The sequence below is a fragment of the Trachinotus anak genome, unplaced genomic scaffold (assembly GCF_046630095.1).
Source record: "Trachinotus anak isolate AG129_WGS33_773 ecotype Australia unplaced genomic scaffold, CSIRO_AGI_Tana_v1 ptg000011l, whole genome shotgun sequence".
Lineage (NCBI taxonomy): Eukaryota > Metazoa > Chordata > Actinopteri > Carangiformes > Carangidae > Trachinotus > Trachinotus anak.
Window position 1 is genome coordinate 28,218,763 of NW_027273862.1, and position 122,991 is coordinate 28,341,753.

Genomic DNA, 122,991 nt, shown 5'->3' on the forward strand with positions numbered 1-122,991 from the left:
GTCAGATATCAAAAAGCACCAATAAAATAAATAAAAAAGTCAATAAAGAAATAAAACAATACATAAAACTTATTTCAGTGACATTTTAAACACAAAGCTCATTTTTCATGCTCATGTTAAATGATAATATGAGCATGGCTTTATTTTTGCTACTGTTTCTATCCTGTTATTATTAATGACAATTATGATAATGATTTAGTGTTAATGCAAAACACTGGACAGTAACATCACAAACTGCTGCTGCGGCTCAGAGCTGATTGTTCACTCGTTCAGTCTCTAACAACTTGTTTCAGGATTGATTTTTCCAGGAAATATAACCTTGTCTACACACTCTCAGGACTCGTGTGTGTGTCTGATTTTATGCTGTTATCATATGTGATTATCAGGTGACAAATATGAAAAGTGGTGGTAAAAAGCCTAAAAAACATTAAAAAATAATATCTTAAAACATTTATTTTAAACATTTTATTTATAATGAGCCAGTTTTGTTTAAAACTAAATGTTTTAAGATTTTATTTTTTCAATCGTGGATTTAATTTTTTTAATTATTAAGTGAAGTCAAACATCAGACTCAGCTGCAGACTGAATGATTTGTTAAGATGGACTTGAATAACTTTTTATTGCTTCCTTTTTGTCTCTGAGTGTCACCTCAGTGACCCCACCACACCCTACGCACCCCTACACACACACACACACACACACACACACACACACACACACACACACACACACACACACACACACACACACACACTTCACACCTCTCAGCCCATTGGCCACCTCCACCACAGCCCCGCCTCCACACTGACTCCTTTATAAAGACAAACCAAAGTGCAGGGAGCTGAGGTTACACAGACTGGCCCTTTAAAGACACTGTCACTTCTGTGTAATCTGGTTCTACTTTTTTAAATCAGGTCAGCTGACTTTGACAGGAGGGTGTTAAGAGACAGCTTCTGTTTTTTCACCTTTTAAATAATTTAATTCTCTTTTTAGTTCAACAAACACAAAACATTTTGGTGGAGACTTTCTCTTTCAGTTTTCAGTCATCAGAGGGATTTTTGGAGACACTTTCTCTCCTCTTCACCCTCTTGTCTCGCCCTGCAGAGGCCCATGGATCTGTCCGACCTTCCCTTCCCTCTCTCCTCAGCCGATGACCTCTACGATGACCCCTGCTTCAGCACCACTGACATGAACTTTTTTGACGACCTGGACGCTCGGCTGTTGCACGCCGGCCTACTGAAGCCCGAAGACCACCTTCATCACCATCAACACCAAAATGTCCCCAAGGATGAGCACGTGAGGGCTCCCGGGGGCCTCCACCAGGCAGGGCACTGCCTGCTGTGGGCCTGCAAGGCCTGCAAGAGGAAGACAACACATACAGACCGGAGAAAAGCAGCAACCATGAGAGAAAGACGTCGGCTGAGTAAAGTAAACGACGCCTTTGAGACCCTGAAACGCTGCACAGCCTCCAATCCCAACCAGCGGCTGCCCAAAGTGGAGATCCTGCGCAATGCAATCAGCTACATCGAGTCCCTGCAGGCGCTGCTGAGGGCCGGCCGGGACAACGCCTTCTACCCACCACTGGAGCACTACGGCGGGGACTCGGACGCCTCCAGCCCCCGCTCCAACTGCTCTGATGGCACGGTGAGTCCAGGAACAGCTGAAGACTTCGTGTGCTGCCTCATGAAATGTAAAGAATGTGTCCGGGGTATTTATTTCTGGCCACAGTGATTAATTGTGGTGCATGAAAAAAGCACATTTGAAATTTTTAGATGCTAGACACAAAATATAAAAGATTTTCTGTACATTTGTCACAGTTTGGGAAGAATTTGGAAATGAATGCAACAATCAGATCCAAACATGCAGCAGATATTTGTTTCAGGTTCATAGCTCAAAATATATTTCTCAGTTTAAATAGGCAGCTGATTCATTTTGTGTGTATTTTTTCTAAAAATATCAACTCTTATTTAACATCTGTTCTATTTAGATATAAAAAAAATCACGTAAAAATATGTACAGCTTCAAACGGCTCAGATTCTATTAGCTTTTGCTAATAAGATGCTAAAATGTAAAATGAAGAGTAGCATTAAAGTGATTAAATCCTTTTAAAGACTGAAATGACTGGATGTTAAAATCACAACCATGAGACAATTATTTACTCTTAATTTGCTGGTGAAAAAGCCTGGTTAAGTAAACACTGGGTCAGCCCGTTGTCTGCTAATTGATCATTGAATGTTTACTGATGGATTGATCTGTGCTTCCAGACGGATTTCATCTCTCCGTGTTCGTCCAGAAGTGAAAGCAGTGACTGCAGCCAGACGGCAGACGGTCAGTTTCATTATGAGCTCGTCAGTCATTTCTCACCTGATTTCATTTTACTGTTATAGATGACTCATGTCTGCTTTCTCCCATTTATGATTCTAACCTCTTTAATAAGACCAGTCTCTCCTTCATGTAACTTTAAAAAGTCCAGTTTGAGTTTTTTTCTTTAAATGACAATTTTTTCCTTAAATATATGTTTTCTCCTTTAGTTTATGACTTGATTCTTCTTTTAAATGACTGATCTCCTCTTTTCTTAATATATGACAGATTTGTCCTTTAATATGACCAGTCTGTCATTTCATGTAACGGTGATTTGACCAATTTCACTCTTAATACGACCAGTTTCTCTCTCTCAGTATGAGCTTTATTATAACCTGGTTGTTGCTTAATACGACCAACTCCGTACGATTGTTTGTTTCCTGTTTCTTTTCTCACAGACTCCACCAGCACTAAACCGTCCCTCATTTCCAGTTTGGACTGTTTGTCCAGCATCGTAGAGCGGATAAGCACAGACCCGGCCGTGGCCCCCGCAGGAGACAGTGTGGTCCCCCGGGGCCCTGGATCACCTCATCACAGCCCTGCTGTCTCCAGTCCCTCTGCTGAACCCAGCAGTTTGTACGAGCCGCTCTGAACCTGATGGAGCCGATGACTCAAATTCCACAGAGACAAACTTTTCCCCTCTATTTCTACAGCCTGCAGGAGGCCTCGTGAAGAAACACTCAAATATTATTTCTACAGTTGGAGCTGAGGTATTTTTACAGTATCCCTATGAAATGGCAACAGTTTTGTTTGGGTGAAGACGTTTCTGCTGACGTTTCAGTCCAGTTTCTTCAGACCGGCTCCTCAGTTTCCCGCCTCCTGGACGACCTGCAGGCTGCTGCGTGTCGGATGAATCTCACATGTGTTAAGAACCAGAAGGAGGAGGAGATTTTTCCTGGTTTCTGCTGCAGCCACAATGACCAAGGACCATTTTGTACATGTGTAAATAAGAGTTGCTTGTTCACAACGCATACACAAACTCACATACAAACACAAGGGATGCTGGGATTGTAGTGTCATGTGTTTCTATACATAATTTATGAGTGAATGACATTTTAATAAAGAAATATTTATATTCTGACGTCCTCTCCCAAGTATTATGTCTCCATGGCTTATAATCTCTCATACACATACATCTTTAATACAGCCTGTATTGCAAGTCTATTGAAACTAAAATGCTCTTCTTCTTCTGTCCTTAGATAAATGTTTTGGCCATGTGGGGGCAGTGAAAACAGATTGTAGGCACAACAAGAAATTGATATGGGGAACAAACACTTCCTTTTTACTCATCCAGCAGTTACAGAGCAACATTAGTCCAGTATTCTCTCCTGTCAGCTCTGATCTGGTCTCTATCAACTCCTGAGGGAAATACCTGTAACTCTAAATGCTCCACTGTGTTCACTGACTTTGTGTTTACCATGTGGTGCATATGTCACAGCTTTTAAACTGAAAAACAACTGAGACAGAACCAAAACAGTAAAGTTGTGGGCCGAAGACCAAAACTATGAGCTGAAGTGAACTGCAGTCATTTAATCCATTGGTAATATAGAAATATTAAAAAATATATCAATAGTTCAACAAAACATACTTGACAAAAAAAAGAAAAATATGACTAGTTGTAATGGTGATTTTAATATTTCCAAAAAATATATTTTAAAGATGTCCCCAAATTTGGGAGAAACATAAAAAATGATGGACACAACTAGAATAATATATTTATATTATATTATATGAATATTATTCATGTTTAGCATCAACAACTTGCATTTTTATTGGAAGAAACTATTTCACTCATCATATAAAATATTACCTTTAAAATGTTGGACTAAGACAGAATATACAACATAGTCTCAGGACGAGAATGATTTCAGAAATATTATGATGACTTTTAATCTGAAGGGCAGAGTGAAAGTGAGTTAATTGTTCTCACTTTTTGGCAAAGATCTTCCACAATAATCAGCCCTTAAAACGACAGTTTATGATATGAGGTTCTGATGGAAACGATGGGATGCAGCTGAAAGCTACTAAGTGCACTTGAGTTAAGGTTTTTTTTTCTTTTCCCCTTTTTGTTTCATGATTTTCCTCCAGTTGTTCAATTTCTGATGTAGTCAGGAGTAATTCATTGCAACATTTTTCTGAGACAGATGTTTTAATGTTAATCTATCATAAAAAAAAAACGATGTAGTTTAAACAATTGCAACACAGATAATAATAATAATAATAATAATAATAATTGTTATTATTATTATTTAGTATTTTCTGACAGCAGCATGAGGCTCACTCACAGGAAGCCAATCAATCAGACATGCAGGCTGGAGGATGAATAATGTGGCTTATTTTTATTTTTATTTTTAATTTTTTTTAACACAATCACTTTGACAACATTTTTAAAATGTCTTTATTGGAGCAAATTTCATCCAGAAAACCATTTCACTCAAGCAGACACAGGCGGTAAGACGTCCAACTGTCGTTGTTCCGGAGCTGCGCATGTCTCCGGAGTGTGAGCCGCTGCTGTCGCCGGGGACCGGGCCTCCTGTCCGGCCTGTCCGGCACCGAGGAGCCGCTCACTTCCTGCGGCGCGAAGCGGCTCCCTTCTTGCTGCTGCAAGACGCAGAGCGCAAAAACAGAGTCAGATCTGCAGGGCCACCCTTTAAACACCCCAACAAACCAGAGTATCAACACATTCACAGGCAAAGTGTAGCACTGCTGAAGGATTTCAGTGGAGAGGAAAGAGGAAAATCGAAACTATACTTCACCACTTTTAGACCAAAAAGAAAAAAAACAAAACAGATTTCCCTTCAGAGCTACAGTCCCCTCCAGTGGACAGCTATAGTACAAACAATAAAATACAGAAAATAATTCAAAACATTTTAATAATGTGGCAGGTCAGGAAAGTCCAGCTAATGTCAGTCATAAGCAAGATTTCACCATGCAGTGACAAACTGATGCAAAACGGAAACAGGAGTTTAAAGGGGAATAGTATGAACAGACTGTAAGATATTAAGATAATATTAAGATCGTAAGATATTAGACAGAAGTGTTTTGAGCAAACAAATTATGCAAGTTGTGCACAAACAGATGTTTGGACTGATCACAAATGACATACAAAAACTGACAAGCTAGTTACTTGTTATGGAGATTAATTATCTTTATTTCAAGTGGTTTATCAATTTGCTTGGTAAAACTTTAAGTTCCCCTATTAAACCTTCAGATGATAAACATGTAATAAAGGCTTCATAACAGACTACAATGTAGTTGTATGCAGCTATAATGAAATTTTAAGGTGTTTATTAATGACTTCTCATATGAATATGCAGTCTATACTATTACAGCTGCGTTTTAATATTTTGCCATTAATTATGTTGTTATCCAGGAGCCTTCACTTCTTCACAGGAGGAATTATAGTTGACAAATACATAAATAAACATATAAATCTGCTCACAACTACATTATAGTGTGTTATAAACTATTTATTACATTCATTTATTACTTTTTGTTTCATTAAGTTCTCAATCAACATCACACACTCAGAGAAATTGTGATTGTATTCTGTAAACTAATATCCAGCAGTTTTTTGTTGTGGTTGAGGCTGGTGAGGAGGCACTTACTGTTTCTGCAGCTCGTCGATGCGGTTCCTGAGAGAGATGACCTGAAAGACAGACAGCTGTGACTGGAACAGACAGGTACGTCTCACCTGCACACATTCACCACCCTGAGGTTCTCACTTTAAAGCCGGAACATGTCCTACATTTTACACTTCAAAATAACAGTCAGCATTTCCCACTATTGGGTCTATTTCAGACCCAACTCTTCTGCCTGAACCTGGCTCATTAGTTTCTAGTGATGTGGGGACATTTTGGGCTTTTTGATTCGCCCTGTGTAAGAGGCGACTGAGGCTGTTGAATGACTAGCAACACACCAGGTGTGACCAGAAAAGAAAACTGACAACTACTGACAGGTTGGTTTCTAATCACTTAAATCAAACATACAAATGTCCTGTCACCGACCTCATATCTCTGTCTCTTGAGCTTCTCGCAGTGGTCGTATTTAATTGCCTCCAGATTGTGCAGCTTCTCCCACAGCTCCTTCGCCTTTTCCCTGACAAACACAAACCAGGAGCCAAAGAGTCAGTGAACAACCTAATGATGTGACGAATGGTACCAGTGACTTGTCCTCTTGTTTTTACCTCAGCATGTCATCACTGAGGTTGTCAATGCTCAGGGGTTTGCACCTCTCTGACAGAACCTTCTTCTTCTTTTCTCTTTCAGTCTGCTTCTTGCCCCTCCTCTGGTCAATCTAGAAAACCGCAGCATGTTAAAACATCATGTCTGCACAGTGCAGTACAAAAAAAAGAGAAAAGAAATCGAACCCACCCTCTGCAGGTGGCTGCTGAAGCCGGATCCCATGTTGGTCAACGCTATCTTCTTCTTGGCTTCATCATCAGCCTTCCTCTGGGCGTCGGCCTCCTCCTTTCTCAGCCGCTCAGCCTGTAAGATGAATTTCAAAATATCACAGTTCAAACACTAGTGTGGTTTTATTTTCTCCTTTTGTCAGTAATGTCCCCAAAAACTGGAAAGAATCATTTAACATCTTGTTTTTGCTGCACTCACTAAGCTAAAAGAGATACAAGATTTTTGTAAATGCTGCTGGTTCTTTAGCCAGAAAGTGTGATTATAATTATCTCTGATTTGAAGTCATGTTTTTGGACATCCAATTCTTAATTTCAGTGAGGCAGGTAATTATTGACACACTGGTTGTGCCAGGTTTTATTGGGACATACAATTGTATATCATCTGCATATCAGTGAAAATCAATATCATGTCAATGCATGGGTAGCATGTATAATAAAAGGGGACCCAGACTAGATCCCTGGGGGACCCCAGAAGGAGGAGGACCTAGATGAACCAGTCCACAGCCACATCACTAAGACCTTCGCGGTCAGATGTGAAACAGATGTGAAACTTCAGTACAGTCAGTGTGACACTGCTTTTCAGTCTAGTGCTAAATTAGTCTTAAATGAACATTGTGTCCTCCACAGTCAGAAGTTCCTACTGCAAATGACTTCTGTTTGAAATCAGTTACTCTGTTTGAAAACTCCTGAAAGAAGTGTGCTGTGAACGGCACCACACAAAAACACAGGGACAGTCCAGCAGAGGCTGCGTACCTCCCGTCTGGCCTGTCGCTCTTTATCTTTCTCAGCACGAATCCTCTGCTGCTCGGCTCGCTCAGCTCGACGCTTCTCCTGAAAACCCAGATCAAAAGATGCAGTGCTTTCTGCCATATGCACAAATGAAACTGGTGTTTTAGTTGTTTTATTTGGGTAAAATCTCACAATTCGTTCTTTGAGAGCGATGAGTTCCTCTTCCTCCTTCTTCCTGCACTCGAAGTGAGCGTCGATCAGCGACTGCAGCTCAATCAAGTCTTTGTTTTGTCGTTTCTTCTGGATGTCCTGTAAGAGGCAGTCAGACAAGCTTTGAGGCGGCTGATCCACTGAACGTAGGCTGACTGGGAAAACCTGGTCTGTGAGGGTTAATAAACTCTCTCAAAGGCTGGTGAATGAGAGGTTTTTGTGTAGAAGAACCCTTGATATCAGGTCAATGAAATACTGTCACATACATTTACTGTGAGTACTGGGTTTGGAGGGAGAACAGCGATTATGTTAACTTTCCCAGTCAACAAATGTCATGTCAGCTTACATCAAAGTCCACTTTCTCGCCATCGGGGATCTTCGGAGCAGAGGGTCTGCAGAAAGACATAATAAGCAAATTGTACTGACGAGTAACTTAGAGGAAAAAACATGATGTTTGAGCCACAGCTTATAGACAATATACTCACTTGAACTTTGGCTTCTCCTCTGGGTTTTCAGCATCAAAACAGCACCAGGGAGAGAAGAGAGATATCCAACAGTTAGAGACACAAACATGGAGAGAGGAAGTGTAAAGAGCTGCCGGTTAATGAGAGGGACAATACGTGTGGACAAGCTGAGTTACATCTGAGGGCTGCAAGTTGTTTCACACCTCCACCTGATCATTGTAATGTGAGTGTGAGTCTAAATTTTAGCAATACCTTCCATCATCAGTGGCTTAATTACTGTGTGTTAGCCTCTGTTTCAAGTTCTGTAAATACCTGGTAATAGTGGTTTAAAAATCAATGCCTCTGCAGAGAAATGACTTTAAAATATCAATAACTTTCTATTATTACTGTGAATTTACTTTGAAGTAAAGGTTAATACACATGAACGAGGCCACTGTAAAATAAGGTGTTACCGTACTTATGTTAATTTGTTGTACATTAGTGTGTAAATCAAACCAGTATAATCAGAGACATTTAAAGTGCTCATCAGGATCAGTACACTGTGCCATAAATCACCACATAAACTATTTTTAGTTTGATTTTCTGAACATACGTCAGTGCACACTTTCACAATGGGGCACGACTTAATGTAATACTGTTAATTGTTTTTTGTGATAAAACCACAACTGGTAATGGCAAGTTTGTGATTAGCTTTTCTATATTTTTATGAGACCCTCACACTACAAAAAAAAAAAAAAAACAGAAAAACAGACAGGGAGGAAAACGCAGGCAGTGACTCAGCAAGAAATACAAACTACCATCTTGATCTCCCTCCTCCACTGGCAGGACACATTCATGCAAAAAAGAAAAGAAGCAGAGATGAGCAGTGGGGCCCGAAACCATGACTAAGCATTTCTGAAACCTTCACCGTGTTCCTCTACGTCACCTCCGTCAGCTGACGCAGGGACTAAAGCGAGCGGGTAAATTCTGCTTCTCTCACATAAAGCAGATCAGTGAAACAAACAAATGCACACAGATTGAATTATTCATGTGTGAACGACTCCCCCCAAACAACAGGGACACAGACAACAAGTCCAATCAGAAGAACAGAGAAGAATTCAAGTCAACATACCTTCCTCTTCATAGGCCTCTGCATGCAGCAAGCGTCCGAAGCAAGAGCAGAACAGAAATCATTAGTGATCGGACTGGGCAGCCTCTTCCTGTCCTCTTTATAGTGCACAGCTTATCAAGCACATTTACCAGATTGGGGTGTTCATGTTGTAGAGGCAGTGGCAGCCACTGCACAAGTCCCATTAATCCTGAATAATCACAACAGGCAGCTCTTTGATTCCTCCATGTTGGATTTTGTACAGCTTGTTTCTGACTGTTTATCCATAAGGACACATTAGTGAACTTCTGTCAAATTGTCAGAGCTCATTTCCTAATTAACAGATAGTATATACTATAGGCCCACAGTGATAGAAAGTAGCCTAACTAAGTACATTTAATCAAGTATTGTACTTGAGAATTGGACTACTTCAGTTTTGAGGTACTTTACTTTACTTTACTCAACTAACCTACATTTTGGAGGCAAATACTGTACTTTTTACTCCCCTTTAGTTACTAGTTACTTCACTAACTTAACTGATTAATTTTAATGTACAGATGAAGCTACCTGCCAGAATATAAAGAAGTAAAGATTAACGCCATCTTTACCAGCTGCAGTATAAGTGCTGTCAAGGACACAGTCTGATTGGTTGAAGTTAGCCTGTGATAGACAGATACACAGATGGTTCATCCAATCACCTGCTGTGTATTCTTTTTTTAAAGCGCTTCCCTTTTTCCCAACAGCTTTCAACAAAAACATTATTATATGAATAAAACAGTGAATTCCAAATATATGCCCATTTTTGTCTGGTTCTACTCTGTATTTAAGTTGATAATTTCAACCTACCTCAACCAACAATGTACCAGACTCTAAATAAAGCCTGGGACTTCTGCAGTGGCTCCATCTGTATGTAAATACAGTTTGCAGCATTTGAACAAACCACATATTTCAGCGGAGGTCTTCAATAGTGAGGATGACTGTTGCAGCACAGCACCCCAATGTAAATGCTTTAAAGCAGTTTGCCAGTCTCACTCTTCATCTACACACAGAAAGAAAGATGCTAAACAAGGACTGAAGGGAGGTGAAGAGAAACGGCTTCTACATGACTGAAATCTCATCATCCTCTGTGCTACGGCCTTGAAGATTGACACATGAGTTTGCCAAAATGGATGGAAATGGTCACTGACAACAAAATGAGACAAATGAGTGGATAGAAGGCCACAGATGAGACGGGGCAGTTGATTCATGTAAAGCCAGCAGATTCTCTTCTTCTCCCTTCCAACATTTATATGCACAGCTCTTATTCCAAACACACACCTGACACTGAGCAATAATGCTGGAAACAGGACAAAATGTTTGGTTGTGACTGTGTTTCAGCTAAGACTGATGGTGATGCGATGTGATAACTGTAGACGTTTTACAAAGCAAAGGCCAGATGTTTGCTGCAGTGAACTCAGAAAAACAGGGGTTCATGGGGGTCCTTTGAGGAGCCCAAAGACACCAAAAGGCTCTTTAGGGTTTTTCTCTGGAACAAGATTAAAGTGCAACACACACCAGCAGTGTGAAGTGAATTTGATAAAACTGCTACTTCACCAGAGACTTGGTGCGTGCTGATGCTGGGAACAGGGCGTTGGTGCTGCCTTACATAGAAAACAATGGGCACAACTGTTTGGACATGTCATACACTGCTGGTGTGTGTTGCTCTGCAACCAGCTGCAATATTCACGATACTGGAACGAATGAACAAATTGATGATTTTGCTGTTTTTAGTTATATCTTATTCATGTAATAATGTAAAGATTTGTTTTGATGGTGGCACTAAAGGAAAGGAAATGGAGTTAAAATCAAAAAGGTTTGTCATGTTAAATCTGCACAGCAAATAGCTCATGGCTCACGGCTAGATGAAGAGATATCTTGTGTGCAGGTAAAACTTTGACCTGGGGGTGGCACCAGAAGAAAGCTCATGAAGCTTTCAAGATGGAAACGCTGAACTTCTGGGGAGCTCAGAAAATTTTAAAATGTGAATGTTGTGTGTTGTAAAAATGCTGATATACATGAATGTGTTTTCATTTGTTTTCCACCAACATATTTATATATATATATATATATATATATATATATATATATAAAACTGCATTCACCTGTAGCAACTACACCCATATTAAACTTTTTATGGTTGTTTCGACTCACAGAACTTGGTTAAGGTTAGATGCAGCTGTTAAATTAGCTAGAAAACATGTGGGTTTTGTGTTTGCTTTTCCAGTTTTTCTGAGGATTTAAAATCATCTGTTCTGCTGCAAATGCATCTGGAAGCTTCACCAGTTTGTCTATTTACTGTGCAGATTCACTTTTGTCATACTGGGCAGTTATGAAGAGAAGGTAACTCCAGTGGAAAGGGCTAAAGCTAAAGGGAAGCTAAAGCAGAACTAGATTAGTGAGCTGCAAAAAATATCAAACCTAACAAGACCATTGAGTCTTGAGTCATCAAATTTTCTTTTATCTAGAACCAGAGAAAAGCAAATCTGCCAGTAGTGTGTGAAAGCAGCTCAGCAGAATATGCAGAGAAATATGTAAAATATCTCCATAAACTGGCAGATTTCCTTCACTCTGACAAGGAAACAAACATTTTCCGCTCCAGGTTTAACATGATTAGAGTTTCTGGTTTTTTCTTTACCACATCACTTTGAAACCACCATATCTATTCTGGAAATAACTCTGAATTATGAGTAAATCTTAGGAGTTCCCCCCAGACTCTTACTATAGTAACATAAAAGACTAAAGGTGGTCCACCAGTCCTTGTACCTAATTTATGGGAAAATTCATAAGCAAAAAACAAATGAATCTCAAATAAGAGCTGATAAGATAAAGGAAAAAAGGCCATTACACTATGTTGAAGGTGACTCTCTCTGTGTTGGACATATATTGTGTAAAACCCTAACCCCAAAAAACAGAATTTAATTATACTTTATAAAACCTGGGAGTCACAAAGTTTGCAAGGCTTTGCTGTGATTATTGGAAAATGAACTGAATTGTCCTTTAAGACTCAAAACTTTGACTTGTCAAGCAGGATATGTTTTGCAGCATGTAGATGTTGACAGGACTGACTATCCTAGAGCAGAGTGCTGAATGTCCTGCAGGAGAAGGGTGAACGAACTGCCCATGCCACATACCTTCCTCCTCATGAACCACCTGCTGCACCTCCTCTGGCTCTGGTTCTGGTTCAGGCTCTACCTCTGGCTCTGCTTCTACCTGGGCCTCCGCCTCAGGGGCTACTTCTACTTCTACTACCTCCTCCTGGGCTACGGGCACGCAGCATGCACCAAACCGCCGGGGGAGAGGGAGGGTGTCGGAGAAGGCCGTTAATGAAGACCACAGACATTACAGAGCCATTAGAAACCAAAAGTGAGAGATTACTTTAGTTACAGAGAGGATGGGTGTTTGAACGAGGGATAGTGCTGCTGGAGAACAGAGAGAGAGAAACAGATGATGATGAGAGAAAGTCAGTTGACCTTTCACACAGAAGCCATATTTAACTGTGGAGGTGGACAACTACCTGAAAGGCAGCCAGTTTTGTATTGCCGTTGTGTAAATCAACACAAAATCATTACAAACCAGAGTATGGAAGCCTAGAGATGCCTATTTTATTAGAGGACTATTTTTTTTTTTAATCTCTCCCATTATCTTGAGATCATTGAGATGTTAGTTCTTCTGTCCTTTATTCTAAGAATGTTGTCATCTATTAATACAGGGTCAACAGGGTCAATAACAGATTATTTTTGTAGTTAGCATTAACAGATTTAGCAGAAGTAACATTAAAAATGAACCCGAAGACACATTTCCAGAAACCAAATGGCTTGAAAATACCAATGAGAAAAAAAAAATCTGATATAATGTACGGTACTTATAAATATAAACCTAAACAAGCATTTTGTAATTTAGATATATTTCATTTAAATATATTCTGCACCAGTAGAAAACATCATTCAAATTACATTGAGATTTGTAATAACTAGTTAAAAAACTAAAAACCTTTAAACTAACCTGCAGAAAAATCAACCTCTAAAAAACATTTTTCATTTCAAGATAGCAAACAGTGGCTAGGCTGCTAGCTAAGAGTAAACTACAGCTTCTCACAGCAGGCTAATCATTCTTAATTTGTTGTGAGTGATTTCTCTGAGGTTGCTGCCAGTTTTCTCTTCAGTGAGATTCCTAGTGATGTTCGGATTAGTAACTCCAGTTTTATGAGAATCATCCAGGCAGCTTCCACCTCCACTGTTTAAAATATGGCCGTTGTGTGAATGAGGTCAATGACAGTTGCACTGATGCAACCTTAACAGATGACCATGTAAACATGTCACATGCCAAGAAAATAAATGTAAAGAGCTGACAAGCTCAGGCACATTTTTTTCTTAACCATGTGAATTGAAACATCACTCAGTCAGAGGAAGTCCCCCTTATCTCGGAAGTGTTTGACTGACACCTGTAGCTGTATGCCGCAGGAAATAGAAAATAAATATCCTACGCTCCTTAGATTACAGATGTACATTAATTTCTGCACAAATATTCTCTGCAAAACCACAAAAAAGATATTTTTATACTGTGAAAAACACAACTGTAGATAATTAAAGAGACAATGCTGACCTACTCAACTGACACTTAAACTGTTATCAACTTATATAACAAAAGGAGGTTTTACGTAATCCTGCTATGACTCAAAATAATTCTGCGCAGATGTTGTATATCCTGTATAATGAGCTGGTGTCAGAGTCAAACACTTTAAATACAGGGCGACAACAAGCAGCTGACAAATTAGTAAAGTGGAAAAAGGTCTTAAATGTCGTCTTTACCTTCCTCGTCTTCAGTTTCGGAAAGAAAGAGATGGTGGGAGAACAGAAACAAATATAAGACAGTGTCATTTCATTTCATTACATTTAGACATTTTCTGAACTAATTTTTTTAAACTGGTGGGTCATAATAAAGGAGAAAGGAAAAAGACAAGCAGCTTTGAAATCATCGGTGCATTCATCAAAATCACCACTGTGGGGTGACACAACATGTAGAAGAAAGAAACTTGTTTTTTCAAGTCAAAGTTCATTTTCAAGTCTGTTGTGGACACAAAACCTCCACCGGTGTGAGAGGTGAAATTTAAAATATAACTTAAATATGAATAATGGAGATTATATACATGGATGGATTATTGAACAGGTTGACTGGGCTGGGAGGTCATGGGGCCCCTGAACCAGAGCCTCCGAATGAAGTCATTTCTTATTTAAAAGTCAAAGAGCACAGATAAAAGACACAAAATTACCACAAAGGAACGCAAAACAGCTACGAAGAGACAAAAATGACCTAAATGAGACACAAAACTACCAAAAGAGACACAGAACAGAAAAACAAAGAGACAAAGAACAACAAAGAGAAAAAACAAAGATGCAAAATGACTACAAAAAAAAAACAACCAAAAAGAAAAGAAACAGAAAAGAGACAAAAATGATGATGGAGAGATATGAAAAGAAGACAAATAGACCTACAACGACTACAAGCAGATTCTTAATGACCACAAAGGGACACAAAATGACCAAAAAGCAACCCAAAACAACTACAAAGACACAAAAAACAGGGAAAAAAGAGAGGGAAAAATAACCATAGAAAATAAAAAGTACCGAAAGAATGGCAGAGACACAAAAATGACCATAGAGAGACACAGAACTATTACAAAGTGAACATAAAGAGACAGAAAACGGCCACAAGGTTTTGGTCTATGGGTCCTACACATGAGGGGTGAAGGGCCTTTTACATGTCTTTGCTCCGGGGCCCATTTTCTCACAATCTGTCTATGTTGATGTGCTGTGTGTTTGTTGTGTAGAACTGACAATGATTGAAACAAACGTGTCTGAACCGTCGTCACTTACCCTCGTACTGCTCCCTGAAATACAAAAAACAAGACATTTAGACGTCATGAATAAAATCTACGGCGGTGTGTTTTCATCTGTGGTCAAACACATCAGACAGTGGTGTGTGTTGTGACTGACAGCGTGGGATTCACTTACACTTCCTCAGTGTCAGACATGGTGACAGCAGACTTCACACCTGAGGGGAAAAGACACGGATCTAATGAGTTGACAGGGTTGAAATGTCAGCAGAGTGACTGAGCTGATCCTCAGAGACGTCGTCCTGCTGCAGAAACGACAAACTTCTCCTGCTCCAGTCGCACTTTATTTTTATTAAACTTTGATAAAAGCTAACTAATCATAATAATAATAATGAAAATTTGACATTCTGGGAAAAACCCTTATTCATGTTCTTAATGTCTGTACAGTAAATATGAAACTACAAGCAGGAGCCAGTTAGCTTAGCATGAAGATAGCGAACAGCTAGCATGGCTCCTACCAGCACCTCACTAATTAACATGTTATAATGTTCACTAATTAACATGTTGATTATTTTGCACAGAAATAAATATGTAAAAACAAACAAAACTTGTGGTTTTACAGAGTTAAACGCTGTTTCTGTTGGTTGCCTGGCAACATCAAGGTGACAACAAGACTCAATAGAAAATAGTCAGTTTAAAGAAACAGGTATATTCAAGTAAAGTACAAATACCTTAAAATCATACTTGAGAAAAGGTACTTTCCACTATTAATATTGAAACTGAGCGTTTTCATACTTATACTGAATGGAGGATATGGAGAAGCAACATAAAAGGGTCAGTTGACCAAAATAACAAAAACCTTACTCCAACTTGTATCCTACCATGCAGATATTTTTGGTTTTATTTGTGATAACTGTCTGAAAATGTACTTTAAAAAAATTCCACAGCAGCTTTTACCTATGATAATCCACAGTGAATCCAAAACTGTCAACAAAGGAAAGGAACTTTTTCTTTGAACCCTGTGATATCACCCACACTGTGTGCAAAATAACAAATTATTGTATGATATTTGAGTCACAACTGTGATTTTGCATCTATAAATTATAATGTGTTTTATAGGATTTTTAAGGGTACTATAAATTTCACATTCAGAATTCAAACATTCAGTTATAATGGCTAAAGGTAAATAACATTGTACAATCCTGTGAGCACCACAAAGAAAAACCTATTCACCTCCATTATGTTCTCAACATCCTAACATTAGACAAATTAAACCAAATCTGGTTGCATGATTAGATATCACTAGAACTAAGTGAAACCAACCCTTGAATATGACACATTCAATCAATTACGTGGTTACTTCAAGCAGAGCAAATGCATTTCACTGTTCGTGCAGACAGTCTGTTTAATCTTGCTTGATTTGAGCTGAAACTACGGCTTCTTTCCTGGATTCAACATCAGCTTTCACAGTTTATAAAAATGCCAAACTCTGGTCTCATAAACAGGAAATATCCATCTAATCAGCCAAAGTGTGAAAATGTTTCCACAGGCTCAATGAAAATCAGCTGAAGTCCCAACATCACTGCCAATTAAGTCCAAGGGACAGTGAGGAGCAGCCTTGTTGGAGACAAAGTGGGAGGATTTCTGCTCACTGTATAGTCTATGTACAAATATATCATATTTGATATATATATATAAAGTGTCTTTGGATGACTCCTTCACACTTAGCGGTGGGCACAGCTGCAGAGGACTTGGAGGATTAGTTCTGGATCATATTTCTACCCATCAGCTGAGGAACGGTGTCCAAATAGCTGCTTTAATCCCTCAGCTCGGTCCAGTGGGAGGTTCCTCTGCACTCAGGCAGCCAATCAGCATCCGCCTCCAACAAATGAGCTCTTTGATCGACTTACAGCTGACAGCAACCTCACCTCTGTGTGTCCAGCAGTCACTTTGTACATACCGACACTTCGGCACTCTGTATATTTAGTGGATGGTCACTTCATTTCTTTAGTATGAGGGCAGTGAATGCTGAGAAGTGTTTCTCAGTCTTTCTGAAACCAACACTGGGTGCTGAAACTTAAAGACTGATCAAACAGGTGATAGTACTGAGGAAAATCCCATCCTGGCCAATCAAGAGCAGAATCAGCAGATTTAAATGCCAATAGGAGACAAATATATACACTCATCACATCAGTCGGATGAAGGATTTGTATTTTGCTTCTGACGTCATGACTCCTTGCTATCTCACAATCTCATGTCCCTAAAATGTTGGCCAGGCTCACAGGTCAACCAAGGAGGATACATGGTCGTATCAGTTTAAAGTTCAACATACTGACAAGAGCTTAGAGGAGAGAAAAAGAGAAAAGGAGATGGCAGACATTGTGAAGCATCTGCTCATGTGAAACCTGGACCAGATGCTGGATATCTAAGTCTGCCAACATGCATTTCTCTCATGTAGATACTCACATAGTGACCTGTACAATAGGGGGTAGAATCACATGCAGGAAACACAGTCACACAAAGTTTAATTAATATAGCAAAATTAGAAATGAACCAAATAAACACTTTTTGTGTTTTTAAGGCTTTTTATCTTCAAAGAATCGGCAATTGTTTGAGACACAAGCCTGCAGATGAGCTCTACGTGTAATTGTGGTTTTACTGCAGCGTGCATCTCGACCACTCATCTGTGAGCCTCTTTGAGACACAAGCAAAATGTACACAAAATTATATTTATATTGTACAATTCTGCAGGACGCAATTTCCATCCAATGCCAACCTGCAGTGCTAAGAGAGCAAGTGTCCTATTTGGAAAAAAATGTGGGTAGAAATGGTCTTAACATATTAAATATTAAAATATAATAGTAAAAACAATTTAAATAAATCAAAGAAAACAAAAAAACTATTCTATTACTATTCTAATTTCACTGAGCAGTATCTGATCATGTGTTATGCGCCTTTGATTACATATATACATTCATTTTATTTCATTTATTTATTTAGGGTCAGTGCACATTAATCAGCATTACTGTGAATGTCCCAGTGTTACCCAGCTGGCTAATTTGAACTGTTTCCCTCCAGAGCTCTCAGGTTTTTCATCTGTCATTTCAAATGATGATCTACTTCCCTAAAAAGCACATAAAATAAAACCCAAGCTTTTGAAGTAAAACATCTGATTTATAACATAAGATGACATTTTTATTAATGTGTTAATTAATCTGGGCTGAGGAAACTGGACCCCAGCTCCTCAGCCGGACTGTGAACCATATCAACCACAAACTACACATGTTTGACATGCAGCAGAACATGTCTACGTCAACTGTCCCTCCTGAGGTTACAGCCTGCAGCTTTGGAGGAAAGATGGTCATCTGTGATTTCTCTCTGTCATACAAGAACCTGAGGCTGCACACAAAAGCAACAAGACACTAAATCTAAAAGTAGCAGGTTTTTTTTTTTTGCTTAAAAGACGAGCCGAATAGTCAGAAAGGTGTTGTTTAGTGTTGATGAGTGACTTCAGGGCTGCTGCCTGTCTGTGGCCGTCTTACCTCAGAGGGGAAGAGAAGCTCCTCCAGCGATGAAGATGAAGATCTGTAAGAATCTGCAGCCTCTGCTCAGAGAATAAGTCCTTGTGTTATAGTGATACTTGAGCTCATCAGGCCCTTATTGGCTGTCGGATGAGAGCGAGGTGTGTGTGTGTGTGTGTGTGTGTAGTATTTATGTTTATGTGTGAAAAAAGGTGGGGAGGGGAGGGGCTGGGCAGCCATGACCCTGGAGAAGGAGATGGATGAAATACTGCGGATGGAAGAGGAGGGCTCAGGTTTTGGAAAGGAGCAGCTGAGAAGCTTCTGTTGCTAAATTTACAGTGATAGAAGGCTGAGAGGGGGGGTTACACATCAGCTTGGCATCCAGACAATGGAGGGAAAGTGTGTGTGTGTGTGTGTGTGTGTCTGAGCGCGCATGTGTGTTTGTCAGCCACTTTATCAACCAGCCATTCAACACTCACTCAGAGTACACCACAGAGTAACAGAATAATAGAATAACAATAGAACTAAAAACAGAATGTTAAAAATAAATAACAATAGACAATAATAGGTTTAAGTACTACATATGCCAGTTTCTGGATTAATTCACAGGTAACAAGCCTGATTATGTATTTAATAAACCAACATTAAAGAAATAAAATTAAATAAAAAAAAAAAAACTCTCTCTGCTAAGCAATGAGTCCAAATACATGTAGACTGGACCTGTGTCCATCAGATTCTCTGCAGTAGTTCCCTCTGTGGACACAGCTTCCATTGTTACCAGACTGTGAAACTGTGGTGTGTGGGTGTGTTTCCCACTTTGTATAAGTAAATACACACCATCACACAAGGGTCTAATTTCCACTTGGGATGGGGGGCACATGTCCCCCTCACTTTAAAGTTTCAGTGTGATTTAATCACTAATATTTCTCTAAACAGAGTCTTCGAACTGCAAAAATCCAGAGTAAAAGAAGAGAAGAGTTGATTAAAAATGTTGATATGTTGATCTAGGTCTCTTTTATACTACTGCTATGTATTTTCAGCAGTTACCTTTTCCATGTACAGACTTTTTTGCCCCTGGTTTTGCCTCTCAGGCTGCTCCATCCTCTGATTGGTGCAGGTTGTACCAGGAGCCAGAGAGACAGCAGTCAGGGCTGTAAAACTACTGCAAAGTGCTCTGCAAGCTTTTCTGGTAAAAAAAAAAAAAAAGACAAGAAAAAAAAGAAAAAGAAAAAATGAAATAAAAAAAGTGAAGCATGAAGTGACTTGAAGCGTGAGACGGGACACAATGAAACCAAGGAGCTTTTGTTGCCTAAATCTAATCTTAACCAAAGTCCTGTGCTTCACATACCCACAGTCCACTCCAGCGAGTGTGCCGTCAAACTGAAATCCATCTGTTGAAATCTACTAGTGTTGTGTGGTCAAAAGCAGGGGGGGGACAGGAAATAGTGTTGATTGAGTTTTAAACATAAGTAGTGGGAGCTAGCATGGCTAGCATACTTACAGCAACAGTCCACAGAGTTGTACATTATACAGTGTTGTATCTAATATTATCTTGATCCTAGTCACTGACCTTGCATTCACTACAAGACAACAGGTATATCTTCTTCTTTATGCTTGAATTATTTTGTCATCATGAAACAATATGAACAGTCAGTATTTCCTGAATGAGAGGTCAGACCCACCCCTCCCTCAAACGTTCTGCAGAAATGTTACCTTTATGTACAATATTGAAAATTACAAGTCAGCTGATAGCAGCAGTTGCTTAATGAGCCACTCATGATGAAGCATGAATGAAGCAGCTGATGCCAATCAGCCAATACAAGCTGGATTTCACTGACACACAGAAGATAAGAGCATCCTGTACAAGTAAAACCAGTAGTTTAGAAAAAAAATTCCCCCCTATGCTGCTTTTTGCTGTTTTTATACAACTGAAACCAAACCAGAGCTGAAAGGGTTGAATATTGAACTTAAAGAAATTGTCAGGAGAACAGGAACTGGGCTGGCTTAATGAATGATGCTAATGCAAATTGTTTTCTAACATTTTAATTCCTATAACAACTTTGTAAGATGCTGACAGCGCTCTCAAACTTGTTGTTGTTCATTCATCATCATCCTCATTTATCAGAGATGGGTCTACCAACTGGTGCTGCAACAGCCTGCTGCTGCAGTGCTGCTGCTCCATGTTGTACAACACTGCCACTGGTGGTCGGAGGCTGCACTGCAACAACATACAACTATATTCACTATATTCAATCAGTGATTATCAGCGTTTTTTTTAAAAATATATATTTCTTATTTTTACAATATATAGCTTACAGTAGCTTACAATACTGATAAAAGCTGCAAACCATGCTATCTGTTTGGTCTATCAGGACCATGCATCTGGACTAAATCTGCACTAGAAGCAGAAATTTGATCAAGTGAAACCTGAGAGAAAAGAAAATATATTGTCACTACTTTTTTGTAGAACCTAAAAAGACAACATTTTAAAAATGGAGCTATATCAGAGTTTTTGAAGGCCTGACAGTGAGAAGCTACAGCAGGGAGGTGAGTTCCCCTAAATTAAAGATACAGTATTCCTGAGGCTGAAATAGTAAACAGTTTGCTAGAAGGGTTGGGTTAAAATGCAGTGAATCCACACTTGATATCATGTGAAGAGCTCATGTCCTGCTCACATACTGGACGTCCCCCTGCAGAGCTGACACAGGTGACCACCCTCCCTCAGGTGGAGGTGGCTGCCGACTGCCTGTAGGGGCTGCACCTCAGCCATCTCAGGTGGCCTGGAAACCCCCATCTGCCCCTGCAACACACACTGAAGGCAACAGTTTTATTTTTGGAGCGGCCACAGGCACTGTGGCTCGCTCCCTAAGGCTGTGGTTCACTTCAGGATGAGACGGCCCTGTGGCACTCAGAGCCGGGATTAACAAGCAGAGAGCAGTTTGTCCCGACAGCCGCTCGCCGAAGGTAAACCAGTCAAACTCAGTGTCTGTTGATTGACAAGCTGGTGGTACTGCAGTGTGTACCCGTTAGCCAGGTGCTAACTTGCAAATGGTGCATAGGATTTGATAGTGGCACGTGCACGATCTGAAATCTTAAACGCATGTTGCATATCAGACATTATATCCATCAGAGGATGAGCTTGCAATGCACTGTTTACAATGTTTCTGCCCAATTTTGTGCAATGGCAGATAAATATAAGCATTTATTTAAGAGTCAGCCATTGACAAAAACCTGCACACTTGCACATTCATTATACTTTTATTCCTTTTTTGGGCTTTTTTATCCACATTTGTTGTAAATAAATTCATTGTCTCTGTTCCCTCTTTCTTACACTGAACCGTTGTTTACTTTGCAGCCTGTCCAGCAAAACATAAGCAACACCTGTTCCCATTTCAGGTAAGTGTTGCTCTGATTCATAATGTAGCAACCTGATGATAAATGAAGAGCTCAGCCTCCATTTTGTTTAATTAAGTTCCTTAAAGGAAGCTAGATTGAGGTCATGACACAGTTTTATCGCAAGGCTAATCTTATACTTTCCTCTTTTGAGTTGCTCCAGTGGAAGCCTCCCAGATATCCAACCCCAGAGCCTTAAAAGGGGGACCTCTCATGTGTCAGCTGGCCTTCTTGTCACTGTGACTGCAGGAGTCACTTTGACAGCAGGGGTTTACTTTAAACATTTGCTCTATACGAGACAAACATCTCAGGGTGTTTAAATTCACAGCGACCACACCTCACAGGTGACATTTCTGTGCTGGAGTTTTTGTACTTAAAACATTCAAGTCAGAGATTGTCACACTTGCAGTAAGCACCCAGTTAGGTATGATTATCCTGCTTCTCTTAGACCAAACCAGAGTGAACATGACATAAATAAAAATTCAAGAGAATCATCGCTCTAAAACACGAGGCTCTGAGCAGCTCTGAGAGGATTTGGGCCCCGGATTGATTTCCAGCAGACTGAGGCTGTTTGTGTGAGTGTAGGACAGCAGGCAGCAGGTGCTCGGGGTCAGGATGTTTGCTCTTATTTCCCTCAGTGTAAAATTAGACTGTGGCACTTTTCTAGTGTCATACAAAGATACGCCAATATTCAGACTGAAAGACAATTCAGCTCATGTTGCCACTAAAGACAGCCAAGTAAATGTGCTTTACATTATACAGTAGATAAAACTAACTGACTTTCATTAAATGTCACATTTGACTATTAATGAAAGTAAATATTAATGTAAATCTAGTGAGTTTTCATACAACATGTTCATCAGAATTCAACTTCCTCTGCAGCTCTGACACACACCCCTGTACAATATGATCCTGGATGCATAGGGATGTCTGTTACATGTTACGTTTATTGTCAGTTAATTATGCCTCTGACCTTTGACCTCCTTCTTATTGTTTGCTTGTAAAGTCAATCACCAAGGAATTTGAACCCAATTTACTGCTGCTCATGTTTTAAGTTTCTTTGATATGAACATTAGCTTCATGCAAACACCCATCTCCCATGCATGACCTTTGCCATCCTCCTATATCATCTTCCTTTGGATTTACTTTTATTTCGTGCAGAGGTCATTTTTAAATTTGACAGTCTCCTTGAGAGACTATTTTCATAAGTAGTTTGTCATCATTTCAAAGTAGCCTTGCCATAAGCCATAAGGCTACATGCCTTTCTATTTCCACCAGTGACGCTTCCTGTAGCCATGCAGCATCTTCTGTATCCAATTAAGAGTTTCAAAACCTGCTAATGAGTCTGTTGTCATGCGAGCTCATAGTTCTCCAAAGCCAGCTGCAGACTTGTGTCAGGGCCATTAGCATGGGTTAAATCAGTACAGTTGGTAAGCAGCTGAATAAACTGTACAGGGAACACAGTGGACAATGATGAGCTCACTTAGACAATATATCACAATGGAAGCAAAGACACACACTTTCTAAGGGCTAAATGTTGAGGAATCAAACACCAGGAATCATTTTAATTGATTTTATTTCATCTTATTCAAAGATATGCTAGTGCTGAAGAACCTTGAGATATCATTCACAGGATAAAATATATACCTGTCCAACATAAACAGAGATAGGACTCTTTATCTTTTACCTCTACCTTTTAAAATGATGGGAGATTGTTGAAGGAAATTTGTCATTACAAAAGGATTTAAGAGCATTTCCAACCTAAGGCCTGAAATACAGAGAATGATGAAGTGATAGTGGCTAAAATGTGTGCAGTAGCAAAGTTTTTTCCTTCATATTCCAAAATTCTTCCAAGTCCAAGATGTGTTTCACAAATCTTCATAGAACTGTCCAGCTGTAAAGGGAGAAAAATGACTGGTTATCAGCATATATATTGGTCATATAAACACCATTAATGACCTCTATCAAATATAAATTATATCTATAATTAATAATAATGATATTTTTTGGCCAGCTGCTGAGCTGTCTTGTAAACAAAAGTCTTTCACATTTACAGCTGTTTAGTGATTTTAAACGACACATAATTCAACCGACATCGAGTCTTGGCTCAGATTCTCTTTGCTGATTGTTTTGTATCTGCTTTGCTGTTTTTATATAAGTAGATTTTCCGCTGATGATGACTAGACTGAAAAGTCTCATTTGTCTTGCAGAAGTCCAAAATGCTGATGGAAGTCAGCTACAGTAATGGGCTGGAGCCTGACCTTTCCCAGCAATATCCTCCACCCTTGCTACCAAAACCAGGCAAGGACAATGCAAGGCTTCAGAAACTCAAGAAGAAGAGAGCCAAGAAAAAAGGCAGTCTGTCTCAGACGCCCATCCCTTTTCGCTCCTGTTTGTCACCTGTCGATGAAGCAAGCACAGACCTCGAGCACAGTGACCAGTCAAGCCCACCAAAAACACCGGATTCAGTCTACATTGCAGACTCCTCAGTGTCCAGTTTCCCCTTTGGCTCCCTTTATGATCACTCTGCATCTGCATTCCCTCATCCTCAGAGCAACCCCTATGGTCAAACTGGCAGCTTCCCCCCTCAGTCCTACACAGCTCAGACCAGGACTTCTGAAGAGCAGGTGGCTCCACTGTATGAGTGCTCCTCTTTTTTATTTGATGAGGCGACTCCTGTCATGATGCCACCTTTGGCTTCACAACCCCCATCACCACCTGAGCAGGTCCCCGCACCACCTCTTCCTTCTGCTTTAAATTTAAACATGACACCAAATTCCCATGGGTCAGTCACAACAGTCCCCCTAGTCACTGTGTTGCAGTCCAGCCCTAAAATATCAACTCACAGCCTGACCCTATTCCCAGCCGCCCCCAACTGTGGCCCAGGCCCAGCACCTTCTCAAGTTGCAGACCTACCTCCTGTTCCAGTGCTGCTATCACTTTCAAACACTCAGACACAACCTTTTATTTCCAGCCAGAGGGAGACAAACACCATTTCAAAGGAGAGCCCTCAGAACCAGACGTCATCTTGGACTGCCAGACCTACCAGTAATGGCAACTTTGTACCAAGCCAGATGTCTCCTGAAATAACGGCCTCAAAAATATCACTTGTTGAAGCAGTGAAAGAGACAAGACCTGCTCCACAAACGAGGATTTATACATCAAAGGCAACGTTTTATGAAATCTCTAAACCTCCCTCCATCCAGGACCTAACAGTAACAAACCCTACCTACCAGGGAGAATCATTATCTGCTGTACACAGAGACAATACAGATGTGTCAGCAGTGAAAACTGATCAGAAACTGTCTGTGTCCAGGACCCAAAGTGGAAGACCTAAGACTCCATCTTGCAAACCGACTAAAGTATCCACACCTATTTTTGAAATATCCAAACCTAACCCGCTTTTATTTGCTGCAAGTCCTGCTTTCAACTGCTCCCAAGATTTGCAAGCTCCTGTTAGTCCCAACGAGACTTTACGACCGAAATCAGCAATTCAAACTAGCGGTATAAGTAAACCTCCTGCTGCCAAAGAAGAACTGAAGCAAACTGATGTGAATCACATAACTTCCATTGAACAAACTGACAATTACAAAGAGATAGAGATTCAAAATACTCAAAGGAGTACAATAAATCTCAGTGTTGCCAATACAGGGCTGTACCACAGAGAGAATTTTGCATCAAGTATCAATGCACCTGAATCTGCTGTGGTCAAAGCAACATTGATAGAAGCCGTCACCCCAAAACTTAAAACATACAAAGTTGCAGAAAGTGAAGCTTCATCTTTGCCAAAGGCTCCGTCATTTTTCTCTATACCAAAGACAAACCTCAACCCTACACCACTGATTTCAATGCAAGCGCCAACAAGTCCAAGCCAGCTGTCATCCACAAATCGTCCCCCTGTGTTTGAGGCACGCAAGTCCTTGACGTCACTATTGGAGAGTCAAATGTCATTAGCTACCTCAAAGCCCAAATCACGATCAACATATTATGGCCTTACTCCAGCTGAATATGCTGCCTATGGTGGGATTAGGACTATTGCATCTCATCACAGCCCTGTACCCTGTAGGGTTAATGAAACCTCTTCAAACAAAGCACAGTCAGAAGTAGCTGTTGATGAATCACACATCTCGAAGTCTAATGCAACAAAACAACTCAATGGGCATCAAGACTTTCCCTCTTCAGTGGAAGTTTCTGCTGCTAAGAGTGTACAACCTCTGTTGTATCCAAAGGATTCAGAGCATCCAGTTGAACAGATGGTCACATGTAGCAAAGATGGGTTTGAGGAATGTCGCTCTGAAGCTCACAGTATTGGAATACAATCACTTAAAACGTCTAGCGTGGACACAATAAAACCTGAGTTCCCTCTTGGCTTGGCACAGAAAACAATGCAACAATCCACAAGTGATGTATCCACACCAAAAGCCTCATACTCTGAGGCTCCAATGCCAATACCTAAAGCAGGTGAGGTGCACACACAACTATTTTCTATAGAGGCAGTACTAAATACAACTCCATGCCTGACTGATAGCAGTGGTCTGTTGAATTCCTCCTCACCCTTAGGCAAAGTAGATTCAAAGGCAGAAACACGTCATAATGCAAAAGGGATAAATGTGATAGAGACAGGTGACAATCTTGAGAAAACACCTGCAAAAGGAGAATCCAAGGTCACAAGCACAAAACAACAGTCAGGACTAATAGAGCTAGTATCGGTCCAGTCTTACCAAACTACTGGTGATGTCAGTCCGTCAACACTCAATGGCTTCAATGTTCAACTCTCTGCCAAGCCTGACTGCAGAAACCTGGTTGTTCATTCCCTTGGTACAGGGTTAGAGCCCAAATTCTCAGGAAGTGCCATCGTAAATGATGCATTAATTTTAGGAATAAAACAAAACGCCAAACTTATTTCAGAAACACCACTGTCTAGTAAAGTGGCCACTGAAACCATGTTATGTCATCAGAGAGAAGAGGTTAACCAGCAAAACAAAATGAGCAGTGAGGTTATTCTACCCAATAAGACAAACATAGGGAACATTTTGCCATCTATGGCTGCTAATACAGAGCATATTCTTGCCAAAGAGAGCAGTGAGCCCCAGTTATCAAATATAGTCTCTAAACAACCAGTTGCTGTTACCACAGAATCTATGTTACCACACGAGCCTGTCACAGCTTCCGTATGTTCTGTACAATCCAGTATCTGCACAGTGTCAGCAGCCAAGCAAAGCAGCAAATTCATACAACAGCTTAGTGCAGGGACTCAAATTTATAGTCATAGTCAAACAGCAGAAAAAAGGATAAATTTTCCCGGAGCAGATCTCTCTTTGAAATCATCTAAAGAACCAACTGTACTAAACCCATCTGCTGTAAATACTATACTACGGGGCAAACCCACAACAGAAACGAAACTCACAGGCCTTCCTTTAGAGACCAACTTATCAAATGTGCCAATAAAGGAGCCCCAAAAGCCATCCAAAATTATTGAAAATGTACTTGTAAACACACTGAGTAGCATAGGACCCAGTGGCCAAGTTAAAGTTTTTCAAGGACCACATTTCAACACAAACTCGTGCAGAACCACAGCAGAGATTACACAAGCTACTGAAACCACTCTCAATATCCCTGCTAAAGATGCAACACTGTCTAGCCAAGCAAATATAGAAGCCACACCTCTGAGTTATATTAATAGTAACACTAACAGGGTCAGCAGCTCAGCAGTAGACATGGAACGGTATCCACAACTCACCAATGAAAGAGTGGGTTTACTGACTGGGAAAGTGCAAGGAGAGCATCTTCCCACTATACCTACTAGAGCGGGAAACATTCAAACAAAACCAGCTTCTAATCTTTCAAAAGGAAATGTGGTACTGACAGCACCTAGCAATGAAACCAAACTGTCTAACAAACCATGTGCAGGATTAATAAATGTCAGCAAGTCTTCCACAGACACAGTCTCACCTGGAAAACCAGAAAGTGTAGAGGCTGTTCAATGCTGCCTACCTGCTGCGGAAACTGCACAGCCAAACAAATCCAGTTTGAGCAGCAATGCTCACAGTATTCCTTCTACTGAAAGCAACATCGACAACAAGCTTCACACAGAAACTATTCTGCCAATGATGACAGATCCAGCAGTGAGCAGTAAACCAACATTTAATACTGTGCAGGTCAGTAAACCGACTGTGCTGTCTAGCCCGACCATGAGGCACGTTACACCAGAAAGTCCTCAGATGAGATCAGGGAGAGAGAGTCGATCTGAAACAAAACTACCCATTGATGCAAAATCAGTTTCTGGCTCTGTTGCCCATACAAGAGTCTACACAAACTCACAAGCAGATAGTAAACAGATTGCCAACTTTCTTGCTGTGCAAAGATCATCTGAGACATCTGCAACTCAAATTACTACAAAAACAGCTGCAAATGAACAACCCCCCTTCATCCAGCCAATTATTGACAATACATTTTTAGCAAGTCCAAAGATAAAAACTAAAAACTCTGTAACATCCAGTACTAAGACAACAACTTCTATTTCCACTGGTTATGTCACAGCTAACATATCTAATATCAGTGTAGAACAGCAAACCATTACAATGCCAGGTCATATCATGCTGTCTGAAAATAATGTTCAAACCTCAGATTTAGTGAGCTCTCAGACTGGAGTGAAACAGTTCTTGCAATCTATCACTGAAACAAAGAAATCTATAGAAACTAACACTCATGCTGTAAATACTCAAACCCCCTCACAATCTGCCTTAAGTAACTACGCTGCTACAAACACTCAACCCCTTAATGACACCAATAGAGATTTTAAAGCCCCATTTAGCCCCCGAACAGTAGCTAAACCTTGGACTGCAACAAGAGCTTCCCCTCTACCTGAGCCAAGGGTGTGTAGAACACCTATATGGACCTATACTCCAACCTTACAACAATGCCCTCAAACTCCTGCCTCTTTAAACCATACTACAGAAATGAAAGCCTCGTCAGTCATTATGAAAGACCAGATAAACCCTCCCATTACACCTCTTCAAAGTAATACACCTACCAGCACTGTTCATCCTTCTGCCAAGTCATTCACAGAGAATATCTCAAAACCAGAAATAATATCACCCACAGCTAAGGACACTTCTGTCCCTGAGGTAAAAGTACATTCCCAAACACAACAGGTAAAAACAACCATAGAATCAAATTCCAATAAGGAAGGAAAACTCTCTCCACTGAAAATCGAAGCTAGTGCTCCCATCCATTTGACCGATAAAACCAGTGAAACGATTCTAAAAGCAAAACCTCCCACTAAGCAGATTGAGTCAAGACCTTCTTCTGCCACTGTAGAAACAAAACCCTCAGTTGTAAAAAACAAGTCCTCAAAGTCTCCCCCCGATCTGGTCCAGATTAGCTTGCACAACAGTAATATTCAGCCTTCGACAGAGCTACCTGTACAGAACATATCCTCTGCAGAGCCAGCAACAGATACTGTCATGAAACCGCCCATAGTTAAAGCTGCTGTGATTGACTCTACCACTCCTGCCTCTCTGCCTCAGGCCTCAGTCTCAGTCAAAGCTCCGTCCCCAAACAGAGGAACATCACCGCCATCTCAGCAAAAAGTTGGACTCAAAGACAAGGACGTTCTGAAGACCAAAACTACACCTGCGCCGACGGAAGCCCCAGCAGCCGAACCCTCCATGAAGTCAGCGACATCAACTGCATCTTCAACTTCTGACAAGAAGATAGTTACAGCAGAGACACCCCCTTCATCTGCTGAGCTGAAGGCACCCCAGAAGCTGAAAGGCCTTAAGGGTAAGCTCAGTGGGTGGACACGGCTCAAGAAACACATGGTTGTTGAGCCAGAGGAACCTATGTTTCCAGAGCAAGAGGCCAAATCTCAGGTTGATGCCGGTGACATCAATGAGAAAACAGATCAAGGTGGTAGTGATAAGTCATCAACAGACCAATGTGCCAATCAAGATGTCATGGTTAAGAACAAAGAAGGTCCCAAGGCGCTGAAGATGTGGGATGCTCTCCTCTTTCAGATGTTCTCCACCAAAGACCGAATAATGCACCAGATCAACACCGCCAAAAAAGATTCAGACAAGAAAAAGGCCTCTAAAGACAATCAGGCAGAAGTTCCCTCTTTTGTCAATCGCCTGCCAATTTTACTTTACAGTCCCCGTTTTGATGCCAGGAAGCTTAAAGAGGCAGCAGAGAAGCCGCTCACGAAAATAGCAGCAGTGTTTGAAAGGGGGCTGATAAAACGCAAAACTCAGGAGGACGAACGCAAAGACTTCAACAGAACAGCTAGAGGATTCAATTCAACATAAAGTGCAGATATGTTACTTGAACTGATAAAAAAGTATGTTTGGGATTGATAAATTTCTCTGATGGGTAATTAATCAGGAGATAGAAAGATTCTCAACAAGGTGAAGGAGCCTCATAGAAAAGGAATCATGTGAAAAGAATTTGACAGAAAATAGATGTAAAACCATTTGTGCAATTCTGCAACAGAATAGCTGAAGTTAATTTTATAAATCCACTTTTCAGTGAGGAAGTAGATTATTCTTAAACACAATATTGGTGCAAGAAGGCGTCTGTTGGTCTCTCAATTTAAACTTGGAAAGCAAAGAAATTCCACTAAAACAAAATTTATCCCTATGCAAAATAAGTTCATATGGTATATTTCTGATGTTCTTATCAGTTATGGTTATTGAGGATGTATAAGTTAGTATATAAGTATCTGTGATGGTTTTCAGAGGTCAAAAATATCACTACAGCTGTAAAACGGGTGGCGTTATTGCACTTTTAACAAAAAATAAAAAATAAAAAAAATAAAAAATAAGAATAAAAATAAAGATGAAACATTAAGGCAAAGACAGCAAGGTACACTCTGCTACTCTGCTTGGTTGGATTCTTCTTTTTTCATTTGAAGATGGCTTAGATTTGATGTAGTGTTGAATGCATGAACTGTAGATACTTTGATAGATAAAAGATTGTTACATTTGTAATGCTCTACCTTTTTCTATTTTTCTAAACAATGTTAGGCTTTTAGTATACACCGCTGGTAGGCAGTTTTTAATCTCTGTAATAAATAGGGCTTTTACATTCCTGGACAACAGGGCAGATGGGTTTTGAAAGAAGGATAACAGATGAAGGTCTAGTAAAGGTCTAGTCAGAACAGATTTAGATTTCTGCAAGTCAGGTAATGATGGAAATGTGGTGAGATAAATCCAGGCTTTCAGTCAGGGCAGGAAACTAAAACCCCACACACTGGTACATTTTGGGGCTGGGCAATATGGTACCTAAAACAATCTTTTGATGTCAGTACATATGATTGTACAGAATCTGATTTGGTTTATAGGTGGTTAGATGATGTTGTTTCTAGGGTCTTGAGGGAGGGAAATGTTGGATCTGTTTATTGACTGGTTTGTGACTTTGGTCTTGACTGAAATATTTCAATAAATTTTGAAGGTTTGCCAAGGAATTTTGTACAGACATTCATGGTCCCCAGAGGTTGAATCCTACTGACTTTATTGATCCTCTGTTCAGAATGAAATGACTATTGGTTGGATTGCCATTTGGAAAGTGCTTTAACTGACATTATAATTGCTTTTGGTGATAATTTAAAACATCACATCATATATTGCCCAACCCTAATACATCACAGAATCAAACTGTTGTTTCAACATATCACTGGTGTTGTGTGAAAACTCTCCAGTTTTTCATGATAGTAACATCTTCAAGCTCCTCTGCCAGCAGAGGAAAGTACCTGAGGATAAACTGGAAAAATTTTTTAGGTATCACTTTAATACATCTTCAACAAGTTAACTTATGTATGTGTGAGCTCCAGAAAATTGGAGATTAATTGTTTTCATGCAGCAGCGATAATATGATGATATTTCCAACCAGTGTAACAGATAGATGTAGTGACCAGCATTGTTCTGTTGGTGGATAGTTTTTTCCTGCTTTGTGATGGATTGTTCAGGCCATGAGAACATTACTGAATACGGTCTGTAATTAAGATGTAGAAGTGAATACCAATGAATGATGGTGATTATGGTGAAGAGGCCTGCTGTAGGAGGACAGACTGAAGGGAATGGGGTGACAGTTTGAGGACGAAGGCAGATATAATATGTGGTATGTGATATTTCACAGCTTTGGAGGATTTTGCGGCTGCCTTAGCATGTTGTTGTAGAAGATATTTTGTCTTTTTTTGTCTCTATATTGGATTTTAACAATTGTTGTTTTCCACAAGATGACCATCATGATGTGGAATTTCTTTTAGGTGTGGGGGACTTTACCCCTATAAGCTAACTATGGCCCCATTTATTACATTGGTGCTTAAACTATGTTTTTGTTTATTGTGTGATTCTCAAAAATGCATAAAGTAGAATGTGAAATTCTTGTCTTGTATGTCTCTTTTTTAATCAGAATGCTTTGGCTGCCACTGAATATACCCTAAAACCAAGTTCCAACAGAACTAGTTACAGCTAGTTTAAAGGTTTAAAAGATGGCACATCACAGCCGGCAAGTCTCTTTAAAGGGTAGGGCTGGAGTTAGGTCTGCCACCTAATACTTTCTGACACAACCATTTTTATTAATTGATTTCTCAAAACAGCTGGGCATTGTAGTTTTTAGCAAAAGTTACTCAAACAGGAGTAAATAGTGACTTTGTTGGGGACTATTTTCAGAGGCGGATTAATCCACATTTGGTGCTTTTTTAAATTTATAAAATTAGAATTTAACCAAAATCGGTATCACAAATTCTTTGTGTTAAGATAATAATTACAATAAAATATATTTATATAGAACCTTTGTAAAAGAAACATTAGAGAAAAATTTCCTTCATCTTCCATTGTTTTCCTACAGAGCTAAGGTTTAGGGACTTTCTTACCTGACTGAAAGTTCACATCTTCAGTGTCAACAGGAACCTTCTCATACTTTCCGTGACCAGCAACTACAAATTTATACCTTTTACCAGGGGAACTCTCCTGAAATACAGATGACAAACAGTTTTATTAATAGACAGATTGATATTTAAAACATGTAAACAATCCAAAATTGTGGTCAGTCTTTGTTACTATTGCCAAAAAATTACATCTTTCTCCCTATTAGAGGATTAAAACCATAACTCTATAGAAATGTATTTTTAATTTCAGGGTCTCCCTGATCACATTTACATAGGGGGATGTAATAATGAGCAATATCTTAAACCACTGTGTTTGTGTGTAACTCTGTGGGACAGATGTTTTTTTTGTTCATTCAGTCCTTTAGTGACCTCTCACATTAGGGAGCCCCTGGGAGAATCATTCTTAACTTTTGGGTCGCTACCCTCTATGAGACCCAAGACAAACCGCAGTGGGTCACAAAATAATTTCTGTTACACAACACTATATTAATTTTTATTATTATTATTATAATTATTATTATTACAGCTTCCCTCACATTTTTGCAAAATCTGATTATTTTCATCTCTTCAGGGCTCTTAAAATTCTCTTAAAAACTCTTTGCTTGAACTGATCATAATTTACGTCCACATTAAGACCATAACCTGTAGCAGCAGAGTCATAAATAGTCATTGTCTCATTGTAAGGAGGTCACAAGCCAAAAAAATTCAGAACAAAAAATTTAGTGAGTCCTGCACCCCACATTTGGAACCACAGACTTAAATCCCACCTTAAAGGACTGATATGAATGCGTACCTTCCCATCCTTTCCAGGAGATAATGTGTCACCAAGACTCTCCCATAGGTTTTTCTTGTTTAAAACACCACCAGGTTTTATTTCCTGCAAATACAACAATACACTAAACTGTCATCTCTGCTTTAATGTTGTTCCATGTGAATGAACTGTATGATGCTGCTGTTGCCACAAGGGGGCAGACTTTGCTGACTGTTTGTCAAAACTGAGTTGAGATGATTTACACCACATGAAAGGAGGCTAGGGTGTGGTTGCATGAAGCAGAAAGAAACAAAATAATGTGGACTGAAAAGAGCCATGAAACAAAATCCGAATTACCTGATGCAAAGTAAAGATAGAGAAAGTTATCGGACATGTTGGAGGGAAAGCTAAGAAGAAAGAAGAAATCGAAAGAAATAAATGTCACAGAATTGAAGCCTGGTGGAAAAAAAAGGATTGACGCAGGGCTAAAAGGTTTTCTGCATCTTGCCAAACACACAGCAACACAGCAGATAATGCAAGATAGCAACACAAACAAACACAAGATTAGGAGGTAACTTCTGACTCACTGCTGGTTTGGAGGGCGAGCTGCACCTGCTGCCATCTTCACCTCCTCTCACCCACTGATTGATGAGATCAGCCACACCAACTTTTAAACCATCTGCATCCTGAGACAGACATGAAGAAATCATCACTGTGAAAAACACAAATCCAGTCAAGAAAATACACTTTTTAATTCTATACATGATGGGTGGTGCCCCAGAGGACAACACTTATTGATAGGCAGGTTGTCACAATTACTGAGCCACGTGCTGCTGACCACGCCTCCCTTTTTAACCAGCTTTCTCTAACCCCTGATCAGAGCAGGTGACGTTCAGGTGATGCGACTGAGGTTGGTGGAAGTGTAAATATGGAAAAGATCAGCCTCACACCAATCTATATTTGTTTTTCAGAGCTTATTTTCCTCTAAAACAAAAATTTGTGTTGATGTTTAGTAAAGTCAAAATTTTAAGGGGGCAAACTTGAACTAGAAATTTAGTATTATGCAAATTAACTTAATTTCTCCAATTTGTCCAAGGTGCTCGCAGATGATAGCAGCTACCAGACTGTATTTTCTGTAGTGTGTGAAGATGACATGCATCCTAACATTCACTCATGCTGAGGGATGATCCCTTCCCTAGTGCCGGTCACTCAAAAAGAAAAAAAACAGCTTCCAGCAACTACAACACTCTGCACACAACTGCTTTTCCTCACAGTAGTCGGATTATCTGAAAGCTGACTCGACTTGGCCGGCGTGTTTGCTGGTTTGTATTGAGATGATGTGTGAGATGACTCATGGTACACTGTGTACACAGTATACTCACTGGTGTGGAGGTGAATAGTGCTGGGTAGTGCTGTTCCAAATTAAACACTGCCATTCTGCACCCACCAAAAATGACAATCAACATTTTGGATTGTTGCCGTCTAAAATATCTGTCAGCTGCTTTGCCCTCTGGACTTAAGAATTAAGATTTTACTGTGTGTTTGCCTCCTGCGTCATGCAACATGGAAATTAGGCCGGCATCACCCACGACAACATGTCCTCCTTCCTCAGTCGCCTTCTTCACAGATTTAAAAACACATCAGTGGCCTTGCCTCATGAGTGATGCCGACCATTGAGGGTGAGAAGTGTCCATCTTTTTACACTCGACTTTTTGAGTGAACCATCCAGCTACTTAAAACTACACACTTGTGCACTCAAAGCAGTAAGTGTAAATATGTAATTACCACTTGAAACAACAAAGGCTGCGCTTACTACTGCATCACAGTCTCACTTAAAACTTCTAAACACCTTCTCAATAGACACGAGAAAAGAAGGAATAAAGATTTATCAGGCGTGATGTGAAAGGTTAGATTAAATGGCTGATAGGTTAACTTCATCAGTTAACCCGTTAACCTTAGATGCTGTAGCTGAGATGGTGTTTTGGTTCCAGGCTTCCCCGGCCTCAAACAGGTTCTTCTTGGAGGCGACAGGCTCAGTGGGACTCGTCAGGTCGGTCAGAACCGTCTGACCGCCTGATCTGCCTTCCTTTGAGGAAACCTGTAAGAATAGTTGAAGGTACAGAATCTGAACTGAAATTCAGCAGTAAATGCTGGACCTTCACGCTCATGATTTGGCCTGAAGCTGGGTACAGAAAATCTGCACTGTGTCTAAGATCATATCCTTTTCAAATAACAACACCAGAACACCAGCCTACTCTTTGGTCATGGCTAATTTATAAGGAGAATTTGGCCGGTAGTGTTGTTGCAGTGAGGAGCTATTAATCCATTATGTTTTTTAAGAGCCAGAGAAAACAAACGAGCATTTAAGAGCTGCTCTTATTATCTGAAAGGGTAAAACTGCACTTGGCAGTTTGTGGAAGAACTTTCAGGGTGCACAATAAAAACTCCCCAAAATACCTGCTTATTGCTTCAGTCAATAAAAGGAAAATTCCCATTAAAGAAAAGGGTAACTCTACCTCGAGAGCATGTGTGTACTGCTCCAGTTTCTTGTCAATCTTGGAAACAGCAACAGGTGGCAGCGTCTTCTTTGTGTTGTTGGTGCTTTAGAAGAGAAATGTTCAGGTCAGTTTTTTGCTGCACATGAGCTAAATACAAGTTTCTTTCAAACATTGTGTCTGTTTAGGAGAAATCGGATTTTATTCTGAACTGCTCTGCACTTTGTTTTTGTACCTGCAACTTAATTTGATTCTTATTCTTAGGAACATTTCCAGGAGGTAGAGTGAAGCCAGAGGCCGACAGAATCTCAATGCTTGCGTCAAACAGAACAGAAGAACAACAGATTTCTGTCACTCTGGTTTGTTGTAGCAGTTGCTGAGGGTAATTGGTTTGTTGCATTATTACACTGCTCCGTCACGCTTTTAAATCTATCTCATGGCAAACAAACACAGACTCACCTTTTCCTCAGGGACTCAGTTCTCTCCATGATCTGAGGGAAGAATTAAGACAATCAATGGTTAAAACTCACAGGAATTATCCTTATAACTCACACATGGGAAATGACCTGCAGTAACAAAGATTTTTACTGAAGCAGGCTGAAGTACAAACTGACACAAAGTTGTTATTTGTGCAAAATAAAAACTGACATTTTTTTTATAGAGCAAAGCAGAAACTTATGTGCCTTTAATGGCTGGTTTTTGAGGGTGGGGTTTAAAAGAACCCCCTTAAATCTGCAACATGGACTAAATTGAAAGGAGCTGTTTAAGAAAGAGTCTCTGTTCCTGTTTATTTGACTGTGTTTTAAATGACACAAGGACAGAAAAATAGGACAATATAAAGAGTAAAGAGTAGGTGAGTAGTAGTGACCTGCAACCATGGATGGATTATGAGAAAAGGTGACCCTGGGCACAGACAGGTAAGAGCTTAGCCCACCTGTACAGGACCCCAGACTGAAAGAGACATAACAGAATCACAAACATATAGTTGTTTGCATCTGTAGGTAGTTGTTTTGAGACATTTTTTGCCTTGTCGTTGCTATCTTTTAATCTCTTTGTCATTTTGTGTCTCTGTGTAGTTGTTTTGTGTCTCTTTGTTGTGGTTTTGTCTTTCTTTGGGATAATTTTGCATCCCTTTGTGGTCTTTTTGTGTCTCTTAACTGAGATCTTTGACTTTCAAACAACTAATATCAACAGTGACTTCAAAAAGAGGCACAAGCCCAGGGGCCTGAGGGGTCAGGGGGCCCCTAATAGCTCTGTTTGATAATCAATCCATGCCTGCAGCTGCTGACCTTTGACCCTGACCGTCAGCTATAGCTGCACTCACCGTGCATTTTCCGTCTGCTGAGACTCTGCTGTTGACTTCATCCTGTAAAGAGAGCGTGAGCTGAGTGAGTGATGACTGCAGGCTCCAGCCGCTCTGACATGTCGGCTGAATGACTGTAAGTACAACTCAGACATGCAGTAAGTTTCTCCTGTTTAAGTCAGAAAGTGTAAAATCAGTCCAGCAAACTGTGACACAGATTAACAGTCACCTGATACATGCACGGTACTCACTGGGTAAAACTGTATTAGGAGTTTCTGGTAGAACAGCAGGGAGCATGAAAGAGACGACACAGTCAACACAACAGAACATAACTTCACCATGAGTATATCATCACAGGTTAATGGGAAATGTAGTTTTACAGGGAAACTCATTCAGATTCTCCACCTTCGATCTAAATGTCTGTGATGTACAGTTACAAATATTCAACTTCCAATCATGGCTTCTCTATAACCTTAATTCATTTAAATTGTGCACCATGTAGAGGTGTTACAAAGGACAATAAAGATCGGATCAGGATCGACTCATTATTCATTACATGACTTTTGTTACTCAGCACAGTTCTGCAAAAGGTGCAGCCGCACATCTCCAAATCCTCCACATCCACACAGCACATACACATTACTGTGACGCATTACTTTTGGTCTACATGGGGAACAGCTTCATTAGCAAAGAGGAGCTAACTTCTATCATCTGAGAAAATGGCAGCAAAATGGCAGCTTTTATTCAGGATAATAGGGCGATTAGTGACACAGAGGCTGTCAGTCGTCTCCACCACTGTCACTTCTGGTTAAAAAAAATGACACATACAGCACCTTTGATTTATATTTGGATTAGAGACACTTTATTGTACAGACCACTGTTGGTTTCATGAGATACCTTGAATGTCGGGCTCATGGGACCGTAGCAGTTCAACGGCTCATCTCCTTCGCTGCTGCCGCCGAGAGAAACTGCAGATCTGTTCACCTCCTCACTGCTCCTGTCTCTGCTTTCCACTGAACTCTACGACAACACCAACACACAGATGTCAACTTACTGTAATGGCACTACTTTATTAGCAGGGATCTGATCATTCCTGATCAATCTGCGAAAATGGGTTTTTTGGCATCAGGCATCTGGTCCAGATTTTGAACTGATCCATTACATAATCTCAAGAACAGTCTTCCCCAACATATGTTCTTTCTCTCTTTTATATTATGCTTCAAATTTGTTCACGCTGCTCATCCATTCTGTGCTATTCGGTGGAAAAGGTTAATGAATAACTGGCAAATCACTGGTGCTAAAAGTTGGAATTTGTTGCAACATCTTACACACGAGGTGGAGCAGCATATTTTCCTTTTATTACTTTCAGACTTGAAGCCAAGTTCTTCTGTGAGTTTAATAATGAGCATGTATATGCTTGATGAAATATCCTATATAACACTGGGAGAAACAGGAACATTTTCTGGGGTTATGCCAACACATTTAGTATCAGACGTACTGTAAGAGTCTGAATCCCTTGTTAGCACCCAACTGTGTGAAAGTGTTTGACAGGACTCACAACATATGTTTTAGAGATTCAGTCATGGGGGTAAAAATGAAAAGTTCATCCCTACTGTGGCACTGGTGTGAGGACATGTGCATATTAAAGGTACCCTGTGGAGTTTCTGACCAGCACCAGCACTATGAAGCAATGTTTTTACAAGTGGGTCCCTGTTGTGTTTGTTCATGTTCACGCACACAATGACACAAAACACACTCCTGCCAACAGTTTCACATTATTCCACTTATTATTCCACATATAAACAAAGCAGGTTTCATTCTGTTCAGAAAAAATGTCTTTGCAAATGTTTTATGAGGAAGGAAATGGATTCAACATGTTTGTTGTTGAGGATACACACAGTGTGTTCTGGTGGGTGTAAACAGAACTCCACAGGGCCCCTTTAATATGAAAAATGTTTATCTGCTTGGGAGTCTGAATGGGCTCAACACATTTTGTGGCATTTTGCTCAATAGATTATGAGAAATCTTCTGAGCAGAACTGACAGTTTATCCGGAGGATGGCACTAAATCATGCACATGGAGAGTACAAAAAGGAAACACTTCATCCTCAGGGGATGAATGAATGAGCTCTGTAAATCTTTATGGAGATTTCGCTATTAAATTTTCTTATGTCTTGTACATAAGATCGTGTTGGGATTGCAGTGTGGTCATAAAGTCAACAAAAACCGAATTCATCCTCTGGGGACCATGAATATCTCCAGCACAACTCATGGAAATCAGGCCGTTAGTTTTCAAAATATTTTGTCAAGGACTAAAATGTCGGTCAAGGGGAAACTCTGATCTCACAAAAAGTCAAGGAATCGCCTTAATAATTGGGAGTCATCCTCTGGTGACTATGAATATCCACAGTAAGTTTCCTGACAATTGGGATGGTAGTTTCCAACATATTTTCCTGTGGACTAAGATGATTGAAACACAGACCAACTATCTTTACTAGTGGAGCAGAAACCACAGGTTCCTGTAACAGCAGCAGTAGAGCAGCAGCAGCAGTAATAGAAATATTAGAAAGCCAACCTTGTCTGGCATCATGTGCTCTTCCTCCTCTTCCTCCTCCTCCTCCCTGTGTCCCTGCTCCCTCCTGAGGTGGAGCTCTTCGCTCTCTTCATGTGTGAATCTCAGTTCCTCTTCTTCTTGATCATCTTCATCTCCGGGGCTCTGTCTGGTTTCTGCTGACCTCCACTCCCTCTGCAAAGTGGGTTGCACCTCCTCCTTCAGCTCCTCCTGCTCCACCTGCCCATCCACCCTGCAGGCCCCTCCACTGTGGAGGAGGAGGACTGAACTGGTTAATGAAGTCAAAGTGTTACTGTGTTATCAGAGCGTGGTCAGATCCAAGGATGCAAGCACAGCATACACTGAATGAAGTGAAAAACACAAATCTTGAGACAACAGGGTTAGAAAGAAGAGGAGGATAAAACCAGACTGAGTGGAGAACGCACCGTGGCTTCATCGTCCCTGCCGCCAGGTAGGACGTCCTGTCTGCTGGTTGGCCTGCGGCGTGCTGCAGCCTGGTGTCCTGTTGCAGAAAGACTGATGAGCTATATGACGTCCTGCCTTCCTTTCTGTTGCTGGACATCTAAAACAAACCACAAGCGAAGCAGGTTGACATGATGACATATAGTTATAAAGATTTTAGATTATAAAGTATTTTCAGATTAACTTCAGCTACAGGTTCAAACTCAGTTCACTGAGTCCTTTACAACAGAGTTTAAATCAGTATCAGAGAGCTTACAAAGGGCATGATTAGCTGTTCCGTAATATACATATATACATAATAAGATTTTAGTGATGACACATTTCAGCAAAACAGTGATGCTTTTGGTTAACAGTTTAGTTAATTTAGTCAGTTTAATCATTTATTCTCATGATTACACTTATGATCTATTAGTGTTATTTGAGCTAGTTTCTTGTTTACAATGTAAACTCCTTGTAAATTTGTAAACCAGGGCTTGTATATAAGCAACATTGCTAATTATTGTATTAGACTATTAAAACTTTGACCTGATGATGACGCTGGATGAAAAGTTAAGGGATCACCGAACTTTCTACAGCTCTTTTTTTTAAACAATGCATTGCAGCCTGCCAGAAAAGGCTTCACTGCTGGGAAACCAGCTGGAACAGCCAAATTTGTAATGTCACATGCTAAATTTGTGCTGATTTAACATGGACATCTTGAGACTGGCCGAAGCATCAGACACATCCAGAATGACACATACAGGTCTTAACAAAGGCAACTGGAACCTCAGGCAAGTCCAGTTGCCTTCATAAAGCTCTAAGAGAAACCGCGTCCTGGATGACAGAAAGCCTCAGTACTGACAGTATTGATCTGTTAGGCTTCGTACCTTCTCTGGAGGTCTTATTGAAGCTTCTTGGGAACGACTGCTTCTTTCAGGCTCCCGACTCTTGTCCTGCTCCTCTTTATCCCTATGCTGTTTCTCCTCCTCAGGCCCTGGTTTCCGCTGTGGTGCTGAAGCTGTCTGCACCCTGGCCCTGCAGTCATCCTGCACCTCCTGCTCGCTACGGTTCTCCAACCTGTGACTCCAGTCGCTGAAGCCCTCGTCCTCCTCCAGAACCAAGCAGCAGCTGGGCTTCAGCTCCTCATCCAGCCTGAGGGACAGTTAGAGAGCAGTTCCGTTAGAGGACTGGATGAGTGTGCTTTCTGGACCAAATCTCTCTCCTTCTGAGCCAGGACGAACCCTCCAGTTGAACGTCTGAATCCCAGTAGACGCATAAAAAACTCAGAGAAGAAAACATGCAAACTACTACATGACACACACCAGAGGAAATGAAGACCATATGCAGTGTGCGTGTATCTGTGGGCTGAATGAAGCTCATAAATAGTTTGGTAAAAAAAGATCAAGAATATCTAATATTTAATAGTATTTTTTAAATTAGATATATATTCTAAATATTATCCTCTAAATGTATATATATATATATATATATATATATATATATATATATATATATATATATATGTGTGTGTTTATGTATGTGTATATATATATATATATATATATATATATATATATATGTATATATCTTATGCAACAGTGGTGGAAGAAGCTCAGATCTTTATAAATAAAAGAAGCAAAACCACAATGTGGAAATATAACAAAAAAAACTTTCCTTTCTCTGATGTACAGAATGTGGCTTCCACCACATCAAAATAAACTTAAACTAGCACCAAAGTTAAAGTTCTCATTATTGCAGAATAACAATGTAAATTATATTATTGGATTATTAATTAATTCATGAATTATTGAGGTATTTGTTGCAGCTGTGAGGGTAATTTAAATCACTTTATATACAACTGGGTATCAATAAAGTCTTATCACAACCTATGATAAAATTACTTTTTTGATTTTGTTAATGGCTTTTGATTACTTGTATTCTGTTAAAACCTTTCCCTCTTCATTCATTCATTCATTCTTTCTTTCTTTCTTTCTTTCTTTCTTTCTTTCTTTCTTTCTTTATATTTCTTCTTACAGTTCCACAGTTTTTTATTCCTGTCAAAAATTGTGACCACAGATTCATTATGAACCTCTATAGCTTTTTGAGGCATGTCTACTTTACTGACTGGGGTCTCTGCCTGTTACACTCACTGCCACTGTTTGTCCAGCTCACTAGTTACCAGGCTTCACCCAGGATTCAGCAAAAAAAGCTTAACCCAAACTGTTGCCACAGATGTCTGTCTATTGTCTAACGGTCCTCCGGTCAAAAAGGTTAAAAGGTTGAAGGAGACGGTGCTTCAGAGCATGAAGGTTTATCTGCTGCTGAGTCTCTTACTCAGGTGACCGAGTGTTTTTGATGTCACCCAGAGGTCTCGCACAGGGCAGAGTGTTGAGCGAGGCAGCAGGTGGCAGACAGGACCTGGAGCTTTAGGCTCCATGGCAACGGAGACAGTAACCGTGGAAACATCAAACAGAGAGGCACTGCTGCCTCCTGTTTCAGGTCAAGTCAGATCAGAAGACTGAAACTCATCAGCACTAATAACCCAGATAAAAGCAGGTATTTATTCCAGTAGTTTTTTAAATGGTATCTCTCTTTGTTTCACCACTGTTCGCTATTTATACCTTTTATTTATACAAATCTAATTATACACATACACAATATAGTCATTTATACTTACAGTATCTTTATCTTATCGCACAGAACTAGTGGATGGATTAATATTAAAATCTCCAGTCAGGTGGAATCATGAAGCAAATGACTGAACCAGTGAGCAGAGTATTTGATGAGTGAAGTGCATTTTACTTCACAGTGCTGTGAATGAGTCTGCTCAGCAGCACATAGTCTCAGGTGAGGAGGATTTTTCTGCATCTCTGACCAAACAACCAGGAACTGATGGAGCAGCAGCTTCCTCAGCTCATTCACCTGCAGCATCACTGGACAACAATAAGTCTTTTCCCCTGTAATCAGCAGCTGATGGATCCTGACTTTAACCATAACATGAGGGACACTTTACTCACTGACTCATTTGGCAGACGCTATTATCCAAAGCAACTTACAAGTGAGGGACAAGACTAAAGCTTCAACACTGAGTTCTAAATCTGTTCAATAAGGCAAAGTGGAAGGAGATCGGGTAAAGAAGTGCATCAAAAGTGCATAGTAAGTGCTAGTTAGGCAATCTAAAGAGAGGAGGTGCTCTCAGAAGAGATGAGTCAAGAGATTGTTGAAGATAGAGAGGGACATCATCAGGGAACCACAAACCAGAACAGTCTGGACTGCATTTGCCTTGTGTGGATCCAATCTGTGATCTAAATGCTAACAAATGTGTCACCCCACCACCAAAAATCAGCTCTCTGGATCTATCAGCCCCAAACTGAGACAAACCACGTTTTGTTGGAGGAGGACAAGAACCAGTTGGAGATTTTATTAACAACCTGGCAAGCCAATTGTTTTTCTTAATGGCTTCTAACTGCTCTATAAAGCTGTGATAGATGCTTTATCAACCATTCCTGAGTAATTAGTGACAATTCATAAACAGGCTGAATGTGCATGAACATTGACATCCCTGAATTAGTGATGTGAAATCTTTGTGATGCAAAGTTCAACAAAAAGCTCACAAAGATCTACACCCACATCACAACAAGCTTTTTCAGCTTCAACTCTGTGCAAATAGAATCCAGAGATGTAGTTGCCCAGATATTTCAAACTATCACCCATATATGATGAAATCTGGACTGGACAAAGCATTGTAAGATGTCATATTAAAAGAATCTCCAGATATGATCCAGATTCTCATAAGAAACTAAAAAGGACATCTCCAGATTCTCGAGGTTTTGGTGCAGTGTCTGTTTCTAGTCTGGCTGGTTGATATTTACTCATTGTGAGACTGCTGTGAAGCCTGTGTCGTACTCACTCTGTGTCATGTGTGAGGTCGTCGTGATGGGGGGGCTCTGGCCAGGAGGGGCTCCCATCCCCTCTCTGCTTCTCCCTGGCTCTCCTCCTTCGCTCCCGCTCCACCTCCTCAGCATCCTCCTGGCTGCGCTGGGCCGTCACCCTGCAGTCAGTGCGACAGTCACACCAACAGGCCGTCAGCACACACTCCTACTGAGGGAGTCAGTTAACATCTTAAAGAGCTTCTATACGTGAAAAGGTAGGAGAAGTACCAGGATTCACAGTGACCCAACAGACAATGATGGTTAACATGCAATTTCCCATCATCCATCATTCCATCCATCAGCTATAATGCTAATCCTTTCAGGGTAAGAGGAGGGGTTGCCAGTCAATCACAGGGTCAACAAAAGTGTCTTTAAGGTCAGAACAATCATCTTAAATATTAGGTATCCATGGACATTATTATGAATATGAACAAAACTAGTTATGATGATCACTTGAAAAGATGCTAGACCGTTCTGCTGTTGACGAGATATTGAGTATGATGATGATAAAGTTGGTTTTCCCTCCTCTACCTCCACAGCTGCTGCAAATCCTTCAACCCTCAGGGGCTCCAGACACACTACATGGGTAAAAGTATGTGGACTCTGAACATCTCACTCTGAAAGCATGACCATTAATCTGCTGCTATAACAGCATCCGCTCTTCTGGCTTCAGGCTCTTCCACCAGATGCTGAACGTGGCTGCAGGGATTTACTCCCATTCAGCCGCAAGAGCATTAGTGAGCTTCAACCCTAATGTTGGGTGATAAAGTCTGGTTCTTTCCAGATCATCCCAAAGGTGCTGGATGGATTTGAGGTCAGGTTTCTCCATGGATCAGTGAAGTTCTTCTACACCAAACTTGGGAAACCATTTCACACACAAAATGCTGCCACAAAGATGAAAGCACTCTATTGTCTAAACAGCACTAAATACTGTAGCATTGAGAAGAGATATGACATATAAGTTGAGAAAAGAACATTTAAACTATGTTATCTGCTCAACCAACCACTTGTTGCCCAGCTACACACTATTCACATTTCCTATTTGTTACTTGTTTGGTACAACAGAGAAAAATCTCTGTGGAAAAGTTTATGTATGAGGTTTTGCTCAGGTAAGTGGATTTAAAAATCAGAGGAAAAAATGACTCCTCTTTAATAGAAAGCTCATTCACTTCTTCTGTCTGATCGGCTTCAGTTTCCAGGGGGCGGGACTTGATAACAATAACTCTTTTTATTGTCCAAGCACATCTGGCGAAGCTCGAGCCAGCTGCTGTGCTGTTTCACTTAATTTCAATCTCTGGAGAGAAACAAAGAGAGAGAGAGAGAGAAAGGGAGGGAGGAGATGAGGAGATGGAGGAGGAGCAGGACAAAGGATGGAGACAGACTTTAATCCTGCAGACCTCCATTATGCTTATGGAGGTCTGGAGAACATCTTGTCAGAAAAGTGGAATAACAAGAACTGGAAATATTAGTCAGCCATCTGATTGGCTGTCAGTTTGAAACTGTCCACCTCTGAAAACTGAAGCAGTTGTCAGACTTTGGTTGGCTACAAACAAGTTTTCCAAAGTCTTATGTCATTGTTTTTAAAGGAAAATTCCAGTTTATCACAACTTGGATTTTATCAGTCATGATTGGATTGTACAAGTTTACTACGATAAAAATAGGTCTGATGGAAATGAAACAACACAGATAGATCATCTGACTAAACTACCTGCGCGCTGTCTGAACGATCTGAGTGATGTCACCATGTTTGCAGTGTTTTTGTAACTGGCCAAACCTACAAAAATACATGTGAATAAATCCTGTATATGTCCCCATAATAAAAGTCTCTCTGTGACAGTGTTTCCTGTGGAAGACAAAGTTTTTCCAATGACTTAGTTATCTTTAGCTAATATCTTTCTAATATTTGACTCATTGTGCCTTTTTAATGGGAGAAACATTAAGGAAATAAAACACATTCATAGAAACAGAAACAGCACAACCAAAAAACAGATACACAAAAATGTAGATTAATATTTTGTAGATTCTTTAAAGCGAGTTTAAGAAATTTCTGGCGCATATATTTATGCGACTGGAATTAAAAGTGCAATGAGGTTTGGGAGGAAAAATGGAGCCATGCACAGGTGAAGTGGTTTAATGAGGAGATGTAAATCCATGCAACTACACTGAGGGAAGCCTCAAGTTATTTTAACTTAACTTATTATGATAATTGTGTATTATTTTTACAATAAATACACAAAACTCTAAGCTGAGTCGACTTTGTGTGGTTTGTAGTAGTGAACAGTCTCACACAGCCACAGCAAGGAGCCACAAGGGAAACACATGATTCAGACAGTCGCTGACCTCACTGTTAAAGCAAACTAAACTTTGTCACACAGTACTCTAGAGGGTTTTCAACAGTGTTTCAGGTTGTAAAGCTTTCATGATTATGGCTGGTGGTTAGTTTGGTAGCATATAAAAGGTGAGTAGGCCTGGAGAAGGTGAGTAACACCAGTAATTCTCTGGTGGAGGTTGATGCACATTTTCATTTTGGATGACATTTATTGTAGCACCAAGATTCTGTTGAGTTGGTTGAGAATAAGACTGACTTTGTCTCTTTTATCTTTGGCAGGTAACCATCTTTGTTTGGAGGTCTCACTCTGTTTGGAAACCTCAGTAAAACTTTCTGGTAAAGGCATCTTGTGAATTTAGTGATGCTGACAACACTGCAGCTCCGCATGGCTTTCATTAAGAGAACACATAAAACATGCAGAACGTTCATCTTTGCACTGGCCAATTGTGGGTCAAATAAATGCAAAGGCCCTCACCCAAAAATATGATTAATTTTCCAAACATGTCAACCCCTCGGTTCATCAAACATTTCTCTCGATGAGATCATCTCAAAAAGCATCTTTAATGGGCAAAAAACAAATTCAGATATAAAAGAGTGATGAAACTGTCATTGCTTAATGGTGCTGGTGAGGACAGCGGCCATGAATGTTTGGGAGTCAAACAGGCTGCGGTCATTATTATGTGGGAAAGTGACCTACATAAGATCGTGCTCACTAGAGATGAAGTGGGAGCCATGTTGGCAGGAGTCAGTCTTCAGTTCACTGAAAATCGATTTGATGTGTGACAGGCCGGTTTCAGCTCCTCAGTCTGGCCATTTTTGGGGGAAGTGGGTCAGCTGGGGATCAGGTTTGATTCCAGACCTTATCATTGCTGTCTGACATGCAACAAGGGGAGGGAGTATGAGGTGCCATATCACTGGTCTGGCATATTTTAGCCCAAGAGCTAGAGTTCACATCTACTTTTTTGTACTTTTTACTTTTTTTGTACTTTTTAAATTGATTCCCCAACTTAAAGGAATCAGTTGGTGCCAAGTCCTTCAAGACATATCAGCGAATAATTCTTTGTTTTCATGCAACTTTTTATACTTGGCCACTTCCAGTGTTGTGGATTTAATAGCCAAAACTTTAGAAAACAGCTTGCAATGTATTTGGGAAATACACATGTTATGTAATATATGTTAGGATGATATTGTATAAAAAATGACAAACAGACATAATGACGTAAGTATAAATAAATAAATATATGCTGAAATAAATAATTAAATACCTAAATAAATGCAAAATAAACACATTTTGGTAATGAAAAAATGCTATTTCTGTATTTTTAGATTTATTAATTTATTTATGCATTTCTACATTTATTTGTTTATACATGCATATTTATGCATGCATTTCAAGATTTATTTATGTATCTATTTATGTCTTTGTCCGTATGTTAATTAGGTAGGCGGTCCTACCTCAGCCTAAGGCTGGATTGGTTTAGCTGTGTGACCGACTGGATGGGTTTTCAACTACTGCCTTGAGTCTGAAAAGTTGCTAAATCTAGTGCCAAAGTTGCTAAGTTGCCAACACTGTAAATTATTTTTTAATTTATATTATTTATTTATACTTCATACAATATTAACCATATGAGTAAAATGCTCACAGACACTGTTTCTGTTTTCCACCAAACTTAGTTTCATGGTTCTGTTCAGACTCTCACAGGACTCGGTTAATGTTAAAGAAAGATCCTGGTCTGGTTTAATACAGAAAAAATTCACAGTGACTTCAGACACAACGTGTTCATTAAAATCCTCCCAAACCATCATCTCTCCCTAACCTTAACCAGAGACCGGACTCTGGATGTGAACCCTGTCTCTCGTGTCTGGTGTCCTGCACTTTGTAAATCCTCCATCTACCCCAACCACCCCGACCTCCTGATGACTCTGCTGCCATTATTGTCGTATTCACACAGTAACTACAGTCACAGTGTATTGTCTCTGCAGGGCAGTCTAGTGTAGGAGGTATCTTCAGGGTCTGCTGGGACATTTAACATGATGCTGTGAAGCATAAATGTGAAACGAGCAAATTATGGAGGAAATCTCTCTGATACGCATCACTTTTTCCACCATTTACACAATGAGGCAATGGAGGCCTGGGGAACGGCATTTTCTTTGTGTGGGTGTGTGTGTGTGTGTGTAGTGGAGCAGGAGGGGGGTTCAGGACTCAGCCAGATGATGTCATGGCCATTAAGGAGGTTGCAGCTATAAAAGAAGCCATTGAACTCAGTGCGCAATGTCATTTTCAGTGAAGTCACACAGCAATGTTCCACAGATCAGTGAGGAAACAACAACCTCACTGACAACGAGGAGCAGTAGTTCGGAGACAAGTGCAGATGTGAAAAACAACTCAAGATATTAGGCTGAACAGATCAGAACAAGCTGTATTAAGTGCCCAAACCGGGCCGAAGAAGCATGGGAATGGGATTAGGGTTCAACAGAGGACAAAACTATATGATAACAGGTGGTGGCATTGAAACTGAGACTTTATCATACAATCTGTGATTTACACTGTAATGTCATTGGATGCACCAGGTCTCAGTGCACTGACAGGTTGCTGCTGGTAGGTACAATGGAAGAAGACAAGACTACGGGAAACTAGAGAGGACAAACTGGGTGTCTCAGGAGGAAGGAGAAATCAATATACTCTAGTTAGTTTAATTAGTTTTGTAAGTATTGGGTACTTACAGGCTACAGGTCTGGGAAACAAAACTGAAGTCTGAAAATGGTTTTAACAGCCTTTTTCTTACCCCGTAATTAAAGAGCAAAAAGGGAAAAGCAGCCATATGGTATATTACAACCCACAAACCTTATCATTACTGTGTAATTAAAATAAAAACTATTAGGTTCCTCATGCAAGTTTAGCCATGTTTGTCCATCTTCATCTTTATATTATTACATGACTTTATTATGTTGTGTTATGTATGTTATGTTTTCCTCTTTAGGTGACATTAGAAACTTGTCTGCTAAGAAAGAATTTTTAAAACTAGAGCCCTATTTCTCCACATGTCTTTATTCCAATGAAGTAGAAGACATGATACTGAATCCCTGTAGTGTGGATGGAATTGAGCTCCTTTCTTTTACACTGTTTTCTCCTTCACATTGTAATAATATTCGCCAGCATGCAGCATTTACAGGAGGTGACACAGCAATGATGAGATGTGAGGGCTGTAACATGTGTGTGGCTTTCCTCACCTTTTTCCCTTTTAATTACACTTGGATGTGGACAATGCTAAATACCTGTGGACTGTCAATGTTGAGAGTTGCTCTATTTTAGCGGTTCCTAAACTCAACATATTCTGTTCACTTATACAAGAGGTGTTGGCTTTGAAATAGTCCTAACCACAGGCTGGTCTGCTGCATCTTTTGTCTGGTGCTCCACATGGTTTGATTCTCGGTCCCTTATTGTTTTTCTTCTTGTGAACACTGCTTAGGTCACACAGTATAACCTTCTTATGTGGCAGCCACTGCATGCTGACACTGAAGCCAGAAGCACTTTAAGTTGTAATTTTATAATGAATTTACCACTTGTGATTAGGTTGCATGACGATGGCTGGATCTACCCCACATCATGTTATTCTGTCATTTATGTATATACATTTTTCTATGTGAGCTTGTGGTTTTAGCATAACATTTTACATTGTCTTAAAATATATATTTTATTTATTTTCCTATGTTTTATGTGTAAGCGTGTGTTCTGTGTTTAATTTGGCTGCAGATTTAGCGACAATAAAGTTAAAGCTGAAATACAGAGAAAAACAAGTGATCCTGCTTTTCTCCTGCAGACAAGAGTCAATGCACCAACATTATCCATTTCACTTGTATATTTACTTGTTTGTATACTTGTATGTTTTATTTTTATATGCTGCTGGATGTACTGTACCAATAATAGTTTTTTTAATCTTTAACTGAGGACTTTTAACTGTAACAGTCAAATAAATGTAGTGGAGTAAAAAGCAGTGATGGAAGAAGTATTCAAACCATTTACATCATCACTGTACCACACCTTAAAATACTTAATTACAAGTAAAAGTCCTACACTAAAAATTTTACTAGACTAAAATCCCAGTTGTATTAGCAACAAAATGCACTTTAAGTATCAAATGTAAAAGAATTCATTTAGTTTCACATAATTATATGATGTGGTGAATTTATATTGTAGGAGTTTTAGAGCTGATTTGTTTGAAGTTTAATCTACTCAAAGTTTTAGTACACCCTCATTTTTTCAGTTTTTATTGAAATGCAGCTCAAGACCAGAGAAAAGCCTTATGGTGGTACCAAGGTAAGTGGTAAACTGCCCAGGTTATAAAAAGATAAAATAAATAAATAACGCAAACATCACAGAAAACAGGCTTTTTTCTGGTATGAAGAAATTGGTTAACTTCCATCTTTCCTGCAGCAATGGAAGCAAATGAAGCCTCGAAAATTAATGCAAACAAATCCTACAGGTTCATGACTGTGAAACTGTCTGTCTGCACAAAGGCAGTGTGGGAACAAACTGTGTTACTTCACCCTTTGATGCATTATTGTTGTATAGCTATCATAATAGTGAGAAAAAGACAAGTAACAAAGGAAGACAGACCGGTTGGTCAGGGGTTCATCTTAAAGCCAGATAATGAGCCAAAACATTAGAACAGAACCAGACGGTGGCTTCACATGATGAAGACCAGCACAGTCCTCAGGCTTAAATGGAGCTGGTTTGGGATGAACTGGACAGAAGGTGAAAGCAAAGCAACCTGCAAGGGCAACAAATTAGTGGGAATGTCTGCAACAGTGCGAAGTGTCCAAACAACATTTCTTTTCTATTGTAGAAATAATGTCGTAAGTGTTTTCAGTTGCTGTTTCTTTTTCCTTTTTTTTATAGTTTTATTTCATAAACACTCAGACATTACACTATGCAAATTTTAGTAACAACAGGAAAAATGGAGGAGTTGTAAAACCTTCGACAGAAGTGTATATTACTGCATCACATTTAATAAATGGATCATATGTTTCATACACTAACTGATACCTAAATATTTAAAGTAACTTGTAACCATACCTGATAAATACAATTTGAAAAAATGAGTAAAAAATACAGTATTCTCCTCTGAAAGGTAGTGGAGTAAAAGTAGAGAAATGGGGTACAAGTATCTCAAAACTGTCTCCACCTCCGGTAAAAAGTAAATATTACAAAAAGGGGAAGTAAAAGATGAATATTTTATGATTGTACTTTGGGTAAATGTAGTTACTTTCACCTCTGGTTTATTAATGTTGATGATGACTGCATGAAATATTTAAATCACGTTCTATTTTATTCCTGATCCGTGACAAACTTTATCACACTCACCTTCAGTAAACTGCTAATTTCATCCTGCAGGTACGAGTGAGAACAAAGCAAAGCTGTCATGTGTTAAAAGCATTATTCTCTGACCTGATGAGGTTCTGCAGGAGCTGTCTGCTGGAGCTCCTTCTTCTGATGGACTCTGACATGCTGGACTCTGCGGCTCCTGGTCTGTGGTCCTGGGTTGTGGTTATGTTTGTTGTGTATAGCCTCTGGTCCTGCTCCCGGATCTGACCTTGGTGCTAAGTTCTGGAGTCTTAGACCTTTCCTACAGCTGTTCTGTTTTTCTTCTGTCTCTGTAGCTCATGTCACTCTCTCTCTCTCTCTCTCTCTCTCTCTCTCTCTCTGTTTAGTCTCAGCTCTCTCCTCCCTCCTCCATGTGGTTTTCATTGAAGCATTTTGACCCCCCCCCCCCTCACTCAAACAGGGGTCACGTGACTCTCCCGAGGGAAAAAGTAAGATGATATCATAACAGTGGATCAGTAACAATATCTTGTGCGTGTATATTGTGAGGCCTGTTTACTGTAGCTGTGTGTTTATGAACACAAACACGTTTAGAGAGACCAGCCCAGTGTCGGAGAAATGATCAACTCTGTGTCACTCACTGCTCTTGAAACCCAACAATGACTGTGACATGAAGCTTGATCCTCTTCTTTTGTTTTTTCCTGAATTAAAAAAAAAAACACATTTACAATATTTCCATAAAAAGAGAATGAGAATGTATTGACTTCCATTATTTTTTACCGGTCAGTATCTCTCAAATACAGAGACTGTTAATAGGGGCAGTTATAGACTTCTAGGTGGGTATCTCACCTTTCAGCAAACCTCTTCAACATACGTGTTGAATGTTACATGTGAACTCCAGTTAAGTAGTTGATGATTTTTTTTTTTTTGTTCTGAACATTTGCATCTGAACATGTGTCAAATTCTTTCAGTAAAGACAATAACTGCGAATATAACTTCAAAAATAACTTTGCATTACTAGTTTGAATTACAATAAATGAAATAATAAATTATAATAAAATAAAATATATAGTAAAAATAAATAAATAAATAAATAAATAATCTCTTTGTGATTTCTGTTTTTCTACATAAATGTTTCAGGTAGTAACTTACACTCTTTCAGTGTTGCCAGATCTGACTGCCCAATCGGAGCCTATGTGTAAATAGAACAAAAGTCTTTTAGATAATGAACATTAAACGTTAAAAGTTTTCACCATAGACTGTTTATAAAAATGGACGTAGACTTCGGGTGTGAAAAATTACCAGAACTTCATTCAGTCTAATGAGCATCAGGGGGCGACTCCACTGGTTGTAAAAAGAAGTCTGATTGTATTGAAGTCTATGTGAACATGGCCCTACTTCTCACTGATTTATTACCTCAGTAAATGTTTTTCTAATGAGTTTATGGTTTCAGTCTCTAGTTTCAAGTCAGATGTGAACAATATTGGAAAATACCTGAACTTTTAGTTGGTGGAAACTGACCAAATGGTACAAAAAGTCCCTGAATCAACACAGTCTGCCCAACATCCACCTGATCTGATCTGTGACGTTATTGTATTAACTGTGAAAAGTGAATGACATTTGTATAAAAGCAAAAACAACACATAACAGACAACAAAAAAATAATTATGGTAATATGAATATATATAATTTGAATAACTTCACTTAAACTTAACTTAAAGTGCAGCAAACAGAAACAAAAATCAATTAAATCAGTGTTTGCTGTGATCCACCTTTGCCTTTAAACTTATTGTGAATTTTAAAGGATTTTCTGAAAGAATTGTCAAACATTGAGAAGAATCAGGTGATTGTAAAGGACAAACTGAGTCCAAGTTTTTGTCACAGTCCTTCTGAGACCTTTAATGGATCTTGGGGTCTGGTGAACACAAATTCAAACAAAAAACATCATCACAGAAAGAGCGTTATTCACAGCAGATAACTGACATGAAATGATCAGACCTGAGAGGAAGCCGCTCTCTTTGCTCTGATCGTATAAAACTCAGTTATTAGTAGCAGCCTGAAAATGAAGCTGAAGGGATAATGAGTGTGCTGGGTCTGGTTACGTTCAGCAGGTTATGAATAAGAAATGGCAGCTGAGAACAGGAGCTGCTGCTGGAGGCGACGAGCCCATCGTCGCTGTCAGAGGACTGGGGCTCACACCTCCCACTCTGTTTGCTGGTTGGTTGTTGTTCATTTGTTTTTGTTTTTGTTTACACGCTGATGATAAGAGACTCAGCTCCTGAGCACAAAGAGAGGTAGAACTTTTCTCTTTAAAAACTCTCTCCATCTATCGGTCCAACACACACACAGATGTGCATTAGGTCACCCAGGCATTTCCAGCCAGCACTGATTTACACTCACACTCACACACAAACGCACACACACACACACACAGTTTCTCGCTCGCCCACCCCCCCAAATCCCACGGGAGCTTGAAACACTCACAAACACTCCACAAAACGGTTGCCGCGGCAACACTCCCACAGCACTTAACACGGTCCGACTGTCGAAACAGCTCGGCATGAGGCTGATGGTGGCGCCGCCAACTTCAACACTTTTCTCCAGTGTTTTCCCAAAGGAGGAGTTTTAGGTTTTAGTTTGGAGAATTACGAAACACGACACACACTGTGGTAAACGGTCCCGTGAAAGGAAACTCTCCCGGGTTCTCTATAAACTGATCAAATCAATCAGCATGTTATCAGTTTATGGATTTTTATCTGTTGATGTACACAACTGTCTGAGAGTTTTAGGTGACAGGTAGATGGCAGCACCATCAAGGAGGCAGGACAACGAGCCCAAACAGTCCGAGACAAGAAGAATATCTTCAGAGACAAGAAGAACGAGGAGTCCTGCAACAGATGGTCTGGGCCCCACAGAGCACACAGCAGCTACTGATCTGAATGAGGTGTTTTCTGTTCGCAGCACTTTGTCTGAGGCTAATTATAGAATAAAATAAATACCTCTTAAAGCAACCTCACTTTACTTCTAGTGCCTAAATCTTTTGTATAGGATATTATATGCAATATTCCAATATTAAAGGTTCTGTAAATGATCGTCACTGCCACTAGATGTCGCACTGATCCTCCAGCATCTGGCCATAACCCCCTCTCCCCTCCTTTCACTTTCTCAGACAGCAAGGTGTTACATAGCTGAGTGAAACAATAATGCTACTAAACACACAACAAGACACACAACTGAATGAAGTAACCCTGTCTACACGAGAACCAACAAAAAAACAGTCCACAACCATTAGCTCATGCTGGCATTGCCGTATTATGCTCCATGTCAATGCTGACAGTTAACCAGCTAGTGATAGCAACACTTGTGGAACACATTCATAAAATTTGGTAACAGCAAGTTAGCTAACGTTGTCATGCCACCTGTTTTTGTACGTTCCTTATAAAGGCTAAATGGGGCGGGAGTTACAGTAAAGTGTTACCTAATCAATCACCAATCCTTCTTTTTAACTGTCAAAATATTCAGATTGATCTCTCCTCGTGCAGTTACTGTGTGCGTCTTGTTGAGTCTTACAGATGAGGTAATTTAACAAATGTTGTCAGGATCAGCTCGCACAATATTCAGCAACCAGGCCGACTGGCTTTCATTTTTCTTGCGTCATGTAAATTTCTCTCTGAAGGTTGAAACATTTTCAGCCCGAGCAGATGTCTTTCCTCGGTTCACGTCACCTGAAGTGAACCTGCCTCTGCTCTTTACATTCACTCTGCTGGCTTCATGCAGCCTTTGCATTGTATCAGGGCCCAGTGTGTAAACCAGTGTTTTGCTTTCATTTTTTTTACTCCTTTATTAAAGTTTAGTTGACAGGCGTGTTACTGTTTAATAGATTTACTGTACAATTTGAGAACTTTCAGCCTGAAGGTTGCAGCTCTATCCTTCACTCTTGGCCTAAACACCCCATCAGTGTCTCTCACCAAAGTAAACACTGCCAGCTGTCCCGTAAAGACGGCATCACGCGCAGGAAAGCAGCCTCCGCAGATCCAATCCACACAGATGAGGGAATGGATTACAGGTGAGTGACGTCAAGGAGGAGCCTTCAACAGCTAATCCAAGAAAGTTGAAGATGGTACAGACAGTTGGAGGTGGCACACAGCTGGAAAGCTGGAAACACTGCCTGGGGAATAAGTCTTTGTCATAACAACTGAGTGATGTACTGATGCAGTCTGGCACTTATAAAAGTTTTTTAAGGTAGAGTGTGGAAAATAAGAACTCTGTGTAGCACTTTATAAAGTATAAAAAAATGACACTAATGTAAAGGGGTTCTGTGGCCTCTCTGGGTTTCCATGGTTTGTTTTAATGGAAGTTTCTTCCACCTTGTCAGTAGCTTAGAAGAAGAAGAAGAGGAAGACCTGGGGAGAGCATATGTTCAACATTTCCCCAGTAATAAATTTTAAGAATGCCTGAGTGACTGCGCAACCCAGGACCAGGATATGTGGTCTGAGCGTCAGTGATATCAGGGTTAGAGGAAGTGGCTGCAGCTCCACCACATCACACTTTTGTCGACTACAATGTCCGTATCTGTTTGGATCCACAAAATAAACAGAACTCTGACATCGACTTTTCCAAAGGTGATGTTGAGAATGAGTCATTTCAGCTCCATACAACCACTCGATTTTCCACTTAACTACTAATCCATTTTAATCCACTTTAATCCATTTCATTCTTCTTCTTCTTGGATAAAAACCCAGTATTAAAATTAAAATAGATCAATCAAACCTAACCAGAAAGTTCTGCACCACATACTGTAGGTCGTAACCGTTTCTGAGCCAGGTTCAGATTTTGCATTTCCTCATCTCTCTGGCATCTCTAACAGTCAACCTTCTCTGGTCAAATCCAAAATGTTGCTCAGTGGTATTTTCTGAACCACCATCACAGTGACGTCCACTTTGACCGGACAGAGTTGAGGGTGTGTGTTGTGAAACAGGCCTGAGTGAGAGGATGTTTCTGGCCTGGCAGAGGCAGAAACATCTGCCACCTAGTGCACATCTGACTGCACTGCATGTTAGAAATCAGACAAACTGAACTTCTACTCTATCATTTATTACAATTTATGTACACATCTCATTTCTGCCAGGTATTTACCAAACCATAGCACAATGTCTTTGCCTCTCTTGAGTTTTCAAATGTGCTTTACTTACCGCTGGTTTCACTTATCTCTACAAGCTATTTAGTACCTTGAAGCAGGTTGCCCTTCACAATGTAAAATCATATGTACAGTGGCGCCCAGTCTTTTAATATATTTATTTATCTAAAATATGATTTCTAAAATAAACATATGAATCCAATGTTAATCAATTAAAGGTGCCCTTAGACATTTTCTTGTTAATAAAAGTTTGGTTTACTTTCAGGTTAGACCACGAGGTCTAACATGTTAAAGGCTAGTTTTTCTCAATAAACATTTGCAAAGGTGATTTTTTTTCAAGAAGTTCAAATTGTGCATTGTTTATGTCCATGTTTACTAACTTCTACTAGCTTCTTCCTTGATTTTGCTGTTGACTTTCTACCAACTCAATCAGACACCAGAAACTAGAATGAAACCAATGACAGGAGATGACTTGCGATGCCTGTGAGCACGATACAAAGACATTTCTCCACAGCAATACTAGGTAGGTAAAAAAAAAAAAAAAAACTTTACAGGGTGCCTTTGAATTAATAAAATCATGGCAGTGAAAACTCACAAGAGACAGGAATCAAATGAGAGCAGGGACCACCCAAGAAAGCAACCCAAGAAAACGACGAATGCTTTTGTTCAGTATAACTTTGTGCACAAAAAAGTTTGTCTTTTAGAGGCAAAGGTAATATCAGTACTGGTGATACTGGTAATATCAGTGGTGAAGCATCAAGAAAGACATATGCTTGGGGCCGCCAAGGGGAATAGGGGCCCCTGAAGATATCTCTTACTGGCACATTTTGCAATGACAATTAAACCTCCTATAAAGACACTGTACAATGCACTGCTGTTGCCCCAAGAGACCAGTATGTGGGGGCCCTAATGATGTGTGCTGTAGCTAGTATCTAGTGTCGATTGCCCACACGTGAGTATACCATATGTATTGACTCGGCATTGTGGGTAATGTAGGCAGCAGGTATTTGACAAGGAAGGAGAATGTATCTAATAAAAAAAAGATATATCTCTGGATCTGCTGCTTTTTCTATCCTTTTTTTCCTGCCCTGTTGTGAGTGTGTAGCTTTTGTATGTGAACCTAACAATTGTCATGAATCATTTTTGAAACAGTCACATGTATTTGATTTATCTTGGCCACAGAGAGAGAGCTATTAAGAGAGAGCTAGTTTGGAGGACCTGTCTGTGAAAAGTTGAGTTCTTGGCTTTGTTCATTTGTTTTATGAAGTCTTGTTTTTTTTATTGCGCCACAGGACCAACTGATTTCTCCAAAACACTTTCAGAGGAATGACAACTTCACACATCTCCACAAACTACTCATTGCACTGAAATTAAACAAAGTCATTCAGTCTCAACAGTTTGAAATTATGTATTTTCTTCAAGACATAATCCATAAACTCACACACACCCCCTGTCAACGCCATCCTGTTCAGAGAGACTGGCTTTCTGAGGCTCCGCCCTCCTGGAAACGTTTCCACCGCTCGCTCATAATGAGTACATGACACATCTGTGAAGCATTCATCGCTGTACAGCTGCCAGCTTCATTAAACACAGTGAGGGATTAGCTGTAAAGAACAGAAAAATCCAGCTACAACTAACTGAAATATCCTTCATCCAACTTTTTTAACATGTTGCAGATCTTCTTTTATGTTTTTATCTGTTTCGAAAATTAAAATCTAAGATCTTCTCTTTCGTCTCAGACATTTCACTCCTAAGATAGCAGGACAGTAATCCCAGCAGCTTCTCAGCACACTGATGCTTCTGTTATATTGGGCACGCCTGTGTGTGTGTGTGTGTGTGATCCTGCCAACACTGATACTCACACGTCCAGCTAACTGCAGCAATTTACAGTGAGCATGTTTCTCTGCACAGCAACACTCACTGACAGGCATCAGTTTCATCTCCAGTGTTTCCATTACAGCATGGACTTGGTTCACAGTGAGTTATGAACGGGCCTTTAGAGTGGCCTTCTTCCATGTTAATCACTCCTTCCATCTCCACGTAACTAAAACAGTGTGAAAAATACACTGTGGCCACACAAATAAGAAATCACACAGGTTCTATTTTTTGCTGTCAGTTTCTGTATTAATTTCATCTAAATCAGGAAACGGAAATAAATGTATGATTGGAAACCCATCAACAGTAACAACAACTAGAAACAAAATACAACAAAAAAGCTAAAGCATAAAGAGCAAATTATGTGCTGTGGTGGATTTGTCAGCTGTGACTTCATTACTTGCATTTCACTTTGTGTTTCTTTACTTTTTGATGTGTGTCTGTATGAAAGTAATTTCATCCATAAACAAAAAAGCAAAATATGTGAAATTGTAGACAAATAATAACTGCAACTGCAAACTTCTGGTGGTGCATCACTGCCACCCTCTGGTGCCGTTAACGCTCATGACAGTTAACAATGCTCATGTCCATGTTCACTGGTTGCAAACAGATACGCTCAGTTTACTGTTCACCAAAAAATATGAGCACATTCAATGAACACGCTCTTCTAGCATATTCGTTCACAACACTGACTGAAACCCTCATGAGAAATGACAACAGTGAGGAAACAATTTAATTTGGGTGAACTAACCCTTTGAAGTTCTTCCTCAGACATATTTTGAACTATGTAAAAATACTCTGCTATGATTCATATTTCTGTTTAATATGGTTTTCCCTCATAAAAAGAAAAAAAAATGGGACTGGAAGCACATTACTCGTACTTCCTCACTGAGAAATCTGGATCAGGTTTGTTGTCACCAAAATCGGCGACTAGCAGGTGTTCTAGAACGGTTAGCGTAGTTTAGTGAAAAAAGAGGGACAGTAGAATGTAATGAGGAGCTTTGGTTTGCTTTCTGACTCCAATTTTACTGGGGAAAAAAACAACAAGATAAAACCTACTACATTTAGGTAGTATAAATAGTAAATAGTAAAGTTACCTGTTAGATTTTTTTAAGGATAATGTAATGATACACAAAGAGACTTGATAACAGTTACCAGTTGGTTTTAAGCTCATACAAAGTTGTGCATATCTTTTACTGAGCTGATACATGATCTATGAGAGAACTACTTGGTAATTATAGAGTTCAGTTAGAAGAGTTTCTGTTACAGATAAAATTTTACAAGAAAAAACTTCATATTCTCACAAAGTTTTATCAAACATTTGCAAAATCATTCTAGTATAATTCATATGCTATAAATGAATTTGAAAGCCATTTTACACTCATGTAGCATGTGAACATCAACAGAGAAAGTGGATGGTGGTGCAGGACAATGTGGCAGTGATCAGCCTGGTGCAGATGATGGCGGTGGTGTCAGAAATACTTGCTGTAACAAATGAAGTTCCTTCTCTCTGAACAGTCTGTGATCTCTACACTGCCTGTGTCATTCTTGGATAAAACGCCACAGTTTTGCCCATTTTGGGGGCAATCAGGCAGGTCAGAGTGCGACATAGGCTCCCCATTCACCCACAGCCAATGACCAGCCAGGAAACGAAGGCCTGTCCACACCTGTGGAGAGGAAACAGCCAATGAACCTTCATGGATTCTCCACAAACCACCTTTTATAGAAAAGATGTCTATGATACAAGGTCAAGTATTACTTTGTATTATTATTGTTCAGACCTTTAAGATTGAATACTTGTAAATTCCAAGAGTCTAGAAAAGCTGTTGTGTGCATAATGTAATCTCCACTTCCAGCCGTGGTTTTCCAGCTCACAAAAAGCAGAACCAGAGCTGGTTGGTGGAGATGGCTTTGTCTGCTGTGATCTGTAAAAACAGATCTCGTATCAGCATTTCTTACCCATGTTGCTGAATATGAACACACCTTCTCAGTGTCGGCCTGAAGGACCTTGGTCATCACAAAGGCATGGTCCGTCCCAGGCTGCACACTGACCAGGTCATACTGACGGTTGGAACTGAACGATGAGCTGAGACCTCTGCAGTGTTCCAGTGCCTCCTCCCAGGTCTTGTTCTCCTTTACCACGACCATGTTGTCCCTGTAGCAGATGAAGGGAAAATGGGCAGAACAGTTTCGGGTAGCCATGTTTCCGTTCACAGAGGAGACGGAGGCACAGTTGCTGTCGTTACTTGGCTCATTTGATGCCCAATTTCTGTACTCCGACAACCCTGCGGTCCACTTCCATGTTCCCCCTGCAGGACAGATGTTGAAAGTTCAGCCACAGAGATGAGATGAAAGTCTGTTTATCTTTTGTTTGAAAATGGACTATCCCTCCTACCAAGGCTGTGGGAATGTGTGATGACAATAAGCAGTTTAATAGCTAGTACATTTTCAACATTTTGTCTCCAGATGTGTGTTCTTGACACAAAGCTACAGAATCATAAAGTGAGTACAGAAGCTGAGAAATGATAAAATAATTATTCTGTTTATCCCGTTATGTCAGAATAATTATCCCGTTATCTCAGGATAATGGGATAATTATTCAATTTTCTTGACATTACAAAGCTCTATTATCTCGAGATAACAGGATAATTATCTAACAGGGTAATTATCCTGTTATCTCGAGATAAAAAAATATTTGTGAGTATGGCATTTCTCGGCTGTCGTACTTGAGAGACTACTGTGAGAAAGATGTTTAGCAACTTGATTTGATTTCATCTAGGAGAGAAGAGAACTCACCATTGGATGAGTTACTGGGCTGAATATATAAGAATAGTTCATAAAATCATGACAGGTTGTGATTGTGTTAGTCCCTACCATCTCTGTGCAGCCCAGTCCAGACCAGAAAGTCCTCTTGACCAGCAGCTGAACTCAGGCGATCGTCTTCGACAATTGCCAGATCATCGTATTGACTCCTGCAGTACTGCCGGGCCTCAGACCATGTCTTTGACTCATTAATGAACGTATACCTGTACCTGTGGTTGTCGACCTTGTGACAGATGAAGAACTTATATCTTTCACAGCTGGTGCCATAAAACCTTTCAGGAGAAATATATAAAAAAAATAAATAAATAATAAAAATTATAGAGAAAGAACCCAACCCGTGGGCTGCCAAGGTGTTACAAGAGGGCTGAAAAATCATATGTAAAACAACACAATTTTGGTGAAAAGATGTTATGTAAAAAAAAAAAAAAAAAAAGTTAAAAGCATGAATGATGTTTTTAAATGTTTTGAAATCTTTACAAATATTTTAAAACTCTTCACTGCAATAAGCCAATGACAGGAACTTTTCTGTTTGGACACCATCGGACCACTTTAATACAGACCACATTATACACCTGTTTGCTCTCTGTCTGTTTTTCTAAATTAAGAAGAAGGAGAGTCAAGAGGCACACAAATTGAATTGACAAATGACCTCACTACTGGTAAACAACAAAGAAAAATTGAGCTCCCCCTGCTTTTAGTTCAGTCCTGAATGTTCGCTTGTTGTCATTACATTAGAAAGTGCTCTGAGAAGGCATCCTTTGGCCTCCGTATTGTTACAGGGTGGGATGTGGGACACCAACATTTTTGGGATTTTCAAGTGGGCCATGAGTTAGAAAAGGTTTGGAACCACTGGAATAGCTAAAATCACCAATAGTATCAAAATCACAACATCAGAATATTAAAATGAATACATAAAATTTCTGTTTTGCCCATTTACAGAAACTTTCTTGATGCTTCTGAAACTGTGGTTTCAAATCTTCTGTCTATAGACAGAAATCTAAAATAATATTACAATATATAAAACGCCATGCTGTGCATAGGAAAAATGTTCAGCAGTGATATTAGATAAATGTGATTTGAAGTAAATCTGCTTAATATGAAAAAACACTGTTAGAAGTTTTTAAAACGATGCAAGAGCAGTCTCACATTACCTTTTGCTGGAGTATGAGATGTAAGCACATTCATCATCTTCGTCTGGCTCTCCATGTCCCCAGTTGTCTGTGACTAAGATGAATGTATTGACCCAAGTCCAGTAACGCGAAGGTTTGAGTTTTTGCAGGCCAAGCCATGCGTCATATTGCATCATGTTCACATCGTTTAGGTCTGACTGAGTATAGATGATGGCCAAGTCATTGTAACCTGTGCTGTTGGACAAATAAAATCAAAATACATATTTGCATGGTGATCTGTCAGAATACAAAATTACATTAACTGTGCAGGATGTTTTGTGATGGATGTGAGGTTTTGTTCACCTGCTACATTTAGATAGGATTTACCTGAACGCTGTGTGACTAAAGGGTATTTTAAAATCAGCCAAACCTCCTGAGCTTTTTTCACGCTCAAACAAACTCTGAAACAAGACAAAGAGTCTGCAGCCATGCTCACACGAAATGTTAATGTCAGCATGGTAACGTGCCCACAATTACAATGACGACATGCTGTTGTTTAGAAGGTATAACGTTTACCAGGTTGACCATCTGTGGCCAGGTTTCCATACAGATTTGGCAGAAATTTTAACAAAATTTTTAGTAACTGACAAAGGAAAATGCTAATTTATGCACGTTTCGATCCACTACTGTTACGTGATAGAAGGTGGGTGCATTTAGATGAGCAGTAGGTGGCGCTGTGTGGATGCCAGTGGATGCCATTAAACCATTGCAGAGGAAGAGGGTGCAACGAGGCGATGATATTAAAACACAGTCAAACCTTAAATGGTGGAGATAATTGTGGAAAGTATGACATGTTCTTTGAACTTATTTATAACTAACATACTATTTGTTTTCATTAATTCACTGTTGTATTTAAGTGCCCTGTGTTAACCAATTACCCACTTTGGACAAGTAAAGTGATTTATTGATTTGTGTTTGTTTTCTGTATTAACCCAGCAGACACCAGACATCAACGAAACGTCATAGAGACATTGGACTCTGACGACGACTAACATCTGAGAGACGTTTCATTTTGGTTGGAAATCAAAATCCAGCACTGGCCACAATGAGACATTTGGAAAATGTTGGATTTTGGTTACTTAACACAAAACCAACAAAATAAAAACATCAGCTGTGGTATTCTATGTCAAATTGACATCAGCATTGCATCGTCTTGTCAATGAATTTAGGTGCTCAACATTGCAACCTACATTCAACCAAATATCACTGTCTAACACCACTGGTGGCAAGCTGTTCTTGTGCCACCACGAGGTTGAGGTGTGTGGTTTTAAGTCAAATATTTTAACAACTATTGAATGGATTGCCAAAAAATGTGACACTTTAATGACATGATCAGCCTCAATTGTACTTTAGTGCTGATCAGCAAATGTTAGCATGGTAACACACATACTAAACTAGGATGGTGACCACAGTAAACACTTCCTGCTTAACATCAGGATGTTAAGATTTTGATTATAAGCATAAACAAGCAAACGTTAGCACTTTGCTCAAAGCATCGCAGCGTTTCAGAGGTGCTGGTTTTGCTGTAGACTTTTAGTCTTGGTCTGATCTGGATCTGGTTCATACAAGAGCTTTCTGTGAGGCAGATTACAGAGGACTGCAGCTTTAAATAACTTATTGTGATTATGAGTGATGTTTATCTGCTCTTGCTCTTTAAATCTATGTATGGTCACTAAAACACAATCATAACTGCTAATAGCTATTGACATTAATGTGCATTAAAAGAAAACCCCACCTCCTGCAGAAATCTTGAGCGTCCTGCCAGGTTAAAGGATATCGATAGTATGAATACTGCTTCCACAGCACTGATCCCAGTACAGACACTGAACTGCAGAGGAGGAGGAGGAAGATTCGTGAGAGGCCCCTCTCCATCATAATCACCACAACCCTGATGTGTAGAGAGCGCTGTGTTCAACCACGCCGTGCTATTGTGTAGTGAGGAGAAACAACGTGACAATTTTTTAATTGCTCAGCAGGTGAATGGATATTATTTAATATCTTGTGTAGATTAAAAACCAAAGTATATGTGTGAATATTATGATACTAGATATGATAAAAAGCACTGATGGACACTAACCAGCTTAAAAACTACTTCAAGCCGTGATTGTTGATGTTAATGTGTGCAGTTGGTGTCGTTACCTGTCTTGATGCGTTGGTTTTCTGTCTCTTGTATAGCGACGTCTTCAGCGAGAAACACTTGGTGCTGCTCAGTGAGCCACCAACATCAAGCTGTACATCACACTACTTTGAGTTCTTTGTATAAGAACAATCATTTGACTAGCAGACACACTTAAGTCAACTATCAGCTCCCTGTCACTGCTTCTCCAGAAACCATTTGACTGTTGGCAAATGAAGTTGAGATTTACCTACAGACCTGAAATAATAATGATGATATTAGTCACTGGGAAGCAGGCACATAAAACCACTGCAGCATTGTACTGTGGAGCCTGAGTCACATCAGGACATCTCAAACAAAAAAATCTACAATTAATCACTATTCTAAAAAAAAATCACTGTTCAAAATACAACATGTTTATGATCACATTTCCTTCTCCTTTTGATATATAAATCAAAATATCCCAAAGGGGTCTCAAAATATTTACAAGAATTAAACAAGATGCATTACGTCACATAATTCATGAATAATACCCAACAGAGAGGAAAACATTCTGCATCAAGTTTTATTATGCACTGATACTTTCACAACTGCTGTCACAGTGCAAGTAAGCTCTGAATTTTATCTGAAACAAAAAAGGAAACAGTCATTAGGAATAAATATTTTCTGCCTGTCAGCCACAACATCTCAGTTAATTAAATCTTAAGACTTTTTTTAACTAAAATCTTTGACAGATTAACACCCCAGAGATCAAAGCAATATTTTTCAGCATTTACAAACCCCAGGATACCTCAAGGTGTCCTGCAGTGATTGTTTACTTGGATTAACAGTTAGTGGAGATGTTGACATGTCCTCAAATGACTAAATTCACGCCCTCAGATTGACGTTCGATCTCACTGCACCTGGGTGGGACATGCTCCTCTCAAGCCGCTTGAGGGATTCTCCCGTCAAGGTACAGATCTCGTCATCTAGCCGGCGTTGGCCGTCCAGGGTCAGGTGCCAAAAACACGACTTCCTCTTCCCATCTCTGCCCAGCTGGTTGCAGGTTTTGCGGAAGCTGTTGTTGAAGCACAGGTTGTGTCGGATGGTGTTCTTCCAGCCCTCCGGAGCTGTCTGAAAGAAGGGGAAGTGCTCTCTGGGAAAGGACGGAAAGGAATTTGAGGATAGGGGATGTCATATATAGTCAAAATAGGCCATGGTGCAAGCTGACCATTAGAAATGACACACAGACCCCCAAGTTTTTGCCCTCAAGCAACTTCCAAAATTGTCTGATTGGATGTCATCCAATTAGTCAACAGAATGTATGTTGTATAATCACAGGGGATTGGACCATTAACCTTCACATAAAACTGTCGGCCATGTTTTACCACCAACTATTAAATTATGACCTGATGAAGTTGTAAATCTGCTGGACTTTGAGGCTCCCAGCGTGGCTGCTCTTGAGCGCCAAGGCGATGAGGATGCAGTAATTCACTGGTGGGCGAGGCCAGCATCCTGGCTTCAGGGTCTTATTGTCCTGGAACAAAATGGCAAAAATGTATTTTTCAAAAAGCCCATTTATTCTTACTAAACACCCACTCATTCCACTTAAGCTGCTTGTGCATGACAATTTTCATTTTAACATTTCCTGAGCAGCTGGAAGACTGGAATGCTTTAGCTCATATGTACATGGGATCTTCAGGATATTATACCAAGCGCCCCCTCCTCACCCTGGCTTTGGTTTTCCTCCCCTTGCATCTGTTCCTGGCTGATCGACAGGAGACGTCTTCATTGTTGATCTAATAGTCAAAAGGAAAAAATACTCACATTGTCTAAATTAGTGCAGTGAGAGATAGAGTGTGAGTGTGTGTGTATATACCCAACAGTAAAAGTTTTAGCTAAGATCAGCTTCACCTTGGGCTCCAACAAAATTAAAGTAGCACTTATAGTTAATGTTAATGCATCAATAATAATGTTCCAGCAATATGATGAACAGTGATATTTACTATTAAAAAACTAAATAAATGCAGGACCTTTACTTGTAATAGTATATTTTTATAGTGTGGGATTACTACTTTTATTTGTAAATTAAAGAAAAAGTTAATTATAAGAATACTTCACCTACTAAACCTCACTTTTCTCCCACCAGGTTTAATTTTAAATATGTAACCTCTTCATATTTAGCAAATCACCACCAGAACGCAAATCAAGACAGGTTACACAAGAAGTACTGTGAGTGAAGCATACAGAGCAGTGTCTGCAGCGTGTACTGTACCATGTACTCCGGCTGCTGTGGCTCCTCCTGGAGTGGAGCGTCATCAGGGCCAAACATGTGGTGCTCTGCTGCAGGCGGATGTTCAATCTCTGCAGGCTTCAGCACAGGTGTTTCCTCTGCAGGTTCACGGAGAGTCTGCAGATCCGCTGCATTTGCTCCGTACTGGATTGGGCAGAGGATGTTAGGATTCACCATTAGCCACAGGTTTGGCCTCACAAAGGTGTCTGATGGACAGAAGAACCATGGTATTTGCAACATTTGTAGTGCTACAATGATCAGTTTAGTGCATTTCCCTCAGCAGAAGTCAGGGACATAATTACAGTAAACAACAAATACAGTTTTATTGAAATGAATAATGTCTCAAAATTAAAAATATATACACATACATACATACATACAATATATATTAACATGCCACCACCTGAGGGAAAGTGAACGACCAAGACACACAAATACATACATGCAAAAATTATACTACATATGTATAATTAACTTTTCTCTTTCTCTCAGATTACCTGATGTTTTATCGTAAAAAGCAAACTCATCTTTTCTTCTTGAGGCTCTTGCAGGAGGCCTCTGGACCACATACTGATCATTCGATTGGTCATCTGTCATCAGAGACGGGACAGTGAAACACACACATTACACAATATCAAAATGCACATTTGTGATTTAAACCTGAGGCTGCATTCATTCTTCCTGAATGTAATATTAAACCACGAATTGAACTTGTTTATAATAACAATAATAATCTGTGTCTGCTTGGTTTTCTGTGCTACACAATTGGCTCATGCTTTTAAAAAAGTAGAACTGTCACCGTGGTACAAGTGGTCGGTGGTTGTTGCCAGTTTCAGCTCCTTGTCCATGTCCCAGTCCGTCAGACCAACAGTGCAGTGCAGGTCAAAGAGCTGAGCTGTGGTTTTTAGTTGGAGGGTCATACCTGTACGTGTTTGTTCCTCTCAGTTCTACAGCGGCTCTGACAGGCCTGCAGCTGCAGCTTATACAGCAGCTGGAGCTGAACAGCCTGATTAGACTTAATTAAACCTGAAGAGAGTTCAGCCTGTGCTCCATCACTCGTTTGTGTGTAGTTACTAGATTTGAATTAAATAACACTGAATTTGTTTCACACATTAAACTGAGTGATAATTAGGAATTTTCATTAAGGATCTGAGACTAAATTGAGTTTGATCCACTTGGTTCAGTTGGTGCAAAATGAGCAAACTTCACCTGCTGAGGAAGAGGAGGAGCACGAGTTGCAGCTTGTATTTTAGACACTTTATCTTACAAAATGCTAAAACTGACACCGGAATAAGCCATTAGATGAGTCTTTTCTTTTTTCTCCACACCTGCATTAGTGCAGTTTATTTCATCACATTTACAATACACATTTCACAAGTAAGAAACAGATCAAAACAGCAATAAATCAATTTTTACAGCATGAGAAAACAAAATCATATAGTCATCTTTAAATATCTATATACTTTTTTATAGTCATTAACATTACATCTGCCATATACTCAAGATTCTCATGTTCATTTACAGAAACCTCACACAGGAACAGGGACGGTGAGGACTGGAAGCTCCTGTTCAGCCGTTTGTACTTTTTAATATCTAACAACAATTTAGTTAAGACAGCAAATCAGGAGGGGCTCACACATTTCACTTGTTAGGTTTAGGGGAAAACCACAGTAATGAGCAGACATGCTGACAAACCTAGTACAAGAAGAGAAATAAAAATACAGGTTATATAGAACCTGGTGGTGACTGACGCTGAATAGAGGAATGTTTTCATCTCTGCTTTGATATGAGGTTGTCTTTGTTCTGATTTTAGTAGGTGATTAATCTAAAACATACAGTATACTGCACCTTCAGCTGTTCCATGTGCATGAACATCAACATGATCATCAAGAGGTGGTTGGTGTTTTGTGTGCTGGGGATTCAAGAGAGAAATAAATCAAGGCTCAAGGTTTTCTGTCTGGACGTAGTACATTGCAAATTCTTCTTCTGGTTTGTTTTACCAGCTGTTGTGTCAGGTGGACGTGGCGTGCCGCCAAAAACAACACATGGAGTGTCATAAAGTTTAGACAATCAAAAGTAAGTGTTTGAAAGTCAAATGAGTTTCCTCCTTTACCCTGTGAGCTCATTAAAACAGGGACCAACCACCTCTGCTGCACCAGGCTCATGTGATTCTCCTCCAGTTAAAAACTGTGTGTTTAAGTTTAAATTAAGTGTTTTACTTTGTTTGTGATAATGAGCTCAACAGGAGCTCACATTACAACAGGAATCTCGTGTGCCGAGAACCAATTCACACTTATGAGTGAATAATGAAGAAAATTTAGCATCAAACCATCAGAATCTTTCACACCCAGCTGTGACTGGAGACGAGACGTAAGACTGAATGAAATGATGAAGGGAAGAAGACGAGGGTTGTGAGGGGGAGAAAGAGTAGGCTTAAAAGATAGGAATGTAGTTGTCGATCTTGGCGCGATGCCGCTGGGCGATGCACTCTGCGATCCAGACGATGTTCCTGCACTCCTGCTCCTTCAGTTTGACGTAGGCGTAGAAAACACTGAAGTGGAACTGGTTGAGGAAGGCCAGCTTGTTCAGCTTCACCTGCACAGGGAGGGAGGAGAGAGAATATAGGGAGGAAGTGACGATAAGTATACAAACAGCACAAAGCTCATAATGACATGCACACCTCTTATTCATTTACAGGGCTGCACAATCACAGCCAATGTGATCAACCTGATTATTTTACTTCCACACTGTACTTCATACACCTTTAAATAACTGTGTTAAAGCAGCAAAGAGCAGTTTGTGAATGGGGAGCAGCCACTCTAAAAGGTAAAGCAAACAAATCCAGTTTAAATAACTCCCAGTAAATCTGTGATTGTGTTGATTACATGATGATGATGTTTTTTGTTTTTTGGTTAGTAATTAAGCTTCTCTACTAAGGTATAAAATGTGTGTCTGAAGATATGCGTCACCTCGTGCTCAAAGAAGCGATCCTCCAGTGTTTTGTCTCCTGGGTTACTGCCGGCGCCTTCAAACAGCAGCTTGTACTCCTGACCACAGTAGCAAGCAAATTCAGACACAGACAGGTTGTCAACTAAAAGAATGAACTGTACGATGAACTTAATCAAACAGTGTTTCACAAAAACTGTGACTTCAGACACAGAAGTAATACGACAAACTGGAGAGACATGACTGAACAAGGCTTCAAACTAAACTGTGTTGGCTAATTTAAAATTCTCTGCAGACCAGAATGATTCACAGTATGTAGCAGAAACTTGACCTTTCACATTTACTGTGTAAAATCAGAGGGAATGTATAAAAACACATTATAACTTTTGAATGGGTTTAGTTGATGTTTAAATGCTCAGGTGATGTCTACAGGCTAAAGCTTTTGGACTTACAGGATAGAAGTCAGCAACGGCCTTGACCTGCTCGTAGTCATCTGCCCGGGCCAGCTGAGCAAGGCCTTCTGGGTAAAGCTTGCCACAATGTGGGAAGAGCTTGGCACGGTCCTCCTTGGAGAGCTCTGTGCCGAATGAGTTGATGGTGATGATGAAGGCTCTCCTGTCAGCCTCGAACTGCAGCAGAAACAGGAGCTCAACGTTTTCATCCACACGCTTTTATCTCACTATCATTAAAACCCACTTCAAGTCCACCGCTGCTCTAGCTTTTGCAGGAGCACATGTGTTTGTTGATTTTCACCTATTAAAACAGGGCAGAGACTCACCTCCAGAATGGGACACATGGTGTCAGCCGTGGTTCCTCCGAGGTTGGAGCAAAACTTATAGAAAGCTTCCAGATAAGCCTGAGAGATGACACAAAATGTATTAAGTAAATAAATACACGTAAATAAATAAATAATATTAATTCTAGTTTTTTTTCTGCTTTGCCAGATCTTAAAAAACACTTCACACAAAAAATTTACATAAATGCAGGAGCGAAACCAAGGACCGTTCTCAAATTAAAAGGTTGTCAGTTAAATAAAAGCTTATCAATTAATTTACATTTGCAATCCTCTGTTTGAACTCGTTTCAGTTCATCCTGCCTTTTATTCTGTAAAGCACTCTGAAAATACTTATATACTTTACCTTGTAAAGTGTGTTACGAATGATTTCAATGTTCATCTCGTCCAAGTCCTGTTCAGATATACAGTCCTGGAAGAAGGCAGCTGAAAAGAAAAGAGAGAATTTAATGTTTGAAGTTTCTTTAAGCTTTGGCACCTTTTCTTGTTGAGCACGAGACATTGCTATTCAGTTTTCATATCTTTCTTAGAATAAAATTTCAGTTTAAATGGGGGTACGTACCCAGAGGTGTGTCCACCAGGATGGCATTGTACAGCTCGGCAGGGGTCTGGGCGATGTTGACCGCCTCCATCTGCTCAAAGCTGCCCAGTGGGTGACACTTTGGCACCAGCTCAGAGATGGCCCGCTGGTGCAGAGTGCCCGTGATCAGCAGGATGACGTTATCGATCATGTAGCTGTACCTGAGTTACGTAGAGGAGGGACCAGGAGAGGATTTATCATGACAAAGTACAGAAGAAATACTTATGACAAGGTCTCCTACTGCACTGAAGCTTTAGCGATGTCCCTCACTTGTAAGTTGCTATGGATAAAAGTGTCTGCTGAATGAGTAAATATGGTAATAATGTCATGTAAGAAGTTAACTCATCTGTCTGGGGGCAGATCACTCTGTGAGCTACTTTTTGATCATTTCCCCGTTTCTGGTTTTTCTTAAAATTATACTACAGGTCTACTACTACTACCACATACATGCTACAACATGTATATGGACAGTAAACTTTCCATTACAGCTGACTGTTCAAAGCATTACATTAAATTTGAATTCATCACATTTATTTCCTACCTTCCATTGGTCTGAATTCATTTCAGAACAATGTAAAGATCACACAATGTGCCACCGTAATGCAAATTGATACAGGAACAACGTCTCAGCTGGTGCATTCAATGACATGTGTCATATAAAGGAACTGTTGTCCAGGAGTTTGTGTTTACCTCCTGCATTTTACTTTTTATGACTCTGTAGGTGTATAAATGACTATATGTTTAGCCTTTTTGTACTGTGGATTATTTTCATTGTAAGATATGACCATGTGCAGACTGTGGGGAAAAAAAGGGAGAAGTCTCTCTCTCTCTCTCTCTCTCTCTCTCTTTAACTTTGACAAAGACAAACACCAACTGAATATTCACTGTTATGGATTGTCCTAGTTTCCTCTTGCCGCTTTTTGTTGTGTGCTGAAATGAACTCAAACCAACTGTTGTGCTGAGGGTCAGAAATCAAAACAGCTTTACATTCACCAATTCACCCACACATTCATACACACAGTCGCACACTCATGGAAGATCCATCAGGGGCAATTTGGGCCTCAGTATCTTGCCCACGGACACTTAGAAACACAGACTGGAGAAGCCAGGGACTGAACCACTGACCCACCGGTTAGTGGACGACCGTTCTACCTCCTGAGCCTTGACTTGATGTTAATGGGCTAAAATATCAGCATTTTAATGAGGCTTTCACAAGAGTTTCTTTGTTCACACAGAGTGAAAGGTTATGTGTATCTGGGTGCGTACCCACCACTTTCCTCCAGCAAGGTGAAGCCTACTTCACGGGATCATTACATAATGGTCATGGATTGATGGGCGGACATTGATGATGTTATTTCCATTGTTAAAAGCTGCCCATTCACCTGTTGGTATCAGTATTTTACAAACTTACGTGATGAAGTCCATGAAGCTGGCGAGTGGCTCGTACGACTGGTTCCTCATGTGGCGAAACTCCACCACCATCTTCTCCTTCAGCTTGTCATCAATAACAGACACGGTGAGAGGAGACGCCTCGTTTGCCAGGAAGCTGCCATAGTCTGTGCTCTGCAGGTGGAGCTTCAGATCTGCAGGGGAGACACATGAACAACAGAGAAATCACAGCTGATTACAAGGCCCCTCTAATTAGTGTTATACAATAATAATAATAATAATAATAATAATAATAATAATAATAATAAAAATAAATAAATAAATTACACTGCAAAACTAGTGATCTTTAGCCAAGATGGCTAGTTCATTAATAAATTAGTCATTTAAGTAATAATGAGTACTAACAATAATAATAACCTTTACACAGCTTTTATGCCAGCATTGGAGGGAGCCACAGAGCCACTGACATCTGTCTGAAAGGGACAGCCAGCACGGTGGGACAGCGTATAATCCCAAATGTGAACGTTGTAGTTTGATACACATAATTTTCATCAGTCATTAATCTGACAATTATTTTTGCCATTGATCAATCATCGATTAGTTTTTTGTCTAAAAAAAAGGTAGAAGATCCCTTTCACCGATTCCCAAAGCCCTAAGTGACGTTTATCAATGTTTTGTTTTGGGCGACCAACAGCCAAAAATATTCCAATTACTTTCACTTAAGACGAAGGAAATCTGAATAATATACACACTTAAGTGTGTGTATTTATAAGATGGAAGCATTGAATTTCTGCATTGTTTCATTAAAAAATGACTCAAAAGGATTAACTGATTACCAGAATAGTTGACAGTATTTTTTTGTATTGATTGACTAATCGTTGCAGCCATTAGATTTGTTTTATCTATGATATAAAATACAATTTTTATAGATTTGATATTATTTGAAAACAATATTCATAACAGCGAATTTCAGGCCTTTGTTATTAAAGTTGTATTTTTTTCACTTTTTATATGAATTTACTCTTACACAACACTATTAACACTTGATGTATTATTTATAATATACAATGTATATATACAATGTAAAAGAGGATGCCCTGTCTTTTTTCCCCACTCTTGGATGTACTGTACAGCTGTACTGATGCTGGGGAAACTAAACACCTTTAAAAAATACTGTTTGGAAAATTATCCACAGCATTGTAAAGTACAGTTGTATAAAAGAACCGCTGGTATGATCTTTTATAGACTCTTTACTCTATTACTACAGTGAAATTACATTAACAGTTACAGTGATGGTCACCTGAAAACAGCCACAACCAGTCACAATACAGTATAACGCAGCCTGGCACGTCATTTTGTCCAACCTGACCGAAACAGGATAAAAGCTCCAAATCTAGTTTCATTTCCTCTAAAAAAAAAAATGCCCAACATTGATCAATAAATGACAACACTGAGCTAGCTTATGTTAGCATTATGCTAGCTGGGTGGCGAGCTTAAAGAGGGAAATTTTAATGGATATTTCTCTTCGTAGTCGTTCAAATTGTTGATGTGAAGCTTAATATCTAGCACTAAGTGACAATAATTTCAAATGGTATACTGAATGGTACGATTAAAAGCAACATTGTCGTAAACCGCGCTAACAGCTAACTAGCGTCGAGAGCGACAGCTGACGTTAGCTAGGCGGATTAGCCCCGGTGGCTAGCTGTTAGCTGTTAGCTATCACCCGTTTTAACTCACCTTCCAGGGTCTCGCATTGAACGAGGTTTAAATAATCCGCCTGGGACAGTATTCCAGCTTTAAAGCCTCTGACCAGCCCCTCCAGGTAGCCGTTGTCGACGTTAAAATACAGCTCGGAGAAAGGCATCCTGTCTGACCGTCAGCTCCGTCTCTTCCGCAGGAGAACCGTCCGCTCGTCCGGTTAGCATTAGCATCAGCTGACTGAAGCATGTGACCGTCACCTGATCAGTCATCTGCTGCTCTCTCTCTCTCTCTCTCTCTCTCTCTCTCTCTCTCTCTCTCTCTAGAATAGAAAAGAATAGAATAGAATAGAATATCTAATATAATACCATTTCTATTTTATTTTAAACATAGGTTGATTTAACTTCTGTGGGAGGAAAAAACACATCAAATACAAGTAATTATCCCAGTTGTAGTATTTCTATATATCCTAAAATTCCTTGAAGGAATCTTTACAGTTGTGCAAAGTGCCTCACACGGTTTAGGCCAGTAGAGAGCAGGGCATGCAAAGTTGTGTTGTAGTACTGTGAGAGAGACGACAACTGGAATATTATATTTAGGTCTATACAACATTATAAGCTACTATAAATTACTGTATCTGCTGTGCCTTTGGCACTATGGAGTAACCTTATACGATCATTCCTCTCTATTAAATTGCAATAAAAAATGAACATACATATATCACATGAAACCACACAGTGCTGCCCACTGTGATAAAGAGTTTGCGATTAAATTAACATCAATGAATTCACATCATATTTAATTATACTCTGCACACAGCTCTGCGTCCATCTCAACACCGTTCTTGTCGGTGCAATAGTTCACTAACTCCTGAGCTTACACGACAACCCATACATCAGAATAAACTGCAGTTCCTACCGTTTCACATAGTATAAAGAATTCATCTGTGCGTTTTGCCTTTCTCAAGTAATCCGGTTTTAAAATTACAGCAACAGTTTGTCTCCTACTTCGGACTGATATTCTACGTAGTTATGTCAGTACATTATATATTTTTTTTTACAAATTATTAATAAGACATACAGTAGGCTATCCCACTATCATGGTATTTATGTTGCCTGATTCCAGACAATCCACACAAGTATGAAAAGATATTTCGGTTATCATGCTTCCTTTAGTGGAACACATTCAAGAACATGGAAAATTCATAAACACATGCAAAATCAGGGGAATACCGTGTTCTGTGATGTTACCTCCTTGATTATTTTTAGTGTGGAACACAGAAGAGGAATACAAACTACAACCTGTGCCCCAGTAGACTTTTATGTCTAGAAACGACCCTGCTACAAAGTGGATTATACAATGTGTATTATTTTCAGTTTATTTATTATGTTTGAAATAAAATAATGACGATGATGATGATCATACTGGGCAAAATATAACTTCAAGTAAGCTTTAAAAAAAAAAAAAAAAGGATAGTTTTCATTACAGAATAAACCTGAAACATACTTTTGCAAGCACGCAGAGGCATCATGTACAGCTGTACCTTTTACAGTTATGTATAAGTGCAACACAGAACTGTTGCACAGAGCAGCTGTGGACCATCTCAACAGAAATCAGTAGATTTCCATAATGTCCCTCACTCCCACAGGTTGGGCTAATCAGCAGTTGGGTTCATTAAAAGAATCTGACTCTGCTGACACACCCCTTACCCCACTTACATCTTTCAGCAGCACTTATATAATTCATGTCACATGTATTTTCATTTGATCTGGATGTTCCAAGATGACATTTTCAGACAGTTAAGTTCAGTTCAGTTAAATTTATTTCAGTCATTATTAATATTTATACCAGTGGTCATTTCTGCCCCCCCATCCGGTCCGCTCCTGATGTCAAAAATATAATATAATATAATATAAAAATATTTTTTTTATCTAATTATTTTTTCTAGTCGTTTCGTACAAATTTAAATCCCTTCACCTACACTTGAAAACACAATTCTATTTTAAAAAGGTTTGAAAAATGTATTTCCTGTGGTGCCAAATAATGGCAAAGGGCAAAGGTGCCCGCAACATGACCAGGCGGCTTTTAAGAAGAAGAGAGCGGGTTTCGGGCTTTATTTGCTGTTTGATTGTGAATAACAACGATGTCCCTTTCCAAACCGAAAAGGAAAGTACACAGACAGTTTCTAGGAAGAATGACATTGCAGAATTTTCTTTGTGGAGTCCGGTGGAAATGCTATGTGCCTGATATACGAGGAAAAGTCGCTGTTTTACAAGAATATGAGTAAATACACATAGAAATTAAACATAATATTAAATATTAAGGTGTAGGCTGAACCTTCCCCCTCCAATAAAAAAATAAAAACATAAGACACGAAAATTCAAATTGGGTCTGGATCCAGTTTTAATGCCATCAGATGTCTTCTCCCAGTACAGAGGTTTAACACATATGTATGACATGTAGAACAAACATTAAAATGGTGCCTGCAAACTCCTTGTCGAGCCTCTGTACCTCCTCTCTGCATCAGCAAACTCACAATGAAGTCCAAGAATCCTTTGACTTATTCATTATAATCTCATTAAACAGTCTCCTCTGACTGTGCAGCTGCCAAAATCTCCACGAGACAGGCAATCAGAAATCACCGATAAGCTGATCAGAATAACTTTAATCATCACTGAGGCTCAGTAATATCAAAGGCTGCCTTCCTTGCCTTTGCCACATTTCCATCTTTCTTTACGTGTTACTGCCACCAGCTGTGAATTAGGAAAATGACGTGAAACCAATATCTGCATGACACAAGCAAGACGGGGCACTTATTAAAACAGTCTTCTTTAGTGGTCAGAAACTTTTGAGCAGTGAATCCAGAAGTCAAATCTTCTAAAAATACAATAAATGAATAAAAATGAATGATAAAATTTCTGTTTCTTTCAATGTGATGTTTCCAGCCAAAGGAACTCTACCTGGTCCCTCCGCTCCTCTATACCTGTTCAGCTCCTCAGGTTGAAATATTGTTTGTCAAACCAGTCAGGTGAGAAAATTCCTGATAAAGAACTGGCTAATGCTAGGTCGTAATAGGATAATGGAGTTAATGGGTTTGTTTTTGGCTGGATTGCAACAGCAGAGCCAGCTCTACAATCTGGAATGTTCTTGACTGACATGTCCCAGGTTTCGATCTAGTCTTGTTTTATTTATTTTTTTAATGTACACCCATACATATTACAGCTCATACTTTAATCTCCTTGTTAGGCAACATCTAGTGGCTGTGGTAATATGACAAGCAAAGGGGGAAGTCAGATGGTGTTTTGTTCAGAGTGACAAAGTTGTAGAAGCTGCACAGAACTTTCTCTCAACAAACCGCTGTTTAATTCCCACCTGAAACCAACAGTGTTGCTTCTTATATGCTATTTCTTTATGTTCCTACAGAAAAATGCAAAAACATCTCCAGAAAGGAAACTTCCATTTGTGTGACGGAGGCATTATGTTCAGGTGATTGCAGTACTTCAGTATAACCTGGAGGGAACTTCTTCAGATGTGTCACAGATGTCCGCTGATGGACGAGGATAAACTGATTAGATTTTAGTGGTCAAAGGTCAAGGTCAAGGAACATCTCAAGACTGCCTTGAGGGAATTTCTTTAGATTTGGCAAAAACATTTATTTGGATGCGAAGATGAATTGATCAGAATTGGGTGGTCAAAGGTCACTGTGACTTCACAAAACAGGTTTTTTCCCATAACTAATGAATTCATACACTAATTATGAGATAATTTAACTCAAATATCTATAAGGATAAAATGAAGAGATGACATTTTATATTCAAAAGGTCAAAGGTCAGCTTCACTGTGAAATCATAATATTCTGCAAAAACACTTCTGGCCATTATTCAATGCTGTAACTCAGGAAGACGAGATTGCGACCGTATTTCATGGCCAGATGTGAGATCACCATGACCTTGAACTTCAACTTCCGACCACCAAAACCTAACCAGTTTATCCTTGAGTCAAAATGAACATTTGCGCCAAATTTGAAGAAGTTCCCACAAGGTTTTACTGAGATATTGTGTTCATGAGAATGGGACAGACAGACAGACAACCTGAGAACATAATGCCTATAGCCCTGGGTGTCACCACTGCGGGGACATTTAGACACAGATTAGCTGTGATGCAATGTGGAATGTGCCTTCTGCCTATAAATAACCTTTGAGAGCGACATTGTTTATGATGGATGTCAACATGTGTGCTAAGACCGAACCACGTGTTTGTGTTCATCACATAATGAGAGTAATTCACGTGGAGGTAGACGTGAAATCACAATAGGTACAAAACCATTATATCTTCCTCTTTAACAATAATGATAATTATTAATTTCATGTTGCTCTGCTTGTCAAATTTATATAATTCACACGCCCAAACATAATTACACTCTTCTGTCAAAAATAATCTCATGCATGTTCTGCTGTGGGAAATCTGTACATCATGTTTTGTGTTGCATCAGGCACTGCTGTAACCTGCTGGACCGGAGCCAAAGATGCTGCTGGTGAGAAACACAAGAGACTTTACAAAGAAATTATTTTTGGAAATGAATTGCATCAAACACTTAAATTAGTTGTTGGAGTTAAAAGACATGTTTGATTGTCCGGGCTGGACCCATAAGTTCCAGTGACTGGAAATCTTAATGCTGCAGCGCTTAGTGTTATTTTATATAAATGTGCTTCAAGCTTTTAAGCTACATTTTGTCTGTCTTTTGTTTGTTTCTCAGTTTCAGCGTGACAATGCCCCCTCTGCTGTCATTTTGTGTTTATCATGCTTGTCTCGTATCTTTTTGTGTCTCTTAATTTTTTATTCCTCTTTGGAGATGCTTCACATCTCATGCAGGTTTCTTTGCATTTCACTGTGGTTGTTTCATGTCTCTTTGTTATTTTTTGTGTCTCTTTGTGGTTGAACAGAGACTGCTCAGCGATACATCCATGACCTTAAGAGTTCACAATTGTTAAACTTTTCCGTCTAGCCATGGCGGCCTCGCTGTGCAAGCACACCAAGTACAGACCGGAAAACAATAGAGTAGCTGGTTTTACAGGTAATGACTTGTTTACAGCCACACCTTTCACCAACATAGGAACACTATCAGCTTCACAGTCTGATTATCATTGTTTAATTAACATTTATGATACTAGTAAGCAAAACTTGCCTCAACTTTGTGTCATATTGCAAATCGTTTTCCCAATTTAAGGCTCCAAAGCGCTGTTCTCAGCTGTGATGAGATTGTGAGACTGTATGGAGAGGGGATAGCAGCAGGCTGTGGTGAAGAAGGTCATCAGAGGTGTGACAGTTTCGGGACAGAGGACAGTAGTATCGGTATCCACTCACTGGAATACCACCATCAAGCCAGACCTTATAATCCAACGTCAGATCTGACTGATGGATCTCTACAGTTGACTCATGATAATCTATCTATATAGATTTCTTTCCTCTCCAGCCTCCAACTCAGCCGATTGATGGTGTTTTCACCTTTGTCTTCAACAATTCGGATTTTGCCAGAACTTTGCCTTCACCGCCACTAGTGTCTGGACAGGATACCCCTGTATAGCTAAAAGCTAACCCGGTAAAATACTGACATCACAAAGGGGTCGAGACATCTTACACATCTCTCAACCTCTTCTGTTGTGCACACTATACAAATACATTAATTTAAAAAGTCTCTAAGCCGAGTTTCAATTTGTCTCCCCTGATTAAAATGCTGAATGAATGGAAGCAAATCTCTGCAGCTTGATTAAAATATCTGGTGGAAAGCCTGAAACCAGAGGAGCAGAGACTGTTATAGCAGCAGATTAATGTCCACAGACCCAACCCAGAGCCACAGTTAGACCCGATCCATTACGTGGTTGACCTGAACAGATCCGACCTGAGAAAAAACACTCAACAGCAAACAGTGTTTTACCCCACCGGGGTTCTAAGGTACCATGTGACCAGAGCTGATACCACAGTCTCTCAGATCCAACAACAACTTGTCTCATAAGCAGGGCTGTCAAACGATTCATTTTTTCTCAGTGGCTGTTAATCGCTGAATTTCAAAACTGTTTTCTCTTGCTTGACAACACATAACCCTCAGTCTGTCTGAGCTAGAAGCTAACGTTAGCATATCTGATGTGTAATTATGAAGATGTCTGATCATTTCATCTGTAGACGAGCTCTGGGTAGGTTGTATTTTTATTTTCCAACTAATTCGATCTTCCACAAAGATGATTCAGGGGTTGGATTTAAACACTTTAGGTCTCCTTTTATGCAGACCGGAACCGTCCCCTTTTGCTCCCATTGACATGACTTGCCATGAAGTATCTCGCTCCGCCATGTACAATCTTTGCAGGAAGTTTCTGTGGCAGCTTGACAACAAGTAAGGGTGCTTCAAAGGGTCAAAATAGTGGCAGCCAAAGATTCTAGTGTAAAATAAAGAATCAAACATGTTATGCTCAGTCCTTCTCATCGCGATTAATGCGTTAACGCTGACAGACCTATTTATAAGCATTTAATGGTCTTGGGCCAAAATACAGCTCCAATCTACTTGTACAATATAAAGCATCCAGACTACTCGGGTTATCAGGGACAGGTTTTACTCATTCAGGATCACAACCAAGCGAGGTGAAGCAGTTTTAGTTTCTCTGCTTCTCACCTGTGGAACAAGTTTCCTGAACACCTGAGATCTGCTTAAACTGTCAGCTCAGCTTACACTGCACTACGACTACCATTTGCACTATCACTGCACTGCTTTTAAAATGGTGTCCTAAGTTTCTTTCCTGATTTTATGCAATCTCGATATGACTTTTTAAAATATTTTTATTTATTTAAATAAATACATTTAATTAGTTTTTATTATTTTTAAATGCTATTTTAATATCATCTTTATGTTGTGTTCGTAATGCATTTCCATCCCTCTGTAAAGCACTTTGAGTTGCCTTGTGTTATATATTATATATTTTTGTCACAGAGCACAGTTGAAAGACCAAGTGGCCACAAAGAGATGCAAACTGGTGCCAAAGAGGAAAGACAACTACAAAGAGACTCAAAATTACAACAAAGACAGTTAATGTAATATGAGGCCACATCCTACGTAGACATGCCGTTGTAGACTGGAAAGGCCAAACTGAAATGCAACAGTCTGACCTACGGAGAATTCCCGAGGCCACCCTTATTGTTGCGCCACTTCTGTCGCTTAACACATAACTTTAAAAAAAAAAAAAGAAGAAAAGAAAGAAAGAAATTGAGGTTTTAAGGCCCTTGGTTTTTTAACATTTGTACCATTAGCTGCACAACTGACCTGGAACCCATTACTTACAATTAAAAGTGTAATCCTCGGGCTCTCTGTTGGCAGGTTTGGGCCATGAGGGATCCACCTGTTTGAGCCTTTGTTGCCAAGAAAAACGCTGCAGTGGTCGGCCACATTGCTGCGATGCAATCGGTCTTCAAATGTAGCCTCTGAGAGATGAAACCCCTGAATTTGGACACAGCAATAAGACACACCAAGCCGAGAGCAGAAGAGAGGGAGGAAGAGAAATCACAGCTCAGTGTTTAATGAATGTGTTTTGTGATTTTGTCAGACGGATGTGCTCTTTAATGTACCACATAATCTGTTTCTTTTATTTCCTCCAACTTTGTGAGGTACATATCAACTGTATCAGTCAATCACTTTTCTCTCATCCTCATAATTTGTACCATATGACATTGTTGTCATATTTACAAAATCTGAGAGTTTCATATCAGAAGTTTAACTAACGCATCCAAACAAAGATTTCAAGATTAAAGTTAATTGGTAAGATTGTATTGATAGCTTGTGTGTAACTTACGCTGGAGCTTTGCTTGTCTGAACAACAAAACACAAAGAGTATAGTATGTCAGATACGTGCACCAGACTATGACATGCAGTCATGCCACATTCCTGCGTGTTTTGTTCGTAATGGAAGTCGAGCTTAAATGTCATTTTAAATGTCAATCAACTAAAGCTTCCAAAAATAAAAACACACTGAGACACTTCTTGGTAACGAGAAACAAAGCTGACATAAAATATGAGTGTTATGTAATGACTGTAATTGCTCCACCTATACTTTCTGTCAGATGAATGGATCTGAATGTGCTGGTTCTTCTGTGTGTCAAACTTATAACACAAAAGAGCATATTTCCTGGTGAACAAGCTGGTTGAAGTTTTGGTTGCTGGGTTAGGGTTTGCAGAGGGTCACTGACTTTTAACCTTTGTGTTTTGTTGACATTGGCTTGACTTCCTCATGGTTCAACGTACCACCACCGTCTAAACACGTGAAGCCACGATTTGCTGGTGAAACACTATTTTTAGTCATTAGTGTAGTTACATACATCGGTGGGATTTTGAATTAGGTTTTCTCACTTCTGTATTAAAACCCAAGTTCTGGCTTCACCTCGGACAAAAGGTCGGCAGGTTTTCTCTCATAAGGTCCGATTGCTCTGGTCCGGTTCAGTTGATGAGTTCATAAACCTGTAAGATTTTCCTATTGGTTCAGTTTGCGTTCACACAGAGGACAATTCAAATGAACCAAAACACATCACTACAAACGAGAATCTTCAATTCGCTTATTGGTCGGATTGTCTGGTGGGAGCAGGGACGTAGACACAGGAAGAAGGTCCTGCACTCTGGACTGAGACATACTATGCTACATAGATCAGTGTCAGAAATGACATTTTTTAATAGCTCTAATGTGTATCTGGGCAGTTTACCTCCATATTATCCAACACCAGAACGCATACTGACTAAACGTCATCATCATGCTGTTCAGACTCTGACTCTGCTGGGACACACCGCTGTAGGACGTTTGAGAGGGATGGAAGCTAATGATGAGGAAGTACAATGACATGCGAACATCACGTCAACTGTTCAGCTCAAACTTGTTAGTTTACCTGCTTGTGGGATCGGATTGAGTTCAGAACACCAAAAACAAACTGCTCCAGAGTTCGTTTGGGACCAAACCGAGACCACCTCTTCGCAAGGGCCTTATACGTATGTGTACATATATAAAAAATATCTAACACATTTTTATATGGTAGGTATAACAAGTTGTGAGCATACTCTATATATTAACAGGACATATTTAATTTAAATATGGGAATTTCTTAAAACAACATACATATAAAAATTCAATATGCTTACATATGTTTTTCTTATTAATGTCTTTATTAATTTTAATGTCTATTCTGGTAAAGTGGTCTCAGATGTTTGGACCCCACTGTATATAATATCAACATCAACAAGCAGTGCAGCTACAGGCATATTATATATGTACCTGCTGTTTTTGGTTGATAACTGAAAACTGCTCTTTGGAAACCTACAGGTGACGTCACGGAGGCTACATCCATCTTTATTTAGAGTCTGTGGATGTCATCTACTCTAACGCTCAACATTTCAACAATACGCACACCTATTAAAAAATCTGAAACGGTCTAAAAATGACTTTGTGAAAACAGTAATAGCTTTCAAAATACAGATTTAACCCAAAACTGTATCGTCTCATGACCAGTTTAAAGTTCCAACCATGTTTCTATGTTAAACTAGCAGTGTGGCTGCAAAGAGGGATGAGTTTGGTCATTTTTACGACGTCTCTCCATTCATTTTCTATGGGTAATTTTTCACAGCTTTTGGTGTTTTCATTGCCATGGTTACTCTAGATTCAGAATCCAGAGACACCAGATCCGTTGTTCTATTGTATGGTTGCTGAGATATCAACCAAAACATTTCCACAACAATCCTTAATAGTTTTTTAGATATTTATGATTATCATTTTATCTCATTTCCCATTGAGAACCATTATAAAGGGGAAAAAATCATTTTAAAAAATCATAAAAGAATTCATATAAAATCATCTGGTACAGATATCAACAACAAAACTCATAGCAACCATCCTTAACATGCTTAACACATCAAGCTGGCAGGACTAGTAGTACGGAAGAAAATAATAATATATACAATATAATAAAAAATAATACAATATTAAGGATATCAAAAAAAAGAAGAGAGTAGGATTCGAAGAAGTACGACAGATAATATATTCCTTCTGTAATAATAATAATAATGATTATATTATAGATCAGTTTAACACTTACAAGGGTCTGTTTTCTGCTGTTTGTATACTATTACTACTTTTATGTAAGTGTCTAAATATGTCCGCTTCCACTGGATGTTGGTGATTTCTTTCCTGTCAAATCAGAGCTGATTAAATTCTTTCAATGTAAGCAACTTGAAATCAATCGAAGCGACTGAGCCAAAACCACAGCCACACCCTGTGAGCGCTGCCTATAAAGAATGAGGAGCTGAGTACCTGCTGCATCCAGTACCAGGCTGCTGGTACAACAGGTAAACTCACCTGATCCCCTCCTTACTCTTTCTATTCTTACCCCACTGATTTAGCAGCAAACATATTCCTCAGTGGATAAACACTGTTCAGATTGTCTTGTCCTTTCAGATTTGCTGAAGTTGAAGCTGTTGAGGTTTAACTGGAGGGGACCATCGTCATGACTCCTGTTTTCGTCTTCCTCCTCTTCTTCTCATTGACGGCCGTTCCTCCGGTGAGTTTGACTCTTTAAATATCAGATTTTCACTTGGCAGCAACAGAATGTTGCCAAGCAACACCTGCAACAGTAGACAGCGGAAAACATGATTTAAAATTGTTCTGTTTTTGTTTTTGATTTACAGGGTGCGACTGTTGATAGAGCTGGAACAGGTGAGATGATTGATGGGAAATTTCCCAGATATCAAGATCCAAAATTGATAATTCACATGTCAAAGGGCTGCTCCGTATTTCTGATGTCCGCTGTTTTCTCTGCCTCCAGACACATCATTGGGTGCCTCTGAGAACATTGCAAGAGCCAATGATGGCATAGGTAAGGTATAAGCTTTATGTAATACAGCTCTTCTGGCTAAAATAGAAATATATGATGGCAGAAAATACAATGAAACTGGGTGAGAGTTGCAGAGTTGAAACAATTAATTGATTAGATGATTTATCAAGGAAATCATTTGCTGTTTTCATCTTGTTAAATTTAAAGAAGTTGAAAATCTTTGAGTTTTGCTGTTTGTCACTTTTAGACTAAATGACTAATCAAATGATCTTAATAGTGGATCAATAATGAAAAACAAAGGTTTTCATATCCATATTCCTGGTTAGAAGTGTCTGTTTGTTGTTCTGTAGCAACACCCCTGATACACGGCGACATTGTACCTGACTACAGGAGGAACGCAGACCCCTGCACAGCCACAGGCTGCAAATGGCCTAAAAGGAGAGATTTCGTCAGAATTCCTGTCAGCATCTCCTCCGATTACTGTAGGTACCACTTTGAATTTTTATTCTATAGTTTCTTGTACTAGTACTGATTCCAGATCATGTTACTACTTTTACAGCACTACATTTCATTTATCTGTCAGCTACAGTAACTAGTTACTTTTCGGATTGAGATTTAACATAAAGCACTGAACATTATCAAATATTAAGCCGGTGCTGAACCTTTTTTTGTGACTCATTACAAAAGCAGTGGCCCCCTCATCACAGGTGGGTTCAGTTGTTAAATGATTTATAATTTATAATCAGTTTTTACTACCTGAGATAAAATGAGAGGTTTTGAGGTGAATAACTATGATATGAAAAGCTGCAAATGCAAGTTACTGTCCCGTGTTTGACGGAGGGTGTAGCCACTTTAGGGAGAACACTCCCCAGCAGCCTGTGCTTTGTCTCTGCAGCCAGGGAACAGAGGAGGTTCATCATTAATACCCTGGTGACCTTCCACGAATCCACCTGCATTCGCTTTGTGTGGAGGAACTCGAAGCATCGGGATTATCTGCACTTCTTCTCTGGATCTGGGTAGGGATACACACACACACACACACACACACACACACACACACACACACACACACACACCTGATCGATGCTGGTTCATCATGTTTCTTGGGAACTAAAGTAAATGTACCAGTACAACAATGTAAAAATACACTGCGTTCAAAATCCCTCTTGGGTAAAGTACAGAAGTATTAAAGTACTCTGCAGTAATCTCTTCATCACTCAGTTAAATACAGTGCAGTATAAAGTTTATTTTTCTCTGAAATGTAGTAGAAGTATACAGTAACATATATCTGCTCTGACCCCAAACATTTACAGTTGGCTTTTTAAATCACTGAGGTATTTCCACCATCACAAGCCTTTGTTGACAGCTGGAGACAGCAGATAGAGACAGGAAACAATCAATTTGCCCATTAACTTCTGCTTTCCTTCCCATTTTCTTTTTACTGTGATTTCACTTTGTGTGTGTGTGTGTGTGTGTGTGTCAGGTGCTGGTCCTACCTGGGCCGCCTGACTGGGGGACAGCGAGTCTCCCTGAAGAGGGACGGTTGTTTGTTCACAGACACAGTTCAGCACGAGGTCCTGCACGCTCTTGGTTTCCACCACGAGCACGCCCGCTCCGACAGGGACGAACACGTCTCTATCTTCACTGAGAACATTATTGAAGGTCAGCTGACCCAACAAAACCTTTACTCCATGGTTCTAGTTTTAACTGTCGCAGTTAATGTATTCAGAAGCAAAAGTACGTAGGCCTGTACCTCTGTTTTAATTGTCTTTGCAACTCAGCTGTATCTTAAGAGGTGTAAGAGGTGCAAAGATTTACAGACAAATGATAACAAGAGTAACAATAAATGCTACATTAGCATGCTAACATGTTTACAATGACAGCGCTTAGTGTGTTAGCTTGTTGGTAAGTAGCACTAAACCCAATGTACAGCTGATGCTGATGGGAATGCCATTTGCACTGAAGGTAGCCTATTTGGTCCAGGGCTGCAACGATAAGTCGATTAATCGACTGATAGAAAATTAATTTGTAACTATTATGATAATTGTTAAACTTTTTGTCATTTTTTTTCCACACAAAATGCCAAAACTTTGGGCTCTGGACAGTTAATTAAATGCAACAAGATATTTGAATACTACACTTGGTGCTGTGGGAAAAAAAAAAAATTAAATATGTTTATAAATAAATAAAATATATTCAATATATTCAATACTTTTTCACTATTATCTGACACATTGCTGACAAAACAATGATTCAATAAAATAATTCTAAAAAATAAATATAGCAATAAAAGCAACATTGATTTATATTAGCTGGTTGTTGTGATTGTGAGGTTTGAATCCATGCCGGAAAAGTAGGCTAACTGCTAACTGAAGGACAAAACTGGGGACGAAGTGCTAAAATATTTCAAATGTTCTCTTCATCTGTGCAGGAACAGAATCAAACTTTCAAAAGGTGCAGACCAACAACTTGGGCACCCCCTACGACTTCAACTCTGTCATGCATTACGGCAAGTGAGTGTCAGTGCATGTATCTGTGTTTACAAGTGTTTGCAGTATTTCCATAAATCAGATTTATACAACATTAAATGACCTGAGTGAGTCACATGTTTTTACATTTGTAAGGGGAAGGTGTTTGTTGTTCTGTTTGTCTCTCAAAGCAATAATAAAAGTTTGTCATGCATACAAGACTGACTAACTAGCAAAATTCTCAAAATTGATAGTAGTCATTATGTCGTCCTGCTGTAAGTCATCATATTAGATTAAAAAGAAAAGCTAACAAACAAATTTGACAGTATAAGTTCAGGTAAAACTTAAGAGATAACTAGAAGAAAAGCTTTAATTGAGTGAATTGGGTGTGTTAGTGTTTCCGTGTCTAGCTCAGTACACCAAAATGTTGTGTTTGTGTCCTCCTCAAGATTCGCCTTCTCCAAAAACGGGAATCCAACCATCATCGCCAAGAGCGATCCTGACCTTCCCCTCGGAACTGCTACATCTTTGAGCGCGAACGACATCGCCCGTGTCAACAGGCTCTACGAATGCTGTGAGTGAATGCTAAATGTTTTCCCAAGTCATACTGGTAGCAAATATAAGGACATGACAAATACATCCCACTACCGATTGGGTTTCCATGTAACAGCAACAAGGTTGAAATCTCAGATTGTAATCTATTAATCAGAAACTCTTTTTTTTTTTTATTCCAACCAGAATGTCGGTGACAGACGGAGCAGGTCGACCTCCAGATACCTCAACACTCAACAAACATGATAACATCAAAGGGTCAAAACTGTTGACCTGCAACTATTCTGCTTAAAAGCAACACAAACTGTGCTGCATGTGTGATATAGAGACCTGAAGTTCTTCCAGACTTGTAAAAGTACAGGGAAAGTTTTTCATTGATCTGGCTGATCTTCCACAAAAAGATTGGAAAGTGGTTGCAAAAACGATTCAAATAGCCTTTGTCTGATCTTAAAGTTGAGTCAGATCTGCAGCTTCAGTCCAGGAACATGTGTCAGCTTGTCAGACACTGATGAGGGAAATGTTTTGTGCTGGGGTTTGTGGAGCAGAGGCTCGTTAAAGAAAAGTGGCAGAACTTCAGCTCTTCGTTTCACGCTGCTGAGTCACCTGCTGGACGGTGATGGCACTACACCTCTTCTCTCTACCAATAATATTTACTCAGCTGTTTCTAACCATCTGTGATTTGATTTGAATCTTTTATTGGTTTTCAAATACAAAGTGTTTGATCTGGTGATGGTTCTGCCGAGGTGGCTCACACAGAGCCAAGAGGCAGTGATTTATTTTGATGATTGTTGGTGATGTTCACAGAAACAAAAATCTATCTTGGATTTTTTTTGTTTGTTTGTTTAAACACTGGACATTTAGCCATTTGTCATTTATAATCAATGGCTTTGTTTTCATCTCTACAGTTAAGTTCTTCAATAAAATCAGCAAAAATAAATGTGTGATTTTTTACTTCCACCAGAAGGAGGCAGTGTCTCATCACCATCCTAACAGAGGTGTACAGTACAGTTTGGGTCATGGGTTCTCCTCAGCTTGTCAGTGCAGAGATTTTACCTCAGTTTTCAATGTGTTTTAGATGAATGTACAGCTCAGTGACTGTTCACTTTCACCAGGCACAGAAAATAAAATGTAATGACAAGGTTTACCAATGGTTTCACTGGGTCTCAGAGTGATGTGCACATTTTGTTTTGCATAAAAGGTACATTGACAGGAATAAATGTTATCAGTCATACTGTTAGTGAGTCTTTAACTATGGATATATGTCATAAAACAGCCCAACATGACCAGAGATTCTTTACCTTTGTCCCTCTTTCAGTCTGCGCAGTCATTAACATTATCTTTACTCCTGAAAGAAAACTTCAGGGCCTGAGCCGTTATGTTTCTGGGTTGTCCACCTGTCACATTTCTTGTGAACTTCCTCAGATTTGGCACAAACGTTCACATGGACTCAAGGATGAACTGGTTAGATTTTGGTGATCAAAGGTCAAGATCAGTGTGACAGAATAAAACACCTTTTAGCCATAACTCTAGACTTCACACAGCAATTATGACAGATTTCACACAAATGGTTAATATTTTATGTAGAATAGAATAGCCTTTATTGTCATTCTATAAGTGGCGGAAGCATACAACCACAAGGCAGTAATTCTAGTTCTGCCTCATTGTTCGCCTCTCAGGCTGCTTACAGCGTGCCGACCTTACGCTGGAGGCACACTGGATGTGTGGAGTGTGCATCACAGCTGTTGTTGCTGCTCTGCTTGGGAAAAACATGCATGTGTATTCACACAGGCTGCCTGTCTGCTGTGTCACTGCTACTGCAGCTCTGTTAGTTTGCAGGATACTTACAGCTGCAGAATATCTTGGTTTTGATTTCGGTGTCCATGTTAACGGATTAGAATGGACACGCTGCCTCATGTGGTGGCTGCGTCGCAGGATGTAGAAGTTCGGTGTCTCACCTATTTTTGTGTGCCACCACATCTTGCAGCAAAAATAGACACAGAAATAACCTGTTGACAGTCATTTTGACATCATACCAGCAACATTACACAAAACTGATACCTTCCACTGTGTCTCTATGTCTAGGCTGAATCTGAACGTATGATAGATATATGAAAAATATAGCAGCTGCATGTGGAGACTGTGGCATTTTAGAGTCATTTGCTTTCAGAAATAAATCAGAAAATAATTAAATAATAAAGAGAAATTAAAAATTCAAGTATCCTGCAAACCCATGTTTTTCTGCAGCTGATTAGTAACTGCAGCCATGATGCACACACCATGCATCCAGGGTGTCTCCCACGCTGGAGGCTGAAAAAAGTATCCTCCTCCCAGCTGTGTTTCTGTGGTGAACACAATCAATCTATCTATGACAGTCTAATGCAACAGTTCTGCAGTACTTTGTGAAGGTTCAGTTTGTGATTCAACTTCATGGTCATTGTGGAGGATGTAGTTTGTGGTGCTGTTGAATTGTATTGCTTTAAACAGAGAGGTGTGTCTGTTATTTAGCCTGCCCTCATTGATATAAATGTGATGAACGGAATTAAATAAACTAATTTAACCACCTAAAGTGAACATGTGTTGTGTGCTTTATTGTCCTTTAGTTGCCACGAGGGAAAACACATTTTACTGACAGTGAACATTTTTCTGCAGATTCAGATTTGTGAAATTAATTTACGTGGTGAATAAAGTGCTGAAGGTTGGAGGCTGGAGGCTGGAGGCTGGGAACCGCAGCAGATGAAAGGGAACAAAAATGATGTGTTTTAATAATCGTGTCATTACGGTGTGATCACGCCGGGCTCAGCAGTGTGTGGCCCTGTGGAGTCTTTAAAGCCACTGATCAGAGGAGTCCGTCATGACACCCAGTGGGAGAGGGATACTGCTCAGTGCTGAGGACCTTCTTCCTCTCTGACACATCTACCCCTCACCCCCCTCCTCACCTTCCCACCTCACTTTGATATATCCTTTACATGAACTGTCGCTCTGTCCGCCCCCTCCATCTCTCGTCACTTCTCTGCTCCTGTCTTTGTTTCCCAGCGGCTGTATGTTTGTGGTACAGAATCAGAATCAGGTCAGATCCCAGACACAAAACCTCTTCTCTGCCTCCATCTCCAGCACCCTCCTCCATCCCCTCATGTAACTCACCTGACGTCTTTACTCTACACACAGCACCACTCTCTCTCACTTCATGGCTCCCACCTCCCTCCTCTTTCATTTCCTCCAGCCCAGCACCCCCCAGTCTGTCCATCCATCTATCCATTAATCCATCTTTTCCAGTCCCTCGTGAAGCCAATTCCATTCTCACCCTGGAAGAGAGAAACACCTCTGAGAAGTGTGTGTTTGTGTGTGTGTGTGTGTGTGTGTGTGTGTGTGTGTGTGTGTGTGAGAAAGTGTGAGAAAGTGTGAGATGGAGAAAGTGAGATAGACTGAGAGAGAGGGGAGGAGGCATCAAAACAAGATGGGCCAAAATGTGGATGTGATGGAGCATGAAGGAGGCGAAAGACTTAACTTTAGAACAGCACTGATATGTCGTCCATAGTCTTTTCTCTGTTGCTTATGAGGAAACACGTTCTAGAAAACCATCAATCACATGGGCTGAGCAATCAGGTCATATTTAGCAGGAGACTAAAGGTTGTAAAATCCTCTGACACACACACACACACACAGTCAGACACTGTAGGGATTACTGGTGTTTGTCTGTACACATTTGTACCCATATGTGAGTGTGTGAAAGCCTGCAGCACGTTAGACGAGAGGGACGCTTCTCAAAACAAAGCTTTCTGTCCCAGCTCTTCTGGGTGATAAACTGTGAAATAAACAGCAAAGAGGCAAGCACCAGCAAATGGGGAAGACGGAGAAATGATATGTTTATGCGGACTGCCCATGCGCTTGATGTCAGCTACCAGTTGGATGATGAAGTTGGAGTCAATGTTTGGCTCTCTAAGTAACCAACAGTGGTGTCATGCTGCCAGAAAAATCCTGCATTGAGTCAATGAATGTTGTAGAACCTGAAAAAGATTGCAGCTCTTTGTTTGCAGTCCAGCAGTCATGAGCATGTGAATGTCCAAGCTCTGCTCTCACCTTCCAGTACCAAAGCTTTTCTGTCCTGGACCACGGCCTAGTAACCTCTGAAAGCATCTCTGCACCGCATTCCAGCTGAATGTAGTTATGTCCCTACCTTGTAGGTTGCTTTGCCTGGAGGTGTCTGCCAAATGAGTAAATATAAATGTCAATGAATGTTTCGCTAAAAGACCAATTACATATAGATTGGAAAAAATGTATATGTGGCAGAATGGTATAGCACTGTAGCCACCCCAACACTGGAGGGAAAACATAAATAGATAAACAGGTAGGATCTGAGGATAAATATACCATAAGAAAAACTAATAATAACAACAGTTCACAAAATAAAACACAAGTACAAAAAACCCCAAAAACAAATACTTGCAACTAAACGACAAACAAACAAAGCCAACTTAAAATATTTAACAATAAACGGGACCATAGGAATTGATGCCCCAAAAGCAACCAACTACAAAAGACAGGACAAGGGGAGAAAGGGAAGGGCTGGCAAGTGAGAACTTCCCAGTGCCAAAGGTGTACCTGGAGTGGGCTGGGTTCCCACCAGGGTCACCGTAGAGAGCCCTGTGGAACCAGTGGAGCTCAGTATAGCTCCAGAAGGTGATAAAGGGGTGTTTGGGACCAGCAGCCACAGGTCACCATCATCTGAACCATTTTGAGAGCCACCCAGTACTATTGGTACAAGTGGAGATGAGACCCTGAGGCTGAGCAAAGTATTCTGACCTGACTTGGGCTTTCAACATATCTCAACGCACATTCCATACCTGGTGCAAGTCACCCACAGGAGCAATGGTGCAGACCGCTCCTTCACCAAGAGGTGCTCTCAGTACCTGATAGACTACTGAACTCCATGTGTCCTGGATTTTATGGCTACCCCATGTGCTGCAGTCCCAAAAGTAAACCAACTAGTCCACCCACAGAGGCACGTCATGGACCCTCTGATCATGCTGCTCTTCCTGGCGTCCGGCAGCAGCCATCAATCGCTCACAAGCACCGTCAAAAGCCACCTCAGGTCAGGCCAGCCAGTGGTGCAGGGACCTGAATCCGACCCAGAACTAAGTCCAAGGGAAGCCTAAGTTTCTGACCAAACATTAGCAAGGGGGGCTCACCAATGCCGAAGACAGGAAGCCCAGCCCTGTTTCAGGGATGCCGGCAGTTTGCGTAGAAGGTTGTGGAAAGTTCTATCAAACCACTCACACTGTCCACTGCCTGCAGGGTCGTACAGGGTAGTATGAGACTTTGCTACATCATACAAGCCACAGATTTACTGAATCAAGGAACTCTCAAAACTCCTACCTTGGTCTTAGTGAATGTGGCTCTGAACACCGAACCTGAAAAACCATTCCATGGACAAGACCTGTGCCACAGTAGAGGCCCGCGGACCTTTTCAACTGACCTGGAACCCAATACTTAAATGAATAAGTTTAATCCTCACAGTTTCGGACAGCGTTGTATGTTTCGGCACGCAATGAATCTTGGGATAGGTTGGGTCACAAAGGATCTACCCGCTGGATTTGTACCATAAAACATCATCATCCCTACAAGAACACAATCAAATCTGAGAGTAAAGAACAATAAAGATGTATTCAGTAAGATCATATTTATAGTGTGTGTGTAACTGCTGCAGCTTCGCATGTCTGAAGAAACAACACCTTGAGCATAGAATGTCAAATACGTGCACCAAATTTTAACATGCGGTCATGCCACATTCCTGAGCGCTTTGTTCACAATAGAAGTCGAGTTTAAATGTCAGTTAAAACGTCAATCAAGTTCATCAATCAAATTCATCACAGAGTTCCTCTAAAGATTTAAACAATGAAAAAGACTGAGAGACTTTGTGGTAATGAAAAAAACAAAGCTGACATGAGAAATGAGTGTCGTGTCATGACTGAAGTTACACCTCCTATACTTTCTGTCGGATGAACAGATCTGAATGTGTTGTTCTCCTGTGTGTTAACGAGCATATTTCCTGGTGAACAAGTTGGGTGAAGAATTGGTTGTTGGGTTAGGGTTTGCTGAAGGTCAACGACTTTTAACAATTGTGTTTTGTTGACATGGGATTTACTTCCTCATTGTTCATGGTCCAACTTAACCCAACTGCAGAATGTGTGAATGAAAAAAACCCCCAAAAACCCAAGAAGCCATTCTAAAGTCATTTTTCAACTTTCTCATTGTAATCTCTGTTATCTAATGTCTTCTATCTACAGCCTACGGTCATCTAAACACCATAAAACCACTAATAAACAATAAACAATATTAGATTGTTGCACAAAAATCTTTATCTAAACAAATGAAGCCACATGCCATGCCGGTGACCAACTGGATTTTTAGTCATTAGTGTAGTTACAAACATCAGTGGGATTTTGAATGAGGTTTTGTCACTGTAATAATTTTAACTGACTGATACAGAATGAATCGTTTTTGTTTAGTTTTTTTTAAATGTCAAATGGTTGCAGCTTTTTATCATTATATATAAAAGTTCATTATATATAATTGAATAGAATAGAATAATATAATCTTAGCTTAGAATCTAGCTTATAAATAAGTTAAAAGAAAAAAAACATAAAACAGTTAGAATAGTCATGTAAACTGAATATCTTTAGGCTTTAGACCATCTTGGGTCAGTTTGGTCTGAGGGAAATTATAAATTATTATAAGGAATTTTCTGGCTTTTCATAGACTGAACTATTAATCAAAAAAATGATTGCCAGATTATACAATGACTGAAATAACATTAGTTGCAGCCTTATTTGGAAGAGTGTGATACATGCAAGCATATTAATTATATTTTAATAAGAATTTAATACGCTTGTGTTAAAGTAAATGTATTATTTCCAAAAGCTAGTTGCATTTGTTTCTTTTGTAAAATTGTTACTGACTTTTGTTCAAATTTTGTGTATACCAACCATGAGTTTAAGCAGATGGTCACCTTCCATTATTAATTAAATCCCTCAATATTTCTCTGTGTTTTTAAAATATGTTGTTACTTGATTTTGTGCCTTTTTATATGAACCTTTTAAAATAACAACTATTTCCTGGTTTCTAGACCAAACCCCTCTGTGTCAAAGTGAACAACAACAAACTACTCATCTGTTCACATGTATTCTTCTGTCCAAAGACATCCTACTTAACACTGATGAATGATGTTGTGCTGACATATTGAATCTGATCTTTACATAACGATTACCTAATCCCTGGGAAAAGCACAGGCTTTGCTATCTAAAACTTGTTTGATAAAATTTACAGAAACAAGACATTGAACTCAAACACTTGGTGTCGAATTGTGAATTTCATGGCTGACACAGTTTTCACATGATTCTTCTTCATCTCCAACACATTAATCTGTAGTTATTTAAAATTCATATTTTAGGCAGAAAACATATAACGATCTTCTGTTTATATCGCCCAACAATAATAGAGTAGTTACATTTAGCTTTTCCTCAACTAACTTCCGCAGTCAAATGCTGCTTAAGCATGAATGCATGAGTGATAATGATCCACAATGATAATATAGAATGGTATAACACAAGGGGCAGATCATGAGTACATTTACATTAGTGTGCTATTGCTACTTAAGGGCCTAAGTACTTCCTCCTCCACTGGATGTCTTCACTTTGATATGATTTCCTTCATATGAAATTGTTGGTGGTTGACTGACAGCATTAAAACCTCAGCCACACCCTCTGAGTGCAGCCTATAAAAAGTGAGAGCTGAGCACCTGCTGCATCCAGCACCAGACTCCTGACACAACAGGTAAACTCACCTGATCTCCTTATTCTTTCTGTTCTTACCTTTGGTTTAACACCAAACTTATTCTCCAATGGCTAAACACTGTTCAGATTGTCCTGTCTTTTCAAATTTGAAGTTTAACTGAAGAGGAACCATCATCATGACTCCTGTTTTCGTCTTCCTCCTCTTCTTCTCATTGACAGCCGTTTCTCTGGTGAGTTTGACTCTTCCAACACCAGGATTATGATGTAAAATATTGTCTGCTGTCCTGTGAAAACCAGGCATCTTCACAATACCAACTTCACATGTATTAAAAGAAAAAAATATCCTTGTTATGAGTTTTGTGATGATAGTTAGCTTTTAAAGGATTTTATCAGCCTTTAAGTTGAAGGAAATGTGTTGCAACCTATGAAAGAACATATAACTTAAGTGAAAACAAAAAAGGAAACATTTTTAAATGTCAGATTTTCACTGGACAGCAACACAATGTTGTCACACATCTGTGACAGTTGACAATATATGATGAAAAAAATGTGTTTCTTTGTTTTGCAGGGTGCAACTGATGATGCAGATGGAACAGGTAAGTTGAATAATAGGGAATTTCCCAGATATCAAGATCCAAAATTCACATTTCTGATGTCCTCTTTTTCTCTGTCTCCAGACAGATCTTTGGATGTCTCTGAGATCATTGCAAGAGCCAATGATGGCATAAGTAAGGCACAAGTTTTATCTAATCCCACTCTTCTGACTAAAATAGAAATATATGATGGCAAAAATACAATCACATTTCTAAGTGTCTGTTTGTTTGTTGTTCTGCAGCAACGCCCCTGACCCACGGTGACATTGTGCCAAATTTAAACAGGAATGCAGACCCCTGCACAGCCAGAGGCTGCAAGTGGCGTAAACGTGGAAGCTTCGTCATAGTTCCCGTCACTATATCCTCCTCATACAGTAAGTAGCAGTTTGAGTCCCAGGAATCAGTCAACCACTCAACAACAGCTTTGGTTCCAGTAAGAACCTCAAAGGTTCCATTATGGTGAAAAAGAGATTATTGAGCAAAAAAAAAAAATCTTTACAGCAGGATAAAGAAATGTTGTCTTAACCAGCAGTGGAAAATAACTACACAACCTGCATGTATATGTATATATATATATATATATATATATATATATATATATATATATACACACACACACATAAATACATACATGCAGGTTTAGATGTTCACCAAAGAGACATTCACCCTTAAAACTTTTTAGATGGTTTCATAACTATTTTCATAACTATTTAAGGCCCAAAGTGTGAATGTTATTATTATTATTATGTCACAAAAACAAAGATTATATTAAATTTTCTTCAAAAAAAAATCAATCATGTCTAAGAAATCTTATGTTTTATACATTTAATGGATTTAAAGGGAAAGTTTTATTACTGTAAAAGGTAATTAATCAAATTACTAATGAAACTAATGAAATGAAGATGTTTACACCAAGATTCAGAGGATGAAGGAATAATTTATAATTTATAATTTGTGTTTACTACCTGAGATAAAAGGAGAGGTTTGGAAGTGAATAACTAGATATGAAAAGCTGTAAATGTAATTTACTGTACTGTGTTTGACGGAGGGCGTAGCCTCTGTGGGGAGAACACTCACCAGCAGCCTGTGCTTTGTCTCTGCAGCCAGGGAACAGCGCAACATCATCATTAGAGGCCTGGTGACCTTCCACCAATCCACCTGCATTCGCTTTGTGTGGAGGCGCCGGCAACGGAATTATCTGTACTTCTTCTCTGGATCTGGGTAGAAATACACACACACACACACACACACAAATATGTACACCAATGGTAGCATGGAATGACAGGACTAACACATTCACATACCTTTACTCCTTATGAGAGGGCCTCCTCAGGGGCCTCATGCACAAACACTTGCACAGAATTCATACTGAAACATGAGGTGAGACTATCCAAACTATCCAAAGGGCTCGACAAGTCTGTGTCTCAAACCACTGAGGAGTAATGACGCACTAAAGACAATGTGAAACTTGCGGGCATATGTGCTCCTATGTGCATCAGATGAATGTATAAGTATATTTCCCTTTGAAATGTAGTGGGAGCATGAAGTAAGGCCTAACACTAAATCACTGATGTCACTCTGTTGACAATATATGTATGTGAGACCATTATTATCATCAGTTTGTCCAGTTATTTGTTTGGCGTTTTAGCCTTTGTTGACAGCTGGAGACAGTAGCTGTTTTCATTTTGCCATGATTTCACTTTGTGTGTGTGTGTGTGTGTGTGTCAGGTGCTGGTCCTACCTGGGCCGTCAGAGGCGAGGACAGCGAGTCTCCCTGAGGAAGAACGGTTGTTTGTACACGGACACAGTGCAGCACGAGGTCCTCCACGCTCTCGGCTTCCACCACGAGCAAGTCCGCTCGGACAGGGACGAACACGTCTCTATCCTCACTGAGAACATTATTGACGGTCAGCTCACCCACCACAACCTTTACTCCACAGTTCTGGTTTTATCTGTCATACAGTGATGAGAACAGTGGAGGATTTCCTGCTGACACAGAGTCCCAGTTAAACAAGCTATTTGTAGGTTTTGCTATATAGCTACATAGCCAACATTAACATTAACAGCTGTTTATTTAGCAGTCGAGAGGAAACACTGCATTAAGCTTCATCTCTTTACTCGCCAACATTAACTCTTGTCTCCATCACTGTTCTTCTACTTAAAGGCCCCATGCTGTGCACTTTTCTCTGGGTTTATTTACCTGCTGATATCCCTAACAAGATGTATCATTGGTTATGAGTACCTGTGATCTGCTTAATATCGTTTATACTGCCCCTTTCTGTTGCCTCTTTCTGGAGCTCCGGCAGGCACAGGTCATTTGGCCAATCAGAAGAGAGAATGAGAACCTCTCCTCTGATTGGCTGACTGTTTTTGAGTGGCGTGTGGTCGGGCCAATCACAGGCAAATAACTGAAACCTAAGCTGCATTCATAAAAATTCACCTGCGATGGATGGCATAAGACCGGACTCGGATCCGGAGACAGAGACGGCAGCCAACACAGAAACACTGCAATTGCGCCACTACTGTGTGCGTGTGTGACGGCAGGGAGGGAGGGGGGGGCTAGTATCGCTACTTTTTTCCCCCTTTTATTCAGTCATATCCGGATACAACGTTTTAGTGTCGCTACTTTTTTCAGTGTACCGACAACCCTACTTCACGGTTGCCAGCTATATGGTTAACGGAAGACCATTAAAAAAACGTAGTAATGAACAAAGCTGTGTGACGGTTACATTTGTATTTTCTTGAATTAACGTTTGTGAAGGCATTAACGGTGATCCAGTTAACGGCTACAGTGAACAGCGATTCAATGAACGGCTACAATTATAAAAGGCACAGACGAAAACCATTGACTGCCGAACATTTTACCATCTTCAGACAGAGTTTACTTACGGTTGCGGAGCAGAAGTCGGCCCAGACAATGTGGGGACTGCAGTGTCTGCAATGAGCAGTTTCTTGGCGAATGCAGCGTTGTATTTAGCCAAGTTGGTGAATGACACCGCTGTGAAATGCGCCGAACAGACGAGCAGATTTGGACTGAAATCCTGCTCAACTCGACCAAAAATAAAAAGGAGCCACTGGTCTCTGAGGACTTTGGCTTTTGGCAGACTGTGCAAGGACACGTTGACCTCCTTGCATCCCTTAATAGCGCAACACCGTTTGTTTGACATCTCGCCGTGCAGTTATTCACTCACACCTGGAACCTACAGTGGAGGCGGGCCAACAGGTTGCGGTGGGCGGAGTTACCTTGTGTGTGACGTCACACAAAGAAGGAAGTGCTATCTGCTCGTCTTAAAGAGACAGTTCCTACAAATGGGCGGTGTGCGTTTCTCTGTTTATGACCAGTTTGATGCATGGGGCAGTATATACGTGGCCCAGAGACCTCCCAAAGCACGATCAAATAACCAAAATCACATTTTTCATGCCATGGTGCCTTTAAGGTAGCACACTAACTAGCTAGCCCTGACCTGTCTTGTCACTTTCCAGAAGCAACTCATTGTATCTGGCCTGAAGACATAACGCTGCCCAGAGGGTGTATTATAACGTCTTATCTTGTAAACGCAACAATGGCTGAAGTTCCTGTCAAGCAATAAAAGCATCGCTACCCACTTCCAGCAAGTAACCAATTCAGCAGAAGAGAAAAATAGCACCTTCCGTAAACAAAGGAACAAAAAGTACGTAGATCTGTAGCTCTGTTTTAATTGTCATTCCAACTCAGCTGTATCTTAAGAGGCGTAACAGGTGCAAAGATTTACAGGCAAATGATAAAAAGAGTAACAAGACCGGGAGTCTACAGCCGTGTTCGCAGCTCTGTGAGATAAATGCTACGTTAGCATGCTAACAGACAGTGACAATGCTAATAGGCTGACGCTAAGAGTATTTACAATGGTAACCATTAGTTTAGTGTGTTAGCATGCTAACATTTGATCAACAGTAAATGAATCTGCAACTTTTTACTGCTTTTCTTTGTATATCTGAGCGTAAACTAACATCATTTTTCATCATTATCTGACATCTTATTGACAAAACAATGAAATGATTAAACAATTTTTAAAGTAATATAAGGCAATATTGCTTTATATTATAAAGTGATGGTTTGTTTGGATGATTGTTGTGATTGTGAACTGTTAACTGAAGGACAAAACTGGTGCCTAAAGTGTTAAAATATTTCAAATGTTCTCTTCATCTCTGCAGGAACAGAATCAAACTTTCAAAAGGTGCAGACCAACAACTTGGGCACCCCCTACGACTTCAACTCTGTCATGCATTACAGCAAGTGAGTGTCAGTGTGTGTATCTGTGTTTACAGATGTTTGGAGTATTTTCATAAATCAGATTTATACAACATTACATGACCTGAGTGTTTTTACATTTATAAGGGGAAGGTGTTTTTTTAAAGTAATAATAAAAATTTGTTAAAAGCTGTGTAGCAAAATTCTCAAAATTGATAGTGGTTATTATGTCGTCCTGTTAAAAAGAAAAGCTAACAAACAAATTCAGGTAAAACTTCAAGAGTCAGGGTTTACTGCAAGAAAAGCTTTTTATTGAGTCAGTGTAAAAATGGTGTGTTTGTGTCCTCCTCAAGATTCGCCTTCTCCAAAAATGGGAAACCAACCATCATTGCCAAGAGCGATCCTGACCTTGATTTTGGAAGAGCTTCATCCATGAGCGCTAACGACATCGCCCGTGTCAACAGGCTCTATGAATGCTGTGAGTGAATGCTAAACACTTTCTCTACTAAGTCATACTGGTAACAAATATTAAGGACGCACTTAATATAAAGAATATTAAGAATCTCAGATTGTAATCTATTAATCAGAAACTCTTTTTTTTTATTACAACCAGAATGTCGGTGACAGACAGAGCAGGTCGACCTCCAGATACCTCAACACTCAACAAACATGATAACATCAAAGGGTCAAAACTGTTGACCTGCAACTATTCTGCTTAAAAGCAACACAAACTGTGCTGCATGTGTGATATAGAGACCTGAAGTTCTTCCAGACTTGTAAAAGTACAGGGAAAGTTTTTCATTGATCTGGCTGATCTTCCACAAAAAGATTGGAAAGTGGTTGCAAAAACGATTCAAATAGCCTTTGTCTGATCTTAAAGTTGAGTCAGATCTGCAGCTTCAGTCCAGGAACATGTGTCAGCTTGTCAGACACTGATGAGGGAAATGTTTTGTGCTGGGGTTTGTGGAGCAGAGGCTCGTTAAAGAAAAGTGGCAGAACTTCAGCTCTTCGTTTCACGCTGCTGAGTCACCTGCTGGACGGTGATGGCACTACACCTCTTCTCTCTACCAATAATATTTACTCAGCTGTTTCTAACCATCTCTGATTTGATTTGAATCTTTTATTGGTTTTCAAATACAAAGTGTTTGATCTGGTGATGGTTCTGCCGAGGTGGATCACACAGAGCCAAGAGGCAGTGATTTATTTTGATGATTGTTGATGATGTTGACAGATTAAGCCCTGAAATAAAAAATAATCAGCAAATTTGAACAAGTCAAACAACTTAACGTCGGCTACGATGAATCATGCTGCTCTGTTGCAGCTGATTTTCATATATTCACTAATTAGGCTTAATTAAATCCTAATGGTGTCCAGCACCAGCAGGAAGCACTGATAGGATCCAATAGCGACAGGTTATTGAAATAACAAATAACATTATAATAACAATAATAACATTATTTCCATTTTATTTTTTTATGTGGTTTTTCTGTTTTGGGTTTTTGTTTAAACACTGGACATTTAGCCATCTGTGGTTTATAATTAATGACTTTCTTTTCATTTCTACAGTAAAATGAAATATTTCTTCAATAAAATTAGCAAAAATAAATGTGTGATATTTTTACTTCCACCAAAAGGAGGCAGTGTCTCACCATCATCCTAACAGAGGTGTACAGTACAGTTTGGGTCATGGGTTCTCCTCAGCTTGTCAGTGCAGAGATTTTACCTCAGTTTTCAATGTGTTTTACATGAATGTACAGCTCAATGAGTTCAGTGACTCAAGTTTTAGAAAGTAAAAACTGAAGGCAAGTTTCACTGGGTCTCACAGCAGTGTGCACATTTTGTTTTGCATATAAGGCACATTGACAGTAACACATGTGATCAGTCACAACACTAGTAAACTATGGATACAAGGCATAAAACAGCCCATGTTTTATGCTGTATATTGGTACATTTCACTGTTTTTTTCCAGCAGTCATTGAAGTACTTAACTATAAAGTACCAGTGCTGCAATATAAAAATACTCCATTATAAGTAAGACTCCTGCATTTAAAATTAAAGCTGTAGATGTATTACCAGCAACATGTATTTAAGTAAAAGTATTCTACAGAATAAATGTCCTGTGATTGATATATTATTATATATTGCATTATTAAATTAGTATTGATGTATCAATGTGTAAGTAGATAAGTCCAGTGGTTCCCAACATAATGGTTAGCTGTATGTAAATACAATGAAATAAAAAGTACAATATTTCCATCTAAAATGTTGTGGAGTTATATAGAGTAGCATTAGATGAAAATACTGTAGTACAAGTAAATTATATTACTAAGTAAATGTATCTAGTAATTTTCCAGTCACAAGTTTCCAAAAATATCTCCTGCTTGCTCAGTCAGTTTCAGGTGAGGCGTCACACAGACTCTCTCACCTGCACGTTGTAGACAGGATGGTGAGTCATTGGTGTCAGGAGAGGCAGACACAAACATGCGTTGTGTCAGCTTGTTGATGCCTGTCTGGATTAGTGTGATAGTTTATTATAGATACTTTGATGTTCTCTGTGATCTGTGATATTGGGGTTTAGCTGAGGATTTTTGTGGCTTTTGTTAATATCTCCAAAACAGGTATAACTGTCTCCCTTCTTTTTTTTCTGTGAGGTTTAAAGGACATGTTCACATTCTTCATTTGTTCTCACATGAGCACTAACACGGGGTTTGCTTCATGTAATCATTCTTGCTGTTTATATTGTTAGTAAATCCAACTAATTTATCATAGTAGTTTTATTAAGTTGAGAAAAATGTGTTTATTTTTCCAAACTATATGAAGATGGTTTTTAGCAAAACATTTGGAGGCAGAGATGCTTTCAGAGACAGGAAATGGTTTGACATTTTGGGAAATATTCTTATTCAGATGATATATTACATATTATATAGTGAGCTTTAAAGTGCTGACGGGCAGATTGTGTTACCATAGTAACATGTTCACAGTTACAATTTATAACATGGTGATTGTGAAGCAGATTTAATGTTTACCATGTTCACCATCATAGTTTAATGAGTTAACTGGAAATTAGAACTAACTAACCAAAAACTTAAACTAATTTCCTTATCTGATTAACCCATTGATTATTTTCTTGATTAATCGATTAGTAGTTTGTCTATAAAATGTCAGCAAACAGATAAAGTTACAAATTCCCAGCACCTGCAGAGACTAGAACCAGAGACTCAAAATGATTAGTTGATTATCAAAATATTTGCTGATAAATTTTTGTTGACTAATCTATTAATCAACTAATTTTTGCAGTTCTATTGGACATATTAAAATTTTGAGATTAAAATTTTCTCAGTGCCTCATCCAAAGGGTGAGCATGAACGTCTGAACCAAATTTCTTGACAATTCATCAAGTTGTTGTTGAGACTCACTCAAAAACAAAAATGTGAACCAATGGGTGAAAACTCACCCTCTGGGGAATATGGATGTCTGAGGATAATTTGATGGCAATCCATCCAACTGTTGCAAAAATAATAATAATAATAATGTAAATAAAGACTGTTTAGAAAAATGGACGTAGTCTCCAGGTCTGAAAAGTGAAGCCAAAGCTGAAGTGTCTTAAAGCTTCATTCTATCTAATGACCATCAGGGGGCGACTCCACTGGTTGTAACAGGGAGTCTGATTGTATTGAAGTCTATGGGAAAATGTCTCTACTTCTTACTTGATTTATTACCTCATTTAATGTTTTCCTAATGAGTTTATGGTCCCAGTCTCTTGTTTCAAGTCTTCTTCAATACAACATGATGTTCATTTTTTTAAATTATGGTCCATTTAGAGGGAAATATATCATAAAGCAGTGTATGCATTAAGGCGGGGCTACCGTGTGATTGACAGACTGTACCACACATGGAGACCTGCCTGACAATCAGGATGGAGGACAGATCAGTCAGATCCACCCCTCACTCCTCCTCAGCTCCACCTTCTGCTCCAAATATGGTTTCTTCTAGTTTCAAAAATCCAAGATGGCGACGGCCACATTACAAACATGAGGCTTCAAAGCAGCAGTTCACAAACCAGTGGCGACGTCACGGTGGGCTGACACTTGGTTGCAATATTTCAGTCCGGACCAAAGTGGTAAATCGACCGACCATTTGTTGGTTGGTCGGTTTACCATTTAAAAAGTTTTGGTGATGGTATTTGAAAAGAGCATTTTTATACCCAACATAAAAGAAAAACAAAATCAAGGTGCTGCCAAGACATGACCTCCTCTGTACTACAGAGGCCTGGAAAGACTTCACATATACACAAGAGGCAAGAGGTGAGAGATCTGGAATAAGGCACCAACAGCCACAGTGAGAGAGAAGATTCCTCGAACAGCTATGATCCAGGACAGAAAAGCTTTGGTGCTGGAAGGTGAGAGCAGAGCTTGGACATTCACATGCTCATGGCTGTTGGACTACAAACAAAGAGATGCAATCTTTTTCAGGTTCTACAACATTCTCGTCAGCCGAAACATTTATTGACTCAAAGCTGGATTTTTCTGGCAGCATGACACCACTGTTGGTTACTTAGAGAGCAAAACATTGACTCTAACTTCATCATCCAACTGGTAGCTGACATTAAGTACACGGACAGTCCGCATAAACATATAATTTCTCCATCCTTCCCATTTGCAGCTCTCCCTCTTCGCCTCTCTGCTGTTTATTTGATAGAAGTGACTCATCGCTCAGCAGAGCTGGGACTCGTTCCCCATCTCAGCGTGCTCTCATCCTTTCCCTGGCAAAAACTAAAATTAGGCAAAATTTTAGCACCAGCAGAAAGCTTTATTTTGAGAGGCGTCCCTCTCGTCTAACGTGCTGCAGGCTTTCACACACTCACATATGGGTACAAATGTGTACAGACAAACACCAGTAATCCCTACAGTGTCTGACTGTGTGTGTGTGTGTGTGTGTGTCAGAGGATTTTACAACCTTTAGTCTCCTGCTAAATATGACCTGATTGCTCAGCCCATGTGATTGATGGTTTTCTAGAACGTGTTTCCTCATAAGCAGCAGAGAAAAGACTATGGACGACATATCAGTGCTGTTTTAAAGTTAAGTAGAACAGAATGTGGTAACTGCACAAAAAATGCGGAGTGATCCGATGACATACGCGTACGTCTGTCATTTCAACTCTGAGCTCAACTACTTTGCACGATCTAACAGTAACTTTCTTGTTGCAATGAGCCAGCGAGTTGCTGCAAGTCATACCACAATAATACCACAATAAGGTCACTGCAGAAAGAACCACAGGAGGTTTTCTGCTCACTGTGAAATGAATCACAGGATTAGTTATTACATTATTTTTAAGGTTACTGTAAATTCAGCTTCAGAGCTACCACTGTAATTATTCATTCACTGCTTATCCTTTTAGGGCCATGGGGGGCTGGAGACACCCCCTGCTGACACTGGGGTACACACTGGGTACACCTGGGACAGGTAGCCACCTAACGTGCATGTCTTGGTGGAAACTGGAGCACCCAGAGGAAACCCACACAGGCCAGAGGAGAACATGCAAACTCCAGCAGCAGGTTTCAAACCCAGATCCATCTTACTGTAAGGGGACACTGTATTTATCTCCAAAACAATTCTGTTGGTAAAAGATTTATTACAGAAAGATTTATTGGAACAAAATCCTGATTTTTTCCAATGCACTTCACATCATGATATTTAAATTAAAATTCTCAAGATGTGTCCAGAGCATGCGGGGAAACTGAGAAACAGATGATCATTAACATACTGGCCCATGTAAGAATAGATAATCAAATATAAATAAACTTATCCTCCTATGAGGGGGGGTGGACATGGGTTCAAAATTAAATAGTCCCAGTCAAAGCAGTCTAGAACTGGGCCTGCGTGGGACTTAGCTGTACTATTTCTACTGGGGACATGGGAAACAAACACACACTCACACACATAAACAAAATGAGTTTTAATGAAGAACTAGTGCACGATGGCATTTTCTTTAAAGAGTTGTGGGATGTAAATGTTGACGTTTGAGGCGTCTGAGCTGCTCCCAGGTTGGTCCAACACTCTTGTCTAATTTGTCTCCGGGTTTCAGGAGGCATTAATGTGTCTGCTGCAGGCGAGTGGGAGGCAGACGAAAAATAAAAATGCCTTTCTTTCTTGTCAAACAGTGACCTTTAAGGTGGTAAATGGGTGTGGAGGTATGGTTTACACAGAAATGTGTGTGTGTGTGTGTGTGTGTGTGTGTGTGTGTGTTAAGGATAGTCAGGAGCTAAGGAGAACCATCTGACACACACACACACACACACTTGGACTGGTTGTGTGTGGAGGAGTAAAGATGAACGGCTGGTATCTTAGCAACAGCACGTTAACAGAGCAGAGGGGAGAATGTGTTGGGGAAGGTGGATGGTATGCCAAACTACTGAGACTCTACACACACACACACACACACACACACACATTCATTCATGTCGAGACTCACCCCTAATTGGGTAGTGCTTTGCCGTAGCTCCTGGAAAACAGAGGTTTTCTGTTTGAGGTGCCTGATGTTGTCACCTGAGTAATGGGGAGCCGTCCTGTGTTTTCTGGACTTCAACATCATTTTGAAATCTGATACTGATATTATTTGGTCAAAAGTCACCAAAAAAGTTACCAGGTATAGACAAATCCCTTATTATGCCCTAATTTTTAAAGTATTTTGAAATATAAAGTGTGTTTTTATTCACCTGTTCTTTTGTGCATTTGCACAAAGTTGAATAAAACAGATTTCAAATATTGAAAATTGTTGCTGTGGACGAGGTCATCCACAAAAATGTGTTAGAGCTACTTAAAAAATTCCCACATACAAAAACTAGTATCAGTTGAAGTGTACACTTGATTTTGAATATTTTAAGATAAGATAAGATAAGATAAGATAGATAAGATAGATAATAGAGAGTAGATCTGTTTTTTAACTGCTGTTTTTTTATTTGTTTCTTTCAGACAGAGCTATGTTTGCTGTTTACCCCTGTTTCCAGTTTTGGCGCTAAGCTAACCTGCTGCTGGCTGTGGCCTTACACTAATCAGACACAACATTAGAGCTGATGTTTGGTTTTAATGTTGCGGCTGATCAGCGTTCAAAGAAGGTGAACTGATGCAGGCTGTTTTCCTGGAAGGAAGCAACACTGACAATATCAGTCTGATATTTCTGCACACCGGCACCAGTCTGTCGGTAGCCAGCAGATCTGACACTAACATCTTCCTCTTTTTCCGTCTCCCTCATGCTCCATCCCATCCACATTTTGGCCCATCTTGTTTTGATGCCTCCTCACCTCTCTCCCTCTCACACCTTCACACACACACACACACACACATCTGCAGGAGAGGAGTAGGATGCTTCATTTCACCAGGAAATTATGATATATAATAAGAATATAATAATAATTTAAGAAGAATTCCTACACATATTATATCTTGTCTGAGATTTCCTGTTGCAATCATAACATTTGTCCTGTAATTTTCTGCAACATAATTCTGCAACATTACAACTTGCCTTTACAAACCATCTCCTATCTTTTGCATTCATCACATTGTGCATTGCCAGTGTGCACACCTGTAGCTGTGTTTTCCCTATTACCCCCTCCTCAGTTCTGGGGCTGCAAAAGAAGAACAGGAACAACACATACAAATGTTAAACACTTTTTACACTTCAGTTGTTTGCATTAGCTGTTCAACATAAAGCCTAGAGCTGCTCGAAAATTCACCTTTCCAAACTAATGTGAACACACGTTCCCTGAATAATATCAACATGCCTCTGATCATTCTGTAACAGCCATAGTTGAGAGTTCAAAGTTGTTACTGGGTAATTAGCTGACCAATTACCAATCAAGGCACACCGGGGTCATATTACTTGAGGAGCGGCGGCTTATTTACCCCCCTACTGCAAATATAGACTTGGCTGTGGCTTGGAGAGACAAGGGGCTGCAAGATGGTGCAGCAAGGAAGCTTACTTTTATATAACGAAATATAGTTAGCCTACACCTTACACAGTCAGGCCCTGATTGGGTCCCGGCCCACCAGGAAGTCTCCTGACCCTCCAGATTACCACCCTGCTACTGCACTTCTCAGAGGTGTTTCTCTCTTCCAGGGTGAGAATGGAATTGGCTTCACGAGGGACTGGAAAAGATGGATTAATGGATAGATGGATGGACAGACTGGGGGGTGCTGGGCTGGAGGAAATGAAAGAGGAGGGAGGTGGGAGCCATGAAGTGAGAGAGAGTGGTGCTGTGTGTAGAGTAAAGACGTCAGGTGAGTTACATGAGGGGATGGAGGAGGGTGTTGGAGATGGAGGCAGAGAAGAGGTTTTGTGTCCGGGATCTGACCTGATTCTGATTCTGTACCACAAACATACAGCCGCTGGGAAACAAAGACAGGAGCAGAGAAGTGATGAGAGATGGAGGGGGCGGACAGAGCGACAGTTCATGTAAAGGATATATCAAAGTGAGGTGGGAAGGTGAGGAGGGGGGTGAGGGGTAGATGTGTCAGAGAGGAAGAAGGTCCTCAGCACTGAGCAGTATCCCTCTCCCACTGGGTGTCATGACGGACTCCTCTGATCAGTGGCTTTAAAGACTCCACAGGGCCACACACTGCTGAGCCCGGCGTGATCACACCGTAATGACACGATTATTAAAACACATCATTTTTGTTCCCTTTCATCTGCTGCGGTTCCCAGCCTCCAGCCTCCAACCTTCCGCACTTTGACATTTTTATCTGTTGATATTTGCTCCTCACAGAGGCAGCCTGCGAGAACAAAGGTAATCTCACTACAGAGGCAGCGGGTTTTATGGCGATTTATGGTTTCTCACTGAGTATTTAATAACCAGCTTCCTCTCATGTCTTTTGTGCTGTTTGTAAATTAATCTCACCAACCTGAATCTGCAGCATAATGCTCACCGTCAGTGAAATTTGTGTTTTTTCCTTCATGTCAACTAAAGCACAATAAAGCACACAACACACTTTCACTTCAGGTGGTTAAATCAGTTTCTTTCATTCTGTTCGAAAATACAATTTCCTGACATTTTATGTTTTCATTGAATAATAAATACACGTATGACATCATGCATTCACACTGTTAGTCTCTAAAAGGACTAAATGTGAACTCACATATTTACAGATATTAACTGGTGCAAAACATGGCTGTCAGAGAAGTCAGAGAAATACATCTGGAAATATTACACAAGATTTATCCAACAAACATGTATATTTCAAGATTTATGGATATTGATAACATATACACCATTTCTAAGACTGAACAAGAAAGAATAACTCATTTGTTCTATGGTTCCTCATATTGTATTAAATTCTGGAAAGACTTTGGAAGTTACCTATCAGGTAAAACAGCACATGTGATTAACATTGAACAGTAATATATTTTCACCTATTTTGAATCTAAGGATAAAAATCTATGCATTATTGTCAACCTCTTGATATTATTAGGGAAATTTCATATTCATAAAGTTCTTGAGTCATATCCTTCATTTAAGATGTTTCTAATTGATCTTGATCGTTAAATTTGTAACTAACAAGAAATCCACGTCAGCAGTTAATGTTTACTCTGAAATGTTTGTCGGAAAAAGTTTGTCACTCCAATTATATTTGTATTCTTTGTTTTTTCTTTCTCTGTTGGAATTTGTCTGTTCATGATGAACTGATATGTCTGAAAATATGAGGAAAATAAACAAATAAAGGACTAAATGTGTTCTTCTGGCTAAGAGAGATAGATAAATACTTTATTGATCCCTTGGGGAAATTCAAAAAGTTTTGCCTCGAGATGCCTCTTGAATTTATTTGGCAGCATTTCCACAGTTTGTCACTGCAGATCAGATTCAGGTAGTTTTATAAATGCAGTCTTCTTCTGGTGATTATTCTAACAGTCGTTCTTTCCAACTGCTGGAAAACATGTCGCTATACTGTGACAAATGGTAACTATGAGACACCTTTAACTTTATATTTAATACAAAGATTTATATTTTTATTAATCTGTATTTGTACAGATGAAGATTAATATGAAAAATACATACAGAGGTCAAGTTCAAGGTTTCTTTTCAACGTCAGCACGCTTGTTTCCTAAACCACTGGTTTAGGTTTGGTTACCTGACTGAATCTTAACAATAATGGCATCAGATCAGAAAACGTTCGTACATGGGTCATGTAGTTTGGAGGACTTGTGATTTATCGGTTGTCACACTGAATGGAAATCATGCAGAGCAGTATATGAATGTATTTTGTGGAGGCAGGGTTGAAACCAAAAGAGCAAAGTGTGAGGGGAATTTTCTGCCTTTCCACACACCATTAAATATATTCTGCCGTGTTAATTATTCATTTGAGGGAAAATGTGACAGAGTAAACAACAATGCAGCGGCACAGCACGCCTCGTTAAATGTGAACAAATCATCTGCCCCGTGTGTGTGTGTGTGTGTGTTTGTGTGTGTGTGCGCCTCGTTTCTATAGCTGGGTACATACAGTGTGAGTGTGTGTGGGTGTCAGAGCGAGGATGGGAGGAGGTGGCTGGTGCCTCCTGGATCTGGGGCTTGATGCGCAGCCTGTCTGCTCACACAACACACACTCTATAATTGGACTCAGAGGAGCGAGGAGACCCGCCTGCGGGCTTCAGATTATGCTGATGTATGGCTTATATTGCCATCCTCGCATTCCTGTCTCATATCTGGCTCCACTGTGGGCCTGCACCGCGAAAGTAACACAAGGGCAGAGTAGAAAGGAAACGTCACGGAGCATCAGGGCTGACTCATGATAGAGGTGATCTGTGATGTCATGACGCGAATCAGCCTCCAACCTGTTCCTGGAAACGTTTCTATATCTAACAAGTGATCACTCACACACCAACAACACACACAGACAACTACAGGGACACACACACACATAAAAGGTTTGATTTATAACAACTCATTTATCACTGGCAGCTCATTTTGATTTCCCTCGATCTTAACTCAAAATCAAAACAAAGTGCTTTCGGGAATCATCCACAGACAGTAGCTTGGGTGTGCAGGGGGCTCCGTGCTGTTGCGAATAGGCAAATTAGACACAGTTTAAGTCATAAATAAACAACAGAATGAACAGAATAATGTGATAAATTTCATGCATGAGCATTTCCTTCACCTTGCATGTGAAATTGCGCAGCTGTGTGAAGAGATGTGCAGACATTGGTGGTTAATTTCAAACCACCACGCTGCTACAGCTTGGTGAACAGTGGCTGATTCTGAGAAGAAAAGAGAAGAAGAGAAGAGAAGTTGAAAACGTACTATTTGTTGGATTGGATTGTGTCAAAAATTGTTAGACAAAAAGTGTTACAACAATAAAAAAATAAGAAAATGATTGTGTTCTTTGACCTCTGTTTTAAAATCAAAATCAACATTTTCAGATTATTTTAATTAGTTTTAAAGCTCTGTATAGTTTGGCTCTTTATTTCTGATATTTCTGATCTTTTAAATCCATATTCTGCACCAAAACCACCTAGATCTGAAAGCTATTAAAGGTTCTGTTGTCCAGACTGAATCTGCAGATGAGCGTGTTGTTGTCCTTACTTTTTACTTTTACATTTGGATTTTTATTTGACTATTTTGTGGCTCATAGTCTGTTTACTGTATTATATTCTTTGAAAATAACTTTATATAGATATATTATTAGGTTCACTAGCTGAAGCTAATGCAGTTTAATACACCTTTGTGACGGTTTTAATGTTCAGTTTGTGTTGAAACTGTTCTGAAGAGGCGTTTATTCAACGTTATGGTAATTTTGGGGGCTGCAGTTGAACTGTATTGCATTATACAAACAGGTGTTTCTATTATTCTGTCCATCCCATTTATATCAATGAGGGCAGACTAAATAACACCTCTCTGTGTTATGCAATACGATTCAACAGCACCACAATCTACATCCTCCACAATGACCATAAAGTTGAATCAGCGCCTCCCTAAACCAGTTTCAACACAAAGTGAACATTATAACCTTCACAAAGGAGGATTTATTGCAGAACTGTTGCATTTCAGATTAAATGATTCTATTTACTGCAAAAACACAGCAGGGAGGAGGATACTCTTTTCAGCCCGAGTAGTCGGGTAGGCTGTTAGCAACCTGAGAGGCAAAACCCAGGGCAAAAAAGAGGCTGAAAAACACTCACAGCACCGTTTCATCCTATTCCTCAGGCTCATTGCTTCAAGCTCAAAATTATAACTGAAGGAGACTCAGATGAGTTTATATAAAGACTTTAAACAACTCAGATCTTCTCTCATCTGGACGGTGGAGGCAGAACAATGATCAGCCTAAAATAATCAAAATGAACTGAAATGAGAAAAGATACCTTTGATTTTTAATTCTGCAACCAAAAAACTCTTTAATAATGTTCTATTCTGTTCTATTCTATTCTAGTCAGCACACCTGACACATTATGGAAAAACTGAACTCTGTGTCCTTGTCTAATTCATCTGACGTGATGCTCATGTCTGAGTGGGTTCACATGGTGAGAGCTGCGGCTCAGTGCAAACCCAACACAGCAGGCGTTTGATGTCTGAGCGTCTCGCTCCCCATCACGTCCTTACGCTTAAAATTCAACTCACGTGGTTGTTTAATCCATTAATTTGTTTGAGTGTGAATGGTGGTGGTGGGGTGTGTGTGTGTGTGTGTGTGTGTGTGTGTGTGTGTGTGTGTGTGTGTGTGTGTGTGTGTGTGTGTGTGTGTGTGAGTGTGTGTTGTGGTTGAACGGTTGTGCTCAGTATTCCCACTTTGTTATAGCATGCAGAGTGTTGCCATAGAAGTGAGCACAATTCATTTGAGCTCATTACGTGGCTGAGGTTGGGCTGGCTGCGGAGCTGTCATTAGCACAGTCTCAGACAGAAGTAATGAGAGGAGAGTTTCTCCTCTATAAAGCTCTTTAAGACCTGGAGGGGTCAGGGGTTGATGGAGACAGGATACATCTGCACACAGGAGCGTTACCTTGGGGCCAAACTGTTAACAGAGAGTGATACAGCTTAGATTTAAAGATACACTCATATATAATCAACAAGCAGCACGTCAATGTTTTCATTGAAAAAAGCTCTGAAAACTGACGTCTGTGCTTCCTGCCTGGCAGCAAACAGCAGACGGACACAGGTTAGCGAGTAGCTGCAGCGTTTAGCAGCTCACGAGCCAAATATTTCCCTAAAACCGCAAACAGACGTAAAAACAGAGACAGAGAATATTGGACTTTCATTTATCATGTGAACACAAACACGAATTGAAGAGAAATTAATGCTAATGTTGCTTCATATCTGCTGCACAGTGCCATAACAATCAAAACAAATCAGTTTGTCACAAATCAGCGGCTCGTGCAGACACAGGAGAGGCAGGTAAGGATAAAGGCTTTTATTTTCACCAGGTGAAGGTGAGAGGTGGTGAACTGGCTGCAGATTTGGCAGAGTGGAGGCAGAAAGAGGAGAAAATCTTGAGGCTGCAGGCAAAATCCAAACGACAGGCTTGATAACTATGGCTGTAGACAGGTTTCCATCACAGTTTTGCACAAAATAGAAGCATTTTTTTAAGAAGAGCTGACAGAACTAACTTGCAAATGGTCTGTTTCCACTGAGCGATGTCGTGGGGATAAAGCTGGGTTTTGTCCTCTCGCGATACCGTTTCAATTAAACGTGACGACAGATTTCCAGTCGTCTGTTTGATTGGAGACATCCACAGTTGAGGTGGTGAAGGGGTGGAGGTGGGTGACAGATTCCTTGCGGTGCTGAAAATGACAGCTGAACGAAAGCAGAGAGAGAGAGAGTTTGACAGCTAACGAGTGATTGACTAAGGGCACATGAATCATTCTGCACAGTGACACTCAAACATTCAAGGGAACTAACAATAAAACACTTTTCTGAGTGGAAGGAGACTCTGAGTGAAGGACTGAAGTATTTCCTCCACCTCTGACAGCAACTTTAAGCACTTCTATAACAGCAGCACTGGAGTTAGCAGACATTTTTCAGGGATCTAAAACTTCAGTAATAAACACCTGGGTTTGGAGTCTGACCCTCGGAGTCACAGACTGAGCTGCTGCTCTCTAAAGCCTCATATTTTACACAGAAGTCAAATCACAGTGCGGCAAACCGAGCTGTGAAAAGACACATGGACCAATTTCTACTCCCACAGGGGTAGGAAAAGGACCAGAATGCAATGCAGCTGCAGTCAGGATCTGTTGTTGATAATGTGTGAAATACAATGACCTCTGCAGTGACATTTGAGTAATTGGAACAAAAAGCACCTCAACAACAATCTCCCTCTCGTTCTCTCTCTCTCTTGCGCGCGCTCTTGCTCTGCAGCCTCATATTTTTTGTCGACTTACTTGCTCTAACCTTGATGTAAAACCCACAGCTGAATACAACAAGTTCACACTGTGTTCAGACTCACAAGCAGGCATTTGAATTTATCTAAGGATGGAGAAGCAGAGGGAATTTGATTAAATAAAACAGTAAACACTCGGTTTCACCGTTAAATATTTCCTGCAATAAGTGAGTTTCACACAAATGGTGATATTTATCATTGTTAGAGGGAATTTGTTTTGCATTTGACGGCTGACTGGGAACACCTGGGGCGTGGCCAGCCTTGTAGTGCAACACTGATTCTCCTGCCCTCCTGATTTAGACTTGATTTACTCCTTAATGAGGATCCCACTGCAAGAATTGTGGGTGTTTTGTGTTCGTGCGTGCTTGCGCGACGTTAAATTTAGGTGCCTGAGAGTCTTGATGACCAGCCAGTCGATAGCTGCTAGTTGAGGATAGTTGAGGCTCAGCAGCTTTAGATGCTCCTGTCAGCTCTGATCAGTGTGATGGAGCAGAACGCAGGCGAACAGGGCAGCAATGTGCCACAAGGGTTACTGCAGTATCAGGAAAACCAATATCTGTCTTTGCCAAGTCTCAGCTTGAGAGTAGATCCATTTGAGAGTCTACAGCGATGCGAGCAGCTCTGTGGGGCTGCACTGCTCATTATAGAGAGAAGTAACTTTAGAGATGGGTAAAAGTTGAGGTCCAAAGTTTGCTTGTTTCTTGTGCCTTCTTTGCAGTCAGTTTCATTAAAATCACCCAAAATCGCAAATTTTCCTCCAAGATCTTGTCTTAGTGAAAAATAGTGTAAAAATTAGTCAGAGGGTGGTATCAGAGTAAAGCCAAGTTGTCATTGCATCGTGCGGGACGTAGGATTTCTTTCAAAATGTGCATTTCTTCTATCTCCTTCTCGCATCTTGAATGGGAGACACAAGTGAGAGACTGACCAGGGTTTGACCTGACAATGTCTCTGTGTTTTTGTGACAAGATTAAATATGATCAACACAGGAAGTTCAACACAGTTCATCAGCACAGTTTTATTACTCATCAGATGCCAACACTGCTCAGAATCTGTACTATAACAAGACTAGGTCAAAACTCAGTATATGGCAGGTTTCAACCCTTTATCTATTTGCTTCTCTCCTTCTTTCTGTGCTGACAGTGAACACTTTCATTTCCAGCGGCCCTGGTTCCATCTATATGGGTTTTCTAACGTCCCAGTGTAGAAACATGATCTGTTTATGACAGGACTAAAATACAAAGGCAAAAGGTGAATCAAACCTGGGGCACACAGGTTAAGCGAACCACAACATGGACTTGGCCGACCTGGTTCTTTTTAAATGTGCTCTACTGGTAACACTGCAGGCTGTAAATGCTCCCAACAGAACCTATTTGCACCAATTTATTTTGGAGGAGCAACTCAGTCACGTGGCATTTGGCTGACCAATGGTGGAAATAGGATCAGTCAGCCAGTCAGTCAGCGATATTTGTGATTATAGGCCTGTTGTGGTCCAGCTAATACACTGTATTTTACCACACTGAGAAGTTATCACAGCAACAGTCACTGTATCAACCGTCTCAGTAGCCAGGTTTCTGTCTAAATGTAAAACACATTTTAACCGAATTTTCAGAAAATTGGCCAAATGCAAAATGCTAATTAATGTGCGTTTCCATCCACCACTGTCTGTCAAATATCAAGAGTTGGTTCATGGAGATAAACAGCTGCTGAAGAAGATGCAAGCTGATGTAATTAAATGAACACCAGTTGAACCTTTAACAAAATGTATTTGCTGCCTCAGTTTGTTGTGTAGAAATGATTGTTTTAACTTGAACTTGTGGAGGGAACGTTTGTTCTATAAAGCCCATAAAGTCAAAGTCAGGATGGGGTTTGCTTCTTGGTCCAAACCAGCCTCATTAAAAAAATATTTATGCGTTCATGAGATTTCCCATAGTTCCAAACGTATCAAGCTGCGTTTTCTGCAGTGTACCATATAACACACAGACGCACCTTGTGTTGTGTGGTGTTTGAGGCGATTTGTCTCTGTTAACTTTAATTCACATGGTGACATGTTGGCAGTGAGCCAGCCTATCAGAGAGCCCCTGGAGAGCAGCGTGGGGCTCCGTCTTTACTCAGTAACACTCCACTGACTTTGAGAAAATATGAATTTTTCTCCTCTTCCTCTTCCTGTATCCTCGCGATTCTCTGCACATCGTCATGCAGAGTGAAACACATCTTAGGGATTTTATTTCCCACTGAATTGGCTTCATTTAAAACGGCTTAAGGATCCCAACATTTCTTCAATACAAATCTATTTTGAATATAACTAAAAATGACAAAAATGGGGAAAAAAATGAAAATGAGAAGATTAATAAATTTGGTACATAAGTGTTAATCCACTGGAGGCGTCTCGGTGGCTCACCTGGTAGAGCACGTACTATTAAGGCTTAATCCTAGTCCTTAGTCTCCCTGCCCAACTTCCCTGTTTCTCTCTCACTGCACCTATAAATAAAGATATAAAAAGTGTTACTCCACTTGTGGTTACTCAGTGGAGTAACACTTTTTTGCAGCCAGGTATTTTTGGCCTGTTCCAGGTTTTGACCCATTTTTATTCTAATGTACTCTGTTCACACCAGAAAATAATGAAGTAACTAATAACATTCCATTTCTCTACAGTTGATAAAATCTGCCTGCTATTAAGTCATGTCTACTGTCTACTTCTGATACCATGAATCTCTTTGTTTTTAAAAAAAAAAAAAAAAAGCTAATTTCAATAGATCTGCCAAACTGGGCTCACAGAGCTGGAGGAGACGGTTTAACAGGCGCAGCAACAGCAACTAAAGGGAGATCAGGGCTTAGTGAGGGGTCAGCGGATCCACCTCATTAGCTCAGTAGTCTATTTACTGATGATACAGATATTGTTAACACATTGAAAGAAATGTGATCTACTGTATGTTTGTTCTGTGATATTGAATTTTTTAGAGAATGAGATGATGCAGGAGACGGGACGTGTGCTCCCTGTGTTTACAGAAGCAATTTTCCTGTTTGTAGATGTTCATTATCCCCCGCAGCCAGTGCTGAGCACTCGTTCATACCATCCTCCGGGACTACGGTTTCTTAAATGTGTCGGGACACATTGTCTCACAAGGGACAAAACATCCTTCTCTGTTTATGTCTGACTGTATCTATTTCCAATGATTGTGTGTGGACCTAAAAGACAACTGCAGGGTGATCTGAGTTTTCTGTCACAAAACCTCTTTTAGCGTCAAATTGATGTTGATCAGTCACTCCCATTCATTTGCAGACAGCATGGAAAAAGACAGCACTTTTCTAGTCAGCTATTTAAAAAGCTATCTGTCTTTATGTCCTTAATTGGTTTAAATTCATTCACTAATTGCAGTATAACTGAGAGTAATGGCGCTTTCTAGCGGGGGCACTTTATATGTCACAGCAGGTGAATTCTGTTTACAGTCTGTGATTCCTTCATACCATAGAGAACAAAGCTTTTAAATGCACACTAGACTTCTTCAGGAAAACACACACCCACCCCCATCCTGTCGATGTTACGTGTCAAAATCCAGCAGTGTGGAAAATGCATTAAAATAGTCGATCAAGGTGGTTCATTGCTAACAGCAGGTATTAATGGCTCTTAATTTCCCTTCTGTCTTATCGTACTGCAGCTATTTGCTGCTCCAGAGGGAGAGTTGTTGCAGAGGGGGTCATACCAAATGCTACCAGCGATTAGCTATCTGCTTGTTTGTTTACTCTTGAGAGAAAAATTTGGCCAGATGTGAAATGCCCTTTATCATCAAATGTAATTAACAAATTTGCATTTGTAGTAGTAATTAGTGGCGTTAGAATAGCAAACCCTGTTACACGTGCTTGGTATTCAGTCAACAAAAAGACAGGAACTTGATTCAGTAACAACAACACAATACAACGAACAGCAGGAACACACTGCCCGTGCTGTGTGTGTGTGTGTGTGTGTGTGTGTTCACAAACGCTGCGTCGCTGCTACTGTCAGCTCTATCTTTCTACATACAGTTTTCAGGCTTCTTGAATGTTGGATTATTAATTAATTTCTGATTTATTTGTGACAGAAAATATGCAGCTGCTACAACGGTTAAGAATATATTTTTTATGTCTGTGTCATATTTAGATTCAGCCAAAACAGTGAAGCTACAGCGGAACATGTCAGTTTTATGTGATATGTGTCAATAAGATATCAACGGGCCTTTTCTCTGTTTATTTTTTTCTTCTGTCTGTTTTTTGTGAAAAACAGGCGACACCCTGAATCCCCAGATCGTGCGATGCAGCCGCGAGGCGTGAGTCACGCAGCAGTGTGTCAGCTGTTAACATGGCGCCCAAATAAAAAACCAAGACGCTCTGCAGCTGTCACGTACACACCACACAGCCAGTGTGTTCCCGTCCAACCTACAGTCACATCGAACATCAGAATGAGGGAAACGTGATCTCAACATGTGATGTCTGTGACTTTGAACGTGGGCGCCAGATGGGCTGGTTTGAGTGTTTCTGAAACTGCTGATCTCCTGGGATTTTTTTCACACAACAGTCTCTAGAGTTTTGACTCAGAATGGAGGGAAACATTAAAAACATCCAGTGAGCAGCAGCTGTGTGGAGGAAACACACTGATGATGAGAGAGGTCAGAGGAGGAGGTTTGGAGCTGACAGAAAAGGCTGCAGTAACTCAGATAACCACTCTTTACTACTGTGGTGAGCAGAAAAGCATCAGAATGAACAACACGTCCGACCTGGAGGTGAAATCTGTGGACACAGACTCACCAACACTGGACAGACGTAGCCTTGTCTGATGAATCCGGTATTGACCCAACCTGCCTTGTGTCAATAATCCAGGCTGATGATGGTGGTGTAATGGTGTGGGGGATGTTTTCTTGACACACTTTGGCCCCTTAATACCCATCGATCATGGTTTGAATGCAACAGTGTCTGAGTAGTGTTGCTGACCATGTTCATCCCTTTGTGGCCACAGTTCACCATCTTCTAATGGCTGCTCCCGGCATCATAATGCAAAAGCAAAAGTCATCTCAAACTGGTTTCATCAACATGACAGTGAGTTCAGCTCAGTCTCCAGATCTGAATCCAGTTGAACAGCTTTGGGATGAGGTAGATCAGGAGATCGGCAGCATGAATGTGCAGCTGACAAATCTGCAGAAATGATGAGATGCAGTCACGTCGACTTGGAGCAGAACCTCCAACATAAAGAACTGAGGCAGTTTGAGAGCAGTGTTTGTCTGGTGCTCCTCATAAAGTGCTCAGTGAGTGAAGATCTTTTCCTCAGCAGGCTAAAAAAACACAGCCATTATTAATGATGTTCACTCTTCTATTATATTCTAGACAACTTCGCCTTTTCTATGAGGAAATATTTACTTATTTTTCACTTCAGAAATGGCTGTAGTTTGCATGATGAGTACTGACAGACTTAAATACAATGAGCAGTGCTGAGTAAATACAATAATATTGTCCTGCTCTGTATTTCATCCTATTCTACTCTATTCACAATGTATTCATACCCATTCCTAAAAGTCTCTCTGGTGGCAGGAGCTTTGACATCTACGTCTGATGTAACTCAGTGAAGTCTGACTTTAAAGTGCCCCATTTTAAATCATTTTACATGCATATCATCATCTTTTATGAAGCCATCAGCGGGGGCCGCTGCAGAGCCTCTCCCAGACGTTTACCAGCAGAGAGCCAGAAAGAGGCTCCAGGCCAAGAAACCCTCGCGCCACCCACATTCTGTTTTATACCACATCATCCCTAACCTCTGCGAGGTGAGAGCATCTATCGTCCCTGTGAGGAGATAGGGTTGCCGCCGTCACCCGTCTCCACCATCGCAGCCTGATCATCCAGAGAGAAACAACATGAGACAGGCTGGCAGGAAACCCTGGGGTAACATCAGCATCCAGCCTGTAAGAAAAAAACAAAGTCTGAGAGATGAAAATAGAGAGGTGGCAGAAAGATGAGATGAGTGAAGGTGTGAGATAAGAGGGCAAAAAAGGGAGGTTCAAGGAGGAAAAGGAAGGACAGAGGGAGGGAAGAAGAAGTAGGGAAGAGGAGGGGAGGGAGGAGAGGTGAGCGGTCACGGCGAAGCAGAGAAATTGCATTTTGATGGAGGTAAATTGAATCAGCTCTGAAATAGAGGCCTCAGGGCAGAGAGACAGATTGAGACGGTCATGTCAGCACTGAGAGATTGCTACCAGCTGTGTGTGTGTGTGTGTGTGTGTGTGTGTGTGTGTTCATTCACCTCAAAGATAGGTGGAGTTGCTGTCACAGTGTGAGCATAAATATCCTTGTGCAAGACGTGAAGACAGTGATGGCAGGTAATCATCACATCTCTCCCTCTCACACACACACACACACACACACACACCGTTTAATAAAAGTAGGACAGGGAGGAACAGCAGAATGCAGAGGTGTCGAGGACAGGTACATGAAATTTCCTGGATTTCCAGCTGAAATGCCACCAACATGTACTAACAGGATTATGGCTGCAAGTGGGAAAATAGAGAAGGTCTTTCTGAGAGGACTCACAGCGGGGGGGTGGGGTGGGGGGGACAGTCACTTTGGAAAAATTTGGAAACTCCCTCTCTGCAATCACTCACTGCTGTGACTCAAATTCATCAAAACACATCTCCCCACTGCTCTTAATTTACACAGTGAGGATTTACAACATCACAGATTTCATGTTCCACGTGAGTCTTTCCGGCGTTCGTCTGTTTTCTGTTGTCGTTGGCGGCTCTCACAAGCTCCCATCTGTGACACGCCGCATCTGCTGCAGCTCCAGGCAGTTTGTTTTCAGGGCGGCAGATTTAAAAGACATTAACCCAAAACTGTTATCAAATATTGACAGGAAGAACCAAAGATTGGAAGAGAAAAAGAAAAACAGTCAGAGAATAGGTTTGAGTTTTTGTTCAGGACTTGGTTGAGTCAGCAGCAGGACGAGGATCTGAGCTCTTTAATCTTCTGTATTAAAGAACCTCTGATGAAAATCAAGTGTTTCACCTTTTCAATGTCTATATGATATTTTTATATAATACAACATATCATGAGGGAAATAATCATGAGGGAGTGTTTCAACCTTGAACTGCAGTGAACCAATGACAATTCATATGTCATATAACCTATAGAACCAATCCTGTCAACGTGTGGGGACAGGGGGGCGGGGCTAAATACACCTGAAACCTTATCCGTACAGAGTTTGCATTAGCACAACCACTGTGTCAGCCACTGCCAGTTACAAGATTATGCTAACTACGCTAATGG

General features: G+C 40.0%; 9 protein-coding genes across 13 annotated transcripts; 4 read left to right on the plus strand and 5 right to left on the minus strand.

Annotated features, from left to right (window-relative positions):
* Positions 1-843: 843 nt before the first annotated feature.
* Positions 844-3,442, plus strand: LOC139628397 (myoblast determination protein 1 homolog). The gene is made up of 3 exons (XM_071490033.1): positions 844-1,644; positions 2,265-2,328; positions 2,760-3,442. The coding sequence occupies exons 1-3, from the start codon at positions 1,111-1,113 to the stop codon at positions 2,951-2,953; spliced, it is 792 nt and encodes a 263-aa protein (XP_071346134.1). The 5' UTR covers positions 844-1,110; the 3' UTR covers positions 2,954-3,442.
* A 1,299-nt stretch (positions 3,443-4,741) lies between these two features.
* LOC139628054 (troponin T, fast skeletal muscle-like) lies at positions 4,742-21,449 on the minus strand. The gene is made up of 15 exons (XM_071489382.1): positions 21,335-21,449; positions 15,313-15,352; positions 15,175-15,188; positions 12,433-12,633; positions 9,287-9,304; positions 8,973-8,993; positions 8,197-8,215; positions 8,058-8,103; positions 7,694-7,810; positions 7,526-7,603; positions 6,735-6,848; positions 6,548-6,657; positions 6,369-6,459; positions 5,970-6,010; positions 4,742-4,962 (listed from the first exon to the last, which is right to left on the minus strand). Exons 1-15 carry the CDS (start codon positions 21,447-21,449, stop codon positions 4,926-4,928), a joined length of 1,062 nt encoding a protein of 353 aa, XP_071345483.1. The 3' UTR covers positions 4,742-4,925.
* LOC139628156 (proline-rich protein 33-like) lies at positions 21,355-32,431 on the plus strand. Of its 3 annotated transcripts, XM_071489549.1 has the most exons (4): positions 21,355-21,619; positions 22,011-22,051; positions 24,259-26,509; positions 29,578-29,908. In XM_071489549.1, the coding sequence occupies exons 3-4, from the start codon at positions 24,268-24,270 to the stop codon at positions 29,754-29,756; spliced, it is 2,421 nt and encodes an 806-aa protein (XP_071345650.1). In that variant the 5' UTR covers positions 21,355-21,619; positions 22,011-22,051; positions 24,259-24,267; the 3' UTR covers positions 29,757-29,908. The 3 variants fall into 3 exon arrangements, with proteins under 3 accessions (XP_071345650.1, XP_071345649.1, XP_071345651.1); XM_071489548.1 differs by having other exon boundaries at positions 21,369-21,619; positions 24,259-32,431; XM_071489550.1 differs by lacking the exons at positions 21,355-21,619; positions 22,011-22,051 and having other exon boundaries at positions 26,310-26,509; positions 29,578-32,431.
* Positions 23,608-52,443, minus strand: LOC139628157 (non-muscle caldesmon-like). Its single transcript, XM_071489551.1, has 15 exons — positions 52,208-52,443; positions 44,408-44,548; positions 41,385-41,649; positions 40,482-40,618; positions 40,060-40,303; positions 38,383-38,505; positions 37,737-37,760; positions 37,507-37,548; positions 36,642-36,673; positions 36,204-36,288; positions 35,642-35,785; positions 34,275-34,373; positions 33,730-33,813; positions 32,922-33,018; positions 23,608-23,942 (listed from the first exon to the last, which is right to left on the minus strand). Exons 1-15 carry the CDS (start codon positions 52,264-52,266, stop codon positions 23,917-23,919), a joined length of 1,602 nt encoding a protein of 533 aa, XP_071345652.1. The 5' UTR covers positions 52,267-52,443; the 3' UTR covers positions 23,608-23,916.
* A 6,723-nt stretch (positions 52,444-59,166) lies between these two features.
* On the minus strand, positions 59,167-65,628 carry LOC139628158 (macrophage mannose receptor 1-like). Of its 2 annotated transcripts, XM_071489553.1 has the most exons (6): positions 65,225-65,628; positions 64,821-65,010; positions 63,068-63,280; positions 61,968-62,188; positions 61,077-61,402; positions 59,167-60,760 (listed from the first exon to the last, which is right to left on the minus strand). In XM_071489553.1, the coding sequence occupies exons 2-6, from the start codon at positions 64,958-64,960 to the stop codon at positions 60,566-60,568; spliced, it is 1,095 nt and encodes a 364-aa protein (XP_071345654.1). In that variant the 5' UTR covers positions 64,961-65,010; positions 65,225-65,628; the 3' UTR covers positions 59,167-60,565. The 2 variants fall into 2 exon arrangements, with proteins under 2 accessions (XP_071345654.1, XP_071345653.1); XM_071489552.1 differs by having other exon boundaries at positions 59,168-60,760; positions 64,821-65,628.
* Positions 65,629-65,752: 124 nt separating this feature from the next.
* foxr1 (forkhead box R1) lies at positions 65,753-68,465 on the minus strand. Its single transcript, XM_071489555.1, has 7 exons — positions 68,273-68,465; positions 67,971-68,063; positions 67,456-67,679; positions 66,911-66,979; positions 66,590-66,717; positions 66,104-66,336; positions 65,753-65,826 (listed from the first exon to the last, which is right to left on the minus strand). Exons 1-7 carry the CDS (start codon positions 68,391-68,393, stop codon positions 65,798-65,800), a joined length of 897 nt encoding a protein of 298 aa, XP_071345656.1. The 5' UTR covers positions 68,394-68,465; the 3' UTR covers positions 65,753-65,797.
* Positions 68,466-68,782: 317 nt separating this feature from the next.
* Positions 68,783-75,125, minus strand: LOC139628160 (V-type proton ATPase subunit d 1). Its single transcript, XM_071489554.1, has 8 exons — positions 74,919-75,125; positions 73,204-73,375; positions 71,775-71,953; positions 71,559-71,638; positions 71,198-71,275; positions 70,872-71,048; positions 70,443-70,520; positions 68,783-70,068 (listed from the first exon to the last, which is right to left on the minus strand). The coding sequence occupies exons 1-8, from the start codon at positions 75,043-75,045 to the stop codon at positions 69,907-69,909; spliced, it is 1,053 nt and encodes a 350-aa protein (XP_071345655.1). The 5' UTR covers positions 75,046-75,125; the 3' UTR covers positions 68,783-69,906.
* Positions 75,126-85,204: 10,079 nt separating this feature from the next.
* On the plus strand, positions 85,205-89,687 carry LOC139628166 (low choriolytic enzyme-like). The gene is made up of 10 exons (XM_071489561.1): positions 85,205-85,245; positions 85,355-85,457; positions 85,585-85,612; positions 85,722-85,772; positions 86,081-86,212; positions 86,626-86,746; positions 87,214-87,392; positions 88,162-88,243; positions 88,648-88,772; positions 88,937-89,687. Coding segments are annotated over exons 2-10 (774 nt in total). The 5' UTR covers positions 85,205-85,245; positions 85,355-85,403; the 3' UTR covers positions 88,939-89,687.
* A 6,868-nt stretch (positions 89,688-96,555) lies between these two features.
* On the plus strand, positions 96,556-104,039 carry LOC139628165 (high choriolytic enzyme 1-like). 2 transcript variants are annotated; one of them, XM_071489560.1, is made up of 10 exons: positions 96,557-96,580; positions 96,693-96,770; positions 97,109-97,136; positions 97,218-97,268; positions 97,376-97,507; positions 98,237-98,354; positions 98,862-99,040; positions 101,325-101,406; positions 101,715-101,839; positions 101,975-104,039. In XM_071489560.1, coding segments are annotated over exons 2-10 (771 nt in total). In that variant the 5' UTR covers positions 96,557-96,580; positions 96,693-96,716; the 3' UTR covers positions 101,977-104,039. The 2 variants fall into 2 exon arrangements, with proteins under 2 accessions (XP_071345660.1, XP_071345661.1); XM_071489559.1 differs by lacking the exon at positions 101,975-104,039 and having other exon boundaries at positions 96,556-96,580; positions 101,715-101,847.
* The last annotated feature ends 18,952 nt before the right edge of the window (positions 104,040-122,991 follow it).

Bases quoted from the DNA above. Each gene is read 5' to 3' on its own strand.
- LOC139628397 (XM_071490033.1), top strand. From the start codon at position 1,111: ATGGATCTGTCCGACCTTCCCTTCCCTCTCTCCTCAGCCGATGACCTC. The intron at 1,645-2,264 runs GTGAGTCCAGGA...CTGTGCTTCCAG, and splicing joins CCAACTGCTCTGATGGCACG to ACGGATTTCATCTCTCCGTG. The intron at 2,329-2,759 runs GTCAGTTTCATT...CTTTTCTCACAG, and splicing joins CTGCAGCCAGACGGCAGACG to ACTCCACCAGCACTAAACCG.
- foxr1 (XM_071489555.1), bottom strand. From the start codon at position 68,393: ATGACCCTCCAACTAAAAACCACAGCTCAGCTCTTTGACCTGCACTGC. The intron at 68,064-68,272 runs GTGACAGTTCTA...CTCTGATGACAG, and splicing joins CACCGACCACTTGTACCACG to ATGACCAATCGAATGATCAG. The intron at 66,980-67,455 runs GTACAGTACACG...TTTGACTATTAG, and splicing joins CACAGCAGCCGGAGTACATG to ATCAACAATGAAGACGTCTC.
- LOC139628157 (XM_071489551.1), bottom strand. From the start codon at position 52,266: ATGTCAGAGTCCATCAGAAGAAGGAGCTCCAGCAGACAGCTCCTGCAG. The intron at 44,549-52,207 runs GTCAGAGAATAA...CACTGACTGCAG, and splicing joins CTCCTGCAGAACCTCATCAG to GGTGACGGCCCAGCGCAGCC. The intron at 37,761-38,382 runs GTATCTCATGAA...CTGTTCTACCAG, and splicing joins CCATGAGCCCGACATTCAAG to AAACTCCTAATACAGTTTTA.
- LOC139628054 (XM_071489382.1), bottom strand. From the start codon at position 21,449: ATGGGGGTTTCCAGGCCACCTGAGATGGCTGAGGTGCAGCCCCTACAG. The intron at 6,011-6,368 runs GTCGGTGACAGG...TCTGTCTTTCAG, and splicing joins TCAAGAGACAGAGATATGAG to GTCATCTCTCTCAGGAACCG. The intron at 4,963-5,969 runs GTAAGTGCCTCC...TGCGTCTTGCAG, and splicing joins ATCGACGAGCTGCAGAAACA to CAGCAAGAAGGGAGCCGCTT.
- LOC139628158 (XM_071489553.1), bottom strand. From the start codon at position 64,960: ATGATGGAGAGGGGCCTCTCACGAATCTTCCTCCTCCTCCTCTGCAGT. The intron at 62,189-63,067 runs GTAATGTGAGAC...TTCTCCTGAAAG, and splicing joins ATCTCATACTCCAGCAAAAG to GTTTTATGGCACCAGCTGTG. The intron at 60,761-61,076 runs GTGTGTTCATAT...TCCTCTCCACAG, and splicing joins TTCAGGCCGACACTGAGAAG to GTGTGGACAGGCCTTCGTTT.
- LOC139628166 (XM_071489561.1), top strand. From the start codon at position 85,404: ATGACTCCTGTTTTCGTCTTCCTCCTCTTCTTCTCATTGACGGCCGTT. The intron at 85,613-85,721 runs GTGAGATGATTG...CTCTGCCTCCAG, and splicing joins TGTTGATAGAGCTGGAACAG to ACACATCATTGGGTGCCTCT. The intron at 86,213-86,625 runs GTAGGTACCACT...TTGTCTCTGCAG, and splicing joins CAGCATCTCCTCCGATTACT to CCAGGGAACAGAGGAGGTTC.
- LOC139628165 (XM_071489559.1), top strand. From the start codon at position 96,717: ATGACTCCTGTTTTCGTCTTCCTCCTCTTCTTCTCATTGACAGCCGTT. The intron at 97,137-97,217 runs GTAAGTTGAATA...CTCTGTCTCCAG, and splicing joins TGATGATGCAGATGGAACAG to ACAGATCTTTGGATGTCTCT. The intron at 101,407-101,714 runs GTGAGTGTCAGT...GTCCTCCTCAAG, and splicing joins TCTGTCATGCATTACAGCAA to ATTCGCCTTCTCCAAAAATG.
- LOC139628160 (XM_071489554.1), bottom strand. From the start codon at position 75,045: ATGCCTTTCTCCGAGCTGTATTTTAACGTCGACAACGGCTACCTGGAG. The intron at 71,954-73,203 runs GTAAGTTTGTAA...TACGTAACTCAG, and splicing joins AGCTTCATGGACTTCATCAC to GTACAGCTACATGATCGATA. The intron at 71,276-71,558 runs GTAAAGTATATA...GTCATCTCTCAG, and splicing joins TTCGTAACACACTTTACAAG to GCTTATCTGGAAGCTTTCTA.
- LOC139628156 (XM_071489548.1), top strand. From the start codon at position 24,268: ATGCTGATGGAAGTCAGCTACAGTAATGGGCTGGAGCCTGACCTTTCC.